Raw genomic sequence first — 122,706 nt, 5'->3', positions numbered from 1 at the left:
ATATGAATATATAATATAATAAAATAGAATTATAAACTTATCAATTTGATGGAGGATCCAGAAAGGTTCAAACGACAATCACCAGTGACAACAGATTCATCTGCTGTAAAATGCAAAAAGACTTCGTCCGGACTTCAGAATGGCTACAGAAAAAAAGAGACTGCAACAGGACTCATAACGGGCATAACCCAGTTGTCAACATCTGTCGCCATGGTTACTATGTCAGTACGGACAGAAACCGATGGTAACGCAGATATGACGCCACTAACTGGCGACTCCTCACCCCTGCTCACACGCCCCGTTTCTTACGATTTACAAATAGTTTGAAACTTTTGAGATGTTGTAAGTAATCAACGATACAAAATATATAACATTGGCCTAGTGGTTTTGGGATATTTTACTGCAAAAATCCTACAGATTGTACCTTTAACTTGAATTATCGGTTTAAATTGAAAAAACAACTAGAACAAAGGGGTAAGGGGTGAGTATGTTCAGCAACTGAAATTGCAGCAGGCCTCAGAGGTCCTGCAGTGTGTGTCCGTGGTGTGTTGCAGTTAGGTGATCCTCATAAACTCCCCTCCCCAGTTCTCAAGTGTCTCTCGTAAACGCACATATACTCACACAGAGATTTGTTAACCCTTGACCAATTTGTCTCATTCCTTTGATGGGAGCTTTTCTTTTGAGCTTTTTATTTATATAGCGGAAACAATGATGTGACACTCATTTTATTCTGGATATATTAAGATATTTTAAAAAATAATAATTAAAGAATAGAGGTTTGGTGCTGAAATTTTGAGATTTTAATTGAAAAAAAAATCACAGTTGTAGTCTGAATTTTTGGAGAGAGAAAAAAATGTTAATAATAGCATTACAATCAGTTGTGGGCAAGATAGCAAACATTTATTATAAATACAATTTGACCCATTTCATATAACTTTCCACTTAAATTTTTGGAGGGTTATTGACCCTTACACTCTAAAAATTGCTGGGTTGTTTTAACCCAACTTTGGGTCAGATATGGACAAACCCAGCCATTGGGTTATTACATTTTTTGATTACATTTTTAACCCAGTGTTTGGGTTTGTCCATATTTGATCCAACAACCCAGCATTTTTAGAGTGTATAATGCTTCCAATAATCTACAGAATCAGTGATGTAGCTACCTATTGTCCAAAAACGCACTAATGTTTGTTTAATATTGCTGTTTAATATAAATAATTTGCATGGCATGATGAGAGACAGCTCTATTGTTCAGAAGAGACCGAGTGGTCATAGAATTGTTTGGTCTCAAATGAAGCGGATCGGTGGAATTGATCTTCATTGAGTCATGAGTCAAAGCTCCTCCGGGGCCAGCCAGCAACAATAATCCAGTGCCAGTCAAGATGGTTTACAGCTGACCATGAATCTTTCTCTGGCCATATAGCCTTTAATACACTTGAGGTGACGTGGCAAATGTTCTCCACTCAAGAAAATAAAATAAGTGACACAGCTGTTGTTCTCCTGCTGTGATAAAAAGACTCTCTAGCCAGCTAGCAAAACTGGATCCTCGATTCCTTAATGCTACTTAACACTGAATCCAGAGTTGAAGACACTGATGTATTTGAGGTATGGTGTATGTTCAAGACAAGGATCCTTTGCATTCAAATCACATCGCTGCATGCAAATCATTCAGGATGTGAGAGCGGGAAAACACATACAATCCCACTGAGTCTACAGTACCTCATTACTCTTTCTTACTTTGATTAATAAGTTATGAACAATCATTATACCTAGAATATCAGTAGTAGCTGTACTGATGGTTGTATGAAACACTGTATTTAGTGTATATATATACCAAATCCAACGAAGAAAATGATTTCCAAAGGATCATATGACACTAAAGACTGGAGTGCTGTATTAGCTGCTGAAAATTCAGTTTTACCATCACAGGAATACATTACATTTATATACAAATATTCTTAATGTATGTATTACATAATACAAATATTCTTAATGTATTTTTAAACAAAAAACATTTTCTCCACTTTCATGTCTGCTCTTTATTGTACTCTTTAATAAAAGGAAAAGGTCAATAAATAAAATGTATGAGTCATATGTCTTTCACTCATGAATAGGCTCAATGACTTATGAAAATAAGAATGGATTCCCAAAGGCAGAATATATCTACTGGTGTTCTTAAGAGCAAGCCACAGACTCTTGATCACAAAGCCAACCAACGCCTGAATGCATGAAGAAAACAAGAGTACAGATTATCCAGCTGCTGCCCATTTACCTCCAGCTGGTCGGTACCACAAACTTCGCCACCCCCAAGACTTTGACCACCTACTATTGTGGCCCTTTCGCCAAACACCTCAAAGATCATATGATTTACAGTGAGAACACCAGAAAGTCCGAAGTTGTAGTGAAAGACTCATCCATCACTGCGAGAACTGCAAAACAGGCCTGTTTGGAAAGTACCCGGCCCTCAAACGCTAATAGCAATTTCCAATGGGCTTATTTTGAGCACCAGTCATTGTGCTCCTTCGCGTCAATTTGCCATCGGACGATAACAGCTGTGGGAAGGGGACATGTTGCCTGGTAGATAAGACAGCTGAGAGTGAGTGTGAGAGCAATATGGCTTTGGACAGCAGTTTGTTTGAAGTCCTTTGATGGTATAGAATCTCACAGTGTGAAGCAGTGGATGTTCACTCACCACAGAGCTTGACCGCTCGATAACCCTTATACATTATGAAAAGTGGCAGTACGGATGGCATGTTTGCCTTTCAGCAACATTCATTAGATGTTTAAGGCTAGTTCAACTGATTTTCACAATAAACGGCTAAATACCAAATTCCAATGGTGGTTGTATTTTCATTGTTATGTTACTGACATTGTTATGTCAGTGGTGACAAGTGACTATCTTTATGAGTGAGTGATTTTGAATTATTCTCTCAAGAGATTCGTACTTGCTCAAAAAATGATTTTGGATCATTTTGAACACCTAAAAAGGTTACGGACTGGAGCTTTTACTCACCAAACAGCTTTCATCTGTGAAGTAAATGTTATGGGTTAGATTGACTTATCATCACTGGGTGTTAGCAGAGGAACTCCAAAATGGCCTTGAAGAGATAACAGACTATAAATCATGTCAAAATCTTTATGATGCATTTACTCATCTCACACCCAAGCCATTCAGGAGTGACACGACCTTACTATGAAAGAACCTCTGTCTTCTCATTTCCATTGCATTTATGCCAGTTATATCCTTCCACTGTTCCTCATCCTTGGTGAATTAATTCATCTCCTTGGCTTTGCCTTTATGCTATAATAACTCACTAGCTACACACATCGGGCTAAAAATAGCCTTTTATTTTCCCCTGCAGGACAACACAAGCGGTTCCCGCAATCGGAGCAATCCCCACAACAACACCACTCTGTTGAAACAAACCCGCCATTTATGTGTCCATCTAAAGTTACAGGGAATTTTGGGCTGGAAAATATAGCCAGTCCCATTCTTCACATTCTTCTTTGAAACAGAGGCAGCGAAGAAAAGTAAAGGTTGGCAACCAGTCTGACTGTCCTCGGGTGAGAGAAACCCAATTGGTGGGTCCATACGCTTTGATTTGCTGCCCTCTGCTGAGTATGAATATGGCGGATGTCTCATAATAAACAATACTAAACCAAACTCTTACAAAGATCAGGGTTACACTGTTTACTGGAGTCTGTTTCTACAGACACCCACCTATGAAACCAAATGAGAGGAAAGTAACAAACAGGACTGAGAGTTTGACCTTTGCTTCACAATGCAAAATCTTCGGTGAAGCGAGTTCTGAGAGCAGGCTTTAGGACGAGGGAGAAAGAGAGAGAGACATGAATCGTGATGGTTTTAGATGTCATGCTATACAGATGGCAAGAGTGCCGAAGCATGTGCACAAAGGTCACAGGGATGTGATCTTGGCCAGGAGTCTGGTACAGACGTTTAACTCATCGCTTTATGGCCTTCTGGAAAAGCATAAATAGGGACAGCTGAGCCATCCTGGACCTGGTTAGATTTCCCAATAGGATATGCATTACCTCTATCAGATCATCAGCGCAATATCACTCAGATTTAAGCTGCAAACAAAGCACGAATTTTGACGTCGTAGGGTTTTTTTTTTCCTTAAATAATCAAAAAACTCAACTGTAAATTTGATCACTTTAAAATTGCATTGGATATTTGGGTTTGTTTTCAGAGAATATATATTGAATTATTTTTGTTTTGTTCGTAAGTTTTTTTTTCTTTGCAATAAGGAAAAATGCCAATGGCATATAAGAATACATTTAATTCAAGATCCAATTTTGTATAAAAAACGTATTATCGTACACAATTTTGCTTAGATATAATAGACAATAATATAATTGTATCTTCTTTTTAAGTAGGGATGCACCAATATTAACATTTTGGCCGATGCCAAACAATCCTTTATATTTGAAAGCCGATATATCAAAGTCCAAATTTTTATATGTATTTTGAGAGCCTGATTACAAATACAAAAGTCTCAACATTAAAAGCCATGTCCCACGCACACACTTATAATGCTCTCATTATACTTATGTAGATTATATGACAGACTTGCACTTTATGTTGTACTTAACTGTATTTTTTTGTTTTCTGAAGTGATTCCAATCCTATTTCAAGCCATTAAAAAGTGCATCTGAAGTGTCTCAGATGAAGGAAATAATCCATTATTTATATGCTTTAATATATCTTACTGTGCAGATAACGATAACATTAAACGATAACGTATATCGGCAGATACCGATATCGTGGCCGATATATCGTGCATCCCTACTTTTAAGGATGTTCAGTAAAAGCTAAAATACTATTTATGAAAATATTTTTTGCAGCACAAATAAGAATAATTATGCTGAATGAAATTAAAGGGAAGTTTTCACAACATAAATTCCCTCTTTAATAGAGTAAACCAAATATTTACAGCACATAAAATAAAGGCATCAATGTTTCTCCTTTTTTCAGGAACAATTACTTCAGAATCACCCTTTATAAGAGCATATGTTATATATGCTTAGTTTCAAGAGTGCTCCTTAAGAGTGGACCATGATTGGAAAAAAAAAAAAAAAAAAAAGATTTCGCCAAGAGTTTGCGCTCTCACGGTATAACAAAGTTCCAGAGTGGCTATAAATTGTCATCATTTGTAGTTGAACAGGACACCTTTGGGTATGGGCGATCTGTTCTGGTTTATAAATAGGCATAAAATTGAGACATGCGTTCTATCAACAAGAAAACCAGGAATATTATGGTAAGACTCTAGTGAAAACACAATTCTCTACAGTCATCTTTAGAGTCGCAGTTAAAACTAAAATGTTAAACTAACTTTGTCGCTGCAGTTGCATGTGCATGCATGGTTAATCTTTCTGAATATTACACATTTCTTATGCAAGCAGGTAACTCGGCATTAAAACATCTCTAACATTAAAAACTCTGAAACAGTGGAGTTCAGGCATGGCAGTCCCTTTCATTCTGTTTATTCACAGATCGTCTCCTCCCATGATCCAATTTACATTATTCACATACAATTGTACCCAGTAGTTACAATTTTTTTCAAGTTAAATAACTAAACATTAAAAAATAAAACACCCAAAACACTTCTGCATTCAACCCACAACAGCATGAATAACGACAAGGATTAATAATGTTTGTCACAACCTTTAAAAAAAAAAAAAATTGTACTGTGGTGATCAGAAAGAGTGGGTGAGGTCGGGGTCTTGATGAATGGCGATTCTGGTGAATGTTTGCATTTAGCTCAGCTTGATTGTTTTGTAGCTTCCTTGTAATTTCCACCATGAACCGTAAGAGGCTCTGATAGTGGGGTTGCTCTGTACAGTCTAAACAGAAGACAGTTTTTTGGGTTTGGCACAGGTTTCTTTCATGCTGTGCTTCTTTCCACCCGTCCCTCAGGCAGGCGTGTTGAGGGACTCGCAGATTTAAGGCTTCATCCAACAGTTTATGCCCTCAGAGGACCTCTGGAGGACACAGGAAGAACATGGAGATTAAAAAAATGACAAAATAAAATAAATAGCGTAATTCTTTTAAGTCTTTTTTACACAATAAATATCTAAAAAAAAAAAAAAGATCATTTGAATTTGAATGAAATAATGATGAATCCTTTAATTTGGTGTGAAATATTTTTAAGTTACACTACCGTTTTTTTGTTTCTTTTTTGTGAATAATTTTTGTTTAACAACAATTATAAGTAAAAAAAAATGCTGTTCTTTTGAACTTTCTAGTCATCCAAGAATCCTGAAAAAAACATCACAGTTTCCACAAAAATATTAAGCAGCCCAAAAATTAAGAACATTGATAATAATAAGAACAATTTCTTGAGCTCGATATTTCTTGAATCATGCGACACTGAAGACTAGAGTAATGACTGCTGAAATTCAACATTTTTTTTCAATTCATCCTTTTTTATTTAAATTTTTTTTTACTGTGTTTTTCATCAAATAAAACCTAGTGAGCACATTTAAAAATCATGAGAATTTTTCTTGATGATCATGAATGATTCTTCATGATCTATAATCGGAAACTCGTGCCCATCCCAACTTTTAGCTGGTTGAAGTAGGTCATTATTTCATCATACCTGGACCAAGTTAGTTAAAATGATCAGTTAGACCAATGGTTCCCAGCCTTTTTAAGGCACCTTCATCGACATGAATCCAAAGAATCAATGTTGTGGGTAAAAAAGACTGGACAAAATGCACATATTTTAAATCCAACATTTGATGGAAAACAAACACTTTTATTTAAAAATTTTATAAAAAGGCAAGAAACCCAAGCGGAACAAACCAAGCAAAATCAAAATATTTTCACCAACCCCCTGGAACCTGCTCAAGGAATTACTGATTTAGAGCCAGTAAACTGGGCAGATCAGCATATTTGAACCAACTTAGAATGGTACAACATGCTTTTTCCAGCAAAGTGCACACAAAAACCCACTGTGTCTGCATTGAGAACATTGACATCTGATGTGCAGTCACATGATACGTCAGTGAAAATTCTATACTTAATGCTACAAGAGTAGCGCTCCAGATATGGCAAAGCAAAGATCTTGGATTAAAAACGTTCATCTCAGTTTACGAGCTGGCACAGCATGAGGTGAACCCTCTTGTGTTTTCTTAGCAGATGATTTATGGCTAGAGGGCTGTCTGCAGAAGGACAGGTGGAGGTACGTGCCGAGGGCAGCGGGACCAAGTAATGCTGATCAGGCTGAAGGAACGGGGGTTGAAGAGCTAAGCCAAGGGGTCCTGTTTCCAGTCTTGGGTGCAAGCAAGGCCAGAACGGGTCATCCTGACAACATTTCAGGAATCCAGCTTTGTGCCAAAACCTTCCAGGCTCTTCACCCCGTTACCCCGCCTGTCACACCCGCAGGGCGATGTATGACACCCGCATCTAAAACAACATTTACCCTCCAGGCGCAAAAAAAAAATAGCCAGAAAGACAAGGACAACGACTCTTCCCCGACAAAAGCAATTTTAAAGGATTAGTTCACTTTAAAATGAAAATTACACAATTATTTACTCACGTCAAGCCATCCTAGGTTTGCATGACTTTCTTCTTTCAGACGAATACAATCGGAGATATGTTAAAAAAATATCCTGGCTCTTCAAAGTTTTACAACAGTTTGAAGCTCAAAAAAGTGCATCCATCCATCATAAACGAACTTCACACAACTCCAGGGGGTTAATAAAGGCATTCTGAAGCAAAACGATGGGTTTGTGTTAGAAAAATATTCATAACACAAGTTACAAAGTAAAATTCTAGCTTCCAGCCAAACGGCCATATGCAGTCTACTTGTGTCTAAAGCGCAACTTGCGCAACTGACTTTGGAAGTAGTGTAGTAGTGCGTCATGGCCTATTGTAAATATCAGCAGTACATCACATTACTCACATAAGTTGTGCTTTAGACTTAAGTGGAATCCATGTTTGTTTGGTTGGAAGCTAGTTATTTTACTTTATAAAGTTTTCAATATTACTACTTTTCTTACACAAACTTGTAATATACTCCGAGGATGGCACGAGGGTGAATAAATCATGGGCTAATTTTCACTTGAAAGTGAACTACTCATTTAAGGCAGGCAGGACCGTGAACAGGTAATAATGCTAAGATTTATTTTTGTTCTCGCTGCTATCTGATGAAAGATTGACACTGAAACATGAGAGATTCTTTAGATGCTCACCTGCCACATGCTGAGGCTTAATGGGGCCTGTTTTTTTAAGGAATGATTCATCTCTCTCAAACGACATGATTGGCTCGTCGGGTCTTTCGGTCTCTGACTTCTCCCGTCCATTGTTGTGATTGGACAGCTGAAGGATCTCTTCGAAGTGAGACGCCTCCCCTTTTGCTGACAGGCCATTCTCTTGTTTGGTAGGCTGAACGCCGTTCACCACAAGAACGGACAGACTGCAATAGAGAACAGGCGTTCAAAACAGTCACTTCTGGGGAAATTGACAGAAAACAAAAAGGGAAGTTGTCCTGAACACAGGACTTACCTTTCGTTCACACCATCTTGTTTCAATGCCGTGCTTGGCTGGTAGTCAGCAGCTGCTAGGAAAAAGACAATGTCATGCTAATAACTCCTTAAAATGGCAATCTTGTTTGTTTTAGCGTTCTTTTGCCAAATCAATGTTCCATTCCCAGATGGTTGTACAACTGACAGAATAAACATTTCAGCAGTTCATCTGGAATTGTTTCCCGGATTCCCAGTGCTCATTGTGTTTACATCGGCTATTTGTTTTATTTTAATACATAATAGGAGTTTGTTCGGAAAATGTGTGTCCTTTTGTAAATGCATTTACACTACCATTCAAAAGTTTGAGGTCCAAAAAAAAAGCAAGAATGTGTTAGACTGACCAAAAGTGACATTAAAAACATTTAACATGTTATAAAACATTTCTATTTCAAATCAATACTGCTCTTCTGAACCTTTTTTTATTTTCCATCAAAGAATCTTGGAAAAATGAATCCACAAAAAAATGTACTGTTTTCAAAATTGATGATAATAAGAAATGTTTCTTGAGCACCAAATCAGCATATTATAATGATTATATAAAAAATAGCTTTCCATCACCAGAATAAATTACATTTTACTATATATAAAAACATAAAACAGCTACTTTAAATTGTAATAATATTACTGTTTTACTGTTTATCAAACAAATGCAGTCTTTGTGAGCAGGAGAGATTTCTTTTAAAAACAATAAGAACATTTTTACTAGTTTTGAACAATACTGAATGTATTTCAAGGCACTAATGGGAACAATACTGGCTGTTGGAAAAAACAGCTACTAAACATCTTTCTAGCACTATGCAAATGGAGTGTGATTGATTTGCAATGCCCATTTTTATAGCCCATTAGTGGTAGCAGTAGTAAAAATCCTGTAATGTTTATCAAAAACCTTAATTTCTTTTCGACTGAAGAAAGAAAGACATGGACATCTTGGATGACATGGGGGCGAGTAAATTATCAGCAAAAGTTTTTTTTTTTTAAAGTGAACTACTGCTTTAATCTTAAAGGAGTTTTGGAGGGGGTGGAGATGTGGGTACTTTTATTTACGCAGTTCTTAATAACAAAAAATTGACTCGTACGTGTTGTGCGAGTCTGACGTAAATGGGCTGTTGCTGATTCAAACAGACCTACAAAGAAGGTTTAAATAGAACAACATGTGTATTGAATGCCAGATCTAACTAAAAATGATGTGATATGAATGATGTGATATAAATGCTTTATACTAACATTCTTAAACATAGTTACCTTTATTCATGTCTGAATCTGAGTCTTTTCCATTAGCTTGAGATGGAGATTTTGTGTCTTTCTGTAAGAAAAGATAAAAAAAAGAAAAGTAAAGGGAACAATTAGATTCTGAGCTCCTGATCCGCAAGAGGAAATTGGAGCCGTGCTACTGCCACAGTAAGGCCGTTTTAGAGAGCAGCGCTGTACCTTCTCTCCTGCATCTGTTTTGCGTGTTCTTTTCATAATCTCATCCAGACGCTAAAAACAATGCACAGAAGAGACAAAAGAAAAACATGGAAAAATGTTTCAAGAGTTTCACAAATTCAATTGAAACCTGAAAATAAACAGTTTTAGGAATATGACAAAACTGTAAAACAAAGGAAACATGATTGATGATGACAGAAATATTATGATTATGCGCTATTTTGGGGTTACTAATCAAATAAGCCAACATTGTGTGACATTGATCATATATCTCTTTGATTATGAAGCACAAGATGCTTTTTTGGATGATTCTCAAATCATACTGGAAAACAAGACCATCGGGTTTCGAACAAACTTGAGGGGTTCATTTAAATGAAAAGGGAACCGTTTAAAGTTCATTTAAATTTTCACTCATATGTTTAGTATGGAAGCTTGTTTCACTGAATAAAACACTGAATAAAAAAATAAAAAAGGTAATCGCTACTTTTTCTCTCACAATTCAGACTTTCTCACAACTGTGTTTACATCTAGCAATTAAATTGTTCTCAGAATTGTGTGACTCCATAGTTTAGTTATAAACAAGTAATGAAAAATGATCTATTAAATAACAAAAATGCCAAACAAGTGGTCTATTTATTTTTATTATCTTAGTATTTTATGTCATTTCATTTTTATTTTTTGATGATTCTTTATTATTCTCAATTACAAAAGATTATTTGTATTGTTTATCTTTCCATTCCTCTATTTATAAAAGTTTCAGAAGCATAAACTGCATCTTGCAGCTTTAAAGGGATAGTTCACCCAAAAATGAATATGACCCCATGATTTACTCACCCTGAAGCAATCCTAGGGGTATATGATGGCAGAGCAGGAGAGGTTCTTTTAGGCAAATATAATTAGTTATATTAAAAATGTCCTGGCTCTTCCAATGGATGGAAGCTTTTTTGGACTTCAAATTTTCACCAGCCATTGACTCCCATTATAAAGCACTGATTAGCCAGGACATTTTTTAATAAAACTGGGTGAGCTATCCCTTTAAGCATAAAGTTAGTGGTAGGTGTTTAAGGCCAACGCTATGTTCTGAATCTGAAAAAAACACTGCAGTGTGTCAAGCTCCACGGACACCGTGTCTTCCAAAAAAAACACACCAAGAGCTGAGGACAGTTGGGTCGGGGTTCTGATAAATGGCCCTGCTACTGACTTGTAGAGGTACAACAGTGTCCTGCTGGGATAATACCACTTAAGTAGAGTGGCCATTCTCTGTTACACATAAGCATTCACAGAAAGGGATCAGGGGGTGAATGTCGAGGTGTTCTATGATTTATGGCACGAACATAAATCTTGAGAGCTTGCCTTTTAATTATTTGATTTCACTCTACTACCACATTCGGTGCCTGAAAGCTATTGTGGCCATGTGTGATTAGTTAGGAGAGGAAATAAAAGGATTTCACTAGACTACACGGGTATGCATACAAGAAGCAAGATGATTTCAAAGTGACCTTTTGGAGAAAAATATAAATTTGAGTTGGAAACCCATCCTACCTTCTTTCTCTCCAGCCTCTCCTGCTCCTCCTTCTGGAAGTGTTTCTCTCTCTCCAGGCGCTGTTTCTCGGCCTCCTCTCGGGCCTTCGCCTCAGCCTCCTCTTTCTACAGACACAATCAAATGATCAGACTGACACTGAACATCCAGGGCAATAAAAATAACAGCTTCCTATGCAGTCATTCCTTCATCTGAAGCTGATGGGCGTTCATCAGAAATTTCCAGTGACAGGACAGATCACATCCTCTGTACAAAACAACAGCATATAATACCTGCACCTTTTCATTTTATCCAATGAATTTCCAAATGATTTTCAGTAACCAAGTATAACTAGAAAAATCCATGATCACCACAGAAATGTCCTTTTTTTCCAGAATGTCTTTTCTAGGCGTTTTTAAATTTCCCTTATATGTCTATGTATTCCATGACTGTGGAAACCCTGATACCTGCTTAATATCTATTTAAATACAGTTTTGAACACCAGGTGGTGGTAAAACCTCAAAAATGTGCCAATTGGCACTCTTGATATCCATCCATTCACAGAAGAGAAAAGAATGGATTTGTAATTGGACTTGCCTAGAATTTGTCTCATTATAGCTCTTTGATTGCTTTAAAATTGAAGATAGAATTGAACGCTTGTATTTTACAAAATTAAACAGAAAATTTTGGGTAAAATAATAAGGACTGAATTGTGTTGACATGCCTCTGAAAAAACAAAGAAAGTAGAAAGCAGACAAAAAACCCCCCAAAAAAACGGGAATTTGGAAAGAAGAAGATGGACCCTACGGACCAGGGTTGTTATTGTTAAATGAATTTTTTTTTTAAATTTATTTATTTATTTATTTTACATTTGTTTTTTATTAAAAATAACTTTCGGCAATCAAAATAAAGCTGCAATAAAGTATAAATATTACAAGAAAAAAATTAGAAATTTTGTTTTGCCAACTAACTTGAAGTAGTAACTAATAAAAAAATGAATGCTATATAAAAATATTACAAAAAAAAACTAATAAAATATAAAAAAGCACATAACAAAATGACTAAAGCTTAAACTGAGAAAAAAAAACTAAAAATAAAAGCAACTTCCAAATATGAATAAATAATACACTAACAAATAATTCTAAAATTACGCTATTCAGGACACAACCGATGGCAGATTTAAACCCATGTGTCCAGTAGGCTCAACACGTCTGGAGTATGTGCTGTAACTTCCAGGCCACGGCTCTGACACAACTGAGCAATTCCTGAAAATTCAGTGCTGGAAAGTCTATAAATGTACTTGTCAGTACATGTATTTATACAGTGAAGTGTGTCACTTAGGATTCTAAGAAATGAAGTTGCATTTCTGACCTGTTTCTGAAGCCGTTCGTTCTCTTCTTGTTCGATTTTGGCCCTTTCCTGCGCCTCCTCCTCGTCCTGCAGGCGCTGGGCCTCCTCTCTTAACCTCTCCTGCTCCGCCATGAGGCGCGCCTCCTCCTCCCTGCGCCTGCTCTCCTCTGCCTCCTGTGCTAACCTCTCCTCGTGCTGAAGCCTGTGTGAAAGAGCAGTCAGTCATTGTACACAGTATACACAGAAGATATAAAAGCTCCTCCAGATAGGTACCATTAACCACTGAAGTTTTTGAATTATTAACAAAAAAAGATGTGTGAATGCAAGTGGACTTCGATGTCTCTTGCAACATTGAAATTTGCGACGGTGGTAACATGCCATGAAACTTTAAATTGGAGACATGGTCCATGCATCATAAAGTGACAAATGCAAAGTGGATGGAAAGTCAATCTTTTTAGTGGTGACCAAAATATCTGCACCCATAGTTACCAGCGGCACTGGAGCATAAACAGTGTGGAACTCTCATTACGTTGTTGCCAAAGTCCCTTTTGGCTCATAAACGTGTTAAACTCATAAACTGTCACAGAGAACTCCAGACGTCAACAGCTCCACACGGCCAAGGCTATTCCTGGAGCTCACACCGCACACGGCCTGGTGGAGCAGGACATGTTTAAAAGCATACCAAAAGTGTGTGCTAGCTGAGGTGGAGTTTGGCTTTGACGGCAGGGATACGAAAGGTGAAATTTAATAGATTTAATTGTTTTTCTGCCTCTTTATTAGAAAGATATAATGGAGAATGACAGACAGTTATTGGTGAGAAAGGTGGAATGGAATCAGCTCATGTTGCAAGCTGGACTCAAACCTACATCTGCCACATGAGCACATGATGTGCGCTAACTGCTGCATTACGGAGTTTGCTTTGAGGAACAGACAGTCCATTTAAATTCAGTGTAAAAATGAGGAAGTCAGAACGGACGCGGAGGCTATATATATAGCTAAGATATATTCCATTAAAAAAAAAAAAAATATATATATATATATATATATATATATATATATACTGTATATAATATATATATATATATATATATATAATTTTTTATGTAATATACCTTTGCTTAGACATATATATATATATATATATATATATATATATATATATATATATATATATATATATATATATATATATATACGTATAGTATACAATAAAACAAAAATATATATTATGTATTATAAATATACAAACTATAACAGGCAAAAAACCAAAAAAAATTCAATTAAATTCAACATGAAATTATAAATGAACAATTATTTTTTTTTAAGGAATATTGCAATATTTATTATAAATAGTTCATGCACATAATTTTTGGTTGCACTTTATTTTAACGTGTACTTACTCAAATACAGTAAGTACTGAGTAATACTAATAAACTACAAGTATTTACCATAAAATTCTGGTTAGGGTTAGTTACTTATTTTAATAAAGTACTTATGTATAATTTACTGTTAATACTATACAAGTACATGTAACTACGTCACCTAAAAATACAGTGGGTTTTTATATTATTATTTCATGTGTCCTCATAATCTTCATTCAAAATAACTTCCCCTTCTCCTCTTATGACGTGTTTTTCGGCACAAGGGTGAGACAACCTGTCATTCACATGAAATCATAGCAATAGCAAACCACAACAATCCAATCAATTCCTGATGGATAAAGTCCCATCATACATTGTTTCTTGTTCAAGCAGCCGTTTCACTTGGATATAGGTCACAATAGGGAAGAAAAGACTATTGCAACTTCTGTTTCATGCCAAATTAAACTTAAATAAACAGTAAAATAGGTAACCTCTCTCTCTCAAGCTGTTCTTTCCGTTCTTGCTCTTCCTTCTCTCTCTGTTCACGGGCCTGTCGTCTTTTCTCAGCCAGGATGCGGGTGGCTTCCTCTGGGTTATTGGTGCCAGCCATGGGCTTGCCTGGAGAGGGAGCTGGAGAAGTCACCTGTGGGAGGGCGGGGACAAGAGGGGACTCCTCGGGGACAGAGGGTGCGGAAACCGACATGACTGGTGAACTTTCAACCGGGGACGTGTCCGAAACTGATGACACGAAAATGGAGGGAACGGGAGACGAGGCTAGAGAAAACACAGAGAAACGGAGCGGGGTAAAAATGAGGACTGGAGAGAGGTCAAAAAGCGTAAAATTACAGAAACGTTGGGATACATAGTGTGTTTTTGGACACAATACTCCTTTGAATAAAAGCCTCTGTGGCAACACTCATCATGACCAGACTCACTCTTTGGTTCTTCAGGCGTAGCGGGCCTGCGGGTCTCTCGAACCCTCTCTATGGCGACAGGCGAGGCGGTGCGGTTCTCCACGCGGGCAGGGGTCCTTGCCCTCTTGGGTCGGGCTTTAGGAGTACTGGGGCTTGCTCGTGCTGATGGTGGTTTGGGAGAGACTGCAGGACTGGGGGAGGACACGCGGCCTTTGGGCGTCACAGGAGACGCAGCTCTAGGTTTGGACAGTGGACTCGGACTGGAAACATGAAGAGAAACTTAATTTAATGTCTGAGCTTTTTTTATTATTATTATTTTATTTTTTGTTCATAGTAGGGGCAAGAACAGACAAAATCAGACCAATTTTACAGATAAAAGTAACTTTTACAGCTAAACTACACATCTATTTAGCTTACCATGAACCTAAACTATGACATCTGACAACCAGGAGACACATTTGAGCAGAGACAGCATTACATAAAGCATTGGTCTTGTAGAATTAGATGACGCTCGGAGCAAAAAGATCCATTAAAAGCTTTTGTTGTATTTTCCTCTTGCACATGCAAGGCAGTGCTCACAAAATATAAGCATCAACAGTTTGCGTGTTTCTAAGAATATTTACTCTGATGAGACGACGATTTCTGAGAATTTCCATTTTAATGAAAATAAATCAATAAAAAATACATATACTCACCTAAAAGACTAAAACTAATCCAATTTGATGGTTAAATCTTACCTGGACTCTATTCTGGTTTTCATTGACGGCATGGACTGTCTCTTTTTCAGCATCGTCTCTTTGGTGATGGTACTCTTCTCCTTTTCATTTTCCCTCTCCTTGTCCTTCTTATCCTTCCTCATCTTTTGAGAAATTAAATAACAAAAATAAATAAATAAACACATCCTCATTCCTCAAAGACAGAGACTCAAAGCCAGGGTTCTTTATAACCTCTAATTTATAATTTCTCATTACAATTTGTACTAATGACACATTACATGACTAATTACACATGAATTCAATTCAATTCAATTCAAAACACTTTATTTGTCCCCAAGGGGCAATTTGTGAGGCCACATATAGTAACGAACGAACGATATTTCACAGTACAGTATATGCTGTTTCTGTAGCTTATAAGTATTTTTTTTTTTAATAATGGCCACTAGAATAACATTAACTTTAACGATGCATGAATTTCTCACCTCCTCTCATATAAAAGCAAAAAATGATAACATGCATGGGGAGAAAGAGTATAAGAAAGACGGAAAGAGTGAAAGGGAGCCTTAAATAACTCACAGGTGTGGAGTCTCGTCTGCGCTGGGCGATATTGGGTGTGCTGGTTGTGACCCTCCAGCGCTCAGAGCAGCGATGTGGCCGATGTGAACATACTGTGAGAGGGCTGGCAGACGCGGAGCGTGGGCACAATGGAGACTCTGCATGAACAAAACACATTTAACATATAGAGCAGAAAAAAAATTTCCTGTTGTTATTTCTAACCTGCACAGGCCCTAAAAACGGAAGAATACAGCAAATTAGCGTTTAAAAAGACTTTCCAAACATGTGAATCTTCTTCTTGAGCTACTTTATCTGATGCTAAACACCGAGATAAAAGATCCTATGATGGTATTCAGTCACTCACGGGTGTCTCTGGTGTTGTTCAGCACACTGGCAGCACTGCGACTACGAGCCAGGAAGGAGAGAGTGGGCGTCATCAGCCTGTCCACAATGCTGCTCTCCAATGGACTCAGCTGCATGCTACGAGCTGCAAGAAAAAAAGAATCGTTAGTTTCCACATTATATATGAGCAACAATCACCTACCTTCTCTCATTCTGAACTCCAATTGCTGGTATTCAAGGCTGAGAAGCAGATGCTATATTTTACATAAATACAATCATTGTAATATTTCTTTTTATAATGAGAAAATCATGGCAATTACAAACAACTGTGTTTGTCTCCCTTGCTGTCAACATGGATAATGGATTTCACAACCCAGCTACATGCTAGAAAAGCGAGCAGTAAACAAGTCCAAAAAATAACTTTTGTGAGAGTGCACACATTTAAACGAATAATTCATCCCAAAATTATAATAATTCAACTGCCCACATTTGGTCAGCCTCGTGTTGCTCCAAATCTGAGGACGCATGGACTACATTTATGTTCCTTTTTCCCCCAATTTCTTTTTGCAGTGGTGACTATGAACTTTGTGAAGATTCATCAGTGTATCTAATTGTCTTCCACAGAAAAAAAGAAAGTCAATACAGTTTGCTTCAAGTAAATGACGACAGATTTTTTTTAGGGTGAATTATAAACACAAAAGGACTAACAACAGGAAAAAAATAGAATAAAAAACAACAATCAACAAAAATAACAATGATAAAATGTTTCAATAAAAATTAAAAAAGAAAAACTTAATAATCATCATTGCTAATTCTGAGAACTCACAATCTAAACGTATGTGATCATCAAGAAGAGATGAGAAAAGAAGTAGTGGAAAAAAGGAAGAACCACAGGTAAATGCATGGTAAAATGTGAAAAGCAAGTGCAAAAGAAAAATGAGGGTGTAGAGAGGCCTTTTAGAAACAGACAGAGAGATAGAGAGAGTTATTGCCTATAGCTGAACATTCCTCAGCTAACGTCTCTGCGCATGGAAAACTTTCCAGATTCGATTAGCTGTCTGAGCACTGAGCATGGCGTCTTCTTTCTGCTCTATCTATTGTTGTAGGGAGCACTCAAAAATAGAGTGTGCCCTACTTGCGATTGAGTTTATGACCTCAGTACACCCAATAAAAGAAGCACCACAATCAACTAGCATAACTTCACCCCAATTCACTGATAAATGACCCTTATTTGTGAAGCGTACATCCATCAACACATTTCTCATTTAAAATATGGCAGCAGATTAAGCATATTCCATGGCCACAAAAGTGTTTGAACACATATAAATGTATGCATGTCAACAAAACATCAAATCAAGTGAAATATGGCACATGCACACATTAAACACTGCGCAAAAAGATGTTTTTAAATGATAAAACAGTAATACATTACAATAAGCATCAATTCATAAACATTAGTTAATGCATTAGGTAACAAATAACATTTTTAATGCATTTCTTAAAATCCTTGAAACAGCTAGTCATTCAATTTAAATAATATTAAATTAAATCTAGATTAATAAATGGATAGCTAATGCTTTAACTAACATTAATGAATTGAACCACATTGTATGATGTCATCGATGAAACAATACATATATTGTTCAAATAGATAAGTATTTGGACACTTTGTTGGCTTAGAAAAAAGTTTGTTTTGAGAAAATCTCTAGCATCATTTGTTTGATTTTTCATTTCCTAATGAGCATTTTAAGAGTGGCCTAAGTGTCCATATACTTTCTGGGGCCACTGTATTATCATGCATCATACTGCGTATGAAGGTATGGAGAAGTATGCAAGAATTCTTGTGAAGAACACTTTGGAAGACGGTTACATCAAGAAGGGACAGAGAAAGCCACCACCAAAAATAAACAAACAAAGAAGAGCCACTGAGGATGGTCGACGGCGGTGATAGGCGAAAATTTCAAAATTCATATTTGACCACATTAACTGAAGACACTGACGAGCAGGCGGATTGACAGGAGGGAGTGATTGAGTGATCGCGGTGGACGAGCAGGTGATTGGTCTCAAGGGAGAAATCAAAGGTGGGGGGATAAAATGGAAACTTATAAATATGCGAAGGGAGGAGCCTGTGAAGGCTAGGGGGAGGGGCTAGATCTGGAGGCATGTCCTTACTTCTGCTAGGGGAGTTCCAAAGAGTGGCAGAGGATTTGGAGAGTCTCTTGTTTATGACTGAGTCCACATGTTTGGGCAGGTTGACCGCTGATATTGAGCATCTGCCTGCAAAATTCACAGAACACTGAATATATATACACAATGCTGAGGGGACCAAGATGACACGGGAGGTGGCAGTGAAATAATTAAATATGAATCCCTCAAACAGACAAAACAGGCACTGATATTAAGGACGAGTAAATATATATTGCTCTAAATATATCTTAAAGCTATTGTTTGAACAGCCAAAGATGGTCATTTTTGACGCGGATACCCATTGGTATGATCGCTGTGTCTGAATCTTAACTCAACTTGTGCTGCTGAAAGTTCATTATTATAGAGTCTACAAGCTTTGTAATGGGGTCACTGCCTTCACTTCTTCTCTTGAGACACCATCAGGGACTACAATGACTGTGCACGACTTTTGGAAGAGGAAAAACTAAATTAAGTCAGTTAGAAAATAAGATCCTTGGAGAAACAGCATTGGTTAGCCTATAAATTGAGGTCTTGTGTCCTGGGGGAGGTGGCACAAAGCTGCGCTGAAGTTCATTACCATAATTCCCAGCATTCTCAGCAAGTCCTGTTATATACAGACCCATCAAATACATAAAAGGCAAGTAACTGACAATTATGAAGATGTTTTTGTTCACCTTTTGAGTTTTTGTACATTTTCAGCCAGATAAAAGACCTTTTTTGGTTTCAGGCCAAAAGGAAAAACAGGCCTAAATTCTGTTGCTTTAAAATCTGATAGCAGCAACATTGAAATGGAGAAAATGCAGCGTTCATGTGAAATTATCTTGGTTTAACATGTATAATGTTACAAAAGATTACCATTTCAACTTTCTATTCATCACAGATTCATATCACTAATTCCACACACACAAAAAAAATCATTAATAAGCAGCACAACCAATTTCAACATCGGTGATAACAATAAATAAATGTTTCTTGAACATGAAATCTGAAGCCTGCTGATAATTCAGCTTTGCCATCAAAGAAATAAATCACATTTTAAATATATTATTTTACATTATTAAACAGGTGTTTTCAATTGTACACAATATCACAATATTACTGAATGATAGTGTGTATATTGTATACGGTCAGTGATAAGGGATGATATATTGATGGTAACGAGGTTGTGATGAATATAGTTGGAACGTTCACCTTCTGTGCGTGTAGACTCTTGTGAGGCTCGAAGCTCACCGAAACTGAAGCTAGTATGGAAATATATATAGTATTTTGTGTTTACTAGTAGCGCATAAAATCCCCAGATGATCTCCAAAAGTGAATCGACTGTTATCGCATTAGTAAAGAGAGTTTATGGTGCGTTCTATTATTCATCCGTCTCGGAGATCCGAAACGGACGACAGACGTTGCCTAGCAACACGCCCCCTTTCCTCGGATTTCTCCTCTCGGACGTCGGACAACCGTGAGGACACCGAGCAAGAATTCCGTTTCGGAATTCAAAATGGCTGCGCCCTGTGACTTGTAAGAATTAATTGTATTCATTGTTTTTGAACCGATTTGGTATTTTAAATGACGATTATAATCACTCTTATTACTGCGTCCCCTGTAGGTATGGGAATCGGTTGTTGTGAGTGCAATTACTAACGTTGCTAGCGTTGCTAACAGAAGATTAACATGAAAAACTTTAAATAAAGTGAACATTTTCAAGTTCAAATGGCTGCGTTTTGATTGAATGCTACCATTACAACAGCTTTCTCCGACTCGGACAAGCAAAACATAATAGAACGCTTGAAACGTGGACGTGACGTCAAATCCGAGGTCCGAGTCGGTTCGTTGGGTATAATAGAACGCACCATTAGTTGGTTGTGAGGCTCTTCCACACTAGACACAAGAAACCATCTCACAAGTGAAAAATCAAAGAAGCTAGAGAAACTGCTACATTTCCTTTAGAAATGGAAAATGTACATTTGTAATTTTGTGGGAATTCTTAAGCACTTAATGATGACAAAAAGAGAGAACAACATTAGAAGCATCACTCTAACATCTCACATCTAAGCCGATGGCATTCCAGTTACTCCTTTCTTAACACAGATGACGGATGCAGTTAATGTGAAAAAGGAACCAGATAGCTTTACCAACAGGCACAGTTTGTGTGTTAATGTATGTGCTGTTTGTGTAACTCACTCTGGCTTTGGCTGGAGTTGCCGCTTAAGCCTCCGGCCCAGGACCATCTCTGCTGCCGAATCTCTGCCCATGTCTTCTTACCAGACCTCTGGATGGCGGCCTCATACCGCTCCTGAAAAAAAAACCCAAATCAATTCCAATATGAAAATCACTTTAAAGGGTAACAGAAGTGTGGCAAACACTTTATGTTGTTCATTTATATATAATGGGCACTGAGAGGAACAGACAAAACAGTATTGATCTTTCAAAGGGGAAATCTTAGAGCCCTGGAACAACGTGCTCCACTTTCACTAATAAATAACTCCCCTAGCAAAACTCCCAGAAAACAATCCCTGCCGAGCTGGCAGAAACCTCACAAACTCTCTGAGTGTGTACAATTAGAGGATGTAATAGATTGTGTTATGTGGGTTTGCACTGACCACCACTGCTCTCTCACCTTGTTCTTCTCAAGTTTCTGTCTCTGTCGCTCCTCCAGCTCTAAGCGGCGTCTCTCTGCCTTCAGCCGCTGCTCTTCCAGCTTCCTCCTCCGCTCCTCCAGCTGCTGTTCCCGCACCTGCCGTGCGCGGTCCTCCTTCTCCAGCCACTGAGACTTTTTAGCAGCTACATGAGAGGGAGAGGAAGAACCTGTGAGCTACTAAAACCAGCCCAGCATTCAAACACCCATCATTCACAAATCCCAATGCATGTTCATTTATTAGACATTTGATCAAATGGAAAGGATTTGGAAAGGATCAAAAAGAGTGCATAACTCTTAGGTCTATTTTACCATATTAAATTTGGAATGACAGAAGTGAGAAAAATGAAAGAATCTTTATTTTTGAGAGAACTATCCCTTTAATATCATTCACAAGTTTGGGGTCGGCGAGATTTTTGAGATGTTTTTGAAAGAAGACTCTTCTGCTCAGCAAGGTTGCATTTATCAAATACAGTAAAAGAAGATACAATTTAATACAACTGCTTTCCATTTTAACTATTTTATTTAAAATGCATTTCAAATGCATTTCCTGTGATGGCAAAGCTGAATTTTTAGCAGCCATAATTCAGTGTCGCTTGATCCTTCAGAAATCATTCTAATAAGCAGATTTAGTGCTCAAGAAACATTACATTATCAATTGTGCTGCTTAATATTTTTGAGGAAACTGTGATAGTTTTTATTTTCGGATTTTTTTATGAATAGAAAGCATTTTTTTATAAAAAAAAAAAATTGTAACTGCCTTTACGTCACTTTTCAATTTAATGTATCCTTGCTTAATAAAACTATTAATGTCTTCAAAAAAATATCTTACTGTCACCAAACTTTTGAATGGTAGCGTATTTAAATATCTTGTAAACTATTAAAATATTTTGTGAAACTATTTCCACTGATCACATCTCCCAAATGATTATTACAACATAATTCTAACTAGTAAATCGTTACAAAAACACCTTTATAACCTTGTTTAAAGCAAATTTTCATAGAAAGACTTTATTTCATATCATGTAATTACTCTTATGGAGATAAATCAAAATCTGCAGGTTTTTGTGTCTTAAGGAAATAAAGTCAAAACATCCGATTGGGATTTGAATTAAAGAGGGTGGTTTGTAGCTTTAAAGCTTTTAACATTCATGAAATGCAACATCTTGTTCATAATCATGGTGTTTTGACAATGACGTCACTTCAAACAAACACGAGTGATGATGACGGGGTTATTAATATTTTACAAGCTCCACTCTGCTCCATTGTGTAAGAGATGAGAAATGCTATCAAAATCAAGTGGTCTAACTGTCAAATCAGAGTAAATACTAACTGCACAAAGCTTTTAGACTAAAGATGATAAAATCATTCACAGAATGGGGAATATTTACAATATTAAAAAAGTGTGAACGCAAGGCTTGACATGAAAAGACTCTCCGCTGAGAGCCTTCATCTCTAGTGAGGGTGGAGGTTGAGCCTTTTTCTCTGAGCTCCACAGTTATAAAATAGTGATGGCCTGAGAGCGGCAGGTTGGCACTCTTCATCAAACTTTCATAATCCTGCTAGCAGATAGGAGATAGAAGATGACCCACAGTCTGATAACACAGACACTAGGTCCTACAATGAACATTTGACTCACTCAATGCAGCCCACACAAATATTACACACTAATGTGAAAGTCCATGGTGATAGCAGAAGAGCTGGATTGATGAGTCCGACTGACTACTGCCTGAAAAGTTAGGTTTAAAATGACACGCATCGCACTCGTGCGGCTGGAATGTAGCAGGACGTGTGTTTATCATGATTACATTCATTCACAGTTCAGGCACTGCAGATGTGAAGACAGTAGCAAATGTTCTTTCTGGGTCTGAATGGATCCTGCAGTTTGTAATTATGGGAAACTTATAAAAACGTGCTATGAAAACAAGAGTCCAGAAAAACATATAAAATGAAAGGTGAGGTTTAGCGGTCAAAAAGCTCAAATTTGGTGCACCAATGAACTTGAAATGAACCCAGTGCTATAAACAACAAGAATGTGTACATTAACCAAAATAGAGTCAGCTTATTGTCATATGTAAAAAATAAAATATTACCTAAATGTCTCGAAAGATGTGCTGAAAAATTGTGTCGTTTATTTAGCATAGGCCTACATGTAAAGGATATGAACCCAAAATAAACAAAAGATTTGAGATAACCTAAAAATCGAAGTGTTAATTAGTTCATGGCCACATTTATTTTCCTTTTACTAATATACAGACAAGCCCCGTCATGTTAATCATTGTATGAAAATGAAATTCACATTTGGCCAATTGTAAAAGCAAAGTGTTAGGGTAAAATCAGGATAGCTGACCCTGCTGGAAAAACAAAAAAACAATGTTTACTCCAATACTCCAAACTAAACATATAATGAAGCCACTGTGTGGTCCAATTCAGTCCAGCTAATGACTACAAATTTCCAATTTTGACCATCTATGTAGAAAGAGGTATGTAGAAGCTGGTTTAAGCATCATTTTCCAGCAGGGGAGAGTGACAAACCTAGCGTGGCAGTTTTCACTCAGATTTAAGACACCCGACAACCTGTCACTAATTATGATTATGAGTGAGAGATGGTGGAAATGGAAAGCAGCTCTACAAGAGAAGAAGTAACTGAAAGAGTAAGGGATGAAGACCCAAAAGCGCATCGGTCACCAACACCACCAGAGACAGGGGAGTGGCTTACCTTGAGTCTGGCTATGCTGTTCTGGGGAGGGAAAGTGAAAAAGAAGACAAAAACGTTCTGTCAATCATGCAAAGCGTAGCAGCACAGCAGCCATGACAAGCACAGTGATATGATGGACAAACACAACAGAGCATGTGAGATATTTATCTCGAAACTCTCACAGTGCTGGTTTAGTAAACGCACAAAAGTAGCAACACATTTAGAAGTTATTATTATCATATAGTCATAATTGCTAAAACTAGGAAAAAGGTTTATAATAATACTAGATAGGAGCCTAGAAAATAGTCAGAAGAACTTGGTATAAGTAACCAAGCCAGAGCTGATTTAAAGAGAGATCCTGACATGTATTTGAGTAAGAATGCAAATATAAAATCAAGCTGCGGTCCGTAGCTTTTTTGGGGTTAAAAATGATCCAAAATACAGATTTGAGAAAATACATAACCAGCCAGTGTTCAAAACTGAACACTCTGAAATCTGTTTGCCTTAGATCAATTAAAAACGGTAAGCTTGTAATAATGTTTTTAACTCCAGTGGTACTGGTGGATTTCCACGCAAGATTTGAGCTTGTCTTTAGGTCATTACATCACATTCTGTACACATAAAGAAGGAGTCTCGGCTAGTAGGATAATATTGCGTGTGAGGATGCTGGAGGTGGAGATTTATAGCCTTTTCTCACAGCACTGTCTTGATATATTTAAACTTAATAATTTGATGGCAGATGCAGAGAGTTTCAAACGACAATCACCAGTGACAACTGGAGATTCAACCACTGTAAAATGCAAAAGTCTTCGTTCGGACTTCAGAGTGGAAAAAAGAGACTGCAACTGGACCCATGCGAAAACAAGGATGCGTATCGGATTCGGAAGGATGTAGTCACGGCATGCAATGCTGATGTTGTTAACATTAACAATATGAGAACAAAGTATAATTTGCACAGTTTTGATTGTCAGATTTCATTGGCGCGATTTACTGTAATTTAAAAACCAGAACAAAAGTGGGTGTTTTTTTCTAGCTCAGATGTGCTCTTTCTACCTCTGTGTGTCGAGGGTGTTGAAGTACAACTCACGTAAAATTGATAATTCCACAAATGATTGCAATTGCAGTTTTGAACAGAGATAGCGACAAAGAGAAAACTCCGGACTGCAGTATTAAATTAGCTATTACATATGCAGTTATATATATAAACATAGTGTATAAAACATGTATAAATTAATTTAAAATTACATTTACTATTACATATTTAGTTAATAATTTTAAGTTAATTTAAATGTATTTCTATTAAGAAAAAAATGAAAACAAAGGCATACAGAATGGAAAACAAAAAAAATGGGGAAAAATATAAATATGCACATGCTTGTTAGTCTCAAAAGCAAGTGACAAATGTCAAACCTTTTCGACTAATTAACTCATTAAAATCTATAAAAGCTCTGCAAACATGTCTTTCTTTACAGTCATCCTTTGCTGTTGCACAAGCCTCAGGAGTTTGACCCATGAATGATATGAATGATATTTTTTTGTGTGTCAACACATCTAGACCCCAGACAGTAGGGGGTGCTGTCTCACTGTCAGTCTTGTGTTACCATACCGAGATATTTGGCCCTCTCCTCCCTCCTCTCCTTCGCCTGTTTCAGCCTCTCATCCAACTTCATTCCATCTAAGAAAAGAGGCAGAATCAAATGGTCAGTTTTGGTGAAACAATCTGAAATCGCAACATTTTTTGCTTAAAAAAAAGTGAGGTTGTCATTCTACCCACTAAAGCTCTCCCGGACAGAGATAGAGAGAGAGATAGAGACCGTCAGACAGCAGGGTGCCGGGAATGAGAGAGGTTATTGTGTGGTAGAGGCCGTGTTCACATCTGCGGCGCTATAGCACTGGAAGCTGGCAAACACAGAGACTAGCAGCATTCACACGCTCCGGCTGACAGCAGAAAGCTCTGAGGACTTGCAGTACAGATACAATCAACCCAACGCCACAAATTAACATTCATCAGAAGGGAAACTTTACCTGGACTAAAAAGACACCATGCCATGATGGCAAAAAAACACACATACATACTGTATACATATATATATTATGTATACCACATAGTCCAGATCATGTCTGATCACAAACTGAGGTGGGATAAATGGACTGAAGCTGTGAACAAAAAAGGACAGCTAAGAATATACTTCTTTAGGAAGACGGTGTCATTCAATGTCTCAGACCTAAGACTGTTTGATAACTATTTTATTTAAAGTGTTTTTACATTTTGCATTACCTGTTGGTTTGGAAATGGCAGAGTGGAACAAAAGAGTTTGCTTAGGAAAGTTTTAAATATGGCAAACTACTTGGTATCCCTCGAAAAGGTCTCTACAACAAATTTATCACACCAGATGCATCAGTAAAACTACAAAAATCATATCAAACATTATGCATTTGTATATATAAACATAGACACTGACCTAAAGGATTATTAGGAACACCTTTTCAATTTCTCATTAATGCAATTATCTATTCAACCAATCACATGGGGTGTGGTTTTTTCTACATGTTCTGATATGTGCACTTGATTTATTACACAACACATTAAGACTACTACACAGTCACAGTTTCCAATTGTTACGCCTTCAACAGCACCTGCAGTGTAGAACAAAGCTATGTTCTAATTAAACATTCAAACTAGTTCACTTAGAGTTCATCATTCATCAGCACTCCAATTAAAAACCTCAGAACTGACCCCATGTAATCTTCGTGTTGGCGTCTTATGACCCACAAAGCCTAGTAAAACTTTTATCTGAACCAAAAACTCACTCATTCATAATGATCATAAGACACCAGCAGTGTTCCTCTTCATGACTTGTGCTCCACTTTGAGTATTTATAGAGCACAGGAAGCTGATGCGCAGAGTCTTGTGGGCCCTTAAAGGGATAGTTCACTTTGACTGTCTATCAGTCATATAATGGAGGTCTATGGGGTCCACCTCAAAGAGCATGCACAGAAAAGCCCAAAATAAACATGATTTAATGACTCGTAAATGTACACATTGATAGCCTAAGACACGGAACGAGAGGTTTGTGTGAGAAAACGAACAGTATTTATATCGTTTTTACCTCTTGTAACCACAGCCACGTCCAAGTGATCTGAGGGCGAGGGCACTTCGTGGCTGTGGTTACAAAAGGTAAAAAAAACGATATAAATACTGTTCGTTTTCTCACACAAACCGCTCGTTTCGTGTTTTAGGCCATCAATGTGTACTAACATTTACGAGTCATTGAATCATGTTTTATTTAGACTTCTCTGTGCATGCTCTTTGAAGTGGACCTCCAGTGTATGACTGACAGTCAACAACGGTTTGACCTAAAAATATCAAAATTGAAACTACTGTGGAAACAAAGACACCTACATCTTGGATACACTTGAAGCAAGCTAAAACATATCAAAAATTTATTTCAAAGTGAACTATCCCTTTAAGAGCAGCCCATGTTCCCATTGATGAGTCACCGGGCAGAGACAGAAAAAGCAGAAGACTGACCCAGAAAGGGACTCCAGAGGGTCTGAGGCAGCGGAGTGGTGCATAATCACTGACCTTACCATCACCTGAAGGAAGCGCTCAAAAAACACAATCTGGATAAGCTAATTGACCAATTCAAGACCCTTACTATCCATTTTAAATGGCATATCTCTATCAAAAATCCAAGTAAAAACAGCAAATACAAAGGCTTTTCATTCTCTCAACGCAACAGACAATATTCTCTCTGCTCCCTTCGAACTGAGGTGATGTCTAATGGTTATGGATCCTGGCACTAACAGCATCATACCCTACAGTAAGAAATAGATATGGATGTAAATATGCAAACAATGAAAGGCCAGCAGCGCTCATTACAAGTGGCTCTTAAGTATAATTAATTCTTTGGCCTAGTTAATCTATTACTTGTTCCAGAGCAAATTGATTTGGCTAAGGGCAACGTTAAGTTTCATAACTTTATAATTTTGTAATTTTCTGCTTTTGTAATTTTGAATGAACTGTTTGCTTATGTTTATTTCATATTGTACAAACTTCTTATTCTTTTATAATGGTTAATATTGTTTATTTAAATATATTTTTTAATTAATAATAATATTTTATGTAAATAACATGCTGTATTTGGTATTGAGGAAGAGATTGGGATTTCAACATCAGTGATTTTTGATTATTGATTGATTATTGCGGCAGATGGCATGAGTACGAGTAAGTAGCAAAGACTTTTATATTGAATGGGACTGAAACAAGGTGGTAAACTAGAACATTGTTTTTACTCTAAAAATAACACATTATAAGACGAACCTTACAAATGCATTGACTAGCGCTGTCATGGGAAATCCCCTTAACTGTTAAAAGGACAAAGACAAAGATATCACTTTCCTCAATGGACATTCAAAGTGATTTTGTAATTATGAAAATTCCCCTAAGGAATATCAATCTCTCTCTCATAATACAATAAGCTTCAATGAAGCGCGACTCAATGTTCCTTTAGTTACTAGTTTAAAACTATCAAACTGTCAACTTAAGATTTTAATTAGTGGACATAGTTCTGCCCAAAAGAGGGTTTTTAAAGACACTGTTGTTGTTTCTTATTTATTTACTCACTTGTGCCATCAAACTATTGTATAAACACAATATCAAGCTCTTCGCATTGCGATATGGCTGTATATCATCATGGCCGTGATTGACAGTACTCGTGTGATTTTGCTCATTTAAAATTGCAAAGTAAAATGAAAAAACAAGCCTGAGAAAAATAACTACTATTTGTTGATTCATCACCTTAAGACAAAGGCGCAGTTATGCTTCTAATTTACCAGTGATGTGTAAGCCTTCAAAACTATCAATCTAATAGGGGAGAAAAAAGAAGAAGATATGATTCAGCATTCAGTATGACTCTGATATTCAGCTCCTCCCTTCCTTCAGGTCTTTTAATGTTCTTTCACATAACAAATGCATTATAAATGAGGCAGCATCAGTCCAGGATCAATAGATGAACATATTCTGTGGAACAGAGTGTTCAGTTTTAGAAGAGGTTCTGCTCGACCGCTGCTTGACAGCAGTAATCAATTTTATGATGGGATGAGCTGAACTGTGCACAACCGGTGGTATGAATTCGTCGAATAACATAAACCCGTCTGAGGCTAAATGATAACAAAACTTGACTTGTCAAGAAATTATCAGTCAATTAAAGGTAAAAATTTAAAATTAACTTTTAGTTAATTGAATAATCATTAATACCGCAAAAACACTATTAATGACAAATGAAATAAACAAACTGAATAAATGCAACTGGAGGAAAATGTATTTTCCTTTTAATACTCCTTTTAATACTGTATTCTAATGCATTTATATTACTATGAATTGAATTGAATTTAACAAATGTATAAAAGTTTATAGAAAAATACATAATAATAATAAATATATATATTAACCAGATTAAAACAAACAAATAAATAAAAACATTCACTTGGACTTGTCTAATTCATTTTGATTCACTCGAGACAAAAGTGTTTCAAAAAGTCCTGGCATGTATACCATTCACTTTTGTGTAAAATAAATGTTTTAGGTAAATACAACAATGTATTAGTTTATGGTTATTTTTGATTACTTTAGCATGGTTAAAGTGATTCTAATGTCAACACACCACAACATTTCCAGTTGAATGACTTACATGCTGTTCAATTCCGTACAACCGAACCAACCATATTAAAAAGATGATTTTGTGAATCGACCAACAATTGCATTTACAGTATCAAATACAGTAAGAATATTAAACACAGCTGAACCAGCTTTTCCCACATAATTACTCACCAATCGCTCTAGTCTATAACCACATCCTCAGTTATATAAAGAGGCAAGGCAACAATGAAGTAGGCAAAAAAAAAAAGCTGCTTACTTTCTCAAACCCAACAACTCTCCCATTAACATGTGTCTACATGATCTTGTACAAGTCAAGTCATTATACTATGAACGTGACTGAACCAAGGAGGAGGGTTAAATCCCTCCAGTTGGCACAGCTCTGTGAAATGTGATGCCCAGTCAGGTTTCATTGCTTCACCTAAGCTGATGGACCAGAGGCGATTAGGAACTGCCTGTCGCCAGCCTCCACAAATCAGTATTAGCATCAACATTTACCTCACTAAACGGATCTGATTCTGCATTAATGTAATAAGCCTGGAAGCATTTATAGAGGACTGACTATGGAAATTCTTTGTGGGACATTAAAAAAATGCCTCTGAAAGTTTTCAAGGCTTTGGGCAAAGGTCTGGATCCTTTCTCCCAAAGACATTTCCTGAATGCTTCTCATGGAATAAAGCTCATTCTGATTGAATCTGATCAATGTTATGTTGGAAAAATGGATATACCAAATTATGGAGGTCAAACAAGTCAACAATTTTTGTGTTAGAAGACCTTAAGCACCTCAAGATGGTATCCAACCAAACCTGGCTTCACCAAAATGGCTGATCTGGGCACTATTAGCTGGTAGTGCAGCTGATCAACCTTATAAATCAATTGAAGACCAGCTTCAACCAACTAGAAACCATGTAAACTCAATGACCTGCCACTGATAATGCTTCTACTTACATTGATCTTTTGGGGGTAAAAAGGTGATAAAGAGGACTGTATATAATAAAAAGTATAAAAACCAAATATTGAACTTGACTTAAGATAAATGGCAGATAGTCTTCAGGATACCCACCTTTCTTGTGTTGAGGGCTACAACTTGACCTCGGAGTAGGTGTCGCAGGCAACTTTGGAATGACGCCTGGTCGTGTCGGGGTAACTGACTTCCTTGTGGTGTCCATCTTTGCAGGCTTGCTGGCTTCAAGTCCTGTTTCAGTTTTTGAAGGGGTGTTGACTTCCTCGGAGCAGGGTTCACTGGGATTGGCCTCGGGAACAGTTGGGGGATCTGAGACCAAAAAGAGAAGACCAAAAAGAGTGAGAAACTTCAGCCAAGAGATGAAGACCATTTGAACTTCATTCCAAAACTACAGCAAAGTGTATTTGTCTACTTGATGTGTGCTTACACAGAAGAGTCATTCAACATTAGAGATTAAATCTAGATCGATTTGTTTGATTTGCACACATGATCCATAAAAGAAAGAATATTTCAAAGACTAAATGAGTAAAAGTCACATCAGTGACAGCCAGGCGACTCGATTTGAACCTTAACTGCACTCCAGTGAATTGATTAATGGTAGGTTGAAGGATGGTACAGTCTCTTCCCTCAAGAACATCAATTTAGCGAATAGGGCAAACACAATCTCTATTACTGATGATCAGAATCTTCAAGACAATCCAGGCTGAATCATATGATTTACTTCCTGCAAATGGAAAACATTCCAACAACTGCCATACAGTAGATATTAGATGACCATTCAAAATGTCACAATCTGAGAGTTTCATTAACATTCCCTGTAGTTAATGTCAGTATATAGATATCAGATTCTAATGGCGGTTAATTTATGCAGAATCTTCTGCAGAATCTTAACATAAAATTTGGCAATGAGCTGCGGCTGCCTTAAAACGCAATATCATTACTTCCTAAATCAAAATTCAATTCGCCTTTGGCTAAGCCACGCCCTAGAATGTAGATTGACCAATCGCAGCGCAGCCAAGAATGAGCTCCCACAGAGGTCGGACACTTTTTCACAGCGCTCCATTGACTTTCAACACAGGCGTCTCATATTTTTGGTCTTGGCAGGTTATTACCATCATAGTTTTATCAAAAATATGGTTAACCATTGTGCCTGGGGTATATGTTAACACAGATATGCGTTTCCCAGAGAGGACGGAGGGGGGTGTCCATTTTTTCCCTTCCCAAAACCGGTCAAATCCTGACAAGTGTCATCTTTGGATTAAATTGTATGGACGTCCTCAGTCAGCTAAACCCCTCAAAGATCAACAAGCACAATTTTTTTGCTTCTAACCTTACTGTGAAGTTACTAGTTAGACCGTTTTATAATGTTTTAGGTTATGATCGGTTCTCATAGCGTATGTCGGTTGATACGCTAGCACTCACTGCTAATAAATACAACGTTATACTCGTGTAGTCCGTTTGCTTTGTAATAACGATTAATGAAGTGAATAGACACCTACCCAGCTTTGCATGAACAGTGTTGCTCCCTGATATTGTTAGTCCTCCATCTCGATTAGTAGGATATGTGGTGGTTAATTTTTGACTGTGACCGACAACGTTATGCTTTTGCCTCTATTTGGATGCCTTGTTGTTTCTTGCGTTTCACCTGTATGTCTTGAATATAGCCTTCGAACGCATATAGGTCTCTTTTGCCTACTTCTATCGGACACTTTATTTGCTGCTTTATAAAAGTTTGATAACATTTCGGCAGGAAGAGCTGTCACAGCATGAGCCATGTTGATACCAAACCAGAACCCAGATGAAGTTTGATGGAAGTAGCAACAGTAACTAAGGGGGGCAGGGCTTAGCCAAAGGTGAATTGAAGCGAATTGTAAGGAGCTAAAGATTCCAACTGCTATTGATACCCTTGTTGCTTACCTGGCTACTTGAACAGTCTAAAAGTCTAAATTGAACATTTTCATCCAAGAAAAATAGCTAGAAAGCATGTGCTGGACTTCTGAGGCCTTAAAGCAAAGATGTCATGACTCGAGACAGTAAACACAAAGGCAGGAGGTTCAACAGATCACATGTTTTTCACTGATAAGAGAGTGACCTGGGTTAGAGTCCAATGTGAAGTTGGCCAAGATTAAAAACTCAATAAAGCATCGATGTTTATAAACACACACACACACACACACACATCAGTGTGAGGTTCGGCAATATACCTTTGATGATATTTGACGATATTGACGATATTTAATACATGTTTTAATTATTTTGTTGCCAATTAGATGTAAAAGACTAAACATTATTAAGCCTAATTGTCCACACTGCTTTTCACTTAAAAAAGCTAAATTAATAAATAATTTTTAATAATTAATTAATCATTTTGTTATACAGGTAAAAAAAACTGCGCGTAGCGCAAATCACCAGAACGCCGGTCAAAATTGGGAAATGGGAAACGTTACTATTTTTATATTCTTAAATAAGACACTTATGCTCGTCAAGGCTGCGTTTATTTGATTAAAAAATTAAAGGAAAAATCAGTAATATTGGGAAATATTATAAAAAATTTAAATAATATACTTTAAAATAATATCCTGTGATGGCAAAGCTTCATTTAACTAAATGCTGTTCTTTTTTTTTCTTTTTTTTTAAAAACAACCTTTTATTCATCAAAGAATCCAGAAAAAAAGTATCACAGGTGATAACACCTGTGAAAAATATTACAATATTATCGTACAATATTAACCGCACAACTGTTTCCAGCACTGATAATAAATCAGCATATTAGCATGATTTCTGAAGGATAATGTGACACTGGAGTAATGATGCTGAAAATTCAGCTTTGATCACAGGTGTAAATTATATTTTTAAGTATATTCAAATAGAAACCCACTATTTTAAATTGTAACAACATTTTACAATATTACTGTTTCTTCTGAAATTCACATAACAAATGCAGGCTTGATGAGCATTAAAAAAATGTTAAATACTGTTGTTTATTACAAAAACATTTATATATTTCTTCACATTTTTATTTTCTTCACATCATAAATGAATAAATCCCATATCAACTTTCAGGATGTAAACACAAAAATCAATCAAAGCTCAGAATTTACTGAAACCATTTAATACATTTACCAACTCTAGCTTTTTATTACCTCAAATGAGGGTCACCTAATGTCTATGTTGTGTAAAATTGCAATGCCAGCAAAACAGATACAACACAAAAATCTTATGGATATTCAACATATCATCTAGCCCTATACTATACAACCTAGAGTTAAAATCAGCTTGGTCAAGCAAATATGAAAACATCCTGCTTTTATGGTGTTGTCTCGATTATCTATTCAGCTGCAGTGAGGTGGAAGAGTTATTCTAACAACAACTAAAAAACACATCAGTGGTGGCCTGTTTTATTCCTGGGAGAATGAAATTGGACGGTGCGGCAAAGAATGCACAGGGGTTTGAGAGGTTTACAGGGACTAATATTTGGAGATTTGAGCAGGCAACTTCTGCTAAAGCCGAGATATGACTCTTTTTGATCCACACTAGCATCCCTTTTCCTCTTGCCACTGGCACTGCATGCTGTCCAGGGATAAACCGAGCAAACGCTGCCATGCACTGCATGCATTATTCATGATGAGCTAAAAATACCATTACCACCAGACATGAAATGATAAAGACATTAGAAACCAGAAAAGATCTGGGTTGTTGCATGCATAAAAGGTTGAGATTCATTTATTTATAAACATAGGAGTCGGAGAGTAGCATGAAATCTCCTGTTTGAATCTCAATCTGTAATGTGGCTGCTGATTTCTGTTGCATTATGCATTTGCTTGGTACTCATTATCATGTCTGGAAAAATAGACTGTAGAAATGCACCATGCTGTCTATCAAACTAGCAACTGACACATAGAAAGGAAGATTTCTCTAACAGTAAATTACTCCAAATTGAATGACTCCAATTGTGCTAGCAATGCATCCTGTTGACGAAGTTAATACTGTCTGACAAAAGTGTGGACTGAGGGGCCAAAAGGGGACACATCTTGTGCCAGAATTTTGCTATCGTTGTGGTTATAGTATTATAGTCATAAAAAAAATACAGGCAAACATATTCTTTAGACAACATCTACCATTTTTCAACAGCATAACTAATGTGAAAATGCTTAAACCAAAAAAAGTGCATAAATAAAATAAGAATGAATCATTAAAATAAAATAAAAGCTATGAAAGAGCTATGTTCAATGACTCATCCTATTTCTAAAGAATGAGGACTATAAAACAGTATAAAATTGTGTTTATCTGTAAAAATAAATGAACAAATGAAAAATAAATACATTTGACATCCAAGCATATCTGTTGCTCTTTTTCAAAGACAATGTGTCATTACATTACGTTGCCCTAAAACCACAGAAAAACGTGTTAAAGGGGTGGTTTATTACGATTTCACTTTTTTCATTTTAAATAGTGTGTAATGTTGCTGTTGGTGCATGAACAGTAGCTGCAAAGTCGCAGCGCTGAAAATTCAGTGTAAGAAGAGATATCGTCTTTTAAAAATCAGGAAGTATATTGCCTACGAAAACGACTCGATTGGGACTACAGCTGGGTTTTTGACGTCACTAACCCACACATTTGCATCAACCTCTCCCTCCGGAATATGCAAATGGCCATATTTCTGCGGCTCGTCGAAAGCGTGTTATGTTCATTCAGCAGTCAGGTCTTCTGTGTTTGGGCTTCCCACGGATGTTGTAGTTCGTCAACAATGGATACAATATATGTTTGATTATGTTCCTGAAAATTACAATCGTAATTTAGCTCTCTGTACTGCGCAATTTAACCTGTAAGTAGGCTAAGACTTAATAATGTTAAATGTATTTGCATGTATAATTTCAGACGTAATGTTTTAGTTTTAGCAAATGCCAGTGCTGGCTTTATAGCCACTTAGTTATGCTATTTTGTGTCTACGCCAAACGCGTACAAACATTTTGGACCTGAATTTTGTATATACTAATGTTGTAAATGTATTTTTCATGATGCTATTTTCCGAATTGATCAAGAACGTAAACCAATGCCAACGCTGTTTGTAGTTAGTTCGATGCTATTTTGTGTAAGACAAACGTGTATAAAGAGAAAATATATAGGCAAATTACCAATCAGAAACGTTTTGTAAGAGCCGTGTATGGTGAGGTTCTGCTTACCTCTCTTCATCACTGCTTTCTGGGTCTGATTCTGGCTCAAACTGATACTGCAGTATCGACACCATTATTTACATTTGACATTAACACATACAACTTCACCCGTAAAGGTAATGGACGTGAAGTTCCCGGACAACGCACACTACACAGTTTAGCCAATCACAACACACCAGCCCAAACTAACCAATCTGAGCCCATTGCCTGTTTCTGAGGGAGTGGTTTTATAGAATCAGGATGTAAACCGGACGTTGAAATGACAGAGGAGAAAGCGGCGTACAAAAAAGGTGAAATTTATGAAAAATAAGACTTTTAAAAAAAGAAAAACACAAATACATGTTGTATTGCACCCCATAAACACAATCATGCAAAGAAAAAAAGCCGTCAACCCCCCCTTTAAATTAAGAGAGCAGATCAAGATCAGTCTCGCCAAAAGGGTGCATTGATCCTGAAGGGTAGAGAGCTTGAGCAATGCTCTTTTTCTCAAATATGGAAATGAGACAAACAGGGAGCCGGAAGTGGAAGCAGGCAGCGACCGTTGAATCAAACATCGGAAGAGGTGAGAGGGGGGTTGGGGGGAGAACAGAAGAATCGAGAGGCCGACTGAGAATGGATCTGCATCTCATTTGAGGCCTAATGAATTACCTCATCCTCGGCCCCTCGCCCCTCACCCCGGATGGATGATGTAAGCAGGCAGGGCGCCTCTTCTGGGGGGAGAGAGTGAAAGGAGCAGACTCACTGGAAGCCCAGAGTAAACACCAGCTGCTGGGACAGAGCCAAAGAGAGAGAGACTATGATCTAATGGTGCTCCAAAGTTCTGACTGTCTGGAGTTTCTCAAATAAAATAAATTCAAGCTTGAGGTGCGACCCAGAGCACTGCACAAGTGAACAACTGGCTCGCTGCACGCCTGACAAACGCACTTAGGATTTGAATGGCTCACATCGGAGCTCAAACTAGTTTCTGTGTGTGTGAGGGAGTGTCGTGAGAGAGTAAAGGGTGAGCTAATATGGGTGAGCTGTTGGATTGCATTATGTTTTTCAGCGTCATGCATTTATGTTATGTTAAAGGGAAATAACATACACTTAACTTAAAAAAATACAATGACATTTTAAAATTAAATGTACATTTAAATTGCACACACACACACACACACATTACTGTAAGTGGATGTAATAAACAAAAGTAGATTTAAAAAGTAGCCCCATTTCTCATCTTATTTGATTATAGATTTCTTATAAATTAGGACTATGATGGGAAAATGAAAGTAGACCATCAGTGAAAATCTGATGTAACATTTGAGTAAAAAACAAAATGCTTAATTCTATATTAATGCAACAAGTTGCAACGTTGTTCGGCAAGACGGCAACAATAAAAAATGGATCTCTGTTGTGCGATGACAATGATATTTACCATTCCGAAACCACATTCATTGCTAAATACCAGTATCCCTATACAAAACCACAGACAATGAGGTAAGATGGCAGCAAGCTGTTTGAACCCAACAGACGTTCTCTTGGGTGAGTTTGTACCCAGAATGCCACAGCATGTTTTTGTCTAAAAGACGATTGTCAGAGGAAGTGGCAAGGACATAGTATGTGGCAGGCCACAGATCAATGGAATGATGGATGCCATGCCATTCATACTGTAACTTCCTGCTCGGTCATCATGAAAGCAGCTATGTTTACTAGTGCAGTGTGTAAATATTTGAAACTGAATACATTGTAAAATGTAATTTATTCCTGTAATACATTTTCAGCATTATTACTCCAGTCCAGTGTCATTATTAGTTCTTCAGTTAGGGCTGAAACGATTCCTCGAGTTACTCGAGTTACTCGATTACAAAAATTCCTCGAGGCAAAAAATCTGCCTCGAAGCCTCGTTAAATTCCTATGACGCGCACTTTACGCGCACGCAGGGATCTGATTGTTTCACACGGACAGTTATTCAGGAAGCACACCATAGCGCATGATACTTTTGACTTAATAAATGGCAGAGAATGTCTAAAGTTTGGGATCATTATATGTTTATAAAGGGAAAGAAAAAGGTGCAATGTGTCTGCAAAGTATACCTGGCAGGGCTGCCAACTCTCACGCGTTCAGCGTGAGACTCGCGCAATTCGATTTCTCACGCTGAAATGTCAATCCCTTCGGTCAAATGCCTGAAAGATGAGTTCGTCTATAGATCTACCTGTTGAGCCACTCGCGATCGACTTGTTTTAGGACGCATATTAATTCGCAAGTTAAAATATCCTGTAATCTACTAGTGCGAGCGCGCATGCGAGATGTTGAGCTCCTTTACCGCGGCTCGCGCACGACGGCAGAGAGGTAAGCGAGCGCGTGCACCCATGTCTCTCTCATGCGCCAGTCAGACCAATTGCAGCAATTCATCATATGCTTAGATTTTTATGTAGCCACGCAACAAAAATTTCAGCATACATTCACCGGGACGTGATGGAGGAACAAATATTGTGAGACACACACACACACTCTGATGTTTGTCTTGAGATTACAGTTGAAAAAGTCTGATTGTTATGTATAATTGTTTTATTTCCATTTTTTTTTTTATAAATTGTACACATTTGTGTACCTGTTTGGGTTGATATTTTATATTAATTTATTTTTGTTTCCAGGTGGGTAATTTGCAGAAGGTGCAATCCTTTTTTTGTAATGTTGTATTAAGAAGACAAAACTAAGGCCAAATAGGCTTTACTATTTAAGTTTGTATTCAAAGTTTTACATGTTATGGGCTACATGTAACATGTTTTACAGTAAATTGTTTTAAATGTATTGTTATATAATTGTTGTTGGCACTGGCACTTATAAACACTAAATGGCTAAAAATTGCAATAATTAGTTGTGGAGCCAAATGTTGCAGTTGGAATAAATACCTCCATCTTTTTAAAGAAATAAAAGCCAAACACCTTATCATTTCCGTAATACATTATTTGTTTTGGTTGCTTAAAAACACACATAAACAAATTATCTGATTACTCGATTAATCGATCGATTAAGTGCTAGATTAATCGATTACAAAAAGAATCGATAGCTGCAGCCCTATCTTCAGTGTCATATGATCCTGTATTTTTGTGGAAATAGGCAGTTCAACTTCAAAAGAACAGCACTGTCATGAAATAATTTTCACTTTTAATCAATTAAATGCATCTTTGCTGAATAAAAGTATTAATTACTTTACCCAAACCGGCCCTGACAACCTGAGAGCAGTTCTCAGATCCTTCGGTTGAGCTCTGGCGTGAGAACCAGCATGATTTTGGTGGAAAAACATCTATCAAAAACCTTCAACCGGTTCATTTTAAACCAGCGAAGTCCTAAACATCAATTCAAAACAGTCTGGAGTTTCAGCTAAATTTGGTGTTTGAGTTTCCAACTCCACCCAACAATCTGACAGCCATTCCTGCAGCAGAAGCCTATTATGGGATCCACTGGCAAAACAATCTCGTCCTCGGCGCTAAAGCATTTCATGTGCTGTGAACTCACTCACACTAAAGCAGGAGGAAACCAGAGCCAAGAACAAGATCTGCAAACTGAGAGCTAAACTCATTTTCACAATGAGAAAATAAAAACACAAGGCCTTATATAAACATTTATACATTTCATTAAATCAATATTCAACGTCAACATGGAGACAATTTTGGTTTGGCCAGACAAAATGGTCAGTCTCTTATCATATGATTTGAATCAATTGCTAATTTTGCAACTGTTAGGATCTGTATAATAAAAGTAGTGCAGTGGGCTGCTGGTTTGGCGGTCAAAGCGAAATATAACAACTATCAAATTTCAAACTGAGGCCTAGTCAAGATCATACTATAAGCATTTGAAGTATGTGCATTTGACCATTTAAGACAGGGTTCCCCAAACTCAGTCCCGGAGAGCCACTGTCCCTGCAGAGTTTTTTAAGTCCAACCAAACACAGTTTCTACTGATCATGAAGACCTTGATTAGCTTGCTCAGGTGTGTTTGATCAGGGCTAAAGCTAAAGGCCACGTTTACAACCGGGTAATTAGAAAAACGGGTATCCCCCCCCCCCCCCCCCAATAATAACATCGTGCACACACACACCCGCATAAATACGCCGTTGAGTCGAGTGCCATCATATCTATGCCAAACCAATGGGCGGCAGTGTAGGGAGAAGGAGAAAACCATGCAAGCCAATCAGAATCCTCAGAATTGACAAGAGAGAACCTAAAACCCTGTTTCTCCCAGTTGACACGACAACACATACCCAGAGTTTTCGGAAATCTGTTTGGCCGGAGTTTTTAGAAATAATCGTTTTCTGTGATAAAAACGGCGTTATCGTGTAAATGACAGGCCAAACCGCATGGGAAAGGCCCTCAAGGACCTAGTTGGGGAACCCTGGTTTAAGAACAATAAACAAAATGAGACGAGTTAGTGAGAGGAGGCAGGAGTGTGTCAATTCGGCGTTGGAGAGAAAGCAAGAACATGCCAATTTTATTGGTGTATTGATACTGCCGAAAAGTATTGTATTGTGAGTATTAGAACCATTTCAGATATTGCAGTATCGATACAATAGCCTACTGAAATATCAATATTTTTACCACATCATTTCGGTTCTTTGTTAAATATGAATGTATTATTTTATTGCTGTTGGTCAATTGATCTCGGCCAATGGGCTCTATGCACAGCGGTATTTCCGGTGAAGGTGTAAGGATGCTCGATAACTTCCGCCGATCGTAGAGTCCAATGCAATACCGAGAATTTATATTGAATTTTATACTCCATGGTTATACTAAAGAAACGTTAGTCACAAAAACAGATAAAACAGACACCCCTCGTTGTGTTTATGCTTCTTTTTAAAATTATATTAAATAAACATAACTATATATAAAATTACATCTAAACGTTTGTACGTTTCGTTTCAAAGAAGGGAGGACAGTAAATTTTGAAGACTCTGCCATAATCCCGTTTTCCTCCGCTTTAATCTCCACAACCAGAAATGGACGAGCATCCTTGCGTCAAATGCGGAACTTATGCGTGCATATAGCCCATACTGGATATTCTCATTTCCCCCATGCGGCCGGGCTGTCTAACTGTTTTTAAAATTAAAGTCTTTAAAATGCTACTTATTTAATAACGATGTTAAATGTAATCTTTTAGTAAAGTTCAAAATTAATATCTATTTTTCATACTGAACATTATAATGTTGTGATGCATACATTTATTTGGATAAAATGGTCAAAAATAAAAACTTTACTATTGGCCATAACATGAAAATTATTATTGGCATATCAGTTATTAGTATCTGATTCACACACAAAAAAAAACACAATAAAAAGCCTGCATGTGAGAAAACAAAACAAGAAACATTATTGAAACTCAGACCTCTGGCATTTAGTGGCGTCAGACCGACATTACAGCACAGATCAGCTGACTGTCACTACATTCCGACTTCTTGTGATATGATCTTCCCACCTCCAGAAAAAAACAGACTGCAAATCTGGCCTTTTACAACATACAGCAGGACTCAAAGTAGAGTACAGCTGTTTTCCCAGTTGTTCAGCTGTTAAAATTAGGACACATCAAGACGTCAAAAAGTTAAAATCCCCACACAGGGAATGTAGAACAAGCAAAAGAGTGACGGACAGGAAAGTCTCTGATGGCATTCCAAGGCTTCCTGTCTTTTGACCTTTACACCACCTATGAGGTATGACAATGTGGCTGTAAAGATTCCTCAGAGTGACTTTAAAGCCAGCATGAAATGAAAACCAAACCCATCTATAATTTAAATGCATGTTATTGTGACCAATTTCAGTGCGTTTGTATTTTTGTTTTAACCTCATAATTCTTAAAGGGACAGTTCACCCAAAAATGAAACGCAAAAGAAAGAAATTCATACATTACAGGTTTGGAACAACTTGAGGGTGAGTAAATGATGACAAAATTTTGATGAAAACATTTTTGGGTGAACTATCCCTTTAAATAAAATAATCAATCTTCCAGTGAATGCGACTTCTCTCTGGAGATTTTGCCGGACTTCTCCAATCATCTTCTGCAAATAAAACTCTGGCCTTTTTTAGACTGCAGCACATATTCATATACATCTGCCTCCATCCAATCAACAAACAATACAAGAACCAAGTTCTTACTTTTCTTTTTCAATAATAATCTTTCAATAATCTTTTTCACTTAGATGTACGTCATGATTCAGAAGAAAATACCTATCGCCTCTTCCTTTTCATTGCATCTTTGAAAGATAACAGCTCTGTTTCAAAATCTAACAAGCAAACTACCTAGAAAACATTTTGAGGCATTACACGCATGTAATGCTTAGCAATATGTTAACATCAAACCAGGAAGATAGAGCAAGAGACTTCATTCTTTCCCCAAGCAGAAAGGATCTATACTTGTACGCCTAACCCCACATTGGAAAAAGATCCCTAGCTACCAAAATGGCAGCAGAGTGAACTAACATGTCTTAAACTTCAGTCAAAATCTATCACAATCAATTGAGGGTCAAGTTTCCAGTGCACTTTGCTAATGTAAGCCGCAGAGAATTGCTGCCTGTGTGTGAAAGCCATTTCAGAGGGTCAATTTTAGATAGGATGCTGTCTTAGAAGGTGAATACCTATGTAGGCGTTTTGGTGGATGATGTAACTAATATACTCAAGTTTAACCAAAACATTTATATCTTTTCAGGGACTTAAAAACAGTGAAGACTTTAAAGACCCAACACGTGATCTGCTGTATCTTGTGTATCTTAAAGGGATAGTTCACCCAAAAAATGAAAATTCTGTCAGTATTTACATACCATCATGTTGTTCCAACCCCGTAAGACCTTTGTTCATCTTCGGAACACAAATTAAGATATTTTTTTTGATGAAATCTGAGAGCTGGATCATTTCTCCATACTAATCCATTGGCTTCTTGAGGGATTGAAACTTGCCGGCCTCGAAAAGTTATTAAAGACATTGTTAAAATAGTCCAAGTGACTACAGAGGCTCAATCTTAAGTTTATCAAGCGACGAGAACACTTTTTGTGCGCATAACCTTTTTTCCAACTATTAATTTCCTTCTCTCTGGGCCTCGAGTTTGTTGTACGTAATACGCATCACACACATGACCAGCGTCGGCCAATAGTTAGCCTACGTGTGACGCTTAACTGACTAGAGGCCCAAAGAGAAGGAAATGAATAGTTGAAATAAAGTTGTTATTTATGTTTGTTTTTGCGCACAAAAAATGTTCCCGTCGCTTGATAAAGTTAAGATTGAGCTACTGTAGTCACTTGGACTATTTTAATGATGTCTTTAACACCTTTTCGAGGCCAGCAAGTTTCAATCCCTCAAGAGGCCAATGGACTAGTATGGAGGAGTTAGCCAGCTCTAAGATTTCATCAAAAATATCTTAATTTGAGTTCCGAAGATGAACAAAGGTCTAACGGGGTTGGAACAACATGAGGGTGAGTAAATACTGACAGAATTTTCATTTTTGCCTGAACTATCCCTTTAAAGGCTGAAGTGAATCACCAAACAATGAAGAGATCATTAAAATCAGGAACATGATATTCATTCTAAAATTTTTTAGGCCACAGCATAAAAAAAACAAAACAAACAATCTTATATCAGTTTAAGCTGGTATTCTGGTCTTCTCTAGTCTTTTGGCTGAATTTAAAAGGGGTTTCGGGCACTTTTCAGGCAGTCAGGCTTGAAGACCAGCAAACCCCATAGTTTTAGATAGCATTTTTTCAGCAGGGACAGAATATGATTTTTAAAAATCACAGTAATTTCTTACAATTCGTGAATGGTTTCGAGTATCTCACATTCCTCTGAAATTCCTTGCATAACAAACATTTTTCCCACCTTAAAGCCACTCTAAGCAATTTCAGCAATGTTAGCCTTTTTGACTAGTCCCTCCCCAAACTCACGTCACTGGTAGAGAGTCGCCTCCAAGTTTTCTGATTGGATAATACAAGTGCCACAGAAACCAATTTGATTTCACACGACACCCATTTCAGTGTATTCTGTAAGAAAGTATTGACTTTTTATATGTGGTGGTCTTCCAAACAATGTGGGTTTTAACCGATCACCCATTTTCCTTTAAAAAAAAAATACATCACAGCATTTAGTGCAATGGAGATGATGATTATGGCAGTGCATTTGGTGAATTCTGGTGCGGATGGATGCCTTTATCCCATCAGATTGGGAAAGGGGAAGATGGAAAGGCGCTGTCCCGCAAGCGCTTCATGTCTGAGGACTGTGATTTACACCATCTGGGTGCTACGCGGGAAAGGAGACCTGACGTGATTCCATCTGTATGCAGGCATGAGCTCTGGAATCTTGTCCCACCGTTCCTTCCTCGTCCGCTCTCACTTCCCTCATTTCTCTTTCTCGCTCCTCAGCTGAACAGAAGACACACATTCAGTGAGGAATGTTTAGCATTCCTAGCACTAAGTGGTCACACCAGAAAACACAGCGCCTGCAGTTAATGACAAATATGAACGCTGTTTCCATCCTAAGGTAGCTCCATGTTGGTCCCCAACACAACTAAATCACAGTCTTAAAGGGTTAGTTCACCCAAAAAAATGAAAATTCTGTCATCAATTTCTCACTTTCATGTCGTTCCCTTCAGAACACATATGAAGAGCTTTCTGTCCTTCCATAGACACAGACAGCCTACGCAATTGCAACTTTGACAGTTCAAAAATTTCATAAAGTGATCAGGATAAATGTATCCATATGAATTGAGTGCTTTAAGTCCAAATTTTCTGAAAAGATACACTTTTTCAGATGAACAGATTTAATTTACTGTAAGCTTTAACTTGCATATAAACATTTATCAGCGGACATAAGCAGAAGCAGAAGAGCAGTAGAACAAACATCTTCCAGAAGCTCAAATGTGCTGCGTAACCAATGAGGTTCGTTCTCGTGTGTTAAATTTCACGGAAATATTTTACAGTGTTGTTGGTAACACTTTTGTGATGGAAATCATGAGGTGGGAGGAAAAACAATACTTCAGTGCTTTTTAAATATTTTTTCCTCCCATTTCATATTTGTTCCATGATGATCATGTCTCCTTAGGGTCTCCATAGGTTTGAAATTACATGAAAATGAGTAAATGATTACAGAATGCTCATTTTTTGGATAAACTAACCTTTTTTCTAACAAAACTGGAGGCTAGGCTACAGAGGCAAAAGATTACACAACTACACGGGAATTACCAGATCCTTTACACAATGCAAACTCTTGTATGCACTGTGGGAAGCAAAATGGATGAATACATTCAGTAAACTTAGCTAGTTGACTTGCAATATTTTTGAGGTCGTACAAATTGGATTATCAAGAGTCAAGCCATATGGAAAAGGAAATAAGACCAATATTAACCAGTAATAGAATCTGGAGTATGGCTTTGAAAATCCCTTTCCTCTACATTTCCTTGCCATTTTCTGGGTCTGACAATATTCAAATCTTAAGAAAGGATTAATTACGCCCAGGACACACTTTCTATGCCAGATTTAATGCAGTGGAGAACCAATATTCCTCAGGCTAAATGGGTTTTATTTATCACTGGTGCATAATGTGCATGCGAGTGTCAGTATTAAAGTTGGTGGTCAGGATAAATTGGATCATTTGATTGTTGCATGCCAATTAAACATTTCCCCGGTAGACTGCCGGCACTCATTTAAATGACATCCAAGGTTAAATCTAGGGTATACGATTTCAAAGATTGTTCATTATTAATATCCTCGTTTAGATGCTGGTTATGGTTATATAGTACAATCCTAACAATATGAATAGAAAAAAGAACGAAAAAAATCCATTCACTCTATTGGCTGTACAGCCGCAGAAAAGTTGACCAATGTAAGCTGTGCGGCCGCACAGCTTATATTGGTCAACTGCTCTCATCCAATCACCAGCTCCACTTGAAACTCCACCTGGCGCTCGCGTCTCCAACCCAACCGCACCCGCCCCCGCCCCCCTCCGTGCGTGAGCAAACAGCTGACAGACTGTCTATGGTAGCTAGCTAGTAGCGTCAGATCAGCAATGGATAAAGCAATGGATAAAAATATAAACGACAACAGCAAGCGGCCCCTGCTTGCCTCTACTGTAAAGTTTGGACGCAAGAGAAAGTCTGTGGAGGAAAGATCAGAGATTAAAAAGAAATGTGAAGAACGCCGGACTCTAAGTAGGATAAATATAGCATCCTTCATTGACCATTGGAGAAAGCTTCAGGGAGATCTGGGGCTGAAAACAAGGGTTAGGGTTAGGGTAGGTTAGCTGACACGGATGACTTTTTGTTGAGCAGGTAAACATTTATTTATTATTTTATGGTGTGACGTGTTACGTGGCTTTTTATCAGTTTGACAACTTGCTCATGCTGCCGGTCGGCATTGGAATGTTAGCCGTTTAGCATCGCCGATCGCGGTTCAAAGTAATTATATTTCTTGTTTGAGGTTTCTGTTCGAGCCGATCGGAATTTGAACAAGATGCGCGGCAATAACAATTACTGAAAACCTTAGCAATACTAGTAGTATTATAATGGTGGTGGGGAGTTTAGAACATTTCATGTGTTGCTAATCTTGCGTTGACGTGAACTCAAACGTGACATACGTCAGGGATCAGGTAGCACAGAGGGGAGGGGGGTGTGTGTGGAGGGGCGGGATGAGTTTTTTAAAACGTCCCTACCGTCTCGACCGATTTTTAACATCGTATACCATAGCTTTAAGAATTTCCCACACTTCTAATAAAGGAACAAAATGATGCGTCAACTGCTAAATGGAACAGCATTTTATATTTTGCACAATACATGTTACAAAGTCATAGTTTCTTCCTTCAGTTACAAAGTCATTAATGGTCTCATTCTAAATAAAGGGTAATTTTCTGCTCATTACATAAGAGCCACTTGGTTCAAGGTTGTGAAACTGCATATTGTTTCTCTGGGGTGACAGAGAGGGGTGTGTATTCAAATGTGTTTTGGGGGTTGTTAACATGTTACACAACAGAAACTGTCAAGTCTGACAATCTCTATCCACCCTCCACAGAGCTGACAATTGATTCAAACGGTTTTGTTGTGACACTAAATATCGAACTACAAATAATAATCATTAAGCAAAAAACATATCATGGATCGTGCTCCCAAAAGCAACCTTTTTGAGAAAGAAAAACAGCCTGGTCAAACTGGGGTGGAGCCTGGATAACTTATATTAGCCTCACAGCAAAAGAGTTCTAGATTATTAACATGAAACACATCTAATACACAACGTTGCAAGACTTGTTTTGACAAAATATAATATTTCAAATGGATATCCACTTACTAGCAGCAGCTATCATTTATTGATCACAACAAACTGCCACGTTTTCCCACACTAAAACACACAGAACTTGACAAATGTGCTTCATGTTCTGTTGAAACCTGAACATCATGGTGCTTTGGGATTACCATGAATTAAAAAAACGTCAAAAGTGCTTTCACAAGTAATTAAATATGGCTGGAGTGGAAACATCCCTGTTCTTTGCACTTTTAGCAATATTGAAAATAGTGTTGTTCTGAAAAATACCGATATATTGACCGCTCATTCATCGGACAATATTTTCAATATATTTCAATTTCTTTTTTGGAGAAATCTGATCATTTTACAAATCCTGGCTATCTCAAGTAAAATATGCAATTTAAATTAAAGTATTTATTTAAATTCCCCAAATGTGAATCTCATTTGCTGTCAGTAAATGATTAGATATCAGTCAATCACTACTCTCAATTCTCATTAAAAAACATATGCTCTCAAATGAGCCAGATATTTTTTTTATTAGATAAGTAGACATATAAATGAACTATGATGGAAACACATTTACAGAATAAATGCCTTGATGCACAACAAAAAAAAAACTGACGTAACTTTACCACAACAGTGGATGTGATTGGATAACTGGCAGAACAGATGGGATGAAAACGGGGCTTTATTCACAAACATTTTATGCGATATTCCAGTTTTGCTCATAAATTAAATTCACAGTTTTGGATGGAAACATAGCTATTGCAATCTATGAATCTTAAGGTTTCAAGCGCATAAAAGACTGATTCTCAGGTGATCAAAGGGAGACTATAAAGAAAGAGGACCAAACAGTGTAGACAGTTGGGGGGTGTAAAACGGAAGGCCGGGGGAAACTGAGCGACCACTAAAGAAAAGAGAGATTAGAAGATGCTCTTCAAAAGTCCTGACAGGGCAAAACTCAACAGAGCAGACCTCGTCAGACTGAAAACGCCTCAGCTCCCATTCAGGGCATGCCTTTAACATTGACAACTTAAATTTACTTTGTATTTTCTCTCAAACAATAGAATAATGGGCTCCTAAGTGTGCACTAGCATGCAATGTGTCTTTAGTATAAAATGAAAGGTGATTTATCAACTAAAGACACAAACAGAGCACTCTTATAAAGGGTGAAATAGAAAGTTAATGAGTAACAGTCAACAGTGAATGAAGTCCTAAATGCAAAGGACTTAAACACAAAAGACACTTTTTGTTCAGGTTCTAAAGAGAAAGAAACTCAAGCTCACTTTATGACAAAATGTTCTGTTCAAAATGTACATTTTCGCAAGTGACTATCAGGACATTGAGTGTTTTAACCTAGTCTCCCAAGAGGCATGATTGATCCTCATGGTCACTAGTAATGACTCATCAGCAATAACAGGATGACCAAGTCCAATTACTTCTGCATGACTTTTAGAAAACATATTCATCACGAACCATACAACTGCAGAGGATTGGAAAAGATGGATTAAAATCCAGTATATCTGCAAAGATTAACTGAATTCACCAAAAACAGAAAAGAAAATCAGATCTGAGGTAGGCTTTAGTTTTACCCAAACCAATGCTCAATTAAAAGCCAAAAAGCAAGCAACCCTTCACGTTACATAAACTACCTCAATTAAAAGCAGCAGTCAAACATCAACACCTAAAGATGTCCATCTTCTTAAAAGCTCCATTAAATGACTGTATTTGAACTGAAAAATAGATGAACTGTCATGTTACAGTAACGTTATGCTTATCCAGACATGCATAATTGCAGGGTGTATCTTAATGGCTGAGCTGTTACCAGGGAGAGTAGGCTATCATCCAAAATCACTGTGGTTCTAACTTCTATTTATTTGGTAGCTATGGCGTCAGTGGTTGGATGACTTAGTCGACGGATTTATTAGAAATCACATGTAAATGATCAGCAGCTTTTGAAGTGTTTGATGACGAATCTATCATTGTGATCAACTGGAAATCCTCACGTTAAAGAACTCATGAGTGACGTCACAGAAAGAAGCCGGTGCTCAATAATCAATCGTCAAAATAATCCATGACACCCGCAGATAATAACAGCATAGCTCATAAATAGTGTTGTGTGAAAAACTTTGAGAATATGTCAGATATCCGATTCGTTGTCCAATCCGCCATAAATAGATTGTCAATTTCCTGCGTGAATATCTCATCACTGTAAAACGTCACATTTGCCACCATAAAAACGTCATGCATTGGATAAAAAAAAGAAATTATAGTAAGCTGAAAAGTATTAAATAAAATACAATGTTTTTATATAAATAATTATCTGTCTATTTTTTAATAAACGCATTTAAGACATATAGTAAATGTAAAATAATAATAATAATATGTTACCAGTGTAGAACAACTGCAATGCTTCTTTAAGACATTTCCTGTCCGGTGTTTAACATTTAGAAAACGTTTTTAAGATGTCTTATTTAGAATGTAGCCTATGTAAAAATTATTTTTTTTTTTAGATGTTTGTAATGTTACACTGCGGATGCTTTCCAGATGAACCGCTCTTTAAAATACATATTTGAGACGTAACTTACGTGTGCTATCTCTGTGAGAATTGCAGTATTCATAGTTATTATTATTTCATTGTAATAAACTTTGAAATGTGTAATTGCATCTGAGGTCAACGCTTACCTAGCAGTTTTCGTATTGTTCCAAGGCTATCTTTTAAACGGATATTATCGGTGGAAGGTAAAAGCAAGGCAGCAGTCCCATGTATCTCGAGGAGAAATACAGATTAAACATAAACGCCGACTTACGAGTTCCTGGTGGTGTCAACTGATTTATCCCCGGTTGTGAGTCAAGATGGTTGAATTCCATGTTTTTCGATAAATCATGTGGATTTCTCTCTCTAAAATGTATTAATTCCTTCCGTGAGACAGGGAGAAACTTTCTTCAATCGCCGGATTTCCACAGGCACACGAAACCGATCTCTGTTTCTGCTCAGCGAATAAAAAAATCCCCAAAACAATAAACTGGAGACAGTGGATTTGTATAATATTGTGGATACGATGGACGCGCGTAGAGCCCGTGTTAAAGTCCAGTCATAAAACCGTACATTTGTCACGGCCTCATGGAGCGGTGAGATTCAATAAACTTTTTTAACACACAGCGGACGCCTGTGTGCTCCCTCTGCCGCTCTGAAGGTGATGGCATGCGGCTCATTGTGAGCTGAAGACCGTCCCAACTCGGCCTCCAGTGTGGAATGTACCACATTATACTTAGGGGTGGATGTAGAATTAAAGTAATCCCTAATTACTCGCGATGGTTTGTTAATACGATTTTGAAATATTAAATCAAATTAGAACACGCAAGATATAAATAATGTTGTGGTTTGTTTACGTTTACAAGCTCGCACATTTTTAATACTGTTACCTATTTTACCTGTCCAACCTGTTTCATGTCAAAAGGTTTCGTCTGCCTGCGTCTCCAAAATGTTCAAACTGCCTAGTGTGACTCAATGGACTGAACCAATAATTTCATCATAGAATGATGCCATGACTAGTATTTAGATAGGTGTTTTCGCTCTATGAGCCCATATCACATATTATATCAGTGTCTGAGACTAACCCTCCTCCTCCAAAAAAAAAAAAAAAAAAAAAATACGTGTTTAAAAAGTAGAATCTTCATGACACACTTTTGCCATTAACACCCATAAAAAATTGAGTTTTGAGGATTTTTGTCCATGGGTGTTTTGGTCAAGTTTTCTGGTCATATAGCCACTGGGGGGTCACCACATCTAGCCTATACATTTTAAATGTGCAGTCTTTCTCTCCCAGGCAACTGCCAAAAATATTGATGATTCATGGAGCACTCACTTATTTTATCCAATTAAATGCTCTATAGGAGAACATTACTCCACCTAATGCTACGTTGGCCTACAAAGTTGCTTATGCCCAAATAAGACTCAAAGCAGATGATAAAATTACCAGCAGGTCATAAGGTTGACTTGATGGTGTTTATTATAAGTTATTATTGGTGCTTGGATTATAGCTAACATAAAGCAAAATAGCAAATTGCACAACTTCAAGTTTGTCACAATTATATTGAATTGAAACAAGCTTCTCTTTTCCATCATTGTGTGTTCTTTTCAGTTCAACATAATCTAATATTCCGAGGGACAAAACAGTGATAACAGGGGGGAAATATGTTTTGCTGAATCCATATGAATTACGAAGCTGCTAGCCACCTGTAGAGCCCAGCTGGCATCTGCTCAAGAGAGGATAAGAGTGGACGCTATTCAAGGGAGAGGGGGTTGGTGTTGGAGTGAGATTGGGGGGTGCAAATGGCACGCTTGAGAGGGGACATCCCGTCCCCCGAAAAGACCAGTGGGACTCCTTTGTGCAGCTGTTGGCCTCTGTTAACACAAACCCCCAAGAGCCACCTGTCACTGCAACTGGAAACAGTGATTGAGGGGGATATATCTATCTATCTATCTATCTATCTATCTAAACAGTAATTGGGGGGGTATCTATCTATCTATCTATCCATCTATCCATCTATCTATCTAATGGCGAACAACCATGTTCTAGTATGGAAACCATATGATCATTTCTAGATCATACGTGATGATACTAATAATTACAGTATGACCAGATACAGTATGTAAACTTTTCCTGCAAAGCTTTATGTAAATATTAAAATGAGCTCAAATGAAAAGATACTAAAATTAGCTGCAAATCTGCTAATGCATTCACAAATCCCTCTATTCAATAACCCCATGTTCTTCACTTGCACTGTTTAAGCATGACACTAATGGAAAGACTCAAAAAATGAGGTTTGACAAAGCACAATAGTGCAGATTTGTTTTATTGAGGACAAATTTTGTGATTACACTTACTGTATAATGTCACTGTAAACAGCATTTCATTATATAAAAAAACAACAAAACTTTATGCCATTCACAAAAAAAAGGCATTGTGTGAACGACCAAAGATGTGAACACACATATTTATATCTTTGTGGGTGTACACAAACTTAAACACATTGCAATATTTTCTGATGGCTTTGTTGAATTTGATTGCTGAATAGAGGCTGGATCGTGAGGGACATCCAACCACGGGTTCTGAGTAAGAAACAAGTCTGGTTTATTCTAATTGTCAAGATATATATGAAGAGTTCAGATGCAAAAGCCTCTAAGTGCCATTTGAAATTTTCTTCTTTAATGATGATTTTTATCAAGCTGGTATATTTAAGTTCAGTGATTTCACTTAAATGGCAATGATAATTACCTATTAATTGCTATTTAAGTGAAATTACTGAACTTAAATATACAAGTTTGATAAAAATTTCAAATGGCATTTAGAGGCTTTTGCATCTGAACTCTTCATATATATATATATATATATATATAAAACAAGAGAAATTTTGGAACGAGAAATTTCTCAAGAAAGGCAGCATTCACAAGAAAATCCAAATGTCTACAATGCAAATTTGTCTGCATGCCTTCTAAAGGCCTTTTAGATTACTTTCAAATATCTAAACGTATTTTGTTTGCACAACACAATTCAGTTTGATTGCTATTTGACATCTAGCAGTTTGTTCCATTGCTTTACCATTCTTAACACCGGGCCTAAAACCGTTTTATATTCTCGGTGAGGCTCAGGTTCAACAGTGTCAGTCTCAAGAAACTTGTCTATTGTCCTAAAGAACCCAAGGGTCAGCATCTCTGCATGGCGCAGGGTCATTAGTGGCCCCTTAATAAAATCACAATAACAGGAATGCCCAGAATGCACCCAGATAGACCTTCAGTATTTGTGTTCTTGTTTTTGTTTTTTGTGAGGAACAGCCAACTTTAGAACAATGTTAGACAGAGAAGATGTCTGGGCAGTCTCATCTGTTCATTGTTTGAAACATTGTTTCTGCCAAACTGTCCTGCCTTCTAGAGTTCAAGAGGATGGGGTTAACACATCATAAATAAAACAATGTGGTTTAAAATAAATCAGATACTCTTTTTTTTATTAGAGATCATAATGCGTACCAATAAGAACTCAAGCAGTCAGCGTAATTTGTCTGAAAAAATTGTATTAAGTCAACTACAGTTGTGGTTTAATGTTGCATGACATAAGATATTGTAAGTGAGGCAATGTAAACCAATATTAAACAACACATAATTTGATTGTGTTTTGACAATATAAATAAGGTTGGGGAATTTTTTTTTTTTTTTTTTGGTAAAATGTGGGCAAAGACAACCACAAGTTGTTCCTAACAGTTAGTTTTTCAATTATACTGATAATTAGGTTTTCATAAATGTGCCTCACAAAATGTCTATAACCTGTTGGGTGAAATACTACGGTAAGCCAACATAAATATAATTTTGCAAAGTGAAACATATGCTGCTATTATTTGCTTTTAGACATTTAGAAATTCAAGTCAACCAAGAAAGTCTATACCAATTCTATTCTACAAAGGCACATTTTTTTTTTCATCTGAATATTACATACAGTTTAATTACTGTTTCTTTGAGTGACATTATTTACACTCCTACAGTGTTTGTTATATGATTGGGGCAACATTAGATTAGTTTTTAGTTTATTATGGTTTTAGCAGATTTGATCTTAATTGTTGGAGTGAGATTGGAAACAAAAGTCCATTGTGATTATTTTTTCAGGCTGCACTGACAAACTGTCCAATCAGGCCACTTAATTTACTAAAATTAGTAGAATGGGGCAGAAGGTTCCAAGAAGCATGTTTTTTTTAAGAAAATATTGAATAATTATTGTAATTCATATCATTGTTATTGAATAAACAAGTCCATAAATTTTATATACCTCTCAAACATCTTCACCTATCATAAATGATTAATCGAATTCTATAATGTAATTCGGATATTCTGTTATTTGATTTGTCTGTCAGATTACTGATTAAATGATTAAAACATGTATTTTTTTTAAATTTGATTTAGTATTTTACATGCATTAAACCCTCAGATCTTTAGCAAATGTTTAAATTTATTTACCATAATATATTGGTTATCCTGTACATTCTAAACTGTCCATATTTTAGAATTAACAGTAAAAGATGTTCATCCCCCACACCTCACCTCCAGACCCATTTCCAAAGCCATGAATTGAACCCCCCCCCCCCCTTTTTTTCCTCTTCTACACCTTCATGTAACCCCCATCCCGTTCTCCACCATCCAAAGATACGCCCTTAGACCCTTTCATTACCATGACAAACATTGTACTTACCAGGAAGAAAAAGAGAGAATGAAAAAGGGACAGAGTGGGTGAATGACCTACTGTGACCCTACTGGGTCAGTTTAAAAGCTTAAATTACTCTTTAAGATGTCCTTCGCTGTTGAAATATAGCCTATTATACATTGTGAATAAAAACGTTTATCAAAAAGAATGTAGTTGTAGCCACCTAAAGTGGAGCTTTTGCAATGCATATACAATAAATAGGCTACAGCTGTGGATCCAGTAACCTGTTTAATACTTACTTAGTGAGTTGCAAGCATATTCAAAACTTCCTGGATCTGATGTTGGATGTGCACTCTTGAAAATAAAGGTTCCAAGAGGTTTTTATTTAGCTAAGACCATAGAGGAACTGTTTTGGGTTCCCTAAACCTTTCAATAACAGTTCTTAAGATAACTTTTTTTTTAAGTTGTCCAAAAGTCCAATCCCTGAACAGAATTCCCTGTTATTTATTTCATATTTAATGGATTGCATGCCAAGCCTTCACAACGAGAGTGATAAAGGGGCAGTAAAAGGAATGAGCTCAATAACATACATAGAAAAAATATGACAGGAAGGATGAAGAAATACTGTATATGGTCAGGAAAAGCAAAACATATTCAGTTAGTTTCACAACCTGGCCAAAGCACAGTGACATCTGCTCCACCTGCTGCAAAGCTCCATAGAGTCCTGGACTACAACCAGATTTCAAGGGCAAGCTATGCACTGATGGCCATTACTCTTGTCAAGTCGTTAAAAAGCAATTGACATCTACTCAATAAAAAAGTGACCAGCACAGCGAAACTGGACTAGCGTTGTTTACTGCAATGGGATTAATAAAATAACAGATAATGGTCTAATAACAAAAAAGGGGCTCCACAAAAAGAGCAAGACAAAAGATAAATGGGATACAAGAAATGAACAATGAGAAATTATCAAATAACTACACATTTAATATAACGATAACTCAAACAATGGGAAACAAAAAAACAGACATATTGAGGGCTTATGTAGACCTTATAGCCCCGCCCCATTTCAGTGCTGCGCTCGCTCGTTGTCTTTTGACTTCCGGTCTGTATTTTCACAGCGATCTTGCATAGATGAATGAACTGCTCGTAAAAAAATTCCCGTTCGACATTTGTTAAGACATCTGCTTTACAATGCTTATGATAAACATTACAATGCTCATGATAACTTTTGTTAACTCTACAATAAGTAAATCCACTTCACCAGCTTATAACTCCTCGACAGCGATGCCATAGAGCGACCGCAAAACCGGAAGTTCAAAGACAATATTCTAAAGATGACGGCGCCCACGTTTCTCTGGAACGAAACAAGGAACAGGTGTGAAACTCAATGAGTAACCATAGCAATATGGACAGGGAACACAGGGTAGCCAAACAGATCGGAACATGACCGTTACGCTGGATGAGTAAATTGGTAGTTGCTGAAAGTCAAGAGCCAGTCTGCAGATTTTGGGCAGTCGGAGTTGACGATTCCACAGAAAATCGGGGAGTGCAACAGTACATCGTTGTCATGTAAATGTATGGTTCCATCCAGTCAGAGAATATCAAACAGTTTTAGATCACATACTGTTTTCATTTGTCATGCATCTGCAAGCAATGTTTCAGCATGAGTTTATGTTCGGAACGAAGTTCTGGCAGTGTGTGATCATCAGTCATTTAGTTCCCAGTTTTAATCTGGAAGAATTAGACAAAAACTGCACACATCCAGCAGGCAAAAGGCTCCATAAATAGACATTTTAATCTCTTGCATATTTTGGTGAGAACATTGTTCTTTTGTGATCAGATTTAATCTAAAACCTATTACAAAGTCAATATGCCTAGAGTTTCAAAATCTCTTCAGACTTAAAAGTTGTCTAGTGTATTCCAGCCTTTTACTGAAAAAAGCAATATGCCTCATTAAAGCTACAAGCTGATGAATGACTGCTGAAGCTGAAGCCATTGATTAGCTCATATCCTTTTTTATGAACTGGGTGTTTAGGCCCTTCATGTTCTTGCTTGATCACAGCAAAAAAAAAGTGGATCACAGCCACATAAGAGAAATCTTCCCTGTGGAAAAACAATGTGATCTTCAACCTGGAGGCAAGGGTCAGAGGATGATGTAATTGCTGTTACCAAGGCAACATCAACAGAAACATAAGGAAGCACAGCTGGAATTGTTAGATCAGCTTCAGTGCATGGCATCACTTCTTCCAAAGAGGACTGTGAACCACCCACCTTCACACACATACGCTAGACACACACTTTGTATTGCCAGGAAGCATTGAGCCACATTTCTGAGGAATGTGAATAATGACAGCGAAATTTCTCACTGAAAAAATGATGTTTCTGCTGCTTGTGTACAAGGATGTTTAGGACTGTAGGCTCATAAAATGACACATTGATATGTTCAAAAAGTATTCAAATACTCCACCTCTGCAACAGCCTATAATGTATGTACTTAAAATGCTACAATGTGCAATTAATACAACATATTTTGGGAAATGAAACCGACCTCACACATTCGGCCATAAGCACGTGGATGCAAGCAAAACTGTAGTGTTTTAAAAGAAGCTAGATCATCTATAAAAAAACTGGCTTCATTAAAAATGCACCAAGAACAAAGTGAATTGCTAATACGCTGACTCAGACGTTTAGCAGTGTCAGTCATTCACTGTGTGCTTCGGTTTGCATACTGTATTGTCACTGATGACAAGATCATTGCTATAACACTTTTCATCAAGTTAAAAAAAATGTGTCACTCATTTTTCCATGTAGCTTTTATTATCTCGAATGAATTGAAGCCTTTTTGCAATAGTTGTACTTTTAAAAATATATTTGTTGAACAAGAAAGCTATTTGGATCAGTTAGTTTCCCTTCACTTGTGCATTATAAAATAAAATTACAAATAAAAAACTTTACTTCTAAGATAAATTGCTAAATTGAAGTTTAATTCTTGTCTAGATTTGCTGTCAGTATCGTTATCTTCTGTAAGCATAGTTAATATAAATAATATTTAGTATAAGAACAAAATTCATAAATACAAATACAGCATTTTGGTACCCATATTCATATATACATAATATATTCAATGCCCTGCACATTCACATATGATTGTCAGCAAGAAATTGTTAGCAGAAATATTTCACACATTATTGAGATTTTAAAAGAACAAAAATATATTGATTTTCTTTATAACAGGTTAGATCAGAGACCTGTTAGATCATTTTATACAGTATCGCCATTCAAAAGTTTAGGGTTAAGATTTTTTAGCACACATTAAATTGATGAAGTGACAGTTAAGACATTTATGTTATAAAATATTTCTATCTAAAATAAATGCTGCTCTTTTGAAGTTTGAAAATAAAAGTCACAATTTCCACAAAAATAAGCAGCACAACTGTTTTTCCCATTGATGATAATAATAAGAAATGTTTCTTGAGCACCAAATTAGCATATTACAATGGTTTCTGAGGATCATGTTATATGACACTGAAGACTGGAGTAATGATGCTGATATTGTAAAGTATTTTAAATTGTAATAATATTTCACAATATTTCTGTTTTGTCTGTATTTTCTCATAAAAATGCAGCCTGGATGAGCATAAGGGCCTTCCTTTAAAACATTAAAAGCTCTCACGCCCCCAAACCCTTGAACAGTAGTGTATATTTTCTATACAATTATTTTCTTTCCTCTTAGTGTCAGGCACAGACGAAGTAACAGTGCGCAACATGCACAGACTCTATACACCGCAAACTCACTGAGCTCATAGTATCTAAAAGCTGGACAAGAGAGAGTTACTCATGTCAGTCAGAGAATGGTATCTTCACTGTCCTCTCTGACTGGACTGAGATGAGACTTCCTCTGCTTGGAGATGGCAGCCCACAAGCGACACAGCATCCCACCTCTGAAAAACAAATGCACAAACACAGATTTACTTCAACACACTGTTTAAATGTTTAGATTAAAGTATTCATTTCTTGAAAAAAATAGACTTATTCAGCAAGGATGCATTAAATTGATCAAAAGTGACAGTCAAGACACTTTGAATCAATTAATCAAAGAATCTTGAAAAAAAGTGTATCTCTGCTTTCACAAAAATATTAAGCAGCACAACTGTTTTTAACATTGATATTGACATTGATAATTAGAATGATTTATGAAGGATCATGCGACACTGAAAATTGCAGTAATGATGCTGTAGATTCAGGTTTGCAATCACATTTTAAAATGTAATCATTTCACAACATTAAGGTTTTTCTGTATTTCTGATTATACAAATGGAGCCTTGGTGAGCATAAAAGACTTCTAAATCTTAGTGTACTGCATCTTAGAGAAAAATGGTACTCCTTTACAACATATGACTTTTTTAATCAAATATAACATTTAACTATATGTCTCTCCTACACCTTGCCACATTTTTTCCTTTTTGGTATTGATGTCGAAAGGACTTACTTGATGCCACAGTACTGCAGATCATCTCTGCACGCGAGGTGGAGGAGACTGTCCAATGTGAACTCATGAAAAACAAGCTTAAAGAAAACAAACAACAAGCAATCACTATTACCTTCTAAATAATATATGAATCTAGAATATCTGAAATTTATAAATATGAATTAGCAATCAAAGGGAATATATTTTTCTATATTTCCACTCACTATTTCTATGGTTTTCTCATCGACTGGAACACCTCTTAACCAGCGCACCACAGCAGAATTGTGAGCAATATGGGATGAAGGTTTATTATCTGTTGGAAAGTATAAACATAACAAACGTTGGCTGTATAAACTCGTATTTGCACTTTTGTACAGTGATGTTACAGTACTATACTATTACTGCAAAACTGGTCATTACAAAAAAAAAAAAAAGTCACTGTTTCTAAAACACTTCCAGGGATTATTGCTATAGAAGTACATCTGGTGAAAATGCAAGCCCAGAGGGTAAGCCATAAACTTGGTTGGTTGAAATTGGGTAACAGGTTTAAGTGATTACAGGGCGTATTCTTTAGGAGTATCAAAAACTCCTAAAACTAAAGACAAGTAGTGGCATGTTGAGTAGACGTGAATAAATGTGACATTGCTCCATGGCCACACCTTTTGACTGCCTCAGGCGACAACATTCTCTCATAGGGAAGAAGCAATTCACAAACAATTGTTTAGTGGTAAATACTGTGTTCAAAAAACGTGAGCAACCTATAGCCGCAGCTCTGATCTCCAGGTTGTTGATGTGCCTTTGTTTGGTATGAATGGAGTTCTTCAGAAGTTCCTGAAATTCTTTCTCCTTTTCATTCAGCTGAATCAACAACCTGAAACATAGTGTGAACAATTCCCAACAGCAACAAATCAGTGTGGTTAATTCATTGCATAACTGTTCTCATTCACTGCCCTCTTGTGGCTAATTTGAAAAATAAATAAAGGTCATTCTGTTGTGACATGAATCACCACCATCACTGCACTATATATAAATATATATAGACACACACACGCACACAAACATTATAATATGCTGTATTTGTGCTCAAGAAACATTTTCTAACATTTACAAACATTATTGAAAATTGTCTGCTTAATATTTTTGTGGAAACCATCTTGATTCTTTGCTAAGTAAAAAGTTCAAAAGAATGGCATTTATTTGAAATAGAAATCTAATATTTGGAATTAGAATTTTTTCTGATTTAATTTTAGTTACAATTTTTGTAATTTCATCATTCTTATTAGTAAACTTTTAAAGGATTACATTTATATATATATATATATATATATATATATATATATATACACACACCATATGTCTGTATAGCTTTTTTAGTTTTAGTTATTTTGGTTCATAAAATGTAAAAAGGATAAATGATGCCTTGGCAACAAGCTGAAATAAAATCTTTTTAAACAATTTATTTCAGTTAAAGTTTATTTTACTTCAAGTAACATTTTTTGTTATGGTTTTAGTTTGGTACATATGCATGTGGTACATAATTGTATCCATTAAACACTTTTTAAAAGTTTGGAGGGCAACAGAGAGAAAAGGTTTTGGATACCTCATAGACTCCAAGCGAAGTTCTGATAGCTCCTTTGCGAGTGAAGAGTGACTGGAGATGATGTCACTGTGGAGATTTTTACATTTGGTATGACCCTCTTCAGAATTCTGAGAGAGGATACACGATTCCTCTATGTCCTTTGCGAGGGGAGTGACAATCGGTTTAGAATCGGCCTCTGTGGGTTGCTCGGTTTCTTGAGAACTCTCCTCATTTTCAAAAGATGACTGTAGCTGAAGCTTGAGCTCTGGAAAAGGGATTTTGATGGATTGCAAAGAAGGTGTGCCCATAACAGAAGATTTAGAGATGCAATAGTAGCCTGTGGGGCCACTGTTGCGTTTGAAATGGTGTCCTTTACATACCTGGTAGCAGAACCGTGATAGTATCTTGTACAGCCTGCCTCAACAAGTTGTCCAAAGCAAACATCCAGTGAGGTTTTATCTTCTCTTTCTTTAGAACCTTCTTGACCTATAAACATAAGTCACATCTGATGAAGAATACGATTTTTTTATACATACATGTATGTATGCATGCATACAACCCCCGAGTATGAACGATAGAAATAATAATATTTGCCAATGTCAATAATTAAACCCTTAGCTTTAGTTTGATTCTGGTTTAATTGAGATTAAAGCAATTTGAAAGCAAAGAACATACTGCATCCTGGAAGCTAAAGAGCACCGCCTGCAGGCTGCTGAGAGGCACAGAGGAGTTCAGCAGACTGGAGCGTAAAGTCAGGAGGCTGTTATTCAGGTGCCGTTTGTCTGGAGAGCGGATGTTTTCTCGGAGGCAGCAAATCAGTTTGCTGATGTGATCTGAGGTAATGCACGGCTGCTCCACCTGCGAGATGGGAAAAAAAAAAACAGCAAGTGTCAATAATTCAGGCATTCGAGAAAAGGCATTTGAGAAAGGGCACTGGTGGTGTGACAGAATTCCACATCAAGCATCTCAGGTGACACAGTAGTGTGGGAATGTACCTGTGGCAGTGTCTCCTGAATGTTTTGAACTACAAGGCTGATGTAGTCAGTAAGGATCCTATGTAGCGTATCCCTCCGTTCGCTGTCTTTTCTCAGCATGAACAAACCTAGATTCTCTCCAGAACAAGCTGGACTTGTGGTCATGTCTCCTAGAGGATCATCTGGCAGTCTATCAACAGCAAATGCATGGAACAAAGGCCAATAAGTAATTTCAAGAGCTGGAAGTATGTTTTACATGATTTCAGCATATAATTCCCAGAATCTGGGATCTGATGCATAGACTCACGTTAAAGAGCCACTGGAGCTGGGAGGACTTTCAGCCATGTCATTTCCTTTGAAGGCAGGAGTGGTCCTTCTCAGATCAAACGAGCTGGACAATTCATTGTGTTTAACATCCGTGTTCTCCACACAAATTGCAATGGGTACAGACATGCTCCTGTGAAAGTCTCCTAAAATATAATGTCCAAATAAACTCAAATATTAAATTGCTATCAAATTACTTTGAATTATAAGTCAACTTTGTGCACTTTTATGTCCCAGGGGATAATTTAGATTAAAAATAAAATATTTCAACCTCTATCTGTTTATTATCTGTTTATTATATAAAGATCATAATTCAACTGTCTTGGGAACTTTTATCATGCCTCCATTTTTTGAATGTTTTTCATATTAGTGGTCAATGGTGTAAATGACACTTTAGTAAAAAAAGAAAAAAAAAGATATAAAAATAATTTCATTATAAAATAAATAAATAATTGTGTAAATAAAAAAATATTTTAGATTTTAATCAATCAATTAAAATAAAAAATAAAAATCAATTATATATATATATAAATTGATAATGATAAAATAAATAAGAATAAACAAGCAAACAAACAATAAATAAATACACATTTCTCATTTGATGCATGTATATAAACATTAGTGAACAAATAAAAAAAAGTGAGTTTTATAAAAGTGCACACAGCAAAAAGTGCCCAAATTTGAAGAAACATCCATTTAAAGCTGTTGGTTTTAAAGTTTTAAAGATCAAGAATTGATGGACACGATTCTACATGCTCACCGGCAGGTTCTTTCAGAGAGTTGTCGGACTGAGGCTTTAACCTCTTCCTGGGACTGCCCTTCAGAAAGCTGTTCTTCAGGAGCTCTGAAGCTGTGGCTCTGTTGTCTGGGTTGGGTTCAAAGCAGCAGACGATGAAGCCTTTAGCTTGCTCGGACATGCACTCTGGCACTGTGGGGTGAATCTTAAACATGCCCACCTGCAGTAGGACAATTACTCAGTTAACTGTTTTGAAGGAGAAATTCACATTTAGGCCCAAAACACACTCTTCACACCATCGTAACACAGCCAGTCTTACAACATCAGTCTTTGCCACAAGGGGTGCTATACAAGAAATGAGTATAAACCATCTGTTCATCATGCATATATGTACATGCATAGAGGCTTTTTTTTCTGGCCTTATAGAGAATCTAATAAATATGCAATGAAGCATGAAGTCAATTGGGAATGTGAGACTGGAATGTAAATAAACTTCATAGTTGACTTAACATGGTTGTATAACATTTAGATTCCTGTTCAAAAACGTGTAGCACCTTAAACATGGCCGCCTGAGGGCTTCCCAGCTCATAAAAAGGTGGTTTCCCAGTGGCCATTTCTATGATGGTACAACCCAGAGACCAGATATCAGCTGGTTTTCCGTAGCCGCGAGGACCTTGGTCGATGATCTCTGGAGCCATGTACTGCAGAGTGCCTGTGGCCAAATAAATCAGGAGGAGTTTAAAAAGCAAACACACAAGATTACATAATGTAACCTGAGAAGCATGCAAGTATGCAGTAGGAGACTCACCTGTGAACGTCTCGGTGCATGGGTTGATTCCTGCTAGTCTCTTAGAGGTGCCAAAATCTGATATCTTTAGTACACCGCTGTACGTATTTATCAAAACATTATCACCCTGGTGAGATAAAAAGTGTGTAATGTAAAGTATGACGGGTGATAATAAAAAGAATGCAGCCGAAATCATGTTGATGAACAGATAGCTTTAAACTTTAAAGCATTGGCAGCACTGAGATATATTCATACCTTAATGTCTCTATGGACAATCTGATTATCATGGAGATATTTGAGCCCTTCCAGAATCTGCTTGGTGTAGAAAACAATGGTTGCCTCATTATCTTTAAGTGGCCCCCACTTTGATCTTAAGAGGGAGGACAAACTTCCTTTATGGAAGAAAAAACAAGTGAATACATGACGGTTAGTATTCAGGAAATGTGTAATCATACAGTTTAAGATAACAGACTGTATATCCATAGCCACATATACACATAGGAAAAGTCAATAAAATTGTAATCTTTGCACTTTATATTGATTTCATTCAATGCTCTATTTTCAACAATTTTAGCTCAGATGCATTGAACTGAACAAAATGGGCCAGTAAATACATAATTAAATGCTGTTCTATTGATCTTAAAAACTGCCAATATTAGGAAAGCTTTCCTGAGCAGTATATTAGAATGATTTCTTATCAAATTCAGCTTTGTATAAGTGTACAGCTTTGTATACTTATATAAAAGTTGTATTATACAAGTATATATAAGTTAATTATAAATATATTGTATATATTTATTCAAAATGCTCATCATAAAGGGGGTGTAGGACCACACATTTTAATAAGTGTTATACGTCACCATCCCATAAATAACTCTTGAGATGAATTCTCAAAACTGGTCTGAGCTGTTTGAGTAAAGCACATTACCATTACACTCCCACCTATAGATCTTCTTACATACCAACATTACACACAACACACCCATGCTAAGAACCAAGGACTTCTCAACAGACTTCGCAAAAATCAACATCCCTATGTCATCAAAGAGGAACACTTAAAAGTTAACGTCAGAGAACAATGAGCAAAGTACGCCACACCTCCCGGAACCTCCTCCATGAAGATCTTGATGAAGCCATCCTCACTGACTGATCCCAAATACTGAACAATATTCCTGTGCTTCAGCCTCTTGTGTAGGGCAATCTCCTCATGGAGCGGCTGAGAATAGCTAAGAGCCAGAACGAGAAAGACAAGAAAGACCAAGATGGAAGACAAAAAGTAAATATTATGATGATCTAAGCTATGCAGTTCTGACCACAATCATAAGGGTTTTATAGGCATATTTGGTCAAATCTTGGATCACATGGAAAGGTCTACATCTGCAAATGGTCTATGTGAGGACAGTTTAAACAAGCTTTAGTTCTGAGGACAAACATCACTGGGCTGTGGGGACTTTTGAACATGGTCAGAGGTCAACAAACAAGTGCTGGATTTTTGCAGAAGCAGATCAACAATGTACTTAATACACAGTTAAGTGGCTGAAACTATAAACAAGCTAATACATTTTTTCCCCAATCAATTAATTAATAAAATGTTCCAATAATTAATATATTAATAATAAGAAGAATGCATAATTTAATATATGTTATTATTAATATCATATAGTAATTCATTATATATGCCAAAAGTTGGCAGGTTTTAGGTGTTATGAAAGTGTGTTTTACTATGTTGTTAAGTGACATACATCAAGATCAAACGTAGGCATTTAACCAATAAACATCAACGCAATTGAAAAACATGTTCATAAAAGTATGTTATGAAAGTATGTTTTACTATGTTGTTAAGTGACATACATCAAGATCAAACGTAGGCATTTAACCAATAAACATTAACGCAATTGAAAAACATGTTCATACGTGCTGTCTTTCTCAGGGATCTCTTTGATTGCGATGCGCACATGATTGCTAAGGTCCCGTCCAGCGTACACCACTCCATAGGTTCCTTTCCCCAGCACCACCTTGTCTTTATTCTCATTTATCTCATAGATGTACTGAAAGAGAAATAGTACCACAATGGAGTCATATAGACCAGTGATGCATACATACAAATATAGATTTATCACTAATATGGATTACTTATTAAAAGTTACTATAATTATTTTTTTAAGGAAATTAACACTTTTATTTAGCAAGGATGAAGTAAACTGATCAAAAGTGACAGTAAAGACATTTCTAAATGTAAAAAATGCTGTTCTTTTGAAGTTTATATTAATAAAAAAGCCTTAGAAATGTATCAGTTTTCACAAAAATGTATAATATTGATTTCATAAAGAAAATGTAAAAAAATATCAACATTGATAATAATAAGAAATGTTTATTGAGCTCTAAATCAGATATTAAAATGATATCTGAAGGATCATGAAATACTGAGTACTGACGTAATAGGTGCTGAAAATTCAATTGTTAAAATATATTAAAATAGAAAACATTTTAAATTATAATACTATTTCACAATGTTACTGTTTTAATGTAATTTTTATCAAACAAAAAGCAGTCTTGTTGAGCATAAGAGACTACTTTCAAAAAATGTTATGAGCTTTTGAAGCATTTTGAGATGAGCTGTTCTGTGAAGCATTTGACATTTAAAAGAACGCTATTCCCAATGCATGGAAAAAAAAAAAGAAAAAAAAAAGAAAAACTGAGTCTGGAAAGAAGCAGCATTACATTTTTTCACACCTAACTGCTAAATTCAACAAGCACTAAACAGGCAGTAAGGAAGTATGCTTAAATGTGGACTGAGTCTACTCAATACTAAAGATAGCTGAAGAGGAAGCCAACAGGCTGGAAGCCAACACCATTGCACTATGGTACTGCCCGTAATAGTGGTACCATATTCCCAGTATGCAACGGGAAGCTGCATTTGGAATGATACACAATGAAGAGAACCATTTGGCCACAAATCTCAACTCAACTCTTTCATGATGATTAAACTGTTCATAAAAAACAAAAACATTAAAGCCAAGTGAAGACATCTGTTCAAGGAATTAAAACTACAGATGCTGACAGGCAGAGTCCAAGCCAACAGAAGTGTATAACCTTTTCGGCTTATTAAAACTAAACCAACCTTAAAAAAAACATCTCCGGTTATTCTACACAAAAAAATATAAACCTATTCTATCTTAAAACATTAGTCTGCATCAGCGAAAGTAATTTTTAAGACTTTTGCATCAAGGATAAGGTAGAAATAGCTGCTTAATGAACCAAGTGCACATTTTCACTCATGCTGAACATGATTACTGGGCCTGAACAAACAATGAGAGGTTATAGAGAATTCATGGGGATTTCTCTCACCTCTAAAACTCCTTCCCCTTCCCTGATCTGACTGGAATCTTCCACGGGACTTTCAGTTTGATGCAATAGAGAGCTCACCAAATCACAGAACCTGAAAAGCAACACACAAATTATAGGGTTTGAGTATTTGTTCAATGGAAAAAAAAAATCTTTAATTGTGACTCATTTCCTCGTGATGTTCAAACATGCACATTCACTTGATCATTTAGTCATTTCGTAATGTTTTCACTGGAATAATCAGAATAACTTAAGATAAGGTCAAATGTGACTTCCTGAACATGGTACAACAGAGGGGTAAGTAAATATGGCATGCATTTTAAAGGCTCAGTGAATAGAGCCTGGAGCAAATATGAATTTAACAGTACATATTAAATTATTTTACATAACCTATTATTTTAGGAGTTCATTCTCTGCCAAAAACACTTATGACATTAGAGCTCTTTCCTCATGATGGCCTAGTTGGAAGCATGTTTGAGCAATACGTCAGCTGGTGGATCTCACCCTTTACAATGAAGATCGCTGGGAAAGTACAACTGGAAGTCATCTGAATTGTACAGGACATACAGGAAGCAGCTCCGTTCGTCGAACTTGGAGATGCTGGACGAGTGGAAAAACGAGAGATTTTCAATCCAATCCAACATGCCAGAAAAATAAAACAAAGATAATGGGACAAGCTCTTTTACACTATTTGAAATTGATCCAAACAGAGCAGTTCAGTTTGTACTCCTAAAACTACATGCGCTCCCTTGGGAATTTATAATACTTAGAATGTTTTTAAAATTAAAGTATGTTGTGCAAAGTTATTTTGTTCTATTACATGAATGAGACATTTAATGCTTAAAAAGTTAAAATTACAACGACATGAATCTGACAACTACTATAGTCTTGTAACAAAAAAACAGCTTCAAAATTCAAAGTTTTAGGTTAAAGTGTGTAATGTGTTATAAAATGAAACATTAAAAAGTCTCCACAGGCAATAAAACAGCTCTTTGCAACTCATAAACAATTTAATGACAAATAGAACACATTCCTGTTAGAATCTGTTTGGAAATACTAAACAGGAATAGAGATCCCACTAGGAGACTGTATCCATAACTAAAATGATTTTTTAAATATGGGTCAATCTGACCTTAATTATCAACATCCATTATCATTTGTTTTGCAACCTGAGCTCTAAACAAGATGTCCACTGTCCTAAGGGCTGGAAATAGGAACAAAACCAGTAAGAAAAAGAACTGAAAGAGACATTGACCTGTAGCTTTAAAAGCTGGAAAGAGGATAACAGGCATCAAGTAGGCCATGCAACATGGAAGTTTAAAAAAAGACCTATTCAGAGAAAAATCGATGGCCTGTGGCCAAAACAGAACAGCCCTAGTGGGACCATAAGCTGCTACAAGCTTGGAAAAGGAAAACAGAAAAAAAAGTGGAAAGTACAGTATTCCCATAAGCGCGTACAGTACCTTACTCCACGAATAGCAGATGCTGGGAAAGTCCACTCATGAAGACCTTTCTGGGAAAGCCAAACCAAGCACATTACACTCCAACATACATGTATAAAAAGGTTGAATTTAACTGCATAAAGCAGCTCAAATTCACACCATCTTCTGTCATGTTAAATGATGCCTATCTTTCACATAAATTATTCAATAAGATGGAAACTCAACTACGTGACAACACAATACAATGTAACTGCACCCTGCACAATTAGGCTACTCCTGAATGCCACGTGTGAAAAGCGCCAAGAGTTTACCTCGAGTGGAGTGACATGTCTCAGCTGCACCGTACGGTTGTCATCTTCCTCACTTACGCTTATTATACTGGGTTGGAAGACTTTAGTGGGTTCCAGAATCAGAACCTAAAAAAAAGACAAGATATTTTGGGTCTGCTTATATTCTCCACCTTTTTGGCCTTTCCTTTAAAGGAGCATTTCACCCATTTCAACATCTTTATTGAAATTGGATCTTTACGTCATAATAAGCAGGAAGTAAAACACTTAAATGCTTATTTCTCCCATCTCTGGGGAAAATAAGGGAATAAACCATGAACATTCAAAAATATGACTGGGTTTCTAAAGATACAATGCTTAATCCAAATGGGTGAAGTGTCCCTTTAAGTAAAGCAAGCTGATTTTTGGCAGTAGGAGATAAAGGTCCCAATACACTTCAAATCGAAGAACGAACAGGTGTGATGTCATTTCGAAACTAAATCAGGCCAAGACGAAGTTTCTTTGCACAGACAGCACATATTCACAGATTCATCCAACTGCTGCTCTCAGCAGCGTGGGCGGCGTTGGATGCTTGGTAACAGGATTACCACTGGTCACGTATTTCGAACTTCGCAGCTGTGAGTAAATTGGGGCCTTCAGGTTGTCCTGTCCTACTGTTGAGGAGAAAAAAAGTGGTCTTACCGGGCAGCGTGCTGTGGAAACTGTAGGCTTGCACGCCTGCACCATCAACTCCATCCAAAAGTCCACAGTTTCCTGTTTAGGATGATTCACGTCTTTGGGTTTGGCAAATTGCTTGTATAGTATATACGTCTCCGTAATGGATGCAACATACCTGATTGAAGGAGAAATCACCTTGCAGTAAATTAAACATGTCTTATTCAGGGTTGTAAATGTTAATTTAGTGTGATTACTTCAACACGATAATGGAATTATTCATGACCGTGTCTAATTCAAACTTGAAGTACTTCAGTTTTTAAAAAATGACAGAAAAATAAAACTTACTACCAAACCAAACTACACATAGATAATTAATCATTTCCTTGGCTCACCACATTGGCGCTTTGATCCTGTAGAGTTTCTCTGAAGCTTCTATGACTTTCTTGTGCTCGTTGGCCAAGATTCCAGCCCCAAGATAAAAACCAACATCCCAGTAGTCCTGCATCTTCTCAAGACAGCCCTTCCTGCCCAGCAGGCTACTGAGTGTGACACCTGCACAACAAGCACAAAGAACACCACAAACCAAAACTCATTCTGGGCTATATGAAAAGCATGAGACAGGGCAGCACTTCAAAAGTGTCAAAATAAGGCAACACCTGTTTAAACACCTCAAACTGTTATTTTCTCACATTCTATATACTCATACTTTGTGTTATCCTGCATTCATGTTCAAAGCCTGAAGCATTTGGATCATAAAATTAGGCCACTAAGTATCAGTTTCAATACATCGCCCTGCTAAAGAGAAAATACCACGCAAAAAGCAAACAAAGCACTACATGATATGAAGACAGAACCATGACCCATCTCACAGTTTAAAGTGCACGCAACCAGAGCAGTGAAGCTAAATAAAGGACACACAAACACACCGATTTTCCGCAGTTCAATAGAGGTGTCGAATTCATGCCCAGCAGCCATCAGGAGCACAACATTATTGATTCCAGAGTGCAAAGAGGGTTCAATCTCAAAGGCCCTGCCGTACCTGCAGGACAAACAGAGGTAGAAACACAAGACATCATTACTACAATGAATATTAGAGAAATCAACATTAACACAAATACCTGAACATAACTGATTGGAGCACTGTTTAATGATTCATGATTGGATCACTGTTTGAGCCACATAAATAAATAAAAATATTAATTAGTATTCTATCCCATTTTTAGTAAAAAAAAAAAAAAATACAAAATTGTATTAGATATTATTTTTTCCCAGGGAATATACAGTTTAAATTAACACAGTTTTCATCATCATAATTTTCTTTTATGCTTAAAACAAGGGAAAAAAAATGTTGAAGTGTATTTTTCTTGTATTATTAAAATCCACTGCTAATGGATAGAAAAATATTCCTTAAAAACAGGATATATACACACATGTGTGTGTGTGTTTATATATATATATATATATATATATCTGTGTTTGTATGTATTTATGTATGGTAATGTATGTGTGTGTGTGTATATATATATATATATATCTGTGTTTGTATGTATTTATGTATGGTAATGTAATAATTACATTTGTAATACATATAATGTAATATTTTTTTTTTTCCCTCTCTGACAAAAAGTCTTATCTCATGCTATTTAGTTTCTCAATTAATGCATCTTTTCTTGTTTTAAAAGTTGTTTACATATTTTTTTAAGTAAAGCAGGACAAAAATTCTGAACAATACATTGGAATGATGTGCAGACCACTGGACATTAACTTGTATTTGTATTATTTAATATCAGATGTTCTCTTACCACAGCACATTATACATATGAATGTGTGAAACAGATTTAACGGTCAACAGTGTTGTGATGCTCTGTCGATCGAGAGTATAAAGGCCAGGACTCACCAGTAACATGCTCGATCTCTGCTGTATGTGTCTTTGAAGCCTGAGCTCAGGAACATGTCCTTGTAGATGCGCCCGCACAGGCAGTACACGTCTGAGGCCACGGTGTTCCCTGACTCCACAATGGGTAAAATCAGCTTTAAAGCCTTGTCACGATCACCAGGGTGATTCCTCCTTTAAATACATTCCAAAATGTTTTGTAGGGAATAAATTGATATTTTTGTGTAATCTATTGTCAAAAAAACAAAAACAAAGCTCACCTGTTCAATGCAAAAATATACTGAAACTTAATGTTCTGATGTGATATCACCATGCACATGGGCAAATTATTCAAAGTCTCCAACAGATTTATGATGGAGTCGTAGTCCTTGAATCACATGGAGAAAGAGAGTTCAGTTTCAACAAATTATTTACACATTTGTCTAGCACTTTGGAAATATTATTGCTTGTTCCTCTGGGTAGAAAAAAAAATGATTTTTTTTCGTAGAATAAAATTAAAAGCGTATGTAGCATGGCACTCTTAAAGAACAGAAAGCAATAATTTACTAAGTCAAAGCCGGTGAGATCTCTTTTCTAAATCTCATTAATAATTAAACAGATTCAGGTGAGTATCACAGCAACAATCAAAACATTCCCACAAAGAATTGCTGACACAATCATGCATTCAACCGCAAATATTGAAGAAATGCACATTACTGTATACGGAAAAAGTATGATGCAAATACCTATGTTGAAACCATAGGAGTATCATACATATTTGTATTTGTAACTGAAAGCTTAGCGTAATACACATGTGACTATTAACTTACCGGGATGTCTCTGTAAGACAGCAGGAGGCTCATAACAACGTCTGGACTCAGAAGCTCCACCGAGTCCAGCCGCTTCTGGATCCGGCCCAGCTCCTGACTCAGGGCCACTCCGGAAAAGTGCTCTCGAGCCAGACGGATCTCCCTGCGGATTGCCTCGTGGAGGTATTCGCTACAAGGCAAGAATGTTTTCTCAAGATCTTATTCAGACACTATATAGGCATCCAGGAAAAAGAAAATGCACACAATTACTTTCCTACCTTGAATTAATGTGAACACCTTCCAGCAACTTGACCAGTCGATCCACCAACGGGGTCAGCAGGGATTCAAATTTAAAGCTGGAATGAAGGAAATCTTTGATTCCTCTCATCAGTGTGGCATCACAGGCAAATACTTTACCCTGCGGTGACACCATGTAGGGGATAAAAGTGTAGCTTCCACATTGTTCCTAGAAAAAAAGAATAAGGGAGACCAAACAAATGCATCATTATATAGGATCTGGACTAGTTGTCAAAAAGGACGATCAGTAAGGTTCTCTGAGGTTCAGAGAAAAGGTCCAATTATACAAATGCTTGTTGTTTTAAATACCAGTGGTTTTGGGGAAATAAAAAAAACGAAATTACACTAATTATAGTGAATTCTACTATCAATATCATAATATTTTGGAATATCTGTTGGTAAATAAGTGTGCACAATACAAACAGCATACATTAAGTCAACTATTTAATGAAGATTAAACTAAAAGGTCGAACTGTTTCAGAGTCTATACAGAAACTGGCTTACAAAAATACAGAAATATTCAATGGAATAAAAAGTGTATTCAAACTGACTTTCGAAAATAACCTTCCACTTTACAAAGGAAGTGCTTTTGTGTGTAGAGTGGGTCTCACCTTCACAACTTGAAGATGTTCCTCTTGTTTGTTACAGTACAGGATGACATTATTGGTCATACTAAAACTCTCTCTGACACCCAGGTGATAAAACAGAGACGGCTGGCAGATAGAGTTGTTCATCTCCACCACGACAACATCTAAAACACAGAGTTAAAAACAACAGCTTACACGTGCACTTTGGAAATATTCCTGAAAATCCCGGTTATGTGCGTGCCACAACTTGCCTGCGTTGTAAAAACTGTCTAGGATTTCAGTCGTTCCCAACGCAATGCGCTCAAAAGAAACGCTCTTCAGCACGGCGTGCGCGTCTTCGCAGGCTTCTGCAAGACATGTGTATGAAAGATTCTCCTCAGTTTGAGGCAAAGACCCGTCCCCAACGGCGATATACGCCACGTTTAAAGCCCTGGTTCGACTCCGCGGGGAAGTTATGCCTTTACATCCGCCGCCTATTTCGAGAGCCAAAGAATCCTGCCATAAACTTCCAGCTGAAACTCGGACGGGATCCTTTCTCTTGGTCTCGCGCAGGCTCATGCGCCTGCGTTCAGTCGTATACATGGTGAATCTCGAAAGCAGTGCCTAGCTAATAATGACAAACATCCTGTGGTCGCGTCCTCGACATGCCTTTACTATGGCGTACAAGTATTCCTGCAGTTTTTTTCAGGTAAGACTCTGGGGAGGATCTTTAGACGCGCCCTCATTCTGCGTCCCGCCCTCCTCTTGTCAGTCCACAGCTGTGCGACCTCGCCTAAGTTCAGCCGCTGCTTGCTCAATGACGATTTGCCTGTTTGTTTTGAAACTGTGTTTTGTTTTTTAAGTCTTCTATTACAAAACACGTTTTTACTAATAGAATACATATATTATTTCTATTGATTACTTATAAAAATTTATGAAGAGTTCAGAATCAGATGCAAAAGCCTCTAAGTGCCATTTGAAATTTTCTTCTAAAATTATAATTTTTATCAAGCTTGTATATTTAAGTTCAGTAATTTCACTTAAATGGCAATGAAGATTACCTATTAATTGTCATTTAAGTGAAATTACTGAACTTAAATACACAAGCTTGATAAAAATGGTCATTCTAGAACAAAATTTCAAATGGCACATAGAGGCCTTTTCTCTCTTTCTCTCTTCTGACTGCCTTATCAATCTCTCTCTCTCTCTTTTCTTTTTTGAAAATTGAGACTCTATTGTGGAGTTTTTCTTTTGCTATTTGAGCAAATGGGAACACAAAATTATATTTAATGTATTCACTCAATAACCGCAATAAAAGTTTACCCAACTATGACGACTTCCGCTTCTGAGAAACACAGAAATTTGGAACGTTGCAATAAATAAAAGTACAATCACTGAATTGTAAATACATAAATATGTCAAATATTAAATGAAAATGTGAAACAAATTAAGAGTAAGTTTTTTAATGTAAAATTATGACACGTGATAAGTTTTTTTCCCCCAAACATTTTGGTTAACATACATACACATTATGGATAACTAACATTGCCTTCTTGACCCATTTTGATACGAGTCTAATCGTCTAGTGCAGTCGCGTGCAGCCCCTCCCCTCTCCACGCGCTGCTACTGACACACACAAGACTACACGCGCACTAAAAACATGGCGGATAAACACTAACCCTCACACAAAAACCTTTCCGCGCAAGGTAAACAGTCCCCTTCCTACCGTCCGTAATAATTGCGTAGCAGTTATTACACCACTTTATAACTTTAGTTTCGGAAAATGTAAGGGGAAAACACAAAAAGTGACTCAAGAGAGTTGCTAGGTTAGCATTTAGCTAATGCTCGTTGTATATTCATTGCAGGTGTTGCCTTACAAAAACAAAGACCCAAATAAGTATATTTTACTGTTAGTTTCTTAGGATCGAGGTCAGAATAGCATGAAGAAATGTACAATATAATATGCATGATGCTACGTAACATAGCATCATATTTGTTGAGTGTGGTGTTTTGTATGCTGTGTTCTTAAAAGTCTATCGTATAGCGTTCAATGCACATAAATCATCCCTAGAGAGCTTGGTAATATTTTAAAAATATTTAAAAAAAAATACAGAATAAGCTTTTGTTCGAGTTGTCGAGCTGGAGGAGAGTAACGTCCCAGTGAAACGAGGCTAGTGGTGCTTGGTTCGTGAACGAATCTTTTAAGTGAATGATTCATGATCTCCAGGGATCGACTCATATTTTTCTCCTCTCATTCCTTTCGTTGCACGAATGAATCTTTTTAATGAACTGATTCAAAAGACTCGAATCATTTTGGGATGAATCAAATCCCTGCCACTACTGCGCGCTGTCATTTATGGAGAGGGAGGGACTGTTGTTTGGCGCTCAAAGGCGCTCTGCATTTGAACAGAGAACTGGAAAACTGGGAGACAAGGAGCCATCTTTTGAGGTATCTGTACGCATACATTTAGTTTTTATTGATCTAATCTGCATTTAGACATGATGGAGCGATGTATGAACACAGACATTATCACACGCGCGCGAACAGAATAACTTAACGTTTAGTAGAATTGATTGAAAATTGTTTTGAATGTTAAAAAACCCGATGGTTTAACGGGGTGTTATCGTTTATAGTATTATTATCGTGTTGTTGTTGTTCTTATGTTATTATTCATTTGAATATGAAGGGTTCAATCTTCAATGTCGCTTTTGTCTATTATTTCACATTGACCTTTTAGGTCATTGCTGCTGGTTGTTAAGCGTCTGACTCAACGGCCCTTTGCGTCAGTCCGGAAAGAAACATGTTGAAGAGGTCAATGAGTCTGTGTAAGAAAAATTTCCTTTTAGCTAGTTGTCGTATCCATATCCATGTTATTGTCCATTTTCTGGAGCTGATTGGCAGTGTTCAGCATTTCAATAATGAGAGACCAGTGACAGCTGACCAGGACAACAATTCAATGCCTGGGAGACAGACTGGGAGACAGACAGACAGACAGACAGACATGCCACATTGAACCAAACACAACAGACATTAATGTAAGAAAACAGCTTTAAAATCTCAGTTTTGTGTTTATGTTTCGCAGAGAGGTTGGGAAAAGCTGGATCATGAAGAAACCTGGACCACAGAAAGGTGATCCTCTTTTTTTGTTCAGTACTTTCATATTTTTTGCAGCATTATTTTTGAATAGAAAAATTGGCATTTTAATTAAATGTTACTTTTTTTGTCGGTAACATTGATAAACAGACAAATAAAAGTTTATAAATAAATGTAAAATATCACACTTTCCTTTGTCAGATTGTCACTCTGACACATTAATATAAACTCGATATAAATGCTACTTCACAAAACCTTATGTCAGCCAGTTTGAAAATGTTACTTTAAATGAACACAAATTATAAAACAATGTTTAGTTTGCAAGACATAAAAACACATGATTAATGTAAGATGTGGGGCACATAGGATGCAGGATTTTTTGTTATTTATAAAAAACATAATTTGTAGAATTTATTTATCACAATAAAAATGGTTGTTTTCATTGTTCTTGACCCATGTAAACTTGTATACAGTCAGTGATCAAATAACAAATTCCAAGCAGTATCCCAAATAAATAAAATATAATAAAATAATATATACGATGTATATTATAAATATTAGATACAATTGAAATAAACAGTGCTTCTTTCGTGTTTTTCCAAGTAGGTAAGAAATACTGCAGAGTTTGAATAAAGTAATCAAATGTAAAAAAAACACTGTATTAATTCAATATAGATTCATCCTTATTAAAGTAACACAATTTGCTAATTCGCTGATCTAATCTAACACATGAATTCAATCAATTATTTATTTACGTTCATTTAAGACATAACAGACTGTTTAGGAAGATTCTCGCGAAGATCTTGTCATTATTTCAATAATGAATAATATAACAGTTATCAGGGGAGATATTCTGACCTATCAGGTTAAATAAAAAAATGTGGTGATTTCTGATTTTGAAGTGTTTTCCTCTCTCAGTAGCTATTGAGTGGAAAGATAGCAGACGGATCAAGCATGCTCGCAGTGGTCGTCCCTCTCGTGTGCCATCACAGTACCAAGGTAGAAAACACACTACACTTAAATACCTGCTTTGAGTCAGATATCTAAATTGGGGCACATGCAGCATTATAGTGATTCACATCTAAAAGTAGTCTGGAAGACTTAACAATCCTCTACGGTCGGACACACTGAAACTTGATTCGCCATTGGCTTATACATTTTTGAATACTCGCCAGACTTTTTACATGGAATGCAAGAACAATGCAAATTAAAACAAATTTACATAAATATAATATAAATATCAAACACTGTTAAAGACAAGTCAACAGTCTGAAATAAAATAAGAACAGATAATCAAACTACAAGCAATAGCACAAATAAACAATAAAAAAAATAAGAATAAATGAAGTTTTTCAGTTATTTCTTAGATTAGTAGCTTAGGTACAGAAATTGAACAATCATAGTCATCACTGAATCTTTGGATGAATCTTTTTAAAAGTTATAAAAGTTATTCAGTCAAGAGCATTGAGTGATTTTTTTTCTTTGCATTGAGTCTTTTTGATTGATTAACATTAAAAATACAAACATCAGGAGGAATATTAGGCTGCTGTCACTATAAGATGGTGAGGATATTTTCACAAAGGTTAATCGACATAGGACAAGTGGGCTTTTAAATCACTAATTTAAAGGCGAAGGTAAAATGCATGCGTCCGGACTGTCGTTTGAAAGAATAGTACAACGGCGAGTGCGTCGAGTATAAATGCCTCCTTCGTAGTTATGGAATGGTATGGTACACAAAAGCCTCATGTTCACACTGCTATGCCTTAGTGCTCTGATCCAATTTTTTTAGTTTGGCTGTTAACATAATTTTTTTTTAGTGTGAATCGCACAAACCATGGATCATGGAATCTGATCTTTTTTAATTCCGATTTGGGCCACTTCCATATGTGGTCCTAAATCCGAGACAGGTCAGATGTTTTGCAATGTGAGTCGTGACCTCTTCATGAAGAGTCATATTGGAATTCATGTGACTTTTACACCATTCACAATTCATCACAGTTCTGCGTCAATGGGAGTCAGATTTTACACCATAACAATAGATGCGAAAGGTACTCAGGAAGGATGGTGATGTCTCAGAACTTAGTATTACAGTGACGGCTCTAAAAACAAAACATGAGGGTGCGTATCATAAATGTTCAAAAACTCTGCTCTTTTTTCGCATCCTCGCCTTTGTTTTTTATATTGCCTATGCATAACTTTGCTGGCTTCCACCGTTCCACGGCAGATCACACAATAAATCGTTGGTAATTGCTTACTTTAATGTCCTTTGTGTTTACTTGCGTAAGACAGCATGCTGCATTACATCTTTTTTTATCATTTTTTTATTTATTTGACAGGGATAGTGTACATTAATTAGCATTATAATTCTTTTGTGCATGCAGGTCACTCCAGGATTATGATCTACTTACATTAGAATCTGATATTGGCCACATTTAAAACAATGGTAGAAAAAAGAAAAAAGATCAGATCCGAGCAGTAAATTGGAATTGAGCACTAAGGCTGTGTGATTGTAGCCCCAAGAGTTGTTTGATGTTGACATGTTTACGTCTATTTTTAAGGGCATTTCAGTTGGGAGAAGTACCTGAAAGAGACAGGAGCAGTCGCTGCTCCTCCTCACTGCTTCAGACAAGTGAGTCTTTTCATCCACACATGCAACTGTGGAACACTTCATTATTATGGACCAATTTTAAATGTCATACTACCACAGAAAGATAAAACGATTACCCTTATTCTCAGAGCACGACCCCTCCAGTGAATGAGTTTAAGGCTGGCATGAAGCTGGAAGCTCAGGATCCTAGAAACACTACATCGACCTGCATTGCTACAGTGGTGGGTCTGACGGGTTCTCGCCTCCGCCTGCGACTGGACGGTAGCGACAACAAGAATGATTTCTGGCGCTTGGTGGACTCTGCAGAAATCCAGCCCATTGGCAATTGCGAGAAAAACGGAGGCATGCTGCAGCCGCCACTAGGTCTCTAGATTCTTGCACATTTAAAACCTTGATTCTATTCACAGTGAAATCTGCTTGTTAAGACTATGTCATTAAGACGTAACAAATACTGTGTCCGGGTCCAAACCTCTCCATTTCAAAGTGAGAATATTATCACAACGGCTATTTATGAGCAATATTTATGTATAGTTCTTTAAAACTCACAATGTATACTACAGTCTCTGGACAACATTTTAACAATTCTGAAAAGATGCATCACTGTTTGGCCATTGGAGATTTTGGCATGGAGAAAAAGGTTAGGATCATCATGACGTTTCTGTAGTATTACAGCACACCGTTTACTTTTGGTTTCTGATAGAGCGCTTGGACCCGGAAACGGTGACGTGTGAAGTCAGAAGTAACAAGCGGATAGATTTTTTTAAAAAATCATTCAAGTGAAGATAAGTAATTTTACCCCATTAGCACCATCTTTTGAGTTTAGCTAAAAGCACACTACTTTACATGACTTTAATAATGCCAAAGTGAAAATTAAACAGAGCACAATAAGACTGTCAAAGTGCTGTCTCGTCTTGCAACACAAGTAATCAGCAACTTCCTTGCCTTCATAAAAATCTGTTTTGATCAATTTGAAGTGGTATTTGACTCTAAATGTTCTGTGTTCTCTAGGGTTTCGGCTGAACGCATCATCTTGGCCCATGTTCTTATTAAAAACACTCAATGGAGCAGAAATGGCCCCAGCCCGAATCTTTCACAAGGTATCTGTTGCAAATATACTAACACACACAATTGGTTCAAAGTCAAGTTAATTGTTTTTGTTCAGATATTATTTTTAAATGTGTTGGTTATTTGATGCTAAAAGAAGCAAAGAGAATATGTTTGCCTGTCACATTTTTTGTCTGAAATGTTTCTCTTTCACTCATATTTCCCAACATCTCTTTGACCCTCCAGCAAGAGCCACCTGCCCCAGAGCAGAACTGTTTTGAGGTGGGGATGAAGCTGGAGGCAGTGGACAGGAAGAATCCTCACTTCATCTGTCCTGCCACAGTGGGCGCGCTGCGGGGTGTGGAGGTGCTGGTCACCTTTGACGGCTGGCGGGGCGCTTTTGATTACTACTGCCGCTACGATTCCAGAGACATCTTCCCCGTCAACTGGTGCACGCTCACTGGAGACAACCTGCAGCCGCCAGGCACTAAAGGTATGGATCACTTAGTACGAATTCAGACTCTAGTTTTCTGACAAGTGTTTGCATTCACATTAATGCACAGAGAAGGATGGAATTGAGATGTTGAGGAACAAAAGACCTCATTTAAAGAGGCCAGTGCTAAATACACTCTGACAGTGAGGGTATTACCTATTGTTTTAGAGTGGTTATTGAAATTGAATTAGTGATATAATAGAAAAGCACATTTATGCAATTTACACTACCATTCTAAACTTTTTGGTGTCCTTTTTTTTTTAAATAAAATATGTAATAATAAAGGATGCATTAAAATGATCAAAAGTCACTTTAAAACTTCAAATTAATTCCGTTTTTTTTTAACTTTCTATTAATCAAAGAACACTGAATTAAAATGTATCACAAAAGTAAAAAAAACATTAAGCAGCACAACTGTTGTCAACATTGATGATAATAATAAGAAATGTTTCTTGAGCACTAATTAGCATATTAGCATGATTTCTGGTGGATCATGTGACATTGAAGAGTGGAGTAATTGTATTTCTGCCATCACAGAAATAAATTATATATTAAAATATTAATTATAAAAATATATTGAACAATTTTATGGTTTAGACTTCCTTTACAATGTTAAATTTGTTTTGTTTTTTTTTTTTGTTTTTTTTTTTTACAAAAGTGTTGTACTATTGTTGTCTTGTAAATGAGTGTTTTTAGGGAGTTAGGGAGTTTAGGGAATCAGTGACATTGGAAAAGAATTTTATGCAATTTAAATTATGTTAATTTATGTTTGTAGCAAAGTCTATATTAAAATTGTCTGAATTATGAATTAAGGTCTGAATTAATTTTTGGGGTGACGTGTTCCTTTAAGCAATAAAGGCTTGAGTGGGAGAAAATCAGAAAGAACTTGAGAGTTTTGGTTTACAAAGGGCTGGCATCCACCCAGCTGGAACGGCTGCAAACCCTGTGCCCACTAGCTGGCCTCGCATTGAAGAGCTGGTGTGACTGTTTGAGTGGAATGAGCGAAGAGAGTTAAAAAGACAACGCAAGGCCAGTGAGTTTAGCAGAGGAGGAAAACCCTTGTCAGGCCTCTAAATACAAACTAAACTTCACAGCTATTCGTGGTAAGCAAGTTGTTATGGTGTTTTATTTGTGAATGTCTTTATGCTTGAAGGAAACTTGGAAAATGTGTAAACCTATCAGTCTGGGATAGAACCAAATCAATTTCCACCGTTTTTGTTTATAAATGACTTTCAGGGTTAACAGTTCTAAAAAGATGGTCATCACTATGAGCAGACTTTAAAGCTTTAGAGAGAAGATCGAAACTAAAGGGCAGGAAGGAAGTGAATTGACTGAGAGAACAAGATGCCACAAATTAACACACTGCAAGATCAAGAGCAGACCCTAGTTCTGTGAGGTTGTGTAGTCTTCATTTCCCTGAGTTGGATGAGTGCAAACTGCAATCATGGCCACACTAACAGGTCTGTAAAGTGTTTGTGTGTGTGTTTGCTCTCTTTTAGTTGAATTTGATCATTTGATACTTCTGGTGTTTTGTGTGTGTGTGTGTGTGTGTGTCCCTCAATTTAAGTCTGATAAATCTTTAAATTAACGTGTGGGTAAAGTTTATAGACCTTTTAATCAGTTTTGCTTTTTTTTGTTTTCAAGAATCTTAATTCACATGTTTGATCATCTCCCTTCCTCTTTTCATGTTGTGCACTCTCTCGCATTTGTTTTCATCTGTGCACTTCAGAGGCCACCGGCACCAAAAAATGTGTAACACAGCTCGTTTCTTTGTTAAAATGTCTCAAAGAAAAATGGGTCAGCTCTGCACACAAAGCCTGTCTCTCTTCATCTTCTGCCTCTGTTTGTTGCTGTAAGATGTGTTGTATTATCCAGTATGATCAGTATTTTCTTTTTCTCTGTTATTTTCTTCCTTTTCTTTATTTTTTTGCAGTTGGGTTACCAAAGACGCTAGGTGCACTTGGTGCCCTACCAGATGGTGGCATAGAGGGGACAGGCATGGCTCCTACGCCAGGCCGACCCCCACCCCAAAAGAAACGTAAGCCTGGCCGCAAGAAAACCAATCTATCCGGGCACTGGGGTCAGAAAGGAACACTTGGTTCCCAGACAAGTCAGCCTATAAAGGAACTGGAATCTATTAAAATCCCCAAAAAACGAGGCCCCAAACCAGGAAGCAAGGTATAAAAGTATTTAGAGTCATCATGATATGAAAAATAGTCAAAAGTAGAGGTCTGTGCTATTGTCAAAACATGTATATCAAGATATCTTTTGGGATTTTGTCGTTAACGATAATTAGACTATGTTTTGCTGAGTGTGTTATTGTTCTAGGACCTTGGCTGGTTTTGGACTGCAATGGACAGCTGACTCCCAAAGCTTTTGATATTTTCTCTTATTCTATCCGGTGGACAATTCACTGCAGTGACAGAAATAAGATTTTCCAATATCTTATAATTTTCTACATGGGAAGCACTATCATAAACTCAACTACTTAAGTTTGAGTTAAAAGGCCAATAATTTACATTTTGCTGACGCTTTTATCCAAAGCGTCTAGCATTGTGTTTTAGGGTACACATTTACAATCTTATCAGTTCTTGCTTTCCCTGGGAATCAAACCCATGACCTTGATGTTGCAAGCACCAAACGCTTTACTGTTTGAGCTACAGGAAAGCTTTTAATTGATTGCTAAATATGCTTTATGCGAATGAGACTAATGTGTTGACAGTAAATTATGTTTAGATGAAAGGATTGAGTTGGTATTATTACAGTTTTGTAATATGGAATTGTTACCAAAATATTTTAAATGAAATGTGTTTGAATCTGTTGTATTTTTACGTTTTCTTCTAGCTAAGCTGGGCCAAAAGGACAGCGTGGCTTGAAGGAGCGATTGGAGGTCCTGGTAGACCTATCAGCAAACCCAGAGGCAAACTGCCAGCCAGCTGGGGCCAGAAAGTGCAGCAGAACCCAACAGAACCCATCAAGATTCCAAAAAAGAGAGGCCCCAAACCTGGCAGCAAGGTGCGACTTAGTCTGCTGAAGAATCGACAACTAGAAGGCAATGTTATTTATGCAAATTTCTCCTGACTGTTCTTATTTCTTTATACACAGAGAAAGCCCCGATTGGTACCCAATCCTATGCCCACCTCCCCAAGCAGTAGCACTCCAGAACCAGACACCAGCTCAGTTCCGCTAGACCACGCCACCATTCCCAGCGCCGCCCTACAGGCCCCTACAGGTACCGCAAGTGTCTTAAATATTTTAAAGTTTACTAGGTAAAGAATTCTTCGGTCCTTGTTGCATACTGTTTTCCCTAACAACTTCCTTGTGTCTCAGTATGTGTGTACTTGAATAAGTATGGAAAAGTAGGTCCCCATCTGGATGCACGGCGTATCCAGTCCCTGCCAGATCACTTTGGGCCTGGTCGAGCTTCATCTGTGCTGCAGCAGTGTGTTCAGGCCTGTGTTGACTGTGCACATAACCAGAGCATAGTCTTCTCCTGCCTCAAACCAGGTCATGGAGGAGAGCTCATATCAGGTAAGCACAGACCCACAAAGCTAACATAAAGGAACTAAGAGCCTCTAAAGTCCTATTTTGACTTCTTGTTAGGGCAGAATGTTTTGGCCACAATTTCAGGCCTGATAGCGCTCTGGCGTACAGACATGTCTGAGAAAAAAATGTATTAATCGGGTTCGTGTTCACAGAGGTATTTTCACTAAACCACACCAGTTAGGCTACTTCAGCCAATCGCAGACCTGCCAACCTGTACGCATTTTGACCTCAAAGTAGGCTGGTACGATTTGTCACTAAACTACGCAAAAACTCTGTGCACCCACAGTCCTCAAATCAACAGCAATAGAAGTCGAGTTCGACCAATCATAGCGCTGGCTTCATTCCACAAATAGCAAGCGAGGATGATTGACAGATGCGTAAGGCCTATCATTAAAAGGAGACTGAAAATTCACATAATTAATCAATAAAGAATTGATTAATCAATAATTGAATTGAATTGGCGCAATAAAGAATCCCGCTCATCCCCCTAAGCATGCCAAGCCATATTGCGATTTCAGTTTTATTTAAATCAATCATGCAGCCCTACTTTGTTTTTAGTTAAAAGATCATAGACTAATAATAACCACAAAATGTTGCCCATTTGACTTTTACAGCCTACTTTGAGCAGCAGCACCACACTCTAACACTGCCGGCAGTGAACAGTGTGACGTATCTGCTGCGCTTCCTGGAGAAACTCTGTCACAACCTGCACTGCGACCCATTGTTTGGCAATCAGCCCGTCCCTCTGGGAGGAGTTCACTATGACAGCCGGACATACACAGGTCAGCGCTCATGCGTGCAAACATTACTCTCTTTGTGCCTTTTTAATCTTACAGTTGTGTACGTTGTAGAGAGGAGAAACTTTGCCGAAAGTCTGAGTTCTGGACCTGGTCGAGGCACTAAGAGATTCCTTCAGCATGACGCCTACCATAACAATCCCGTTCCACACAAAATACCTAAAAACCACCGTATCTCCTCAGAAGGTATTTCACACCGTTCCACTGCTAAAACCACATTTGCATTTTTTCTCCATCGCTTTGGAACATTTTCCAAAACACTCTTAACATTCTCTAAACTCTAAGTGCAGTTCATAGTTTGCAGTCACGTGACTACTATGAAAATCTGACGGGCAACAAACTTTGACAAAATGGCGACAAACAGTGGCCAGATAGGGGAATTGCAGCCTTGCAAATTTCCAATTCTACAATTAATGAACTATTTAGACCATATGTCACAGAATGTTAAAATTAGATATCAAGAACAGATTAACATACTCGGAGCGTGTGACCCATACACAGCACCCGCTGATGTTTTCATTGCTTTTAAGCTGGCAAAGTCTCTTCAGACTTGGAGTTTGGTGATATTTACATAAGTTATATCTTATAGAGAATCTGTCATCTTACACTACAAAAAAAAAAAAATGAAAGCCTACAAAAGTACAGATAGCTATATTTTTTTTCAAGAGTGGATGGGTTATCAACGCTATCGTATGGGAGGTGAAAAACAGGAATATCTTCATAGTCAAAGCAAAGGTCAAAAGCAAAAAACATGCCGTTAAAATCTGATGTGAACAAGAAACCAATTGTTCAGAGATCTGAACTTATTTTTGGAGAGAAAAAAATTCTGATTTGAGAATTGATCCAAAGCGACCAAGAAAAACTGTATCAGTAAACTCTGAGTTATTGCCTTTTCTAAGTGTTAAATGGTGTGTGTTTGTGCATTTTTACGCTTGATCAGAACCCTTCCTGATAGAGAATGGGGTTGGCGGCTCGGAGGTCTCGGAGAAAACACATTTGTCTCCCGGACATGGCTTGTCAGTGCGTCCCCTCTCTCAGAATAGCAGCTCACCAGGGAAAATACGTCGTCTGGGCTCAACAGGTACATAAACTAGCCCACCGTTGAAGATCATTTGCATGGACTTCAAATCTAATTTAAAGCTGGAAAGTTTTATTTCTGCCCATTTTCTAGGTTACTAATCAAATGGAAGCAGATTTGTGACGTTGACTCCCCTTTATAAAAATTCTGACTTTCTGAATGGTTTACGTAGACTTGTGTAGTTCATGCAGCTTGAGTGCTGCTGCTAGCAAAAACAGGACAAGTATTAATATTTCAATCCAGTCGTGGTTTTAGACTTTTGGACCCCACTGTATACCTTGTATAGGAATGCAATTATGTGAACAAATGATGTACTTCAAAATCTCAGAAGATCTTGATTTTTCACTGATTCGTCTTCTGACTGCTGCCCAGGTTCTGAACGCTTTGTGAGCTCAAGAGAAAGCCCGCGACCCAGTGGACAGGACCCCAACCTGTGGACGGTGGAGGACGTCATGCAGTTCATCCGAGACATCGACCCTCAGCTCGGACCACACGCAGACCTCTTCCGCAAACATGTAAGTGAAGAAAGTTTATCAAATTAAAAGTATTATTTCGAACCCGATCCGATTCATTTTATGATGGACGAAACGAAAGTTTCGGAGGCGGTGTGCGAGCGTGATTGACATAACGTGAGGTCGAATTTTTTTTTTTACGAACGAAAATTTCGGATGCGAACTTCGGACTCGGTGTGCAATGGCCTTTAATGTTTGTGCAATAAAATGCTAAACATTGTCTTGTCTGGGTGATACTCTTCTGTTGTAGGAAATTGATGGCAAAGCTCTCCTCCTTCTCCGCAGTGATGTCATGATGAAATACATGGGGCTGAAGTTGGGTCCCGCTCTTAAACTCACCTTCCACATTGACAGACTGAAACAGGGTCGTTGACCATAATTGCACTTGAAAGGGCTGATCCTCAACCCTTTACCCCTTCCAAGCACATTTCAAGATGCACTGCATGCTGGGTTCCTTACGCCCCCCCCCCCCTGCCCCCCCAGTACTGTTGCAGGTGTCGGCAAGCTTTCGAGCTCCGCCCATCTCTTTTCCTTCCCCTTTGTTCGATACTCCCTTACTCCTGGTTTAAATACGTTCTGTTATCAATTATAGCACTGTCATGACCGTTTTTATGACGGATATCCTTACGGTTGTTCTCACGTTGCATGCGCGGTTGTTTTTGTACCGTTCCGGAACATTTCTCATGTTTAGACTTGACTGAAGCAGTGAAGTGGGCAGTATACAGGCCATTTTTAGGCCTTGAATTTTTATGGTATACATTTAATTGTATATTTTTTCACCCTACATCAATTAGGGAGTTTTGTATGGCTTTTTTATACAAGACTGATTTTTCTTCAATTTACTCCACATAAACACTAGATCAGGTATCCGTCAGGGATCCGTCCGGACTGTAACCTCAGAAACCATTACTGAACCTCCATACTTTATACATAGCAGATTTAGGAATTAAGATGTGGTCACACTAGACTTTTGAGCATGTCAAATTACTTCAGAACAAATTTGGGCAACATTAAATGATGTCACCATCTATGTCATCCGTTTGAATCAATTGTAAATGACAAATAACAAAAAATGTTATATTATCTAGTCCACTTTGCGGGAACCCTGCAAGCAGTACAGCTTTGAAGTCTCTATTCTTTCCATTGCATTGAGCCAAAAGGTCAATCTGTGACATTTAGATACGTTAGTTAAATGTGTTTTTGCTATACCGATTTTCGGTTCAAAACAACGCAAGAGGTCGTAGTATATACTTGCATTCATGCGTTCAGATGAGTATGAAAGGAAGTCTAGTGTGACTCCACCTTTACTGCTATTATACACTCTGCCTGTATTTTATATTGTGTTGATGTTTACATTGTCTTTCTTGTTTGTACTTTTTATACAATATGGTAGAGTGCATATGTTGACAGCGTCATTCTCCGTAAGTTCAAATAAAAATACGGAGCTTTTCCTCAGTTTCTTGTCTTTTTTGCCTCAGATCTCAGAGTAATGATGTGTGGTTAGTTTCTATGGAGTACATACTATGTTAATATTATAAGTTGTGGGACACTGCACAAATTAATTCTTTGACACTTAAGGAAATTTGCATGTAAAGTAGTTTGTTCACACATTGAATATCTTAAACCATTGGAAAGTAGAAAAGCGGCTTTATTGGAACCTTACACTTATTTTTTTTTCTGTTTGTTCAAAAAGAGCAAAAACGTAATTGTTTAAGAGTTTGTTGAAAGTGTTGTGTACTGTATATGTGGAAGGTGTATGGCAAGCCATTTTAGCTTTTATTAATTTCCAGGATATGAATTCTTGATATACACAATTAAATTCTTGATATCAACAATTACATTTTTGATATCAAGAATTCAATTGTTAAATCAACAATTGCATTTTTGATATCAAAAATGTAATTCTTGATATCAAAAATTGAATTCTTCAACAATTGTATTTTCACTAGTGAAATGTCACCATAGGCTGCCATTCAAAATCAATTGTTGAATCAAGAATCAAGAATTGATTTCTTACTAGTTGAAATTCCAATTTCACATATCAGAAATACAATTATTATTACTAGTAAAAACCTTTATTTTTTATATCAAGAATTCAATTGTTACTAGTTTAAATGTCTATTCTTGATATCCACAATTGAATTGCTAACAATGTTAATTTTTGATATCAATAATTCAATTTTTACTAGTGACAATTATAATTTCTGATATCATGAATGTGATTGTTACTAGTAAGAAAGCATTCAGATATCAAAAATTGTTGAAATCAAGAATAGACATTTCAACTAGTGACAATTTAATTATTGAGATCAGGAATTAACATTTTTCCTAGTAACAATGTAATTATTGATATCAAAAATGATATTTCTACTAGTAAAAAATCAATTCTTGATATCAACAATTAATTTTGAATTTCAGCCTATGGTGACATTTCTCTAGTGAAAATACAATTACAGATATCAGCAATTAAATTGTTGATATCAACAATTACATATTTGATATCAAAAAATATAATTGTTGATATCAAAAATGTAATTGTTGATATCAAGTATTAATATCCTGGAAATGAATAAAAGTTAAAACGGCTTGCCATACAGGTGTCATGGATGATGCAGGTTCACAACCTTTATCAACCACAAGGGGGCAGAACAGCCCTTTTCTGTTCTTGTTGTTCTATTTTAAAGCATTCTGACTAAAGAAAATATACCAGTCTCCTATTGGTACAATTTTAGAAAGATATTTATGTTTTTAAACATTCTTAAAGAGATTTAATATAAAATACACAATATTTAGTTTCAACCTTGTGAATGTCATGTTTGGTTAGTAACTTAAAATATAGCAAACCAAAATTAAAGCAACAGTTGTCGAGAATTACTCCATTTCTGAGTACCACAGCACATAGTGAAAGTACTTGTGGCGGTTTTCACTGACAGACATCGGTGCGCTATACGTGCCGTGTGGAGGGGATGTCACATACTGTAAATCTTACCACATTATCAAAAAAACAGGAAGGTGCCTTTCAGAGTGCAACAAATTGACCAAATACCTCAGTCAGAATCAGTATGTGTGCTACAATACACGAATACAGTGCGAATAACAGAGTCATGTGACTTACAAATCCCTCTGTAGTTTGTAGTGTGGAAACCCCCTCTCTATCATAACTGGCTGTGCCAACATGCTATAGAAACATTTTGGAGTTTTAGCGTGCTGTTTGCCTGCATTACAACTGGTCTAGATTTTAGTCAGACCTAATGTGTTTGCATCATATTTTCAAAACTCTGTGTACTTACTTTGATTAAATGTGCTGAAGTGTTCTGTAACCTCCAAAAAAACAGGTTTTACTCACGCTGTGCTATCTAGATGTCATTAAGGTCTTATTTCAATGAATATATTATGGAGAAATGGAGTTTAACTGTAAGCAAACACCCACCATGCCATTAATCATTAAGTGTTTTACATAGTCTACTTTCAAAACTTGATTTCTTGTATTATCAAATATCTTTAAAAAAAAAAAAGAATATTCCATGTTCATGACTCTTTCGTGTTGCTAACTGCAACATTCTATTATAAAAAATTTCCTGAAATATCAATTTAAATTTAATTTGTTATCAGTTCTAAATGAATCGTACTCTACATTTCTGTCCCATCACCCACCATTTCACTGCATTATGGGATTGTTTCCCATTTCTTATGGGATTGTGTAGGATCCATGTGAGATATCTTGGGAAGTAGCATAATTAGCCTTTGAGTCTAGAATGCGTTAAAAAAAACCTTACTAGGTTTTGGAACAGATCAATGTTTAAATGTGATTCAGAGGTCAGAGAATTTCCATTTAATTTCGACTTCAATAACCAAACAATTGCACTTTGTGCAATACATTCTTGTAGCTATACTTTGGAAATGGTACGAATTGTAATGTTTATCCCATAGACTTCCATTGAAAGTGCTTGACTGCAAATGTGTTTTTTTGTGAAACCGACAATTGAATTGTATTGAACCCAATACATTCCTTGAAAATCTCATATCAACTCCACAAAGGACCGTCAAGATGTGTCAAGAAACATGCAAATTCAAACTGATCATCATGTTTGTGATCACAGCAAATATATTTAGAATTCAAGAGCATCCAGCAAACTCAGTGGCATCCAATCAGAAGAGCAGACAGGTGCTCTCTCAGCCAGACATGCTACAAATATAAAAATGTGTCTGTCAGACTCCTAGAATATTCTGAATGCTTAGAGCGCCGACACACTGTTGTGTGCCAGAGGGCACTGGGTTAGTTTCTTCCATTTGTGATATGGGTTTTGACCACTTCCAGCACCCACTCTTTATAGCTCGCCTAGTGCTGTTGCGCATCTTAGAAACCATGTTGCTCACTGATGTTTCGGAAATGTTTGTCGTACGTCATTTATCAGCGTGATAGTAATCTCTAGCAGGCAATATCAAAACCCACATGGCCTCCTCAGTCTGCTCCTTCTCGACATGCCAAAACAGTGTGCTTGTGATTTTACCACAGTGTGATACATTCAGAGCACACACTTGGATGACCTCACCTGGATAGCTCGTGTACAGTGGGGTCCATCTGCCCATTGGTCGTTTATGTTAAAGTCTGATGGTCTCAGAGCTGGGTGATATTGATAGTTGAGAACTCTCTGATAAGATTAACACACAAGAGCTTCGTGGTTCGACTTGTCGAGACTGTTTTCCAAAGATGGCTGCTGTCTGTATACACGAAGTGTACTGTCTTTATAAAATATCTTCTTATTAAACAGGCGGGTCTGTACTCTTAAAAAGTTCTCAATGCTTCGTTTTGCATGTAGGGACCCTCATTATGTTACTGTGTTAGTGTGGGGCTGTTTTGAGCCTTGTTGGTGATATTAACTAAGGATTTCTCTTGACTTATTATATGCCCCCATTACATTAAATTATCATGAAAACAAATCTCAGAGAGAGAACGGTCGACTAGGTACCAATGTGTAATTAGACCAAAGGTTCATTTTGCGGCGGAGCTCTCCTTTAAAGGACGTGGTGAGCTGGTACCTGCTTACATCACGCTGTACCACAACATCCATAAGGAAAGTTCAACTGCAGTAGCTGCCGTTCAACCTGAAGAGGGCAGCACTCAGACATTTCTACACCATATATTGTAGAATTAAAACACTTTATACCCAAATGTCAAAATATACTTGAATCAATGAACGGCATTCACTCACAATGAACAGATCACTAACTTAAAAAAAGTTGTTTTAGGGTTTAGTTACCCTTTAAACCCACCCCTACATACACACATGCACGCACAACACTGAACAAACAACAAACAGTGCCACTCCTACATCAGCTTGTTGAAGCTGGCCTGGCTGAGAGGTACACTTCACACAGGAAAATGAATAATTTACACAGTGCCCTTAACTTCAAAAGCCCAAGGCAATAAACAGTGGAAGGGGAGGGGAACGATGGGTGCAGAGAGCAGAGAAATCTCTAGCGATTTTAGCTGTCAAACACTCTCGGTGCCACGGCCTGCCTAAACATGTGTGGCATCATCATTTGCACATATATAATTAAGATATTAATATGTGTGAAGACCTGTGATGGATTGATCAGATCATAAAGGAGTGCTAGCTCTCAAAGTAACTAGGTCTAGCTGAAGCTTATCCAGCTTTATCAAATTAGGATTGCTAGCTGGCAGTCAGGCGAAAAAAGAGCAGAAAGTGTGGTCCATCACAATCAATTTCTTGCATACTTTCACACATGAATGGTAAGTGTGTGTTTGAGTGTGTGTGTGTGGGGGGGGGGACCAATTGAACTCTGAAAAACATGTTATTATTTGAAAGACGGTCAGTTGGCAGAAGGGAAAACATGTTGATGCGTGTCCCACCCATCTCTCTTTTCCTGTATTTCTCTTTGTGATATGGTGATTTGAAGCTATAATAGACTCATTAGATCCCATGAATATAAAGAATCTGAATGTTTTTTTGGCAGCCTGGTGCTAAAATAACCTTTTAAAGATCTGTGGTTCTTCAGAAAACCTGTTTCGTTCACTTTTCTCTGTTAACAGATAGAATAACTTGCACTAATCTGTTGAATGTAACCTTGAAAACTTTTTCTAAATCTAATTAGGAACTCCAGAAAAACGAAAAGAAATTAATGGGAAAGTTAACAAAAAATTAAACGTCAATCATGGTTCACTTTTTTTCTTTCTACTGTTGGACTCAAAAGGAAATATTTTGATAATTAAAAACCTAATCTGTTTGGTTACCAACATTCTTCATATCTTCTGGAAGGAAGAATCGGCTTACAGTTGTACAGGAGGGTGAATAATAAATGATGACTGATTTTTGGGTGAACTATATTTACATCTAATCATTTTGCAGCCACTTTATCTAACGCGACTTGAACTATCCATTTACGGTCTGATATAGTACTTTCAAAGCATGGTTCTTATTGGAACCTTTTATACAAAGGGTTCTGCTATTGTTACAAGCTGAAGAACCCTAATTTGGTACTGTTTAGAGCAGGGATGGGCAACTTTGGTCCTGGAGGGCCATTGTTTTACAGAGTTTAGCTCCAACCCTGAAAAAAAATCACCTGCCTGTAACTTTCTAGTAATTCTGAAGGCCTTGATTAGCTTGTTCTGGTGTGTTTGATTTGGGTTGAAGCTAAACTCTGTAGGACAGTGGCCCTCCAGGACCGAAGCCCATCCCTGGTTTAGAGCCATTTTTCATTTTTCAAAGTGTAGCTTTTAGTGAATATGTTAGCTTTAAGATTTTGAATAAGCTGGTATGTTCCAAAACAATGAAAACATTTGAGATATAAGCATTTAAAACTTACAGATTCTCACTTCCGCTTAAATAGATCACAGATTTGTAAAACATCACCGCAGACTTCAGCTTCTCATCAGATCTTCTGTCCAATCAAATGCTCTCCAGAATCTAAAGCATTCCACTCCCTGCTATAAATACCACCTGGCCAATACGAGCGTTGACATGTCACGGAGCAATACGGAATGGAGATGTGCGTTCGGCTGCTCAAACGCTCAAGTTTTATTCCATTTTCCAACTGTACGTTGGTTAAAGGTGCAATGTGTAAAACATTTGAGTATCTATTAACACAAATGCAAAATGACATCCATAACTATGTTTTCAGTGGTGCGTAAAGAATTTACTTAATAAACCGTAATGTTTTTATTACCTTAGAACAGGTGTGCCCAACTCGACTGTCCTACACAGTTTATCTACAACCCTAATCAAACACACCTGAAGCAACCAATTAAGGTCTTCAGGTTCATGTGAAAATTAAAGGCAGGTGTGTTTGATTAGGGTGTGCAGGACAGTCGATCGGCAGGAGCAGGGTTGGGCACCCGTCTTAGAATGAGACATTTATATCTACACAACCGCAGGAATCCCCTTCTAAGGTCGACATATTGTGACGTCATGTTTGTACTGTAGCCGATAGCGAACACACAGCGCTACAGAACGCGTTTCGTCACTACCTTGAAAGAGAAGCAGCAGAAAGCTAGAAGCTAGCCATAAACACCGTGAGTAGTGACTTTTCCCTTGTCAATGTTGTATGTAATTGGATTGTTTCATTTAACTTTGTTCTTCTCCCTCGATGTGTTATGGCTTTGCTATGTGGGGATAAATGTGCTGGTTACTTTCGTGAGACAGCTGATTAGTATTCTTGTCATTGACCATAAAACAGATTGTGTTCGACTAGTCGATCTTGGAAGAATTTTAAGTTGATCGTGAAGAGTTTTCAGAATCAGCCTTGTGTGTAGTAAATGGTGTCTAGGGGATGTGGAGGGGCGTGTGCTGTTACAATCATGTCATTTTTGCCGCGCGCACCTTTGGGCTCATGCGGACGCGTCGAGTTTAAACAAGGCTTTACGCTTTAACCAGCTCAGCCACAGTAGCAGCTCATATTAGCCAGCTAAACTCTTACTACCCTGTTAGAAAAAATATATAGTTGCATAGTTTCATGTGGTTCTTCTCCCTCGCTGTATTATGGGTTTGCTATGTGGGGAGAAATGTGCTGGTTACGTTTGTGAGACAATCAGCTGATTACTATTATTAAGACCCTTGAACCTCACCTGACTATGGCTTTGTAAACTTTATCCATGATGTGGTTTATAATGGACTGTGGTACAGAAACAGTGACAAATGTTACACAGTCTTGGTTTACCATGGCTATTCTCTGCTGTCTTAGACGACGACATGTTTGTCTCGCTTTAGCCACCGTAGCTTCTTCGAAAGGGAGGGCTGAGCCCTTAGTGCAAACTCGCAACTGAACCGCTAGATGTTGCTAAAAATCACACACTGCATCTTTAAGAATGAAATGGTTTGAATTTATTCACACCTCTACTATTGCATCCAACATATCATCAGCACTTGGATTCGCTTCCATGGTGCTGTCAAGTAAATTAAGGTAAATTAAATGCTATTGGCTATTTGAAAAGGGGGTGGAGCCATTCAATATGTGCCTTAGCTTCCTGTTTGAGAGGAAATTACGTCAGTGCATCATACAAAGCTGTGTGTACCAAGGCACTTCAACGGGCCTTTAAGGAAGTGTGTTCTAAACGATAACGCCAAGTGGAACGCTATTGCACACAAATATGAGCACAGAGTTACTGGTGATTTCTGATGAATCAACTGAATGAACTCTTGTAATCTGTCAGATCGGCTACCACATTAACTGACCTGTAATGCATTGCATAGTGTCATTTCTTCAATTACAGTTTGATGTAACCATTAGGCTGCTCTTGCTGTGTTGTCAGATGTCATTTGCAGATAATTTAACACGTCTCACTATATTTTGTTCTTGGAATGACATATCATTGAAAAAGAATTGAATTAGTAAACACCTTAGCCACAAACTGTTGTCAGGAAAGCCCTGTGTGACAAAGAGAGATTGCTGACTGTGATATGCTGTGAGAGGGGGTGGTCTTTAGGATCCCTCATGGCAACTGGGTAAAACCCTAAAGAATTTCCCACACTACCTATCTCAATTTCAGTAAGTGTTTTTTTATTTTATTTTAAACAAGACATTTCTTGTTTTACGACCTTGTCATTTGCTCATTCTAGTGAATCTAAGGTTGTTCAGAGAGCTCACTCAGAAAGAACAGTAGGTGTGTGTTCGTGTGTGTGTGTGTGTTTAGAGATTATTGTGGGTGGCCTCAGAGAGAGAGAGAGAGAGACAGCAAAAAAACAGTCAACAGTAAATGTCTCCTGTCACACCCTGCTTAGCGTATGTCTAGTCTGGTTTCTCAGAGGTGGATTTACACCAAGTGTTTGACAAAATATGATGGCATAATACTAAAAGGCTTTAGCATTCCAAGTCTTTTTCAAATACATTAGAAGTTAATTATGATAAATTGCTGTTCCGTCTCAAAACAATCCGCTAAGAACTGAAAGTAATAATCGGTCAGGTCACACCCAGTTCCTAACAGTCGGATCAGTGGTGCCATCTTGGGCCTGGCCGAGGACGCCCAAAGATGTTGCTATACGGTTCTTTCACACATTAGTTGCATGTTCCATCACCTAAAAAAAGTAGCCACACACACCTTCCCTCTCCCTCCTGTGCTCATACACCTATATTTTTTTTTAAATTGTAAAGTTCACAAAGACAAGCTGAATTCCCCAGAGAAGAGGTGAGGTTACAGAAACATCTTTGAACTGAAAACCCCCACCGTTCAAAAGCATGCAGTAGAGTTTCTTATGAACCGTTTCTGTCTATAAATGAAATCAGACATGAAAAATGACATCCTAAATGAGAATCTGTACTTTTTCAGTCTGAACACAGTACAGGTTAATCCACAAGCACAATATTAGGCATCTAATTTTGCTGCTTACTGGTCCAGGACTATAGGCACATCAAGATCATCTACTAAAGGAAAGACCATCTAAAGAAAGGGCAACAAGTCAGAGACTAAAAAACAGAGTAGTTTTTGAAAATAAACAGGGTGGAGCCAACACTGAAGCACTCCAATGGTGTCTGTTAGTTCAATCCTGGCAATTTACCATTCGTAAATAGTATCAAGGCTTATTCTGATACCACAGCAATCAAAGAGGAACCCAATGAAAGTGCTACTACCAAGTAACCTCAATTGACTTTCTTCAAGCCCTTCCTCCGCTTAGGAGGAACAGGAAGTGACAGTGGAGCATTAACGGCTTGTCATTGCAATCTTCACCCTTCCCCCCTCACCACAGCATGTCCGTAAATGGACATTTTGCCCTCCATTCCCAGGACAAAATGCACAGACCAAGGGTTCACACAAAGCCATGTAATGTAAAGGTAAGCACAGATTAACCTGGACAGTTTCCACTACCTTCCCCATACACCCCTTTACATCTGAAAATAGGTAAAAAGTTCTTGCTTTAAAAGTAAACAGATAAAAAGCACACACAAATGGAGAAAGTAGCTATTCGAGTGAAGTTTAACCACTTATATGAAGCATGAAACTAGTTTTAAATGAGGTTGGTAAGTGGAACCTGTGGTGCACCAATGATTCTTAGAACTATCGCCAATCTAGACAACAGCTCCTAAACGAGAGTTATAGCCACCGTTTTTGCAAATTTCAGTTTTAACAGTTAAAGGGATATTTAACGCTTTTACAAACCTTAATAACTTCCCTAACAGAAAAGACTGTTTGAAGGATGTTTTTGTCCTTGCAATGAAATTCAATGGGGTCCCAAACAACGTTGGCCGTTATTGACTAACATTGTATGGTATTCTATTCTGTAACTTTTCCATTTGCTTTACACATACCTTCCTTAGAATCTTTCACTCGCTCCTTTTCATTTCCACAAATAAGATAAGAGATTGATGAAAAATTAGGCCAGAGTTAAAACCTGGCCATCTTTATTACAAGTCACACATAGGTTTGAGCCCTCTTGGACTGTTAGGGGTGGGAGACAAATAAATAAAAGCAACTTGATTTAAGGCAATTCTAAAGCTTAGACAGACCATTGTATCAAGACGGGAATTAACCACTATTGTAAACAAGCTGTGGTTTGGGTTTACTGAAACTTTACCATCCAACAAAACATTAGACTTACAGTTTCAGATGGACAAAGGTCTGGGTCTAAATAATCATAACAATTCAGCAATCCCATTCTGGAAGTTTCCATACCACAGGCTCTTAATGTCATGGCTGTTCTTTTGTTCTATGTTAATACATCTGATAAGCAATAAATAAATACATTTTTAAAATGTAAAACTGCATTGAAGACAAATAAGGTTTGAGTGTCTTTACATTGCACCAAGTTCACTGTTCTGAATCGTTGTTACATTCATCCATGGAGCGCTGCTCAGCGTTCCAGCCAGAAAGAGAACTGTAGTCCTGACAGGAGCTTTACCACCCGTTTCTGTGGACAAAGCGGCATCGGATCACCTCTTGTCTTGGTGATGGCAGTCACAAAAAAATAAATCATCAAAAGAGCAACTTTCTCTCGCCTCCAATTGTCCATGCAGTCCGGTCTCAGCAGCTAACGGTGCTTGGCTGTTGTTTGCTCACAAAGTCTGAGATAAAGTCAAACTCATTCTGTCCCAGGAAAAGTTCAGGGAGTTCCTGCACCCGGTCTAATCCTAGCTCCATAACCAGCGACGTCAAAACCTCTTCGTCGATTAAATCTGCGTCCATCCCGTTTAGACTGAGAGCCGGGCCGGCCATATGCTGCATGTTGTTCAGCTGGGCCTGACCCATGCGGAACTGTGCCCCGTTCCCCATGTGGTTGCCGTTCATGTGTCCCAGCGGGTGTCCATGGTACTGCGTGTTAAGTTTCTGAAGGTGCATGCTGGCCATGAGCTGTTGGGAAGTGAGACCCCCGGTCATGTACTGTTGTTGTTGTTGTTGTTGCTGCTGCTGCTGCGGTGGAGGCGGTTGCTGCTGTGCCTGGTGCATGTGGTGGTGCTGCTGTTGATGCTGCTGCTGATGTTGATGCTGATGTTGGTGCTGCTGCTGAACATGATGTTGCTGCTGGCCCTGGTTGTTGTACATCATGTTCGACTGCATTTGGTGGTGACCCATCTGTCCATTCATAGGCCCCACCATGTTGGCCCGCTGGCGCATGGCGGCCTCCATGTTTCCCTGAGGCCCCGCTCCATAGTGCATCATCTGTCCATTGGGCATCGCTCTCAGGCCGGGCTGGGGCGCGTGCTGCTGAGGGCCTGCCTGCAGGCCTCCATTCATGCCCATCCGGTAGCCATGCAGACCCCCATTTCCCTGGCCGTGGTTCATGGGCATCATCATGTGCTCTGCCATAGAGTTTCCTTTTATTAAAACAGACGAGATTAGACTTAGAATTGAAGTGGTGACAACAGAAAGAAGTCATTTTACACTCAACCAAATATATGCAGTTTAATTAGCCACATAATAGTCAACGTTCAGCCTCTTATTGGACAGGTAGGAGAGGTGTTTGACTTTAAGCCCACCTGACTACCTACTCAACGCACTACGACCTCTTAAAATCCAATTGTACACATCCAAACAACAATTTTGAAATTGACCAGGGTATTAGTCTACCTTCTAAACAGTCCACACACATATAGTCTTTACTATTTGCCATTAAAATAAATAAACAATGATGGTAACTGAAAATGCATTTTAATAAAACCATTAGTTTTGTTTGAAGAAGGAAAAGCGGCCAATCTATTTTACAACCCTGTACTTTACACAAAGAAAAATCAAAGAAAGCAGAGCATAAATCCAAAGAAAGTCACCGTGCAGTCAAGCAAACAATGGATCTGCCACCCTGAGCTCTAAAGCATTGGCGTTGTCTCAAAATCAAGCGAGCTTCCTACCTAGACAGCATTTTGGGCACCACGGTCGGGTGCAAACGCTGCACGCGCTTTTAACGACTAAAATGCTTTCTAGAAAGGCAGCGTGTGTTTTAAGACACAATCCGTGAGTTTCTCAAGCGTTTTGAATCTCTTACCCCGTGTTCTATGATCAGTGACTCCGCCGCGACAGGACAATTGAGCTTTATCTGTTCAAAAGCCTCTGAAGATTTATACTTTATATTCCACAAGGTGAAGCTTCATACTCCAACGGACCGATACACAAAAGAACGCAGCTCACTATCTTCAAACGAGTGTGTGTATGTGTGTTTTCTGGGTCAACTCCACGGGCTTTATATACATGAGAAAAGCGAAGAGGTGGAGCTATCGTTCACTCTCTATCCTTTGTTGCCATTGGCCCTGCTGCTTAATATCAGTGTGCAAAGAAACCCCTAGCGGTTTCTGTCAAACACTGGCCAATTTCTGTCCACAGATTTGGGTTGTTTTTCTGTTTCTGATTCAAAGTGAAGAGGAAATCCCTTCAGAAGTTGATCTGTGTGATGATAAGTAAAGATATGGGAGACTTGAGATAGATAGATAGATAGATAGATAGATAGATAGATAGATAGATAGATAGATAGATAGATAGATAGATAGATAGATAGATAGATAGATAGATAGATAGATAGATAGATAGATAGATAGATAGATAGATAGATAGATAGATAGATAGATAGATGGGTGTTTATAAATAAATGTACAATCTTGAAGTTCAATGTGTGAGTGGCCTATAATTTTATGTATATAATATTGCAATGCAATTAAAGCTTCTTGCATCTGAATCTAGATAAACATCTGGTATGCAAGCATGAGTTTTGGACTAATAATCTTATTGTTTATCTGTGAAAGTCCTTACATGTTGTTCTCCGGGGCTGTTTTTGTTATGGTCGGTGTGAGTGCTTGTACATTAGTGTGAGTGTGTGTGATCTGGCGGCTCTGTGGCAGTCCATGTGACCCAGCGCTCTGCTGTGCCGTGTGCTGGGTGAGAGAGAGGGGAGGGGAAAGGAATGCTGGTGCTATTCTGGGCCACCGGCTGAAGTAGTGGTGGTGGTGGTGGTGGTGAGCATGCAGGCCTGGGCTGCATGTGTAATTTATTGGAAGTTGCAGATTACAAGGTTAATGGTGGGACCGATTCCTACCTGTTTGGTTCTGAGGATCTTAATGAAGATACTGTAATGTAGCAAGACCCAAACTAGGCCCTGGTCACTTGCTTCAAAAACAACAACACTGGGCTTGTCTGTTTGGGAGAACAGGGAATCAACATCCTCTGTTTGGTCACAATAGCTCTCTGTTTACCAAGAGGTCAACACTGGTCAGAGCAGAACCTCACACCTCTAAAGAGCATTATCTCTTGACAAATTAACATCTCAATTCCAGTGTCTTTGTTTTGTGTTATTGCCAAGATCATGGGTGTAATTTGTATGATAATCTGTTAGCACCTTCAGCGGCTTGTTAAAAGTGTTAAAAGACACATTTTGTGGTGTTTGGAGGTACGTGACAGAAGTCACATCAGTTTTACATCATAGCTCAAAAACAAGTAGCCCAATCATGATAAGAATAAACTTTTTTTTTTCTTTTTTCTTTTTTTACCTGAGCAGTCCAATCTAGCCCAACTAAAATATTCAGCTTGTACAGAACTGATTAGAATAAGATTATCATCAGCAAGACCACACCTGGAAGCAGAGTTGAAAACTGTGTTTAGTATATTGGGCTTTCTCATGGATCATCAGGCATACCATATTCAAACTCCTTGAAGAAAGCGGCTCTGTATCGAGCTTATGCAACCTGAAGCATAAAATACATACCGTTTCAAACAGTTAAGAAATAGGTCAGTTATGTGCTCTATATTTATTTATTTCATTTTTCTTGTGGTTTTATATTGATTGTTTTGGTCCTTGGTATTTTAATCACATATTTCATCTGGAAATTCCATTCATTTTTGTCTGACATGTCCATGAGCTTAAAAAAAAAAGTTAAAATGTGACTAATGTGAGTTGCGTAATCAGATTACTTTTTCCAGTTAACTAAAGTAACACATTACTTTTAAATTGATTACAAATATCTGAGTCACTTTGTGAAAAAAGTTTTCCTATTTATTGACTGCCAGCTCTCCTGTCCCGATGTTGAAAGTTCAGACGTTGTGTGTGCTGTGTGAACATGATGGTTATTGTAGTTCTAGACTAAATGTGACCATGCATTTACTCATCTCATTTCCACAAAAAAAACAGATTCAGTGTGCCTCAAAATGAATAAAACAATGTAATGCAATCCTGCAATAATTAAAATGTTAATACATAATGTCTTTGCTGTTGACCTGAAGTTAGAGTCTTCTGCCGAGTCATTTCACTTTTGATGTGAAGGGGCCTTTACATTTGCAAAAATTGAACCATTGTTATTTTGTACAAACAAACAACCAAGTCCAGCCACAAAGTAACTAAGTTATCCAATTAGTTACTTTTTTTTTTAGGGAGGAACGCATTTGTTTCCTCAAAACTGGACAAATTAATTTTAAAAGACAATGCATTATAAATATTTTATTCATTGATAGTCTTTATGGGGCTGTTAATTGACACCGTTTTCAACTAAATGCGGGAAATGATACCGTTATCTTTTCTGTGTAAACTATAAGATCAGAATTTCAGAAATATGTGACGTCATGCACATGCACTCACATGCATATTGCTCATGCAGTCTAGGCGTGTAGTGTTGCTTCACAAAGTGACATCGACAACTACTTGTCTGGCAGCATAACACCGCATTTTAGTTGTTTTTGCAGATCTGTGTGAACGGGGATCATTTTGACAATGTTGTCATATCCGCGAAAAACACAAAGGAAAAACGTATCCATTTTTAATGCATCATTGTTGGCCAAAACGTACCCTTAGGTAATAAAAATCATGAAAAAGTCAAACCACATGGCATGTTATGTTCTCTAAACTTTTTAATGTTATTAATGTTATGTTGTGTCTTTTAAATTTTGTATTTGGAGTTGCGCCCCAGTCAAATTAGCACTTTGCTAACTGGGATCCATATAAAGAATACACAAAGACTTTCACCAAGCTTGTTTGTTTACAGTGCAAGATCTGTTTTTAATAATCATTTATCTAGAGTCAGGTGTTCTGGTTCAGAATATAAGGGTAGAAATAATATTTTAGTGAGAACAATCACAGCGCATATTTACAATTACCTTAGCATTCGACCTCGAGGCAGATGCACAGTCCATTGAGAACTCAGCTGTGGGAGCGTATTTACCTACAATGCCACAGCTTTGCAAGGGTGTACATGTAGACATGAGATTAATGTCTATTGACACACAAACAATTTAAAACATAAGATTAAGCCTAGACATGCCCGTGGATATCATCACCACCACAGCCCTAAAGACTTGCCCTACAGTTAGTGGTTTATCGCCCAGCTTATAGACCTAGCTTGCTGGCTTGCTCGTGCAGTACGTGTGTGTGTGTCTGGCCAGCCAGCCGCGGGCTCGTCCTCCCCCACACCTGATTAGCAAAGAGGCAAGAAGCTGGAGGAGGGGCCAGCCAACTGCCACCAAGAGGCGGCTGCTAGAGGACTCAAGAGAGGCTAAATACAGTTGATAATGAGACTGTAGATTGTATATGTAAAACTGACAGCTTTATCAGACTAGTCCACCCCCCCCCCCCCCCCCATTTACATGTTCACTGAATAATTACAGTTTGTTGTGGAGATGCTAAGCTTTAGGCTTATTACAAACTTTTTAAATACACATTCTTGAGCTTATTCAGAATGACTCGTCAGTCCACATTATTCCAAATAAATAAAGTTTGTCATCATAATTTTTAATCAATATATAATAACTTCTCTTCATCTGAAATGATTTGCGTTATGCTGATGTCACTTTAGGTCTTTTGGCCCATTGGATAACCGATATTGCATAGGGGAGCGCGGGGCAAAACCTAACGCGGGGTTAAATGTAACACAGACTTTTTACATAGTTCGTCAGGATCAAGCCGGCCGTCTTTCCGCTGCCAGAAGACGGTTTCCCGCGAATTTGCGGAAAGTTTTGATTATTTTTCGTGAAGATACTGGACAAAGAGTGTTTTGACACCATGAAAGTAAATTTTTTTCGGTTTCTGAGTTGGGTGTATACGCTTCCAAATCTACACTCTTAGAAAAAACGGTTCTATATATGTAGCATAGGGTTCTTTACTCAACTCCAAAAGACATTTTATGCTAAAAAAGGTTCAATAATGACAAGAAAGAACACTTTTGGCACAAAGGTTCTTTAAAGGCTATTATTTATTCATATATTACATTATTCTGCAACATTTTGTAGTTGTTATTAAATTATTGTTTATTAAACTGTTGTAGTAACTTAATATCACATTTTAATCAAGCAGATTTTTTGGAGGATAAAAACTGATATGGCACTCTTTGTGTGATATTGATTAATTAAATTTTTTAACCCCCATTTCTTTCATATCATTCATGCATTTCATTTTAGGGGTTCCAAATACATAGCGCTTTAGAACCTTTTAAGGTTCTATATAGAACCTTTTCTTCTAAGAGTAAGAGTGATATATATACATATACACACACACATATATATATATATATATATATATATATATATATATAACTTTATATTGCCTTAATTACTGTCTTGTTGGCTCAAACATAGCACCGTTTTGAAACATGTCAGCAATTTCTAGTGACTGTTAGCTAGGTTTAAAATATGTAATACACAGCGGGGTTGGTTTTACAACTAAGCCGCCAAGTGTACAATGATAATCAAATGAAAACGGAGCCACACAACTTTTCAGGTTTGAGTATACATTTAACTTTGTTGGACTTTCACAAACAATGTTGGAATTTAAAATGTTTAAAATTTAGTGTACTATGAATGATAACTTGTTTATTTATTAAAATATGGCCTTTTTTAATGCAATAAACCCTTTCAAATTTTTATTTTAAGCTCTTTTGTATTATTATTACTGTTATTATTATTAATTATAATAATTGTACATGCGTCTGCCACACACACATCTAATTTAATTGCAATTACAATATTTTATAATTTTATGTATTATTATTTATTGCAAAACTGTGCGGCCCTTTTCTGTGTCTCTACATGATATTGATCCACAACAAAATGATTATTGGATGAGGGATCTATACAGATGCACAAACAATATCAAACTATACAAATAAAATAGTACTGAATTATGTGTGTTGCACACAAGTGTTACAACTAACCCCTCTGTCTGTTACAATTAACCCTGCATATGGTGTAAGTTGTAACATTTGCACTTCTGTCACTTTCAGTCCAACTGTACGAAAATGGTAGGTCCTAGAAAAAAAAACTTTAAGTGTTAATTTGTAGCAGAGATGTGTATGTTGCTTGTGTAAAAAAATATTAATCTAACCTAATTACTTTTTAATTAATTGAGCCAAAACCAAAATGCGTTAGGTTGTGCCCCGCTCTCCCCTATCTGTTGTAGCTCACTCTTCGAAATGCAACACCAACTTTTCACGGTAATTCCTGAAATCCTGTCCTACAGGATTAACTTGCTTGTTTAATTTGGAAATACACACAGTCCAAAAGTTTGGAGTCAGTGAGGTTTTCTTTTCTTTTATTTATTTATTTATTTATTTATTTTTTTATGAATGAATGAATGAAAAGTTTCAGCACAGACAAAGAATCCTGAATTTTTTTTTTATGTTTTTCATAAAAATATATTAAGCAGTTTTTCAACATTTATAAGACATGTCTCTTGAGTCCCAAATCCGAATATAAGAATGATTTCTAAAGATTCATGTGTACATTCATTGTAGCCATCGCAGTAATAAATAACATTTTAAAACATAATAAAATCTAAAACAGTTTTAAATTGTAAAAATATTTCACAGTATTACTGTTTTTTTCTATATTGTTGTCAAAATGCAGGCTTGGTGAGCATAATTATCATTTTTTTGTCCTCCCAAACATCTTACCAACCCCATATGTTTGAACGGCATAGTGTACATCACATTGTGGAAGTAAAAAGAATAAACCATAGATGTTAAAGCATATGAAAGCGTCTTTGTTTGTCACTCAGACACTTTGCCCCGCTTTGCTTTGAGAAGATCAGTCTCTGTTACAGCCACCCCAACCCCCTCCAACCCAGTTACAGCAACACTTCACTATCTACCTTGTTTATTTAGCTCCAAAATGACCCCTTGCTCTCACAAGAGTTGAGCAGCTGGATATTGTTGCAAATCTGTTGTTTTCAACCTTGTTTTCAATAGATTTCTTAGTAAGGGCAGGGAACTCATTTTCAAAAGTATTCTGCCATGAAGTTTTTTACAAATTGTAAGAAATATGTGTCAACAGGTTCACATCAGGTCAGGGTTTGGGTGCTGGCTGCCTTACAAGTAAACTCCCAGTAAATATATGACGCAATTATGAGTTGCAACAGTTAGAAGATGATTTAGCTGTGCGATATGTTGTTGACTTTTAATGGGATTTTGGTATAATGTCTTCAAAACAACTAAATCAGTCAGAGTATTTAATACGCAATGACATGTTTTGTTTTTTTACACGGAACTCATCATAAGGTATGATGACTGTAATATAACAAAACCTTTATCTTATGATTGCGCATGTCCTCATAACTTGCAACACCACAATTATAGGGCATAGTTCAGATTTTCCCAAGCCTGTACTGTATGACAGCAGGAGCAGGACCTTCTACTGTTTCACCAAAACAGAAACACACCTGCTGGGCTTCGGAGAATCTTGTCCCCCACCCCTGCCCCCACTCACCCAACCCTTCCCCCAAGACCCTGCTTATCCATAATGCTTTGTCCAATTCGACAGATCAACTTCTCCTGAAGCACCAAGACTTAACAAAATAAAGAGTGTTACCACCCACTCCAGACACGGGCCATTGAAGGAGTTGATCTCATGCTCTAGAACCATCAAAGGCGTTATAGTGTTTGGCCCATAATCACCAAGCTGCCTGTTGGAGCGTTTACAGATCATTAAAGAAAAGATGTTCTATTTAGTTGATTGCTTCAGCTGTGAAGTTGTATAGCCTGCATGCAGACACCAGTGCATTCGTGAACCACAGTTCTGGTGGTTTCAGCACCTGCAGACACAGTTTTGTTCACGCAAAACAATCTTCAAAGTTTCAGTTGTGATGTGTGCACCATTTTTTTGCATGATCGTACCCTCTCACTGCACAGCTGACTGGACAGCTGTTAAACCTGTGCAAATAGACGTCCCATTTTGTTGTTGTTCTAAAGGTGTGTGACTCAGTGCTTATGACTCTCACTGTATACAGTGGAGCGGGATTAGACAGAAGGCATTGTGGGTGCCCACGGCCTTGAATGTACAACAACCAGATGGTCCTTGAAACTATTAAACAACATGTTTTTTTTTTTTTTTGTTGCTTAATCTTGTGTTTGCCTAATGTTGTTTGGATATACATAACAAAGCTATTAACAATGACAAAAAAATGTAATAGACAATTAATGAATCAATGAATAAATAAAGAGCATGTAAGGAATGTTATTTTTGTGGGAAAAATTGTGAGTGAGACAGATAAATATATTTTGGTTGAGTATAATACTTGAGATGTAACATGACAAAATGAGGGAGGATGCAGATATTTAATGTTTAAATAGCTTTTTTCAGGTTCATTTTATATTAGATAATCTAACAATTCTCAATAAATAAATCAAATTAATTGCTTTAAAAAGTCACGAGGCAGCTGAGTGCCATGATCATGGAAAGGGTTTGAACGAGGGTTTGAGTAGTTCAATTTAAAAAAAAATTTTGCTGATAATTTACTCACCCCCATGTCATCCAAGATGTCCATGTTTTTCTTTCTTCAGTCGAAAAGAAATTAAGATTTTTGATGAAAACATTCCAGGATTTTTCTCCATATAATGCACTTTACTGGTAACCAAAGGTTCAAGGTCCAAAAGACAGGTTCAGTGCAAACCGCAAACTGTTCGAAGGGCTTTAAACAAATCCAGACGATGAATAAGGGTCTTATCAAGCGAAACAATCGCTCATTTTTGAAAAAAAATAATAACAAAGTTTAAGCTTTATAAGCTCAAATGGTCGCCCTGCTCTGTTCTGTGATGCGCGTTCGTGACTCTCCTGTTCGACCTCGTTTATCAAAATGAACAGATCTTTTCCCGAGTTAATTCGTTCATTTCGTTCGTTGAATGAACCAAATGACACGAAAAAAGATTCGTTCTTTTTGATAAACGAGTTTGAACAGGAGAGTCACGAACGCGCATCACAGAACAGAGCAGGGCGACCATTTGAGCTTATAAAACTTAAACTTTGTTATTTTTTTTTTAAAATGAGTGATCGTTTCGCTTGATAAGACCCTTATTCATCATCTGGAATCGTTTAAATCCCTTTGAACAGTTTGCAGTTTGCACTGAAACTGTCATTTGAACCGTTTGTTTACCAGTAAAGTGCATTATATGGAGAAAAATCTTGGAAAGTTTTCATCAAAAACCTTAAGAAAGAATGACATGGACATCTTGGATGACATGGGGGTGAATAAATTATCAGCAAAAGTTTTTTAAAAGTGAACTACTCCTTTAATGTTCGACATATAAACTGAGTTTTTTTTATTAAATGAACTGAGAACCCAAGCACCAGGGGCCTCATGCATAAAACTTTGCGTAGATTTCATCCTTAAAGTGTGCGTACGCACATAAGGCAGAATTTGCGTACGCACAAAAGTTTTCAGATTTATAAAACCGTTCGTACGCCAGAACCTGCGCAGAATTCACTTTATAAATCCCAGTCAGCGGGAGATTATGCGCATGTGCGTCTCCTCCCCGAAATAACCATATATGGAGATTACAACGCCTAGTTTTACTATGCATATCCTCATCTGCATATCATTTGCATATGATTATTCATCCACGTGATACCAAGTTTAACGGTACAAGACGTTAGGAAAATATGAAATGCGGATGTGCCGTCACATTATTACAAACATTTTTTTTGGTAGCCTATATCCTTGCCTTGTTTTTGAATGAATAAATCAAATAGTGTTAAATACATTTCAGAGAAAGTTTTTCTCAATCTTTTCCACTGACCAAATAGTATTTTTAATTGATTTATATTTTAATGGAAGAGATAGACATGGTTGTGCATTATTTGCACGAAACAGTTTTCTCAGACAATCTCTAGTTAAAACATTAAAACACAGCATGCCAGAAGAAAAGTGTTCAAAAGCAATGCATCCACAACAAATAGGTCTATTTATATTTATTGAATATATATATAAATATATATATATATATATATATATATTGTAACTTCTCAGTAATGATTTCATGTAGTTTAAGAGTTTAACTCCATTAATGAGAATGGCATATTTAATCTAAATGTTTATAACATAGTTTAAACCATTTTCTTATTTATTTAAACTGTTATTGTGAATATGGACTGTATTTATGATTTGGACTCATAATGAAGATTTACGGTTTTACTCCATCTGCCGTTAGATTAGGCTATGTGCGTCAGTTTCACCAAACGGCCCAACGCGCGTGCTGGCACGGTCATTTAAGAAGGGATGGATGTTTGCTTCAAGTGATGATAGGTTTGTAAAATTATATTTGTATTATCTTTCTGTAGATGTATAATTTTCTTTAGATTCTCTGTCTAATAGTAAGCAAAAAGACATTTGACTCCAGTTCACCATCGGTGTCGCCAAAACCCATACTCTTCTAAAAGAGTGCGTACGCACGGTCAAGAGCATCCTTACGGTGCGCACTTATTTACGCCAAGTTTATTTTTTATAAATCCCGATGTGCGCGTGGAAAAATGCGTACGCATATTTCTATGCCCATTTTGTGCGTACGCAACGTTTATACATGAGGCCCCTGAACTGCATTGTAAGCCAGTTTTTCCCCTGATTACTGTTATAATGAAATCATGCAATTCAAAACCACCTTGTAAATTAGAGTGCAGTGCTCTCAGTTTTATTTTCCTGTCATCATCAAACACCGAAACCAAACTTTGATTCTATCTCACTCGCGAGCCTTATTTTGTGTTGAGGTGGTGAAGTGGCTGTGGGGGTGGGGGTATATTGTTCAGACTTCTCATACGAGAAATGTCTATAAATACATGCAGTGCTTCCTCTTGGTGAACAAAACGCCCCATCACTGGGAAGTGGAGGCTGCTGGACATGGTGAGTCAGGGCCATGGGAGAGAGACACAGCCTCGGAGGAAGAGTCTTTCTCTTTTGCTTGGGAGGGTCTTGTCAGGGAGCAAGCAGCTTTTGACTAAAGCCCTTTTTCAGAGTGCCACATCCTGTTGAAAGAAGCCCTGAAAATGAAACTAGAATGATCACCACAAACTAGTGCAGGTTAAAGACACAAATTAATCAAAAAATTTTAATCATCTAGAATGGTACTGTACATGGTCTATCTGTTCAGAAATACAGTGAACTGTTAAATGGTGTTGAGATTCCCTTTCCACGGTTAGTAAATCACTGTTTCTTAGGTACTGAAAGTCTTGATTATTTATGGGTTATGGAGACAGGGCTATCCATCAGTTCTCATTCTGAGGGGACAGGGCAACAGCCAGTACGGGAGATCAATGACATGCCATTGTGCTGTCATATAGTTTTGTTTTTTATTCCAAAATATTCAAAAGCTCAGCAGCAAGACATACACTCTCCAAGCATTAAAGTGACTGCTTACCAGTATTACCGGTAACACCCTTTATTAGTATTAGTAATGCAATTCATGCAAAAGCAACCTGTGTTTTTTCTTGGCTGACAAAATTATCAAATACTGACTTGATATAAAATATAATAAACTTTCAGAAACAGTTGGAGCTTAAAAGAGTGGGCCTTATTACTTTGACTTATTCATCAACAAACCCCTTTAATAGACTTTACAAATAACACGTTTCATAGGTATTAAATATGTTATGGAATGGGTTTGTGTCAACAATTGTGAAATAAAATAACATTTCCGGAACAGATTTAAAGTGTCATATTAATTACAAATTTAAAGGGAACCACAATTAAGAAATAGAAAGTAAATGAGCGACTTTAGATGGTGCATTATGAGGAACAAGGCACTGATTCCTTGCCTTGGAAACTCCCATTCACATTCAGTAATGCCACGATCTCATGAGTGTTATGTTTTTTTCCCCCAAACTGACAAGAAATGGTCATATCTGCAGGAGCTGGATGTTATCTTTAAATGTTTGATGATATCCAATCTTTTGTGTCATTCAGGGATTATTAAACCGTGGGTATTTTTCACAGGAATTTCATTACTGGAGTTTTGAGCTGTAAAGGGTATTTGCATATGAGATAATGGAGCACAATGGTGACATTTTGCTTTAGCCATTGTTTGTTGACATTTGAACATGGCCGTATCTACCGATTGTGTAATTGCATTGAAATCCACCACACGACTGGGAAACCCTTTTAATAGTTATTTTTTTGACACTAGTTAGTAACATTTTATTTCTCAACCGTTCCTCCACTCTCTGATTTGAAGGCACTTGTCATAAAGCCACGATTAAAGATGTCTGCCAGCCTGAATAAACTAAGAGAGTGAGAGGAACCTGTATGGATAATAGATAAGTATCTTGTGTGAGAATCCACTGGAGATGAGACGAGGTGGGAGAGGGAGATGAGTTGAGTGTGCGGCGACGTTAAGAATGCTGCATGAATCTTTTATTATCCCCTAGCCCAGTTAATGAGGTGGTGCTTCTTTAATAATTAGCGGGGAGACTGAGGCGTATTTCCATAGCAGAGCCTAAGGATGCAGAGGGCATCAGGGACGCTGTGAAGAATGTGGGACACATTAGAGACGAGCTGGAAACCGCACGCCGAGTTGCGAGATAAAGATACATGTGTTTTCAGACGAATGTGGGCAAGAAGGTTGTATGTGTGATTGAGCAATGATCACTTCATTTTGAAAAACCAGGCAGTATTTATTTACACTCGGTCATGATAAGACTCATCCTATGCCTCAGTTTGAGACACAACCAGATGCATTTACTATTGCGTCTCGGTTCAGGCCACATATGTAAACTTTACTCCCCCCAAATGGAAATATGTCAACATATGGGAGTTTAGGAGCCACGCAGTCCAAATGTGGATGAGACACATGGGTGGAGAAACCACAAAACTAAAACACTAATTGAAGCCAAGAGAGTGATCAACAGAAAATTTAAAATTCGGCAGCATCATCTCGGAAGTGAATGCAGTTGCTGGAAAGTAGAACAAATTGATATCCAATCACATTTATGTAAGTAAACATGCATAACTAGACATCAATCTGATCAACCAAGACACACAAAGTAATCAAATAGGCCTTATGAATTTGCATTAGTGCACTTTTCAAGGCTAAAAGGATTTGAGGGGAAAAAATCCATTAAAACATATATATAAATATTTCTTTTTTAGGCTCAAACGGCACCTGCCACCTTATTATTGTACTCGTCCATGCACAAGTTGTAAGAATGTAAGATCTCTACTGTTTCACTAAAACACACAACATACAAAAGAACAAGCAAAGAGCCACATTCTTGACACCCAACCCTATTACCCTCCCCCACCAATATACACCCCTCCCCCATGAGAGCACACCGGCCTTCGTTCACACACACAGACTCTCAGGGGCGGGCTTCACAATGATGCTTGCCCTCGATGTGTGTGTGTGTGTGTGTGTGCATAAGGTGGAGAAGGGGGATGTTTTCTCTTTAGACAGCTAATTGACTCACAGATGTCAGGATGAGCCGACAGAGGGGTGCTAGTGCAACCAAGGGGCCTCAATTACATATGGCAGGGTATCGCGCATGTCATACTTGGTTGCCCGGTAAATGCTAAAGAATTACAAAATGACATCAAGATACAAATGATCAAATTAGTTCAATAGCAATACAAGAAAAGAACAGTCAAGTATAGGCCAACATTATTTTGGCCTAACTTGTTCAAACAAAAAGTCATTCTGACTGTCTGACACCTGGAGAAGTACAGAGATAGCCTATTCACCAGAGAGAAGAAAGTACACAAACCGTCTTTTACGCCGCATGTTTCGTCTCATGTTTTATTAGCAGTGATATGTCAAATTATGCTTTTCAAACTGCTGCACACTCGCATGTGGACCGGACCTGGACTATTTGTGATATTTTTTGGCTAAACCGTTCTTGTCTGTCAGTCATATAATGCAGGTCTGTGGTCACCACCTCAAAGAGCATGCACAGAGAAATCCATATTAAACATGATTTAATGACTCGTAAATGTAAGTAAACATTGCTGGCTTCCAGACCGGCGATTTCCGGAAAGCGCCTGCGGCCTCAGATCACTTGGACGTGGCTGTGGTTACATGAGGTAAAAACAACATAAATACTGTTTGTTTTCTCACACAAACCGCTCGTTTCGTGTCTTGGACCTTCAACGTGTACTTGCATTTATGAGTCATTAAATCATATAAAGTGAATTGATTTCATAGTGGCCAGTTCTATCTGCTTTGATGATGCCACAGCAGTTGTTATCAGAAAACTACAAAATAATCAAAGATCTTGAGCCTCTCGAAAAACAAGAACATGCACTCCTACACACTCTACACGTATTAAGAAATTCCTGTGTTGTTTTGCAATGCCACACATAGCAAATCCCCTAACCAGACAAAATATCACACACACAAAAGCAAAACACTCAACCCCCCACTATTACTCAGCGTGTCTGTGTGATTGCAAAAACATGCAAGTGTTTGTGCCACAAGTCCCCCAAATCTTAGCTGAATGTGAGCCAAAGCTCACGTTGGATGTCGAGTCAACCCTGTCCGCTACCCACAAGTGCAAAGTTTGTATCCTGTTATTCTACTCGCCCACGCCACTGTTGTCATCCTTTGCTAGGAAACTATGGGGGAGATTGCCGGTGCCACCAGCAGGGTTTCACTTCCAGTACTGTGGAGTGACGGGAGGCTGGAGAATCTAGGACACACTGAAGGGCATACTGCAGTCATTTTAGTCTTGTTGTGTATGAATGTCATCAAATAACAATATCAAACCAAGTATGTGTATGACATCCTTACTTTCTTTGTAAAAAAATAGGTTTCAAAATAAATAAATAAATATAAGGGCATTTGGACAACTTACAGTAGATGTCAAACATTTTGGTCACAACTAACCTGTGGTTGCTCTGCACATCTCTGTTGGGAACCTGAAGCAAAAATGACTTCATATATCCACTAAGCATGACCTTGGGACCAGCCGTTTAACTGAAACAACTAAAAGCTCCATTTATAGTTTTTAGAAATGATCTGGCATATTTTGTTTTCCAGATGTAAATTGGTTTGATATTTTGATATATTCTCTTAAAACAAGTGTTAAATTCAGTTCAGGATTGTTTACAAGAATTTTGTCAACATAGCTGGTGGATTTTTAACGTTACCGTTAAGCACGCCAGAATAAAAAATAATAATATTCAGAATTAAACAGTTTGACTTACAGATTCAGTTAACACCCACAAATGAATAAGCGGAATAAGCAGAAAAAACGGAATGAATAATTCAGGGGACGTTCAGACCTTGGCTGGAGAAGGCGCACTGCAAGAAAACACTACGCATGAGCAAATAGTTTGTGAATAGGCTACTACAAATGATGGCAATGAATAAAATATAATATTCACATATTTTTGAACCCTCTAATGTCAGAATGTTTATTTTGGGGAGTGGTCACTTAGTGTGTTTGAGCCAGAATGGTCTGCGGCTAGAGCGGCAAAAGCCAACGTGCTTCTTTAATTCGGTATATACTGATATCTATTGCATTTCTAATCCAAACAATGTGAAATTTGGGACTGCATTTACTCGTGCCCGTAGCAAGACACCTGTCAAGTTTGAAATCCATCGGACCAGCGGTTTGAGAGATATTCGAATAACAGATATGCCCATTCAAGAGCAGTTTTTGTGCATGTTTTTAGTAATTGTTGTTTTGTTTGTGTGCTTATTGTTTCAGTTACACAGCAAAGGTTCAGTGACATTTTTATTTGTGCATGGTAGAAAGCAAATACTGATACTGACATAATGACATACATTACATATGGAAAATTGAACTTCATGGTTGCATAACAATTTATAATGGTGATATTAGGTGACATGTATTTGGATATTTGTGTACAGGTAGCAGGAGTTTAGATTAGATTAGATTTACATTGGTGTCAACTACGCTAACAAAGGCAGTTAGCGTATTTTATGTTTAGTTGGTGAATTGCATAGGCTACTTATTACATAGTAGCGATAATGTTAAGCGCGCCAGAATAAAATATAACATTCAGAAGTAAACAGTGTAGGTGATTTACAGATTCAGTTAACATCCACAAATGAATAAGTGACGATTCAGCAAGCAGGCTACACAGTGACCTCCGAGAAAACACTACGCTTCAGCAAACAGTTTGTGAATAGGCTACAAATATAATATTCAGATATTTTTAAACCAATACCCTATAATGTCAGGATATTTATTTTAAACTACTTCTAAACATCTTCAATGTGTGCTTCTTTTACCGAGATATGCGAATAACAGACACAGACAGACATTTCTGTAATTTATGGATAGATGTATGAATGTGTGTCTGCGTATATATATATATATACTGTATATTATACGTGTGTGTGTACTGTCGATTTGACAGTATGTATGTGCAAAATCAGTTTTTGTGTGTGTTTTTAATTGTTGGTTTGGTGAGTGCTCATTACAATTACACAGCAAAAGTTCAGAGACATTTTTATTTGTGCATGGTTAAAAAAAAAAATGATAATTGAAATAATGACATTCAATAAATATGGAAAATTGAACTACATATAACTAACTACAGACAGCCAAATACTTATTTAAGTCAGTGTAGCTGACTGTTTAGCTGACAGTGTTTATGTCAGAATGTTTATTTTTAAACCACCATTTTTAAACCACACCCCTCTCTAATCTCAGAATGTTTACTTTTAAACCACAACTTCAACGTGTGCTTCTTTTACCCGATATATTTAACGATATCTTTTGCATTTCTAATCCAAACAACGCCAAACTCTGCTCTGCACTTACTCGTGCGCGTAGAAAGACATCTGTCAAGTTTGAAATCCATCGGACCAGTTGTTTGAGAGATTTTCAATTAACAGACAGACACACGGACATTCTGTAATTTATAGATAGATGCCCACACTACGTTCTCACATGCTTCGTCATTGGAGTATGTGCTCTTGCATCACAGGAAATGAATACGAACACTGTGACCAACTGCAAAGCATGACTATCATCCTGCGTTTCTTGAACATCTTGTATGCATTCTTTGAATGCATACAAGACTTGCCATTATGTTAAAAGTGCCATTATTGCACTTTTAATTAGTCAGCCTTAATTGTTTTTACAAGCTAGACATTGTCTTTATGTTCATGAGCCTAAAGTAAAAGACAAAGACAGCATGGACAGTGGAATATAACAATGGAAACCGATAAAGACATCTACCTCAGCACTATCAAAGTGGATAATAGTTCATTAGCATTCAGCCCCATGTGCACAATGATGACATTATCATCAAAATGAGCTGCAGCTTTGTTGACATGGTGGTACTGCTGGGCTTTCCTGGAGCTTTTGGGAACAGGATGTAGCTGGTAGCTCACTTAACCTCTGATCTGGCCATAAAAATTGACATGATAAAGCCATCGGTTTGTTTTTTGGTTTTGTTATTGCATGTGTAGGCCCTTCATTGTCCTGATGGTTATTATTTCCTGTGATATTGCACACTTTACTCATTCTACCACAGCACAGGGAAGAAACACAGAATGTTTAAATTCTGAACATTGAGTCAAAAGGGGTGGGCTGAAACATCAAGGTTTCGATTTCGTAAACACACACACAACAGGATTTGGAAACAAACAGGAGGCGGTTACTTCCTCTCGCTGAACAAGATGAGACGTATGAGAGAGAGAGAGAGAAGGGTTGTTCATCTCTAATAAAAAATTATGAATTTTGAACTAATCTGACACTACATTCCACACATGCTTGTTAAGCAAGCGATAGCATCGCCAATAATTCAGGCGAAAAAATCAATTAGGGAAGCATGCAAAAATATTTGCTAAATTGATTGCAAGGCATCACCAAAAGTTAGACCACAGAGGTTTATGGCGTCAATGATCTTAAGCCGTGAGTGCTCAAGTCAGTCTCCTTCTGAAGAATACTGGATGGTGAAATCAATATATTGAGTGTCACATGATTTCGTCAGTTGACCTTCACACAGTTTGGATGAATGGTGTGGAGAATCAGTAATGCGTAGGCCGAGGCCCATGTGATACCTCCCGATTGCAGCACAAACACATGTTTGTCAATCCTAACAAACACTCCACTATTTGTTTGTCTGCGTCTCTCCGCTGTAAAGGTCTCTCTCAATCAATATGTTCATGTCTTTGAATACTCAATAAACTACACTAGAGATTACCACTGTTTTCAGAACTATTCATCCTTAACTATTGTGCAGTAAACTACATGTCGCTCTGCCAAAGTCAACCTATTTATCAATTTTAGCTTGAAAGCTATCAAAATTAAACAGGCAACATATTATTGTGAGATATACAAATAAAATAAGGATGTATTCTTGTTTCCTTGGTGACTTTGTAAGTAAGAGCAGCCTGATGGCTTTTTTTTTTTCAGAGTGATGATTCACTGAGATGATGGGCTCTGTCCCAAATGGCACACTTCATATGCACTTTTGGGCTTGTGGACTTACAATGGCTGCTGCGTGCCTGTGTCCATTAAGTCCATGAGGCCGTAGAGTGTCCTATTTGTCATTTTAGGTTTCAGAAGGGTGCTTGTGAGCACTCCCTCTGGGGTCGATATGCGCCCTCGATGCGAACTTTTTCACTGAAGCGAGCTCCGCAGCAAACTTCTTCCCGACAGTCGAAGCGGCGTTACGTCACGAAAGTGTGGACTTGTAGGAAGGCCGCAAGTGTTTAGGGTGCCATATGGGACAGGGGCATGTAACGTAGTTCAGAGAGTCATGTTGGGGTTAGTTTCTCAAAGCCGAATATGGTTCCGTCATTACCAACACGATTCAGCGGACCAAGTTGCGACCATAGTTGGCCAACAATGCTTTTGGGAAACGTACCCCTGGGGTGTGTTCCACTTCGCTTTTAGACATACACTCGCAAACTTCCCTAAGCACTTCCCCCTTAGGGGAATCCCTGCCACCATTTTGAAATGAGTTTCACTTTTTCAAGTGGGCAAGGGAAATTTATGTGGATAGGCCATTTAATCTTCGATTTTGACAGAGGGTGCGAGTCTACTCTGATGTACACTTCAAGCAGCTCTATATCCTACAATTCAACTTCGCACAGCAGATCGCATTTAACTGTAGTGTATGATATATCAATTATTTTTAAGGATTAATCGCATAATATTGCATAATATATTAATTATGTTGAAATTAAATCACATAATATTTGTAGCTACCTTATAGCCTGGTTAAAACCAGATCATTCTCCGTTGTAACTGTGTTATGGTCTGGCAAAGCGTCATAGACAAATCATTTATAAAATATAAAATGAAAATATTATATAAAATGGTATATAAAATGACTGATGGGTACTCCCATAGATATCTATATAAAGGCTAGATGTAGTCCACGCTGCTGGCCAATGGAGGTCGACGTCTGCACCTGGCGGCCATTTTGTCACAGGCAGCTCGCTCACTCGTAACATTGTGTTAATGGTACATGTGCTATTTAAATGACCATAACTTGCTCAATTTTCTACCAATTTTCAAACGGTTTGTTTTGTTATAAACGTCAGAGATGTAGTTATGACACTGCATACTTATGAATAAAAAGTGTATAAATAAATAATCATCCAGATAATTATAGCCACGTTAATAACGTTTGTAAGAAACCAAACCGTTTGTAAATCCGTCAAGATTTCAACGAGATAAGAGTATTTGTGTTCGTGCTGACCACTCATCTTACATCAGCTTGTCTGTGACAAGATGGCCGCCGGTGATGACGATGGAAACTCCGCCGTAACACATCTAGCCTTTATATACATATCTATGGGTACTCCGGTCCACTTCCTGTGAAGTGATGTATTGATGTACCCTTGTTCCGTTTGGAATCTGTAATCTGTTGAGTACAGTAAATCCCACTGTACCTTATGACAATCAACTACACAACAGGAAACTGTTGTATTAACACATTTTCTCCTCCTCTGTTTGCAGCTGCTTTGCAGTGTTAAACTAACATTATGATCAGTTTTAATAAAATCGGTGGAGAAAATTGAGGAAGATGTGTTCTGAAGTGCTTTTCAGGTGTACTGAAAATAGATTGAAAAAGATTAATGTAATAATTTTAGTGATTGTGTAATCCTCTTTGACTGCAAAGCCGAGCATAAACGTGTTAAATTAACAGCATTTGAGCTGCATGAATAAATCGAGAGGTAGCGATGCCAGATGAATGGGAGCACGCTCTGTCTATATGTGGGCCGTCACTTGTGTGGATGGTGATTTCCATATCAATATTTGAGAGCTGGTGAATAATTTATGGACTCACTGATACAATGAATGCTGAGCTGAAAGATAGTTGCCCCCATCCACCATCCTGTGCTCAGCCCTCAAGGGTGAGAGAGACACACACACAAACCCACTGGTTGTAATGGTCAGCGTTCATTGTTGAAGGGTCAGTCCTTTCGGTCCACTCTCTACAATTCCTCTCTGCGTCGTTGTATAATCTATGGGTTGCTGCTTTGAAAACATGCGGTCCAAAAAAAGACATCTGCTCTGTAAGAGAATGCCCTAATTATTCATGACCATTTAAGCTTTGAGGAGTTAGTCTGTGAAGCATATGTGTCCTTCTCACTAGCGCATTGTTCGGACCTCACTAGTTAAAGACTTGTTCATTGTATTTTTCTCTTTCCCTGACAATAGTGTTAAGTATTCATGCAAAGGAGCTCTGGATTCTGCCCAGAAACCTATTTTTGGATTCTCTCTTGGTTTCACAGATTCACGTTTTTTTTTTTTTCCCTCTTCTTGTCACTGCCCTAAATCTTTCACAGTGTATTTGAATTATTTTTTCCCTCTATGTGCTGATCAATATTGGTAACACATCCACATGTCATACATATTGATATTCCAGTAACTCCTTGGAATTTGTATGTCTGGAATTCTGTAAACCGGATTCTTTTGGCCGCCATCACACCCACAATGCAATCCTGTAGAATCCGACAGGCGGCAATTACAGCAGAAGTCACACACACAACTATTCATTTGCACCTGGGACATCACCTTGGCTCCAAACAAAGGAGTCTGCTTCTTTGTGTGAATGTGCGTGTGAGTGTGTGCTATTGTTGCGCCGCCAACGCCTGTTATTCACAGATGCATTCAGGCCATGAGAACAACAAATCACTGGTCAGTGTCAGAGGTCAGACTGATTAGACCCACGTTAATGTCATGCTAATGACTGGATTCACTTAGATAACAACAAACATATGCACCTTAGTTCGATAATCGATATGTTTTTTGAGTTTGAAAACATCCCAGAAGATGGGGTTTTCGTGACATGTATGAGGATATGTACATGTGTAACATTGTCTCTCAGCATTGTTACATGAGTCATTGTTTGTGGGGACTTCTCACCTAGCCTAGTTAACATGAGATAATCTAACCTTGAGGAGCTGTTCTCATAGTGTCAGCACTTTTTGCATGCCATAATCACAGTAGTAATTTGAGATTCTGCAGAAAATGTGGGAAATGTCCCAGTAAACTCACCACCATGATGCTAAGCTGTTTTGGAGAGGTTGCTAAGGTGGTATTAGATGATTGGTATGGTGTTGTGGGTGATTATATAATATTCTGGTCCCTAGATATGGCTCAAGTTTCTATGATTCTATATCCTTGCTAGGCTGGTCAGTTTGAGCTAGCTTGAAGTATGCTTCGGTTTTCCATTGTCTGCTAGTATTCATGCTTCGTCCGCATTATAAACGTCATCATCAGCAAGGTGCCCAATTTTTGTGTATGCACATGTAACGTTAACAGACTTAATTTGGGGGTTGGGGGGGGGGGGGGGTGTAATTATTATTATCCACTAGAGGGCATTTCTCTGTGATGAGTGAAATAATTAGGAATGAAGGAAGAATCCATTTTGCAAAGGAGAGAGAGGAGATATGGACTGATTTAGAGTGTGAACATTAAAAAAAAATTAATAGACGATTGAAAAGAGTTTTAAGTTCTTTTCCGGGTAAATACTTTCATTTCGAGGAACTGTAATTCAGTTTTTTTGTGCTTCCCATTGATGCGTACTTCCTGAGTGTACCTTGGACGATTGAATGGTGAGCCAACAGTGTCTATTTAAGAGAATACAACACACCATACACTTTGGACAACTCGAGCGAGACAGAATTAACTACTCGGGTAGTAGATTTTTCTTTCTTCTGGCACGTGACTTTATAAAAGGACAAGGAAAATTCTTTTCGAACTGTGTTTAAGGGAATATTTATTTTATTTGTCATACCAAACTACATGCCTGACTGTATTTCCTCTTTTTTAATTGATTGAATGTTTGCAAACTCATCTAATTTATTTATTTATGGTACCAATACACTAATTTTCTTCCCTCACAAGTTGTAGTGAAATTGCTCTCAAATCCTCCTTACGAACTTAGACGTTCAGGGGTGCGTTTCCCGAAAGCATCGTTAGCCAACTATGGTCGCAAGTTCCGTCGTTACCAATAGAGTTCAATGGAAATTGCGACCAACTTGCGACCATAGTTGGCTAACGATGCTTTCGGGAAACGCACCCCAGAATAGTTACTGTGCCTATTCAACCTGATCTGCTCATTTAGGCCCCGTCCACACTACTGCGTTGTCGTTTAAAAACAGAGAATTAAAACAAATACGATCTCCGTCCACACCAGCATTTTATCTGCGTATTGATCTCCATTCTCATTAAAACAACTGAAAACGCGAATCACGTGACCGCGTTATCGTTTCTAAACTCCTCCATTTTGTTCCGTCTTCACTAAAACGCTCTCCGGAGATTCAAAACGCAAAACGGAGCTGCAGCGTTTCTAAATTTCTCCGTTTTAGGTCTTCCTTTTTTCCGTTTTAGTCTGGACGAGAGGTTCAAACGTAGCAAAAGGTCTCCGTTTTTAAACAAAAACACAGTAGTGTGGACGGGGCCTTAGAACCCCAGGCTTTAGTCAGCATGAAATAAAAATTACGCCTATCTTTTTTTTTATTTTATTTTTTTTAGAATGAATCAACCGTGCATGTTTCATTTTTAAAAATTCCTTGGATCTCGTAATTTTGAATGAAATTTCCTGTGAAATGGCCACATCTCAAAATCCAATTAAGAACTGAATTGAAGAACCAAAGCCCCGTTCACAATATAGTGACAAAGCAACATTTCATTTCAATAGAGAGTGGCAACCGTTGGCGACAGGATGTAGGCGACGTGACAAAGTGACCAATAATAGTGAAGTCAGTGGAGCGCAGGTAATCCGTCTCTACATCCTGTACTGGAGTGTCACAACAAGATGGAGAAGTTAATTTTAGCGACCGAGAACTTTCCTATAGCTTAATTTATGATCTGTTCCTGTGTACTCGCCGTGCTGACCTCCAACGCATGACATTAGCGAAGTCGCTAGCAGTGTGAACGCAGCTCAAGTCCTTATCCTGCATTTTTTTTTCTTGCACTGCAGAAGAAGTGTTTGTCACAATACCTAAGAAAAGACCTGCCACTAATTCCGTTTCATCGTGACTTTAAACATGCCCATTACATTTACAGCAAAAACCAGCCATTCCAAAGTGAATCCACATAATCAGGAGTTTAACATGAGGGCGAAAGATTTCCGTTGACCAACTAAATCCTGTTTTATTTGCTTACTGACATTTTGCTGAAATTTTGCTAATAAAACTGCCCCTTTAGAGTTTGTTCAGATCGTTAAGCCAAAGTATGAGTAATGATAATAGTGATGGCATCATCCTCATTTTGTGAATACCTTGACCGCAGTTTTATGCTAATAGAGGAAAAGGTGTCCAACTCGTGCTCATCCGGAGTCTTAACAAGGTTTACGATCAATAAACGCATAAACAAACGAGTCAGTGAGACGTAGGCAATAGCCTCTTGTCAGTCAGCGTTTTCCCCCCAACAAAAGACGCTCCTTCTGCTCATCTGCTTCCAAACTCACACCCACCCCCAACTCTGCTCAAGTTGCACTCCCTGCATACCACTTACTTTTCTCTCTCATTCTGCTCTTTTCTTCCCTGCACCCCCTCCTCTCCTCTCTCATGTTATCTTTTGTCAGGCCTTCCTCCTCTCTCTATCTGTCACTCCCCAAAGCTGTCTTGCGTCAAGAAAACAGTAGCTTTAACCCCCTGTTCATTTAAACTCCACAAATCAAACAAATGTTAATATGGCAGTGTTAGCTGCCTCTAAAGATTTACGCGTTGTATGATACCGTTTTCTTCACAGCTCAATTGAATGCTTGTAGAAAAGTGAAACCACATTTTTTTTATTGTGTTTTAGTTGGACACTTCATTTGCTGTTCAGCCAGCCGTGAAAGACTGCGCTCTGGCTTTCTCTGTTTTTCTGGCCTGCCCTTCCCCCCCTATTGCACAAAGTGCCACACGCTTCCTGTTTACACTTGAAACAACTGGACTGGGAGAGAAGAGACTAGCTGTGTCATCGTTGAACCTCGGGTTTTTTTGTTTTTTTTATGCACCATGCACATTCGAATCCACCTGCTGAACTTGTACAATTACATTAGGAAGAAACCGTTTTAATAACAAGGAACATGCATAAGGGTGGAGTAGTTCACTCAAAAAGAAAACTTTTGTCAACATTTATACACTCTTATCTGTTTATTGTAAACGATTTTTGTTTTCCACAGAAAAATTAGCATGCAGCATACAGGCTTAAAACAAGTAAATGTGTTTACCTTTTTTTGTGAACTATTCCTTTAATAGTCTGGGTAGTATTTCTTTTTGATGCATCTTGTCCTCTCTTCTTCATCCCTTTGACTTTGAGCTAGTCACTCAGACCCAGTACCTCTGTGGACAAAATTGCATTAGGTTTTT

At 37.5% G+C, this 122,706-nt stretch overlaps 4 protein-coding genes across 23 annotated transcripts; 1 reads left to right on the top strand and 3 right to left on the bottom strand.

The window, feature by feature from the left end:
* Positions 1-5,475: 5,475 nt before the first annotated feature.
* map7d1a (MAP7 domain containing 1a) lies at positions 5,476-50,525 on the bottom strand. Of its 8 annotated transcripts, none has more exons than XM_039679676.2 (19): positions 50,099-50,507; positions 30,972-31,181; positions 25,856-25,924; positions 24,271-24,291; positions 21,534-21,697; positions 21,098-21,209; positions 18,905-19,009; positions 16,755-16,877; positions 16,412-16,548; positions 15,857-15,978; positions 15,141-15,379; positions 14,697-14,979; positions 12,866-13,046; positions 11,518-11,622; positions 9,979-10,029; positions 9,793-9,853; positions 8,531-8,585; positions 8,218-8,441; positions 5,476-6,003 (listed from the first exon to the last, which is right to left on the bottom strand). In XM_039679676.2, exons 1-19 carry the CDS (start codon positions 50,157-50,159, stop codon positions 5,993-5,995), a joined length of 2,334 nt encoding a protein of 777 aa, XP_039535610.2. In that variant the 5' UTR covers positions 50,160-50,507; the 3' UTR covers positions 5,476-5,992. The 8 variants fall into 8 exon arrangements, with proteins under 8 accessions (XP_039535610.2, XP_088973963.1, XP_088973964.1 ...); XM_089117837.1 differs by lacking the exon at positions 5,476-6,003 and adding an exon at positions 6,962-7,734; XM_089117838.1 differs by lacking the exon at positions 5,476-6,003 and adding an exon at positions 6,962-7,734 and having other exon boundaries at positions 8,531-8,582.
* A 6,754-nt stretch (positions 50,526-57,279) lies between these two features.
* Positions 57,280-73,430, bottom strand: LOC120484263 (mitogen-activated protein kinase kinase kinase 5). Its single transcript, XM_039679339.2, has 28 exons — positions 72,901-73,430; positions 72,674-72,813; positions 72,044-72,231; positions 71,787-71,955; positions 71,238-71,344; positions 70,981-71,151; positions 70,010-70,122; positions 69,476-69,635; positions 69,108-69,258; positions 68,451-68,555; positions 68,161-68,210; positions 67,202-67,297; positions 66,701-66,791; positions 65,267-65,400; positions 64,451-64,578; positions 63,608-63,744; positions 63,374-63,479; positions 63,120-63,277; positions 62,590-62,785; positions 61,813-61,975; positions 61,527-61,695; positions 61,207-61,389; positions 60,912-61,017; positions 60,553-60,796; positions 59,711-59,823; positions 59,177-59,265; positions 58,974-59,050; positions 57,280-58,425 (listed from the first exon to the last, which is right to left on the bottom strand). Exons 1-28 carry the CDS (start codon positions 73,229-73,231, stop codon positions 58,329-58,331), a joined length of 3,972 nt encoding a protein of 1,323 aa, XP_039535273.2. The 5' UTR covers positions 73,232-73,430; the 3' UTR covers positions 57,280-58,328.
* Positions 73,431-74,241: 811 nt separating this feature from the next.
* On the top strand, positions 74,242-87,255 carry LOC120484264 (polycomb protein SCMH1). Of its 13 annotated transcripts, none has more exons than XM_089117830.1 (17): positions 74,314-74,334; positions 75,367-75,454; positions 75,712-75,758; positions 76,641-76,721; positions 78,281-78,351; positions 78,459-78,693; positions 79,339-79,427; positions 79,621-79,867; positions 81,801-82,045; positions 82,712-82,882; positions 82,973-83,099; positions 83,198-83,398; positions 84,028-84,195; positions 84,265-84,396; positions 85,151-85,291; positions 85,661-85,803; positions 86,051-87,255. In XM_089117830.1, the coding sequence occupies exons 3-17, from the start codon at positions 75,734-75,736 to the stop codon at positions 86,171-86,173; spliced, it is 2,199 nt and encodes a 732-aa protein (XP_088973956.1). In that variant the 5' UTR covers positions 74,314-74,334; positions 75,367-75,454; positions 75,712-75,733; the 3' UTR covers positions 86,174-87,255. The 13 variants fall into 13 exon arrangements, with proteins under 13 accessions (XP_088973957.1, XP_088973959.1, XP_088973962.1 ...); XM_089117828.1 differs by lacking the exon at positions 74,314-74,334 and adding an exon at positions 74,956-75,077 and having other exon boundaries at positions 75,367-75,440; positions 76,644-76,721; XM_089117827.1 differs by lacking the exon at positions 74,314-74,334 and adding an exon at positions 74,956-75,077 and having other exon boundaries at positions 75,367-75,440.
* A 9,360-nt stretch (positions 87,256-96,615) lies between these two features.
* cited4b (Cbp/p300 interacting transactivator with ED-rich tail 4b) lies at positions 96,616-98,886 on the bottom strand. Its single transcript, XM_039679938.2, has 2 exons — positions 98,730-98,886; positions 96,616-98,064 (listed from the first exon to the last, which is right to left on the bottom strand). Exon 2 carries the CDS (start codon positions 98,054-98,056, stop codon positions 97,274-97,276), a length of 783 nt encoding a protein of 260 aa, XP_039535872.2. The 5' UTR covers positions 98,057-98,064; positions 98,730-98,886; the 3' UTR covers positions 96,616-97,273.
* Positions 98,887-122,706: the final 23,820 nt, after the last annotated feature.

Source organism: Pimephales promelas, chromosome 12, assembly GCF_988280905.1.
Source record: "Pimephales promelas chromosome 12, fPimPro1.hap1.1, whole genome shotgun sequence".
Lineage (NCBI taxonomy): Eukaryota > Metazoa > Chordata > Actinopteri > Cypriniformes > Leuciscidae > Pimephales > Pimephales promelas.
This window is presented reverse-complemented; position numbering and strand designations above follow the sequence as displayed.

Bases quoted from the DNA above. Each gene is read 5' to 3' on its own strand.
- map7d1a (XM_089117837.1), bottom strand. From the start codon at position 50,159: ATGGAATTCAACCATCTTGACTCACAACCGGGGATAAATCAGTTGACA. The intron at 25,925-30,971 runs GTGGGTATCCTG...CTCTTTTCTTAG, and splicing joins TAGCCCTCAACACAAGAAAG to ATGGAATGAAGTTGGATGAG. The intron at 19,010-21,097 runs GTGAGTTACACA...TGAATTTTGCAG, and splicing joins CAACTCCAGCCAAAGCCAGA to GCAGATGCTCAATATCAGCG.
- LOC120484263 (XM_039679339.2), bottom strand. From the start codon at position 73,231: ATGTATACGACTGAACGCAGGCGCATGAGCCTGCGCGAGACCAAGAGA. The intron at 71,956-72,043 runs GTAGGAAAGTAA...CTTGCCTTGTAG, and splicing joins GGTGTTCACATTAATTCAAG to CGAATACCTCCACGAGGCAA. The intron at 63,480-63,607 runs GTATGAATATAT...TTATCTCACCAG, and splicing joins TTGTCCATAGAGACATTAAG to GGTGATAATGTTTTGATAAA.
- LOC120484264 (XM_089117827.1), top strand. The intron at 78,694-79,338 runs GTCTCTAGATTC...TGTGTTCTCTAG, and splicing joins CATGCTGCAGCCGCCACTAG to GGTTTCGGCTGAACGCATCA. The intron at 82,046-82,711 runs GTATAAAAGTAT...GTTTTCTTCTAG, and splicing joins GCCCCAAACCAGGAAGCAAG to CTAAGCTGGGCCAAAAGGAC.
- cited4b (XM_039679938.2), bottom strand. From the start codon at position 98,056: ATGGCAGAGCACATGATGATGCCCATGAACCACGGCCAGGGAAATGGG.